General features: G+C 40.7%; 1 protein-coding gene across 1 annotated transcript; it reads right to left on the bottom strand.

Annotated features, from left to right (window-relative positions):
- Positions 1–28,776: 28,776 nt before the first annotated feature.
- Positions 28,777–108,761, bottom strand: LOC122808264 (melatonin receptor type 1C-like). The gene is made up of 2 exons (XM_044079227.1): positions 108,566–108,761; positions 28,777–29,570 (listed from the first exon to the last, which is right to left on the bottom strand). Exons 1-2 carry the CDS (start codon positions 108,759–108,761, stop codon positions 28,777–28,779), a joined length of 990 nt encoding a protein of 329 aa, XP_043935162.1.
- Between the last annotated feature and the right edge of the window lie 35,418 nt (positions 108,762–144,179).

Here is a 144,179-nt window from a genome sequence, read left to right as displayed (position 1 = left end):
CAGCAACAGCTGTACATATACACTGAATTTGAAGGTAGATTTGGACACTCAAACCCCTGGGTGGGGGTGAGGACAACAATAATAAGTTGTGATTCTAATTAGACCGGATTACATGCCTATAGTAGGGAGCTGCAATCATGTGTTATTTGGTGTTAATTAGTGGGTTTTGCAACAACAAACTTGGTTATAACATGCTTTGCCATCTAAAATAGACTGTGTTGCCATGGGACTCTAACCAGGAATGTCTGCTCGTTAGGCAACTGCTCTGCCCAGTTCACACTATTGCTTACATCCATGAGGCGGACCGATTAGAACCGCTCCATCCAACACCTGCACACCTCGGCCCATAATTTCATACCCATTGTTCCCTCCCCCCCAATCCTCCTCTGCAGCAATCATCCTTTCTCTGGGTGCAGGTCAGGTCTAACCACACCACTCTCCACTTCTCGGGACTCATCATGTATGTTGTCTCAACCCATGGATCATCAGGCTTTCCCAGCCTTGTAGTCTGAGAACATACGTGCCCTGCCTTGAGGAATCTGTGTAATGACAGAAATCCAAATACCCAAGAATTTTTGGTTGTCCCACAAGGAACATTCCTGTCTTTGTTTCTAGATTAGACCTAGTGGGTCCACAATGTTTCTCCCACTGGTAGTATCCTGTCTGTGGTTTGGGAAGCAGTGGTTTGTTTACTTTGTTTGTGTGTTCGTATGTTTCACCTGTTTGACTGTGGGGGGAATATTGGTACACGTAACATGTATGTTGATTGAGACCCCTAACCCCCATTGGCAGTGCCTGTGGTTATATATGTCATTCTTATGTGCTGTCTCATATCATAGATATATATCTGTGTATATACACACACACACACACACACACAAAATAATATATATATATATATATATATATATATATATATATATATATATATATATATATATATATATATATCTGTATACATATGTAATACAGAGAGGGAGAGGTATATATCTATTTAGTTTTAGACATATATATATATATATATATATATATATATATATATATATATATATATATGTATATATATATCTACACACACACATATACATTTACATATTTAGCTACGTGTCCTGTAATGTGGAATGGTATTGCTGGATGCTATATTTGTGGAAACGTCAGAGTTATGTATATCTGCGGTGGCTTAGTGGTAAATCACATTGGCTATGATGTGCAGGCTCCTGGGTTCGAGCCTTGCAGGGACTGTTTAGTTTGTTGCTGGCCAAAATGAGGCCCATTAGATACGGAGTGGTTGAAGCACTTTTAAGCAGTTGCCAGTGGGTTTGCATGACAGTAAGCACCGTTAACTTCTGGTAACATCTGCTTACACATGGTTAGCCTCACTATTCCTTACTCTGTGTAAGCATTGCTTCCCATTGTGCAGACTTCCACCTGCTTACTCGTGCTTATTTAACCTTACTACTGCTCTATTTTCAACAGTAATAATCTACCGGTTCTTGGTGAGGTGGTGGATTTGCCAAGTGTATGGGGTCATCATTCATTACACAGCTTACTACTCCAGTTCACACATATATGTTATTTATTAGGTTATACAACTAAATTTATTGATCATAACAGTGACTTGACATGGAAATGGAATGTATTGCAGTGGGACTTGAAAGGGGATTGACTGTTCGTAAGACAAATGCTCTGCCTACTACAATATTGCTGTACTGCTTCATTTGCACATATCCTGTTTTTTATCCTCCTTTTGCTATTTCAGCTACATTAACTGTAGCTAAACATTGGGCACACCCGCACACCTATGGTTAGCTTTAATAGGAGTTTTAAAATATATAAATGGGTTTCTTCTTTTAAGTTATATGTCCTGTTGCTGTTGTACACATGGGGGTCTTTGGTGGGGATATGAGGACACATGTGAGCAATCTCACCCATTTCTTAACAGCTTCTGCTGTTTGACATTGCAGGGGCATATTTATTCTGAGAGCTCTGCTCTCAGACATGCCCCCTGCACTCATACACACTCTGTGTAAGTCTAGGAGCTCGGCCAGTGTGTCTTCATTACTATGCATGGCGCACTGTCGTCCTGCTCCTAAGCGGATGCTTCCGTGCAGGACTAAGCTAGTCCTGCATGGGAGGTTAGCGAATCCAGGGGAATTAATTCTTCAGAATAACACCTCAAAGTAAAACGTACAATATAAAGCCTCACCTACAAGTAATTATACATCTAATTAACCAATTAATCTATGAACCTCTAACTACTAACATTTAAAGTGACAAGTGCATTTTCCTATCTAAGCAATGAAGTGCAATACTAAAGTGCATACAAAATTGCATCTATATAATTTATTACCATACTAAAAACATCCTAACAAATAATGTTATATTTCAAACAAGACCATTCATAAAATACACTTAAAAATACCTATATTACATATGATATATATAAAATAACAATGGATGTATGAGTGCTGTTTGAAACTTTGTTATAGGTGGAATTCAGATTTTAGTTTCAAATAACTGGCCAGGGATACAACCTCATTTAGCCCAGGGGGATTTGTGGCATTCACCCTCAATTGCCACATTAATTCTTTATATTCTAGGAATATACCACTAGGTCCCCCTCTTTCATTTATTTTTACATGTTCCAAAACAAAGAATTTAAAATTGTGCATGTGGAATTTACTAAAATGTTTCGCTAATGCGTTATTATTATTCCCTTTACTTATGTCATATGCATGTTGGTATATGCGTGTTCCGAAGGTGTTTTTGGTTTTCCCAATATAATATCTTTCACACACTTGGCACAGTGCAATGTATGCCACATTCTTTGTACCACAATTACTTTTGTGCCCAGAGCAAACAGTCCCATATTGTAATATAATTACCCTGTCACCTAGTATGTATTTACACTGGGAACAGTGACCGCACTTTTTGGTGTAACCACTATTTTTGGATCTTGTCCCCTCCCTCTTCTGTTCCAACATATTCTTAATACTAGTATTCTTCTTATACACTACAATTGGCTTTTCTACTATCTTATCCCCCACCTGTTCATCATTTTTTAACAAAAAACAATTTTTATTAAGAGTGTCTTTCATTTGTGAAAACCGGGGGGGGGGGGTAAAATCAAAATCATTGTTCTATTGAAGGTATTATCTTCATTGTTCACATTATGTCCTGCTCTGTTCCCTTTTACTTTGTCTGGTGGGTCAATCTCTATACCCAACCCTAATAATGGGAAAAAATATCCTGCCATTCTCTTATGGGTTACTTCTTGCAATATCGGTAGCACACATTCCCTTGGGTACCCTCTCCTAACCAACATATCCAAAAGAACATCCCTTTCATATAAGAATGTTTCCATCTCACTCACTATCCTTGCAGCCTAACCCCCTGTCCTTTAACCAGGGATCTTTTTTTTTTTCCATAATAAATTTTTATTGAAATATATTTTCCAAAAACATTACAAAAATACAATAAACATCACACACATAATACACTATAACTACTACAAACCATTTATACAATATCTACATGAAATGCTTCCTATATTTAATATACTCCTAAAATCAGTATCATGCTAATATAATATTGAAGACCTTTTCCCATATTTTCGGGTTATTAATATTTTTGTTAGTTTGTTTCAGAAGTATTTTATGTGCTAGTATATGTTTTATAGCCACAAGCTTAAAATTATTCCATGATGTCTTATGTGGTTCTAGCCAATTTGTGGCTATATAGAGTTTCATCAGCAAAAAAATATTCATACAAATAATAGTTTGCGATCTGGAAAGCTCTCTTGGAGGAATGTGTAGAATTATAAATTCCCATGACAGTGTAGAACTTTGATAACCCATCTTTTGCAGTTGTACTTTAAGAGAGTTCCAAAGTTTATATACGCATTTACAACTCAAGAACATATGAAGAAGATCCGCTGTTTGATCTGCACAGTATGGACAAATTGGAGAATTCCTAGGGTTAAATTTATGTAATCTAAGATGTGTGTAATATGCATTGTTCCAAATCATCAATTGCGTGTACATCAGTTTTTGAAAAGAAACTGATTTCCTAGTTATATCAATTGCAACTCATTCACTCCGGAGCAGCTCTTTTGAGTGTGCACCTTTAACCCCCAGTGGGCGTGGCTTAAGCCTTTAAAAACTAAGTTATCATTTTAGAGTTCTAGAAAACTCTCATTGAAAGAGGTCAAATATCAATAGAGTTGTGTTTGCCATCACATATGGCTCAAGACAAAATATCCTGGTACCTTGTAAGTAACATGGTTTTGGAATTATTAATGCAAATATGAACAATCCATATTTGACGCCTAGAGGAGCAATAGGGGTTAACTGCAGAAGACGCCTGGAGGAGCACTCGGCTGTAATGTATCTGATTGTCTGTTACTGTTACTTTGTTTACCCAATACTCTGAAAGCAAAATTTTGTCCTGAAATTTCAAATCCTTAATTAATTTGTATGCAGTTGCTATAAATTTAGTGTCTTGTTGGATAGCTTGCCACAATTCAGAGCATTTATCCACAAATCCGGCTGCAGGTTTAAAGTTCCTAAAATAGCTCAAGGCAAGTTCTTTAACTTGTCTCATTATAACAATGTAACTTCTAGGTAGGGATCTTTTTTGATGTATGGGGTGGCTGCTTTCAAAGTGCAATAATATATTTGAATATGTTGGTTTCCTGTATATTGTGGAGGTAAATTTCTTCAAATCTTGTTTTTTCTTAATCTGTATATCTAGGTAATTAATGTACTCTAGATTGGTTTCCATAGTAAACCTTTAAAAAGTAGTGTTGGTGTTGAGAAAATTTAGAAATTCAGTAAGATGGTCCTGACTACCACACCACATAATCAGGATATCATCCAGGTACCTGCCATAGAATTTGCACAACCTGTACCAATCCAATGGAAAAACCTTGGTCAGTTCCCATTGTGTCAATACTATATTTGTGAACACGGGGGCACAAGCTGCCCCCATAGCCACTCCTGAGATTTGTCTGAATAACTGACCCTCGAATAGATATAATTATTTTCCAGAATTAATTCTGAACATGAGTATTCTAGTGTGTGAAAACTGGGTGTTGTTACACAAAAAATCATAAAAACATTCAACACCTTCATGATGAGGTATGACATTGAAAAGGTCCTTCACATCTATTGTCACCAATATATTAGTATCACAATATAAATCCTGACTAATTTTTTTAAGACAGTCCGATGAATCTTTTATAATATGGGAACATTTTTTCAGACTATTTTTTAGCTGATAGTCAAGAAACTTAGCTATAGTCAGGGTTTTCAAAGCTTTTGCGTCTACAATAGGTCTTAAGGGGGAGGGGGGGTTGGTGGTGTCCTTGTGGATCTTCGGGATCCCAAATATTGTTAGAATCCTAGGGATGGTTTGTGTCATGAGCTCATATTCTTGTTTTTGAATTTGGTCATTCATCAATAACTCATACAAAGCTGCATCAAAGTTCCTTTAAGCTATATTCAGTTGGTTAACTGACACCTGTTCATAGCCATCTCCATATAGGTGACTTAGCATACTGTCCACATATCTCTGCTGATCCATCACCACCAACTCACTCCCTTTATCTGGCTTCATCACCCTGATAGATTTATCATTAGTGATACTAATACATTTTTCTCTACCTCTGTTAAATTACCATTGTAACTGGGGACTTTGCTCTGTTTACAAATTGTTCTGATGTCATTGGTGCACATCATCTCAAATTGCAAAGTGGGGGGCATGGGAGGGTTATATACGCTGGACTTTTTACATTTCATAACCTGGTAGTTGTTGCCATTACCATTCATTGTTACACTTAGATTGAGTTTCCTTATATACACCATGAAATCTAATAGTGTCCTATCCACCCCTGCATTTTTTGTAGGTACAAAATGAAATCCTTTTTGTAACAGGTTGGCTCATGCCTCCATTACCTGTATGCCACTTAGGTTAAATATTTTGAAGTCATGGTGTACGTTTTCCACTATATTGCAAGTGGTTGTGTCTAGAAGGTGACAGGGTAGTTATACCACAATATGGGACTGTTTGCTTTGGGCACAAAAGTAATTGTGGTACAAAGAATGTGGTATACATTGCATTGTGCCAAGTGTGTGAAAGGTATTATATTGGGAAAACCAAAAACACCTTCGGAACACGCATATACCAACATGCATATGACATAAGTAAAGGGAATAATAATAACGCATTAGCAAAACATTTTAGTAAATTCCACATGCACAATTTTAAATTCTTTGTTTTGGAACATGCAAAAATAAATGAAAGAGGGGGACCTAGTGATATATTCCTAGAGTATAAAGAATTAATGTGGCAATTGAGGGGGAATGCCACAAATCCCCCTGCGTTAAATGAGGTTGTATCCCTGGCCAGTTATTTGAAACTAAAATCTGAATTCCACCTATAACAAAGTTTCAAACAGCACTCATACATCCATTGTTATTTTTTATATATCATATGTAATATAGGTATTTTTAAGTGTATTTTATGAATGGTCTTGTTTGAAATATAAAATTATTTGTTAGGATGTTTTTAGTATGGTAATACATTTTATAGATGCAATTGTGTATGCACTTTAGTATTGCACTTCATTGCTTAGATAGGAAAATGCACTTCTCACTTTAAATGTTAGTAGTTAGAGGTTCATAGATTAATTGGTTAATTAAATGTATAATTACTTGTAGGTGAGGCTTTATATTGTGCTTTTTAGTTTGAGGTGTTATTCTGAAGAAGTCATTGTGAAAGGATTGATGAAAGCGCTTAATCCATTAAATATTTTTTTCAGCTCTTAGTGCTTCCTTGCCACTGTGGTTTTTATTTTCCATTTCAAAATTAGCCAGTTATTCCTTGTGAGAGTCAAGCCCCAGATGCTGTAGCGTAAGCACCTTAACCATTATGCTGTCGTAGGCAAGTATTAGACATGAGAAATACATAGACATGATTCACTTGTGCTCACTAATAGTTTCTACGTCCATTCTGGGTATTTTCCTTTCTTTTTTTTTCTTTATAATCTACATACTGGTCACCTTGGTGCCATTCCCTGCTACACCTGCATGATGACCATTACTCGCTGGTGCTTCGCCGCCCGCGAAACACATAGATTCACCTCAGAGAACTCAAAACTCTCCCCCATACCTCTCAACCTCTTAGGACAAGAAAGCTGGACAAAGGCAAAAATAATCGAGGGCAAAGGCCCAAAATAGGGACAATCTTAAAATATTGCTTTTTTAAACTTAGAAAGCTGCTAAAATAAAAGCATTTGTGTTAGCATGCATTTTCTGAAGGATATGAAGTCTGAAACTGAAATGTATTTCATTATTTGGTCATTATTTAGTGACTTCAATCATTTGTGATTTGCCAGAAAATAACAGATTTTATGCGAAACAGACCAAATATTTGAGACAAACTATGAACATTATGTGGAAATCTGTACAGTTGAAAGGTATGCCCCTTTCCCACAACAAACAGCATCACACGATCACTCAACGTGGGAAGGAGCACTCTGCCTTGCCAACCTATGTTGAATTATATTATAAAACAAAATGAGCACTCTAATCTCATGCATACATGCTTAATATCAGGGTGTTAGCAATATAAGCACATGCAAAATGTTTCTTACTTCTCCAGCTATGAGGGAACAACAGTATAGCTGGAAGTGCATTGAACTTTCAGCAAAAACATCGCTCCCACAAACCTAAAAGTGAGGGAATCACAGATTCTGTATCAGCATGCATCATGCAGGGGGCAGTATTTTTTTTTCAGCCCTTAAAATGCCACACTCATTCTCCTCAAGCAACCCATGCTGCAGCAAAACACCTACAGTTCGTAATGTATTTTCACTACCGAACGAGAGAAAACAGGCCTGAGAATAAATAAATAAATAAATAAATAAAATAAATATTGTTTAATTCAACAAAGCTGCTACCAATCCATGCTACAGGCCAAACTACAAGATTAAGACCAAACAGTGCAAGATTGAACCATAAATAAATAAGTTTCGAAAATCCAAGTACCAAACACAAGCAAGGATTAAGTGGACACAATACACTAATGAGGATTGTGCACTCCTTCCTGAAACTAGTCAGACCAGTTAGAGTCTTGTGCCTGATAATACTGACTTTCCAATGAAAATTGTAGTTAAATATTGCAACAATCCCAATATCTGTGAAACTATGAAACGACAAAATATAACCATGCAATTTAGACTATACCGCATCAACCCCCCCCAAACTGTTTCAGATCTGCTCTTGCAAGCCCGTGAACAGCCATACTATTGTACCTATGAAATTGCTCATTCCTACGCCTAGCAGGCCATCTTCATGGATGGTTCCCAATCCGTGAAAATACACACTCTCCACCCTACCCTGTCAACCTAACACTGTGACAAAATCTGTTACCTCTCACCACCACCACTGAGTGAGAGAAACTGAAACAAGACAAGTAGAAAAGTTCTTGATTTTAAAATAAATGACTCACCTGTTGCATAGTTCATGACTTTGCTTGTGCAATGTGAAGTCCGAAGCTCCATCCTTCCTCAAATGCCTTCCCATTTTAGTTAACGTTATTTACTTTTTTTTTGAGGACCTGACCAAAAGACAGGATGATTCAACAACACCTCGAGATGATGTCCCAAGGCCCTGTGCTGACACCACAGAGTGAATGTACTGAAGTAAAGCAACATCACAGGAAAACACTAGCACAAGGAGGGTAAGTTGTCACTACCGCAAAACTGCAATCCATTTAGCAGGAGGCAATCTGTGGGCCCAGACTTAACATTAGGCTGTAATGGGTTGAAACTATGAGGCAAACTGTGACCTTCAATGGAGAAATAAGTAATTTACTAAAACAAACAAAAAAAAAAAACACAAAGGGACTCTACATACTCAGACTGCCCTGGCTCACCCCCAACTCGCTACCAACCCCGCAATAGCACGCACATAACACAATTAATAATACCACCACAACCCAACACCAGACAATAATCAGAAGGAAAACTATCCCTTGTTATTATGCACTACCCACCTCTTCCATAGCAGACTGCACCAAGGCCTACCTGACCACCCCAATACCTCCAGGTCATCTTGGACAGAGAACTTACAGATAGCAAGTTCCTGCCAAAATGCTATCCCTTCCCCAACTACACTAGCCTAAACCACTTAAGCCCCTCCCCTTTACCTCACTTCCTCCCAGTCGTCACACTTTCCATTTCACCTTTTCATCCCCCCACCCTCATACTAACATTATCTAACCTCCTCTTGCAAATGTTTCTGGACAAATTGGTTTGTTACCAAACCTCATGTATATTTGTAGATATATAAATTTGCTGACTAGTAGACAAATACTGAAGCAAAAGCTATAATTCTCTTGGCTAACTACCAGACAAAGTTTGTATTCAAAGAGCCTGCTCTTTGACCCCTTTAAAGCATGTTGTCTAGGTTGAATATGGATTGTAGCTAATACCATTCAGTCTTGTTAAGGCCATCATATCTTCAGCGTGGCATCTGACATGGGTCCATATTAAAACATTACATTTCTCTTAGTAGAGATAAAAATCTGTCACAAATACCTAAATGTTATAATAATACTACTAACTCAAAATTATTCCCTCGCATGGAAACCCTATCATCACCTACTAAACTCTATATATTCTACCATTGGGGTTAATACAATCAGTTAAAACTGGAATTTTTTAGAAACAGATCTCAGTTTTCCCTGCTTCTCTGAGTTGCACAGCCTCATTTAAAGGTATACAATTTGTGACAAAGCCAAGTTAAGCTTTACAGATTGAACATTTTAACATATAACCTGCAAACATTTGACAAACAATAGTATTACATCTGACACCAATAACTGAGTTTAGGCTCTGTCAAGGCACCAAGTCTTTATTGCAAATAATGATAGCATGTGAGTTTTTCAGATATCTGTTTTTATCAGATGTCTGAATAGTGTCTAAATATGGCTGTGCAATCTTTCATTTGGCAAACATAGTAAACATGCTAAAAAATGCAACAGAAGTCTGTCATCTTGACTAATAATATGATGCCTGAAAAAGTGGAAGTCAAAGGTTACTGCAAATATGTCATTGTTTTTGTTATGTTTTATAAACATCTACATTACAGAATAGTACAAAACTGCAGTCAGTAATCAAATATTTTAACTACAGTACTTAAAACCGACAATGAAAAATCCTACAGGATATTGAACATGTGGACACTGGTTTCTACATGTCAAAGCAGTGTGACAGAAAATATCAATCTTTTTGAAAAGAAATGAAGATACACAATAACTGGAACATTATCTGGATGCCTCAAAAAAGTAATTGCTGAGAATGCAAATGGATGCTGTGCAAAATAAATAGAACATCATGGAATAACATTCAACAATAGAACATATAGGAATGCTATAAAAGACAGGAAGAAGTAACCTGGGCAGTTCTTAGAATTTTAGAACTCTTGCAGCATCACAAAAGTGCACATGATTGCTCCACCATGGGTGTCACAAGAAAAAGCATCACAAAGAAAAGGAGAATATCTATTCATCCATCATTTGAAGATTTTCTCCTGTTCCCCTAAAGGATACAGAAGTCAAAGAAACCAAAGTTAAAGAATCAAGACTTCATCCTAATATATTCTCCAACAATCATTGTACTAAAGTGATTTCACTCATTGATTTTTATTTGAGGGACAATGCTGTTAGTGTTTGAATTGCTATTGAAAATTAAGAAATTTTGGAGTTCTAATCTAATAGATAACCTCAGGCCTTTGTAAATATTGTACATAGTTTATGTTAATTTTGTTAAAGAATTTATCATATTATGTATATTTAAGTTTATTACATTTGAATATATGTTATCTTTTGAAAAACAAAAATCTCTGGTTTAAAAAAAGTGCACGATTCTAATTAAGCTGCCTTCAAGCTGGTCCTCAAGACAAGGGCTTACAAATGAACAGCGTATCAGCTACAATTCACACAAAAACATTCATGAGTGAATCTGAGCCACCTCCACTCCACACTCCAATACCCAGACCCTTCCAAACCACTAAAAATTAAAGAAAAGCATTTCAAAGCAAGTTAATCACTAAAAAGCTACTGTATTTAAAGAAATAACATTTAATGATTCAGTAAGCACTATTTGTATGGGATGTTTAATATAAAATATAAAACAGACTGCCATGGAAAGATAACAGAAACAGTATAACCCCCCTGACCACCTTTAGGTCTGGGTTTTTGCATTCCATCCACAACTGCTATTCTCCTCTCCTACTTTAAGGAACAAAAGCTATCCCACCTTGTGGAGCCTACACGTGGAAAGATAACAGAAAGTATGTCCTAGAGCTCCTGTTGTCTTAATCTTTTTGTATTTTTCTTTCCCAGTGAATTTGTAAAACCCAAAGTCAGCACTGCCAGTAGCCAGCAACTAACCCCCCTCCTCCTCCTCTCCTCCAAATTATCTTATATTTCCCAATAATATCCCTAGCTACTTGCCTCTCATTTTAAACCACAAGCCCTGTAAGCAGCAATTATTGAAATATCTGCTGCGGTCATTAGGTGGCCCTTACTACTAGGGTTTTTCCTCTGGAAATTGCCTCTACCTAGCCAACTCTCTATCTCACCTACTGTTAGCCCCTTCTGCTCCACTTTTCTCTTTCTACTTGCTCTGATACTTCCAGCTTCTACTTGCTCCTACCTCTTATCACCAAATATATTTACATCCCCTTGCCTTACTTACCTTCTTTCTGAGCACTTCACTGATTGTTTTCCTCCTGGACCTCTTCTTCTTGGGCTCTCCCCGCTCCGTTCGCCCTGCGGGCTCACTCCGCTCCCCACCCTACCCCCAATTCCCACCCACCCCCAGGGGTCCTACATTTAACTCAATAGAAACACACCCCTTTACACCTCCCCTCCAATCAAATCTCTATACAACTCTCTGATTTCACCACACCTACCTTGATCACAAATACTCACCCTCCCCTTTCTTAAACACTTTTCCTACCTCCTGCCCCACCCTCTCTAATTACTCCTATTAAACATTACTTCATCATACTTCATCCTACTTCTCTACAAACCTCCTCTGAAACCACTATGCCCACTTTATCTATCCATGCATTACTAAGACTACTCATCTTTATTCTATTGTTATCATCTCTTTTAACTTCCTACATCATAACTTCTTATGAATACTCTCAGACTATCTCTCCTCTACTGCCCTCTAAAAGTACCTCAACAAATACAACACCTTTAGCTTCATCCTTTTTGCATTCACCCTCTCAGTCCATTTACCTTCTATCCAAATATCACAGACTAGTACACTGCAAGTTCAGAAAAACCTATACCAAAAAAACATATGTTATTCACTATAATCTTAAACCACAGATATATCCTACTCTTCTCCACTTACTACAAGATGGTGATATTCACCCTAATCCAGGCCCACATCATACTATAACCAATTTAGAACAAAACCAAACTAAACCTTTATCTCTCTCTTGCTCTAAACCTTCTAACTCTTTGTCCATTGCCCATCTTAATATACGTAGTGTCTGTAACAAAATTGATCAACTCCATGCCCTTCTTGAAACTGAGAAGTTTGATATTTTATGCCTATCTGAAACTTGGTTAAAACCCTCAATTAAAGACATAGAAATTACCCCACCTGGTTATAGCATTATTAGACTTGATCGCACTAACAAGAAAGGAGGTGGGGTAGCCATTCTGCATAAAGCGAAACTAAAACTGATTCCTCTAGACCTCACTCTTACTCAAAATTATTATGCTGAAGTAATTAGCTCTGAAATACAAATCAATACCAATAAAGCCATTAACATCATCTGTGCATATCTCCCCCCTGGAAATAACATCAACACTCTTGAAGATATACTCTACCAACTCTTTATCAAACTTCCACAGGAAACTCTAGTCCTAGGTGACTTTAATATAGATTGGCATTCCTGTAATAACACTTACCCTACCTCACATATCAGCCTCTCTGGCTTCAAACAACTTATCAATAACCCCACTAGAATCAATAAAACAAACGATAAGGCTACTACCTTAGACTGGATTCTTACTAATACCCCCCAGCAAACCTACCAAACAGGCATCCTTCCTGACGACCTTAGTGACCACTCACTTACCTTTATCATTAGAAGCAAAACAAACCTAACCTTACCCACAACTTTTAGAACTCCTCATTCAAAAAAACATTTTAACCCTGATCAGTTTCAAGCTGAACTATTCCAATGTCATTGGGCCCCTCTAAAACATCTCCCACTCAACAAAGCTGTGGAACACTTCCACTCAACATTTCTAGCAATACTTAATCAACACGCCCCAAGTCGAACCATTAGAACTAAAACTAAAACTGCTCCCTGGCTAACCTCAAATACTAAGCATAAAATCGCCCTCAGAAATAAATCTTGGCATAAGTGGCGTTCCACCAAAAGTCAAATAGACCACCAAAGGTTTAGAGAGCTTAGAAATAGTACTAAAAAAGCCATCCTAACAGACAAAAAGAACTATTACTTTCAACTTCAAAAAACTACCAAAAGGAACCTAAAAATTCTGGTCGAGTATTAATAGTCTCCTGACCCCAGGCCAAATAATTACACCAAACCCTCAGGATTCTGACCCTGATAATCCCACACTAACAGCCAATAACTTTAATTCCTTCTTCACCAATTCTATACAAACTCTAGCCAACCAACTATCTCCTGATACTTCTCAACTACCTCCAAATACCTTAATAAATACCATTCCTCCCCTTCACCTACAACCTGTTTCTACCTCTTATATATAATCTCTCATCCAAAAACTCAAACCTACCACCCCTTCTGCAGACAAACTTCCTGCTGAATTCCTGCAACTAGCAGCAAAAGCCATTGCTTACCCTGTCTCTATCTTGATAAACAGATCAATAAAAGAAGGTATTTTCCCAACAATCTGGAAGATATCACATATCATACCCCTCCATAAAGGAGGCAAATCTTACGACTTCTCCAACTATCGTCCCATAGCACTTTTATCCCCCTTAGCTAAAATCACAGAAAAATGCATACATAAACAACTGTTCAACCATCTCCTCAAGAATAGCCATCTAGCTGACACTCAACACGGTTTTAGACCTGATCACAGTACTACCACAGCTCTCCTCTCCTTCACCAACACTATTAACTTAAACCATAACAACAATAAACTTACATCTTCGCTTTTCATAGACCTATCAAAAGCCTTTGACATGGTTAATCATACACTTCTCTTGCACACATTAAAATCTCTGGCCCTGGAGCCTTCTTCCCTTACCTGGTTCTCTTCCTATCTTGTAAATCGTCAGCAAGCTGTACTCTGGAAAAATTCTCTCTCTACTCTCCTTCCTATCTCTTTAGGAGTACCTCAAGGGTCTATCCTAGGCCCACTTCTATTTTCTATCTTTATTAATGACCTTCAATCATCTTTACCTAATACTACCTGCATACAATATGCAGATGACTCCACTATAATTTGCACTGCCTCTTCTCAAACAGAACTCCAGTTTCAAACACAATCAGCCTTCTCAACTGTTGAACAGTGGTTCTCCAATCGCTGTCTACTCCTTAACCCCAAGAAAACAAAATTATTACTCTTCTCACCTACCCGTAAATCTACTTTGATAAACTTCTGTATTACTGCAACTGACAACACCATAATCTCTCCTGACTTCTCAACTAAACTTCTTGGTGTTATTATCGATAATAATCTCAACTATGATTGTCACATCAACACCGCAATAAAAGCTGTTAATAAAAAGATTGGATCCCTATACAGAATAAAGCCCTTCCTCACACCTGAAGCTAGGATAACCTTAGCCCAAACACACCTTATCTCTACCCTTTTGTATGCTTCCCCTATTTACACTAATCTATCTAAAAGTAACCTTAAGAAACTTACTACATTTTACCACAATATTGCCCGCTTTGCCACCACTTCCCAATTTAGAGCTCACCACTGTCTAAACCTAAAACAACTACACTGGCTGGAACTCCCTAACAAGCTCATTTTTCAACAACTCTTAATAGCACACAAAATTCTATACCAACCTTCTAAAACACCAGCTCTTTCTAACCTCTTGACTCCTTATATCAACCTGAAACAACTACGTTCCTCTGATAAATCACTTGTTAATATTACCAAAATTATGAATTCTGCAGGCAATTGCCTTTTCTCTAACTCAGTAGGTAAAATATGGAATAATCTTCCATCTGGTTTGTCCTCTTTGCCTACTCTTCCACTATTTAAGAAACAACTTTTAATGCATCTTAATAAATTCTGGCTTTGCTCTTGTACCAACCCAGACTAGCCTGTTGGCACCCTTATGTTTGTTATAAACTTTTCTTATCCACTTGTATTTCATCTTCTACTTCAACTGAGATATTATCCCTTTATTGTAAATATTACTTAACTCACTAAAAAAAAAAAAACAGGAATTGTTTGTGTTTATGATTTGATACCTTATTATATTGTTTTGCTAGTTGCTAACCTCTGACCTAACTTCTTTCTGACCTAGAATGATTCTGATTAGTTAAGATCTTTAATATTTGTACTTACATTTTTTTCCCTTTGTATAATACATTTGTACTTTGTCTTTTTATGTATTTCCAATACTGTTTTTAACCTCTGGAGCTTTTCTCCCCGGGCCTCCACTGAAAATGGACATTAATCCAGCTGGACTAGCCCGGTCAACAAATGTAAAATAAATAAAATAAATAAATTAGATTGCATGCTTACCCCTGCCAAAAGTGAATGCTTTTAAAATAAAATGGTACCACTTTTGTGTCTGATATGGTGGGGATTTTCAAAGACTGGGTACACCATTCATCAACTCTTAAGCCTTGGCTCCTTTCCTTCATGTTTTATCACCCAAAAGAGTTCAATGAAACTGCCTGCTTTTCTTGTGTTAGACATAGCTGTGACAATGGACTACATTTATGGAAACTTATGACAAATGTAGTTTGGGACAAACTAAGTTATCCCAGTCTTACAAGCAAAAGGTAAAAGGGGGAGGGGGATCATACCTCTCAAGTGTACCTCATTACGAGGAACGTACCTCATTTGGGATTTTAAAAAGTTCATGTTCCTCGAAGTTCTTCGAAGTTCCACATTGAAAGTGTCTGTCACACATTCAGTGTTAGGAATTTTTTAAGTGAAATCCATGGTAAATAGAAATTAATCATATAAATTCATTAAAAGATCTTTATAAGTAAAACCAGCATATTTAACCATCCTATGACCTTCCTAGTTGAAGCTATGAGTGGAATAGATTAGTGGTTAATGGGAGACTTTGCATGTAGGTTAGTTAGTGTGATGTTGGGATGAAAGAGTTAAAGGGAATGGGAGAAGTTAAAGGAAGTGATGTAAGGGGAGGGAGGGACTCATAGTAGGCTTAAGTGATAAGGCTTGGGAGAAGTAAATACATTTTGGCATGAGTTGGTGGTGTTATAGCTAGCTCATGTCCAAACAATCTGTAGGTATTCGGAATTAAGGTAGGCCTTGGATGGTGTGGCTGGGACTGAGGAACGAGGTGGAATTGGTAGGGTGTGTTGTGTTTTTTTTTCCTCTGTCTCTTCTATCGAGGTTTAAGTTGTAGTATTAAAGGGATGAGTAATGGGGGTATGAGAGAGGGAGCATTTGGGGTGGCTGGAGTGGCTGTGTAGTTGAGGTGAGGTATGGACAGTGCTGTATGGTGTTTGACTGTAGTGGAGTGGCTTACCTGGTGGTGTGGCTGTCAGCTTCATGGTAGTTTGGTGGTGCTGTGGTTTGCTGAGGTGATTGTTGGTGATCTGGTGGGGCTCTGAGGTCACCTGTGGGGTCTGGTCATGGTATAGAGGCTCCAGTGGGTTGATAGTTAGGTCCATGTGGTCTGGGGGCAAGCCTGTAACTTGGCGATTTGCTAGCGGTCTGCGTCATGGCGTGGGGAGAAGGAGGTGGGGGATTTGTTCGCCCCTTTGTTTTCCTGCATGTTACTGGTGGTGGTAGTGGTGAGGAATGCTTTAATTCCTCCCTGGTGGGTTCCTGCGGTGGTTCCATCTCGACCCGTGGCCCCTGTCAGTAATGCATGGATCAGTAGGCTGTGTGGGGGGGGGTGTTGGTAGGGCCATCGCTTTGTGCATGCACATTGGAGGTGACAGTGGGCTAATGCTATCCCGATCAGCAAGGGGAGTCGTGGCTGGAACTACATTTACCACTTTAGCAAGTTCAAATTCAGTGAGGAGTCAAACACAACTGTCCATAGCATCAGTGTGAAGTAAACATTAAAATGTTATTCATTTTTGCAGGGACAAATCCCTGTTAAACATACTCAGTCCTGGAAATTTTATGTTTATTGAACCTTAACTACAGTCTTCATTAAATGCAGAATCTCTTATGTCAGTTTTCCCTTATGCAATGGTGAGGTAATTTCTTTACAAAGAAATGTTTTGAGAAAATTGCAGCCAGAATGAATTATAATTTTGGAATAAGGGGTACTGGCAATTGTAAGTACATCATGTAATAAGGCAGTTGAGATAAGTTACAAATATAAATATTGTTCTTCAAAATAGTAATGTGTTGTCTCATCTTTGTTTTTCATGTAATAGTGGTTGGTCTTGCCTTTTTACAATGATGAGTAGCAGTAAAGCATTTGCTTTCAGAAAGGTATTCATATTTCTTAACAAGCAGAAAGGAAATAAACCCAATGAAGGGTTTAATAATAATCACAATTGTGAATGTGATAATTGTGATGATGAGTATTCATATTTCTTGTCTGCTTCCTAGTTTAATTTCATATATAGCTGTTAAAACCTAAATAAAGAATATTCACTATGCAGAGGGGGGGTCACAGATCAGATGGTGTAGTGGTACATTGCTTTGAATATAATGGACAGGATCCTGGGTTAGACTGGGAAGGGCTGATTGTTTCACTTATTTCTTCAGTAACACAACCTGAACATCCGTCCTTAAAAAAAAAAAAGTTGTTTATGGAAGGATGTGAGGAGGGGGTTTCATTATGTGCATGAATAGGTGCAGATTGTATGATGTGAGGTACATGGAAGCTTCTGGTGGAATGGGGGTCTAGTTGCAGTTGGTTTGGATGGTGACTGGTTTAATTTTGGGGAATTCTGAAATGAAGTTTGGACAGAATGGGCTGGGAGGGGGATAGGGCAAGTCGGTCCAGGGACTGTGTTAATGTTATGTGTTTCTTTCCTACAGATGGCTAACTTACCAGGATTATGTCAATGATGGCAAGCTACTGTAGTCCAGGAGGAGGAGTTATTCCAGGAGGCAATGACATCTGAGGTGGTGATGGAACCAGAGCAAGTGCCAGGTCGGAAGAGATGGTGCCCCATGACAAGAACCCCAGCTTGGGAGAAAAGGCAGCAGACAGTGAAGCAGATGGTGACAGCTACACCAGCATCCAGGATGTCTCAAGATGAAGGTGCAGGTAATGGTTTTATTTCAGCAATGGCTGGGGAACTGTGTGTTGAGGAGTGTGGGGGGGGGTGCAAAGATGAAGGAGAACTGTTAGGTGGGGATCTCGTGGGGGATTACAAGTGACAGAGGGCGCTCAGAGGGGGTTGGCACAGGGAGCCAGGTATGCTGTGGGAGATGCAGCTGGGGTGGGGTAGGTTCTGGGCGGAGTTCTGTGGGTGACTTGGAGGTAGGCTCTGATTTTGGGCTGTGGCCAGGGGATTGGTTAGCCACCCAAGCTCTGGGACAAGAGGCTAGAGCTGTCTTTCTGACTCCACTCATTCTGGCGTCAGTAAAAGAAAAAATTTGGAAAGGAGAGTATGTGGATTTGTTTGAGTTGATCGATGCAGAAGAGGTCCAGTGGCTAGTGGAGGTGGAGTCATCTAATAGCAAGGACTTGCTGGCGGCTTTAGCAGGCTTGGGGAGGAAGAGGGTAGGTAAACTTTGCCCTAGAACATTGGATAATTGGGTGATCGACTTTATTTACTACATGGCGGTTCAGCTGGAGAGAGATGGATCATTGGCCTTTCCTCTTCTAGGATATTTCCTTACCATTCAGGAGGCACAATGGTTAAGGCCAGGGAATGAGTGGCTTTAGTACGACCAGTGTTTCCGCAAACTGAAGGCTGTGGATCTGTCCGTACATTGGGAGGTGCGTCATCTGGATATATAGTTAGCTACGATGATGGATAGTTATGGTGGGTTTAATAGGAGGGTGAGTGGGTGAGATGTAGCAGGTGTGTGTTGGTCCTTTAACAATGGTTCTTTTTCACTGGTAGGGTGCAAATTTGCACACACTTTTTCAAGATGTGGAGGGACTCATCTGGCCGTTTACTGCGGTTGGCAGAACCTTTCCATGTGGAACGCCAATCCTATGGTGCATGAAGGTGGATTTCTCTCTTTGCAGGGGTTCCAACTAGCCCGGGGTAAGGGTAATTTTGTGGGTCCCGGGAATGTGGACAATAGAAGTAGGGGCGCCATTCCCCATTAAGGTGGATGTCCTGCAGGGTAATGCTTTGCCAGTTTCCAGACTTTGCAGTAAAGACAGAGATATTGCAAGGGCTTCCGTAGGGTTTCCTATAAAGTCCACTGTGGGAGGGGGTGGGGGGGGGTAGCAAGAACCTGTGTTCAGTTCAAGGTAAAGAGGGCATCTTGGAGGCTTTGTTGGAAAAGGAGTGCAGGGCGGGGCATTTCCTGAGTCCCTTTGACAGTCCTCCTTTCAGTAGTTATAAGGTGTCACCCTTGGGATTAGTGCCGAAGAAATGGCCCAGGGAATTCAGATTGATACATCACCTGTCACATCTGGAGGGGAATTTAGTGAATGATATTATTGCATATGAGGTGATCAGGGTGCATTATGCATCACTGGGCGATGCTGTGAATGTGATCAGAGAATTTCAGTAGCCATGGTTGGTTAAAGTAAACATTGAGTCTGCCTTTCACTTGTTGCCTATTAGGAGTGAGGATTTGCCATTGTTGTGGTTGAAGATAGGTGGTAAGTACTACTTTGATATGTCTATGGTGATGGGCTGCTCAGTAGCATGTGCGACCTTTGAGAAGTTCAGTACCATATTATACTGGATTTGGGAGCAGAGATTGGGAATGCAGAAGGCAGTGCATTAGACGATTATCTCCTGGTAGGCTAAGGAAGGGCAGGAGCACAGGAGGGGTTGAAGGAATTCACGAGCATGTGTAAGGAGTTGGGGGTACTGTTGGCTCAGCATAAGATGGAAGGTCTGGTGAGAGCCTTAGAATTTCTGAGATTAACAGTAGATGTGGAGCGGGGACTGTTTTGTCTACCCAAGGATAAGATAAAGAGGCTTCAGAAGGCTATATATTTGGTGCTGTTGAAGGATAAAATATGGATTCGATCAGTCATGGAGTTGTTGGGGATTTTGAATTTTGCATGTCGAGCTGTGCACCCTGGGTGAGCCTTTTGTAGGTTGGTGGCTTATATGGTGAAAGGGGGAAGGAGCAAGCATAATTGGGTTAGGGTGACCAAGCTGGCACAGGAGGATTTGGTGTTGTGGGATGGTTTTGTGCAACAATTTAATGGGATCTCTTTCTGGCAAGCTGACTGGGTGGGGCAGGAGGAACTTCAGTTGTTTACAGATGCAGCTTGGGGTGCCAGTATGGGGGCCTACTTTGGGGGCTGGTGGTTTGCAGCTGAATGGCCTCAGGACTGGAATGAGGAATAGAGGTGTGATGTGGTCTTTCTAGAGTCGATGCCTATATGGGCAGCTTCAGTGGTGTGGAAGGACTATTTGAGGGACAAATGAGTAGTTTTTCATTCTGACAATATGGCTCTGGTGAGGGTATTCATAGGTTCATAGGTTCATAGGTAGGTACTAGGCTATCGGCCCTGGGGCCTATACAATCCCAGCCAAAAAGGTACCCTGGCTTTTGCCACCTAAGAAAATTATTTTCCTGTGTCATTGTCGAGCAGAGCCACAGAGGTGATCCCCAGGGTGAATTTCCTATTTCCCATCCAATCATCAAGATTTTTCTTGAAGAGTACTAATGAGGAGCTTTGTTTGATATAGATAGGTAGTTTATTCCAGAGTATGGGAAGTCTCTGAGACAGGAATCAATCCCTCTGGCATGTTCTGTTTATTGTGGTGACAAGGTTTAGGTCCCTAGAGCATGTAGCTCGAAGGGATTGGGATTTCTTTAAGTGGAGCATGTCCAACAGCTCTGGGTTTAACATAGCTTTGTATGTTAGGCAGAGATCACCTCTGAGTAGGCGATTAGCGACGGAGTAAAGCTGGAGTTTTTTGAGACGGTCTGCATAGGGCATCTGTTTGAGGCCAGTAATCCTCTTTGTGAGGTATTTCTGCGGCCTTTCCAGTTGTTGTAGATGTCTTGTGAAGCACATACCAAAAGGGGCGTTGTACTCTATAATGGGTCTAATGAGTGATGAGTGGAGGGGAACAATTACCTCTTTTTTTCTGGATGAGAAACCTTTGGTGATGAGGTGTGCCATGTAGAAGGATTTCCTGACTACTGTGGCGATGTGATTATCAGAGGAGAGACTACTGTCCACCTGTGTCCCAAGGTCTCTTATCACACTTTGTTAAGTATACACTACTGCCTATGTTGTAGTTCATGGGTGCAGAGTTTTTACCAAAGGGGATGACAATGCACTTTTTGGCATTGAGCTTGAGGCCATGGCTTTGATACCAGGGATCTGTCTCAGTGAGGCCCTTTTGGAGGATGTCCACATCGTTAGGAATTTTGATTATGGCTCCTAGTTTGCAGTCATCTGCGAACTTCATTAGCCAAAGACCTTCTGTGTTAGTCTGTACTTCAGAGAAGTAGATACCAAACAGGAGAGGACCCAGGACTGAACCCTGTGGTACTCCACTTGTCACTGGTCTGAAGTCGGATTTGGAGTCTGCTACTTTCACTGTGTGGGTTCTGTCAGTGAGCCAGTTGGCAACCCATCTTGTGACATAGGGATTTATACCTAGTTTAGTGAGTTTATCTATAATACCAGAGTGGGGGATGGTGTCAAAAGCCTTGGGAAGAGCTACATAGGCTGTGTGAACCACCTTACCCTTGTCTACGGCTTTGGTGACTGCTTCAAAGAAGTCTATCAGGTTTAGGAGACATGATCTGCCTTTTACAAACCCGAACTGGGTGGGATCCAGAGTTTGGAGATTACCAATGTCTTTGTTTATAAGTTCCATGATGATACGTTCCATGGCATTGCAGACCAGGCTCGTCAGGCTAATGGAGGCGGTAGTTCCCGGGGTCCGTGGTGGCTCCCCCCTTGTGGAGTAGGATAACCATCACTGTGCACCATTCAGCAGGCAAAAAGCCTGAGTTGAGGCTATGATTGAACATGGTACTTTGGTGGGGTGCCAGATCGTTCTGTAGTTCATGTAGAATGCAGCCTGGGATGTTGTCTGGTCCCATGGATGCTGTGTTCTTGGCTTTGGAGAGTGTGGTTTTTACCTGTGCAGCCATGATTACAGGAACTTTGCATTCTTCCGGTATAGAGATGAGCTCTTTAGGGGGTGAGAGGGGGTAAAGTTAGCACTGAACCTATCTGCCAGGATGTTGGCAATATCAGTTAGGTCTGTATATTTTGTGCCATTGTGCTGTACCTCAGAGCAGATCTGAGTGTTGCCATTGAGATTCTTGACATAGCTATAGAATGCTTTGTGGTTATTTTTAAAATCAGTGGCAATTTTGTTTTCGTAACTAACTTTGGAGGATTTTATCAGGGATCACAGTTTCTTACTGAGGCTGACCAGGGAGCTCCTCCAGTCATGGGATTTTACTTTCTTTTGCAACAGTTTCTTCCTTCTGTTGTACAGTTTGTTTATGGCAGGGGACCACCAGATTGGCTTCCTTTGCTTGGAGGATAGCATCTTGGTTCTGCTTGGGATTGCATGGTCCATGCACTCATGTAAGTGCTTATAAAGTGCAATTGTGTAGAATTCAGTACTCGTAACTGTATTGTCCATCTGCATGGGTGTCTTGAAGTTCACCACTTCTGTCTTAAGAAGCATGAAGTTGGCTTTGGAGAAAATTTTTACCATGGTTTCCTTAATGGGGGGTGGGGGCAGGATTAGGATATCTAGGGTAATTAGCTTATAGTCAGATCGGACCAATGAGGTGTTGACTTCAAGTGTGGAACACCGGTCACTCATGTTGGTAATGACTAGATCTACGATATTGTTGCCCCTGGTGGGGGTGTGGATAAGTTGATCCAGGGCATTGGAGTTTATGAATTCCAGAAAGCATTGAGCAAAGGAGGTGGTACATGAGTAGTTTTCCCAGTTAATGGTGGGGTAGTTGAAATCGCCCATTATTAGGGTGTTTGGTTGAACCCTAATATTTTCCAGTACATCAAGAAAAGACAAGTGGAAATGCTGGGGCATGGTGGGTGATCTGTAGACAGCTACAATTTGGATTGCAGTTTTGCCCAGAGTTAGTTGCACTTGGATAACTTCAGCTGCATTATGCTGAGCAACTAGCCTGGAGGTGCGGATATCCTTAATGAATATGGACACACCTCCACCTTTGGTGTTCCGGTCCAGGTTACATGGAAAAAAGTGTGGTATGAGTTATAGCCTGGTAGTGCAGGGGTGCTCTCTGGAACCTTGAACCAGGTCTCAGTCACTGCACAGATATCAATGTTCTCCATTTTAAGGAGGGCCTCAAGTGAGTGCATTTTGAGATTTAGACTTCTAGCATTGAGTAGCATCACCCTCAGTTTTTGCTTGCCTGTTCCTGTTACTTTGGTGAATTTGCCATTTGAACCTTACCTAAAAAGGCACTATAGGGGCTGCAAGAACCTTAGCCAGTATCTGGAATCCCAGGGGTGACAGGTGCAGGCCATCTCTGGCAAAGCATCGTGGTCTGTCGACCATGTCATCCCGGGCAGACAGATACTGGATCCCTTTAGAATGGCACCAGAAGCTTAGCCAATTGTTGAAGTCAATCGTTTTATCCTTGTACTGCAGCATCATTCTGGGTGATGGCAGAATGTTACTCAGGGCTAGGGTCATACCTGCCTGGGCTACAAGATCGGAGAGCTCTTCCATGTCTCTTTTCATGTAGTCCAGGGAGGTACATCTCAGGTCATTCACACCAACATGGACAATGCAGAGTCATATTTGTATTTGTTGTGGAGTGACCTGAGTGCGTGGGTTATGTGGCTTACCTGGCACACGACAGGCAGCTGACAGTAACCTTCTCCTTGTTTAGCCTGGTGAGTGGGACATCAGTGTGCCTTACTATAGAGTCACCTATGACTAGTGTGTTGGGTACGTTGTTTTGCCTTATTGGCTGTGGTTGAGTGGCACACTGAGTCTGCGTGCTATGTGTCATTTGGGTTATGTTGGGCGTGGAGGTTGCTTGCATTTCTGCTTTGGAGGTCTCTGTTGCTTGAACAGATTATTATTGAGAGCCTCCGCGAATATTTTGTGTTACTATGTGTGGATTTTGGTGGTGTAGATTTAGTGAGACTATGTGATGAGTGTAGTGTGGTGCAAGTGTTTACCTTCTCCTCTTGTCTGTGAAGTTCAGTCTTGATTGGAGAGAGCTTTACCTCCAGTTTGGCTAGATAAGTGCATCTCTCACAGGTTGTAGTGTTGGGTGGTAGGAGGAGAGGGTTTTCTGTGTACATGAGGCAATTTCTACATTGCCCTAAGATGCCCAGATTCATCAGATAGACAGGAGAGAACACTGGGAGCTGACCCTTGGACATGCCTGAATAAAAAACTATTTTCCTCTAGATAAGTGAGGAAAGTGAGTACAAGAGCTGTTTTTCTCTAAGCAAGTGAGGAAAGTAAGTACCAAAACAGTTTTCCTCTAGGTAATGAGGAAGGTTGAGTGCTGTAGTAATTAGTAGGTTATTTAGTGCTTACAAGTTCTGAACAAGTACTGATCATGAATAAGCAAATTCAAGTGCTAAAACTAAGAATCTGTATCTGAAGTAAACTAGTTACAGGAAAGGGGGGAAACAAGTGCAAATGCAGGCTTTTAAATCAGAAAGTTGAGAGAGAGATGGAAAAAACTGCCCAAACGGCCAATAACTACAATTCCTGGGCCAGAACCACTCCTTATGTGGTAGATAGGTTACCTAGTGCTTACCACTCCCACTGATAAGCTAGATGCAAAAGAAGATGGCTAAGTTGGAATTGTTGTTTTTAGTTTTACGTAAATTGGTATTGCAGAGCCTGTTAATAATTTTTTTCTTTTACAGGAGTGCATGTGCTTGGAATTAGGAATGATATTGCTGATAGCTTGTCCTGATTTCAGTTTCACAGTTTTTTTTGGGTTGGCCCCATGGGCAGATGATGCATCAGAAACCCTGCCGGAGGAGGTGTGGAATCTTGGGACAAGATAGCCAGGCAGTTGATGTGGCATTCCTGAGCTCATTCTACAAGGAAGGCTTATGGTAGGGCTCCTTCTGATTTTAATCAGTTTGTTTTGCAGTTGCTAGAAGAGGAGGGGGTATGGTTAGAGGAATTATTGTTGTGATATGTGGCACGGGCTTGGAGGATAGAGTAGGCTTTGCAGACAGTAAGGTAACGGGGTTGTAAGATTTCACAAAGTCCTGGACATTAGGGTGAATGTTGAGGGGATTGGGGAGAGTGTTGGTGGGACATAGGGACACTCGATTGCCACTTATGAGGAAAGTATTGAAAGTTTTGTTGAAGGGGTTATGGTTATTACAGGGTGGGTCTTTGGATTGCTTCATGTGGGGCACATTATGTACATGTTTATAATTTGGGGCCTTCCATGTTTCAGAGTTGTTAGGTTTGTTATGCTGGAAAGATGTTATAGTAGCTGAGGGAGAGGTTACTATTGCATTAAGGAGGAGTAAGACAGATCAAATGGGTAGGGTATTAATTGTGGCGATCAAGCCTGACAGGAATTCCTGCCTTTACCCAATAACGTGGGCCAAAGAATTCCAGAGGAGGCGGAGGGGGAGTTTTGATGAGTTAGTTTTCTGTTCGGTGGATGGGAAGGTGGTTTAGAGTAGTAGATTTATAGGTTTGGTTAGAAGATTTCTGTAATGCATGCGATTTCCTGCAGATAGGTTTTCAGCCCACTCTTTTAGAATCAGCAGGGCCTCAGATTTAGATAGAGTTGGTAGTTCAATTGAAGTTATTAAGAGATTGGAGAGATGATCTTCAAATGCATTTTTATCATATATTAGATAGTCATTGTCTTGATTAATAACCTTCTTTCATTTTGGGGAAGCATATCATCATTTTGGGGCATTCGTATATCCACTGGGCGGAGAAGCGTGCTTTAGTCAGGGAAGATGGAAGAAATCTAGGTTTATCACATTTATGGTGGTCAGTGACTTGGCATGGGGTTAGGAGTATTTGGTGGGATAGGTTGTTGCCTGAATTTGAGAAAGTTAAATTTAAGGTAGGGTGTCCTGGCATATTAGTAATTCATTTGAGGGGGGGCAATGATTTGGGCATTCTTTCTAAGAAGCATTTAGTGGATATTATCATACAGGACTTGAGGATACAGACATTGTATCCAGGTATGGAAATTGTTTGGTCAGAGTTGATTCCTTGTTTGTGTTGGAGAAATTCATATAGTTATAGAGCAATTGAAAAGGTCAGGAGGTTCATCAATCACAGATTGGCAAGGCAGTTAAGAATTCTGGGGATGCATACCATTGAACACAGAAATTTTGGGGATGGAGAGGAGGGTTGGTATCGAAGAGATGGGGTTCATCTTAATGAGCTGGGTTTGGATCTGTTTAATTTGTATTTGAAGCTGTTTTTGAGGGGGAATGGTTGAAGCTAGGGTTTAGGAGGGGGAACAGCCTGGGGACCAGGCTGGTGGCAGAGAAGAGGGACAAAATTGTCCTCTTCATTTCCCCCTCTAAGGAAGATGGTTATTCATTGGTTAATGGTTGTTTGGTCAGGAGGTGAGCAGGTACACTGCCTATTAATTGTGGTGGGTGAGCAGGTATGCTGCCCCAGTGGAGGAGGAGTCAGGGTGAGCAGGTACAGTGCCCTGAGGTATAATCATCTAGGGTGAGCAGTTACACTGCCCTAGGGATTATTGTTGATGAAGATAATTGATGTTGTTTTGTGTGCCTGAAGTTCATTATGTGATAACATTCAAGAAGGGTCGTCAAATGGTTTTATATGTGTAGATGTGTGGTGTGGTTTATTTATAGTGGGGCCGGAACAAATGTAGTTTGGGACAAACTAAGTTGTCCCAGTCTCACAAGCAAAGGGTAAAAGGGGGGGGGGGGTAGATCAGTGATTAATGGGGGACTTTGCATATAGATTAGTTAGTGTGATGTTGGGATGAAAGAGATAAAGGGAATGGGATAAGTTAAAGGAAGTGATATAAGGGGAGGGAGGGACTCATAGTAGGCTTAAGTGGTAAGGCTTAGGGGAAGTAGATACATTTTGGCATGAGTTTGTGACCCTCCCACACTCCTGTTTTGATTTGGATGAAAGAAATGTGGATTGTTTAAGGCAGAGAAGAGGGACAGGATTGTCCTCTTCTGTTCCTCCTCTATGGAATGTGGTTGTTCATTGGTTAATGGTTGTTTGGTCAGGAGGTGAGGAGGTACACTGCCTATTAATTGTGGTGGGTGAGCAGGTATGCTGCTCCAGAGGAGGAGGAGGTATCAGGGTGAGCAGGTACACTGCCCTGAGGTATAATTGTCCAGGGTGAGTAGTTACGCTGTCCTAGGGATCGTTGTTGATGAAGATAATTGATGCTGCTTTGTGTGCCTAAAGTTCATTATGTGATAATATTCAATAAAGGTCGTCAAATGGCTTTATATGTGTGGTGTGGTTTAGTTATAGTGGGCCGGGACAAATATCTGATGTAAGCATCCCTCTTACACACAGACACACACGTGCATGCCTATGTGTGCACTTGCGTGCACACACACACACACACACACACACACACACACACACACACACACACACACACACACACTCACACACACACACACACACCAGTGTCACGTCACTCTCTGGCTTATCACAGTAGATTGGTAGTCTAATATCTGTGCTATGGACCTGACACAGTTCATTTCAAGTACTTTTCTCTTCTCAAGGTAGCTTGTTTGAAGAATGTTCTGTTTAATGAAACTCGATCCTCACTTTTATTGTACTTTGTAAAGGTAAACTAAGATTTAGTGAACATGGTTAGGAGATTGTTTGTTGAACATCAGAAGAAAAGTTCTAAGATGGTTTATGATTAATCCAAAAATGACTACAATTTCAAATATTTATTCGTACTCTACTACAGGAAAAAGAAACCCAGTTTCATTTTACGCAGATAATGTATGAGCTATATTTACAAGATATTTCATTATGGCAGTTTATTCATTGATTGTCACAAAACAAATTATTACAATTTTGTAATGCCAGACATATGCCTCTCTACTCAAGACTGTCCTCTTGAAGTTTTCTGGCTAGAAAAGGTCCAGACGTTTTTAGGACTAATAAAACACGATCATGCCTCTTGACTATTAATGCAATTACAATCAATTGATACGAAGAGAACAATGTTACAATTTATGTGGAATATATAGTGGTAGATCCACAAGAAATGTTTTCATTTGTAAATTAAGAGACGTTGCAGACAGATCCTCATCTAATATCATTTTCACAGATTTTCAAAGACCTGTTGTTCCAGATTTTAAGATAAGATTAATAGATGTGGAGATCTTAAAATTAAGCATATAATCACAAAAGTATAGTTTTAGAAAAGAACTCCCTCTGCACAAGTATCTGATATTTAATTCTTCTAAAATATTTTCTGTAGCTGCTTTGATAAAAAGATATATAGAAACAAGACAATTCTCTTATATTCATTTCGAAAATTATGGTTAAAGACACCATAAACAATTCCATTCAGGCAGCTGTTAATGTAGGCCATGAAGTAACTCAGTACAAATATCCAATCAGGAACACTGGGAGCCTTTCCAGTGGGGCTAAAACCAACCACTAAACCTATAAAACTGAGTGGACCCCAACAGACTGCAAAAAGAACAAAAACTAAAAACATGGTCAAGAAGTTTCGCACTTCATTAGGTTTCAGCTTTTGTTTGCTGTCCTGTCTAACGCGGTATTTGACTTGAATGACCAAAATCCAGATCCTCAGGTAGCAGAAGATCACAACAGTTATTGGTATTAAAAAATGGAAGGCTGCAACAGCAAGAGTCATGAGCAGGTTTGTGTTGATATTGAACACACAAGAGTAAACTCGTGGGTCATATTGCAAGGCATCAGTTGTTGCCATTGGCAAGAGTAAAATAATAATTAGTGTCCATGTCAGGAAAACATAGCAGTAGGTGTTTTTCATACTGTAAAGCTTATCATATCTAGAACTGTGGCAAATGCAGAAGTATCTATTGACTGCTATTGTCAATATATTATAGACAGATCCAATGAGGCTAAGACCATGTATGACTGATGATACTTTGCACTGAATATAACCCAAGGTCCATGTCTTCTGTAAGATGGCAAATGTAATTAATGGATAAGGGTACAGAGCAACCATCATATCTGCTGCAGACAAGCTGATAACAAAGATATTACCTGCAACAAAAGCACAATGTATAGTATTATTGCTATTAATCCAATGAAGTCAATGCAAAAGCATGAAAGTGTTTGTTTGCAAGTTATAAATAAAGCATTAAGTTTAGTTACTGTAAAGTTATATAGATGTTTCCTTCATCCCCAAGGTGTTCGGAAATCTCCACTTACATAACATCATGTGATTGCTTGATAAAACGTTGCTGTAAATTTTATTTTTCAAGGAAAATAAGTTAATGAAAGAGCTGTAAAATGATGTGCAGCTAATTTTAGGACTTTACTTTTGCATATTCTGTACTACACAGGAGGTGTAACTCTACCAAGTGACCATATACATCATGGTAATTTCCAGTCAATGACAAGAAACACTAAAATATACAACATCTCATTTCACAACCCCCTTTAGATTAAGACATTTAACTACTGAGTTTGCTTGCTGACCCCGTGATTCTCAGGGGTGAGGCCCAGATCATGGTCAAGATGCTCTGGGTTCAGCTTATGCCTCACATGCTGGAAATGTTGATCAGGAGAAGGTGGACTGAAGAAGCTTTGTTTGCTTTCCTCTGTCTGGGAGAAGAGAAGAGTTGTATTCCTAGGGTGAGGGAAACATTTGAATTCCCATGGTGGCTGAAAACTTTTACAGCATGCATATACCAAGGGAGACAGATTGACATCATACCTCCACATAGATAGCGAATCCCCCCACCAGATTCAAGTCAACGCCCTCTTTCATGCATTCTGTGCAAATTGGGAGAATGGATAGATAAAATACAAAATAAGTCAAGCCAACAAATATGATGTCTCTGAAAAAGCTCTTTCACTTCCTTTGTAGAGGGTGAGAATACATTACTTTGCTCGGTTTGCAGGTTTACACTATAAGCATAACCCTATTAGCAGGTCATGGCAGGAAATCAACATAGATTGCATGATAAGCTATGGAGGATTAACAGCTAGAATAAGCTGAGAATCCTAAAGTCAGTAATGTTCTAGGATTAAAAAAAAAAAAAACGGTCAAAAAACAGTTTTTGAGATAGATTATAAATTTATTATGCATTGTGGCTAACACGACTATACATTTTTGTAATTTCATTTACTCATTAAAATAAATTCTTCCAGTACTACTTCACATTATAATGTTGTGGAAAACACATTTTAAATTTCAGAGAACACATACACACATATATAAACTCTGCCTTTTAGTGCTTCCCTGCTGTGGTACTAAGAGAGCCATAAACAGCAGTGGGTGTACATCATATAAGTATTGTGTTCGGTCAGTGCTTTGCTGCAAAATATCATGATACAACCTGTCTTTTAATCACTCTGCTTTGCTATTTTGATCTCATTTTAAGAGTATGGGGCAGAGCAAATGGCTAAATAATATTAGCAGTGACACTGGAGTGCCTCATCTATATGTGGCATTATGCAGCAGATCATTGTAGCACTTCTTGCCCAGAAGTTTCATACAACTGTAGTGATACAGCTGCCTTTAAATAAATCCCTTGTAACACACTAAACAATCTTGCTGAAATCAGGTTTGCACAATGTATTATATGTTTCAAACACCCCCTGCATCTTGCTGTCTCGAATTAATGTAACAGAAGTAGGCAGCCTAAATTTTAATGTATGAAATATGAATAATATGAGCTATGGATTACTTCTATATTCAAAAACAATGTGTATCACAAACTAACAATCACTGCCTGTTATTTGCATTTTCTTCACTAAATGCTAGCTTGCTTACATACTTCTTTAAATATAATTGTTCGTCTGCAATACCTGGACTTAGCATAATATGCTGAAATTCCAGTTTCTTTGAAAAACATATTAAGTCTGCACTTGCACACTGGGGAATGTGTTTGGTTCTTAGAAAAATGGGAATGCTGTGCTTTGTAACTATAAATTTCAGAGCAGTAATTATACATATCATCCCTTAGTTTATCACTCATCTTAATAAGTCCAGTAGTAATCAACAGATATGTGATAGATGCCAATTGGATTTAGGCATAGAACCATTGCTAAACTAAGGCTGAAAATGAATATAACTTAATTGATTCATCTGCATTATTATTTTGTCATGCATTACATTAAGCCAACTATAACAGTATTTATAGAATCTCTGCTGATATACTTGATCAAAATAAAGCGTATCTTATTCTTTCTTTGCACTTTTCAAATGTTACTGCTGTATTCTTGACAAAAAATATATTGGTTGATTTGGTATAATTAACATAACTGCCTTGAACAAGAGTATGTGTTCGAAAGTATAGTAAGGCAAGATATGTTTTAGAAAGACACTTTCTTCACTGAATCCAACTCTTCATAGAACCTTTCCCTAAAAACTCTATATCTGAATCTTTCTCAGTGAACTAAAACTCACATAACCTCCTTTTGGTCATGTTCAATTCAAAAAGAACTCAATTAACTTTACTGCCCAGTGGTACCTTTGGCACCTTTTTTGTTCCTGTAGATATGAATGACCCAAAATGTTACTGAGCTCTTGATTCCTTGAATAATGAATAATGTGTATGTTATATTTCTGCAGACAAAATATTTATTGTAACATTGTAGGAACTGTATACAAATATCTCTTAATGGTACTCTGTAATAGCTTATAGTCACTCTCACTATTAACCAATTTGCCACAAATATACTGATTCAATTTATCATAGCTCAGAACACTCAATTAATTCTTTTCACTCTGCACCTATCTTTTATTGCAGTTATTAAATAGTCTGAAGACATATTTCAGAGATTTTTCTTTCAAGCAAAAATCATATGTTCTGTGTCATTTATATCAGCCTTAGGAGTAACATAACAGATTTATTCACATAAAAAAAACTTTAGTGTGGATGATATGATGCACAGTGACTTTGAGATTGTTTTTCTTTTTTTGACATACCAATGCCACATAGCAACAACTTTAGCAGCTTCTTCAGTAGCATGGACAATACTGTAACATTCACAAAAGTCACAACCATGTTTTATATATTGGTGATATTGAATAAAGAATATATTCACATCATTATGGTTTAGTCCCTTAAAGGGCAGACAATGGCAAATATATCTTATCTCTGTCTTTTCCTGATAATGTATTTGCTCTTATGTAAGTATTTGAGAATATACAGACTTACACAACCTGTGATCACATCATTCTATATTAGCACTTCTAAGTCAAATATTAGTAATACTACTATCTGCACCCTCATGACTTCCAATCAACTGTGCAACTGCCAACTGTAAAACTTCTGATGCAGAAGGAATGCCAAATAGTAATCTAAAAATATGTACTTTTAAAAATAAGCAAAATATACACAGCTTATAGACCTTTTCAAGGATTGCTAAACATCTTGATTTGCATTTACCACAAAGAAAGGTGCTTCATTTGGTGTGTGTGTCACAATATTTGAGGCAAAAGACAGATAATCTTGCATTTTGCTTGTTTTTAAAGATTTGCAAATCTATGCATATATAAATCCTGTTGGCTTAATAACAGTAGCCATGCTATTCACCAGATCATCTTGTTTAGTTTTTTCTAATAATTACACCCACATTCTCCATTATATGCACTTTACAGTTCTATCCTTTTAAGGGTGTTGGACATTTCCTGGAAATATGCATAACTAGTAATTCATTAAAGTCAAACTCCATATGATACAAACTGATAAAATATTCAAGAACAACAGATAAATAAATACTCAAAATTATAAAGGTCATACTATCTGGTAAATACACTTCAAAATTATTTTTATCATGCCACGTCTATTACATGCTGAAAGAGTGAATATTGAGGAAGGGTCTATTCACACAGTCTGAAACTGGTTCTTAAAATTTATATCACTGTATTCAAAAGCAATTTATTCTTTGACCAAGGGGTGATACTGTCCTAATTATGCAAGTAATGTTCACATTAATGTTCACTGATTTGAAAGTTTGCACAGGTACTATATTACACTATGCCATCTTGCAAACCAAAAGAAAACCCTAGCTAATCATGCATTCATTTGTATTTCCCAATACATTGGTTTGCATTGACAATAATTTATTTTTCAATTATTATGTCCAGAATCTGACAATATTCCTTTTGCTCTAATAAATTTCTAAATCACATCCCTGCACATTATTCACTCTTTTTACATCTATGGTACTAATAAGCAAATTGTTTTATGGATCCTTTTTTACAAGGTCTACTACATATACCCAAAATCCCACTTACCTGACTTTTAAAATAAGGAGAAGACAAAGCCAAAAATCCATAATACCGATATCCAGGAACACCAACATTTCACTTCAGGTACAGAACCGTTTGGCCACCATGGTAAAGTTTGCCCTTTACCCCAGTGATCTTGTAGTTGGTATATTTAGAGTGGTGTGGGGGCAAAGTCCCCCAAATAGGGGGTGTGGGGAATGAAGCCTCCACATGGGTGGTTTGACTTTGCTTTGATTTTCATTTCTTTTTCAGGTTAGCCAAGCATTTACTTACCTGGAGTTGAAAGTTGGTGTTCCAGTGTTCAGTTTTCTGAGTTGTCACCTTTGTCATCTCAGTTATATGAAGGTCAGGTAAGTGGGATTTTGGGTTTATGAAGTAGACCCATTTTACCATGTGTCCACTTCAAGTGCCACTCATATTTCTGCATTTTACATAGATTTTTAAAAAAGTTCCACTTATTACATAGCTGGCACAATTGACCCAGTGCAGTACATCTTCTTCCTACCCATTTATAACTACATCTAGTACAGCATTAGTTATTTATTTGTTTCATTATTTTCTTTTTTTCTTTTTATCTATCTATATACATACCTACCTACCCACCTATCTCTTTATTTATTCATATTTGATGGATGAAGCATTACACACTGATAGGGCACATTGACCCTAACTTCCATTACTAGATTTTCTACAAATAAATCTACTCATTACCAAACCCATTAAGAGATTGTAGCAGTATTCTCATACTGCCTATTAATTATATTTGAGCCCAGTAGTATCCTGGATAGCCAGGAAGTATTCACATTCATATTATTATTTTGATCCTCTTGCACTACAAGTAAGAACCATTTTTAAATTCTAAATTCGCATTCTGTAATTTAACATAACCCTTTATACACTACAAATATGAGCAACCTATTAATAAATCACTGTATTCTTGGACTAAAATGAGAGGTCATTTAGAATGTCCACCCTCATTTGCCAGGTTCACAGCATTTGTTACATTCAGCCAGGGTAACAATTGCCTGATGCTCACAGGCAGCAGTTTATTATTTTGCATGTTGCTATCCATATGTGAGAGATGCAAGTATTTGGCCAGTTTTGACACCTCCCTCTTACAAACAAACGTAACTTAATAACAACACACACCAACACTGTGTTCCACACCAGTAGATAGTAAACTATCATACAGTGGTGCTGTTGAAAGTCCCTATTTAAGCCACCAAGACTTAGAAAATCAAGGATTCAGTACAAATTGAGCACAACAACACCTATTAGCACTACTGCAATAAAGGGTTCCCAGTAAGTGACCACTCCAAAACTAGTATAATTAGACCCCCATCTATCAAATTTGTACATGTGATTGATGGCTCTATTGTCAGATACAATGACTCAACTCTCACTAGGCTGCACAAGGAATGGATGGCAGCAAGCTAGCTTTCAAAAACCATGATCTGTGACACATGAAGGGCCTTAAAGAGCCTTAAATGAAATACATTTAAGTATTACATTGTAGTGGTCCATCTGGGCATGAATGAACTGACACAGAGAACTATGACAGATATGCAGATATGCATTACAGAGCTTTCCAGGCATGTCACAAATGCAGTCGATACACATATTCTAAGTAGAATCCTTCCTTCTCTTCTAATGATGCCAAAGTACAGGAAAAGATAATCAGTTTCAACATTTGACTACATAGTTGGTATCATTCTAGTGGGATTCAGTATGTGTCAGCATGGAAGGAGATGTCAGTAATTTTTGCTTTGCCACTGATTGCTTCCACCACTCATTCCAAGACTTCTGCATACTAGCTAAAACCTTTGTTGCCCTGAAAGTGCCCTTTTACGCAGAGTTCTGCTAATGGATCTCTTAAACTAAAAAAAGTCTTTCAGCTTTTCCCAGTTAGGGGTTGCCACAGTGGAACTCTGATCCCCTAATGATTGGCAGTGGATTTTTACGGTGCCAAGTTGCCAGCCCGATGCCCAAACTTCAAAGAAGGCACACCCATTCACGCACGCACCTACCTGCATGTCTTTAATGTCACTCGACCAAATAAATCAAGTAGCAGGCCACAAATGGATGGCTCTGTTCAACACCAGAAGTCTAAATAAAATAATTGCCTAATCTCAAGGCTGTGCTGCACCTGGATTACACATATGTGTCATTATAGAAACTTGTTTTTAAAGTAAAGAAAGCACTCCTTCCAATTAAGCATTTTTCACTTACCATACATTTTGGTACAGTGGAATGCACATTTTTTATGGATCATACTTCTTTTAGCAAATATCTAGATATCCAGAAAATGAACTGATTAAGATAAAAATCAGACTAAACAGGGCCAACTTGCATGTTGCAAGACCCCCACTCTGCTCTCAGGAAACCATGTTAGGTTCCTAAATATACTGGATCGACACCTAATCAACAGGAATTCTATCAACCTGGAAACTTTCGCTACCTGATGACAAACTGGAATGCTTATACCTCAACTGTAGGTTATGCACAAACATTCCTTGATTTCAAAAATATAAACTTCCTAGAAAAATTGTCAAAGAACCTACTAGAGGAAAAAATATTCTTAACCTGAACCTTACTAACATGTTATCAGTCTCAACTTTAATTCAGTGCTCCCAAAAACAAATTAATACAATTTTCCTTCAAAATCTGCAAGCCATTAGGTGAAATATCACAAAGTTCACTGACTTCAAATGTACAAATCTTTTACAATTCCATGATGAATTCGCAAAATTCATGTTTAACTGTATTACACAAGATAGTGGTACAACAACTAGATATGCAAACAAACTCTATGTGCACCTTGATAAATGCACTGACCTGGAAGCCCATGCCAAATACAAACAAAATGAAAAGCATAAAAGTAAACCAACCTGGTGATCCACATGTATAAATTATTGCAATAAAAGAAAAATATCTTAATCTGTATAGCAAAACAAAAAAGCCTCAAATCAAGATTAATAATAAAAAGCTATTAAATGAACTAAAACATATCAGGAAAATTAAAAAAAAAATCCTGAGAACTTAGACTAACATTAGAAGCTAAAGTCAATTATAAAGCTTTCATTAGTTACATTAGGAAACTAATGAATAACACCTAAACTTGTATATAACTTGCCCATTAGCATTACCTATTTGGATTCAGGAGAGATAGCCAACATACTAGCAAACACATTTAGTGTAAGTTTCATCCCCAAAACAACTACACAAATCCCACAAATTCCACAGAATCTCAAACTTCTATCATAATCAAAGAATGTTTGTTAAAGGTTCTCTCTAAACTGAAAAATGCATCATCTATGGAGCCTGATAATATATCTAGCTGCTTGATAAATAGTAAAAAATATATGCACTAGTGGATCCTCTCCCACAGCTATTGAACTTGAGATTACCCACTAATTTTGTCCCTGAAATATGACATGGACCTGTCACTGACCCCAAAACTGAAGCCTGACTAGTCTCATCTGCAAAGCCATGGATTATATTATAACTGACCTAATTGACTATGATAGTGATAATCTTATACAAATCAATCCCCAGCAGTTCATCTTTGTTAGGGTTATATCCTGTCTAATGAATCTGGTCAAATTCTATGAGAGAGTAACACAAGACTAGGACAGAGTACATGCTTTCTATTGGGCATACATTGACCTGGCTAAATATTTTGATATTGCTGTATTTGTTAAAGACCCCTCCATTCAAATTATAGTCTATACAGCACCCTGACAATTGAAGAATGTTGTGAGACCTTGGAACATGGGAAGATAATTTCCTTGCCTTTGAACATCATGTTGCAAATGCAGTTAGGAAATTGTTTTACTTAATGCAGCTGACTGCAAAATGTATATCATCTAGATCAAAGGAAATTCTTGCCTATCTACATTCTGCATTGATCATACCTATTATTTAATATAATGATTTTTGGGGATGTAGCCTACTAGGCATATTCAGCAACTGGAAAGACCCCAGAGGTTTCTAACTAAAAAAATCACAAACTTAAAAGACATGGTCTACCAAGAGAGGTTGGAAGCACTGTCTCTTTTTTCATTGTCCTAGAGATTCCTTAGGGTTGACCTGTGCTTTGACGTTTAGGAAATTAGGGATCCAGTAGTCCAATACCTATTTTATTTGCACAAATCATACAGCCAAACAAAAACTAGAACCAGAGAACTAAAACTTCAATAAATAAAATAAAAGCAATGTTTGTCACACAAACAAAACTGAGACAGAAAACCAGTAAATAAAAACTCACAAGGAGTACACCCCACACAATCCAGCAATAATAATCAATAGAAAACACAGGTATTGGAGCAAAAGACAGTTGCTACAGTCCAAAAACATCCAAGACCGGTAATTCAATCCAACAGCAATCTTTTTATTATACCAATAAGACAAATACAGTAAGCGCTTTCACTCAGTAGGACTTCCTCAGACCATAAATCATTCCATGAAAGTGCTCATTATATACAAAAAATGCGCCAAAACTAAAACTTAAAAACATTTTTAAAGTGATAGCCCCCTATTCATATATAAATACACTTATCTAAACATACATCAATAGAAATTCCTATGGTGTACTTACTTCATGCATATAATAGAAAAACATAAAATCAAAAACATATATATTCTCATAAAGTCCTAAAACATATATGAAAAACATGTATATATCTTTATAAAGATATATATATATATATATATGTATATATATATATATATATATATATATATATATATATATATATATTTATATATTACTATAAATGTTAAAAACTATCAAAAAATATTGAATAACTGTGTACATAACTAATACTATCTGAGACCCCTAGACTTTAAGAAAGGTTTCAGGGGTAACTTGTCATTAAGACCTGGATAGGAATCTGCCCTGAACCTAATTATCCATCTAGCCTCGTGTGTTTCCGTTCAATTCCTAATGTCACCACCTCTGGAGCTAGTAGATACTTCAATGACTCTAAAAGTAAACAAGCATTTCACCTCTCTGTAGCACATGTTTAGAGAGTGCATTGAATGTGGACTTAATCTTAATCTGATTCATATGCTCACGTATCCTGCCTGTATGTTTCCTGTCTGTCTTACCAATATAATATCAATTACATGCTACACATGTAGCAAGATAAACCACATGTTCAGAAAGACAGTTGGCGGAGACATGAAAATCATAGCCAATGCCATTCAAAGGGTGTACAAAATTAACTCCAGAATCTATCAGATGGCAAAAATTACATCGGTTACAGGGAAACATGCCAAACACACTATGATCATCCCCCTTCCTCCCGTTCTTATAATAACACAACAACGTTTTCAAGTTGGATCTATTTTTATACACAAAACATGAGGTATCCCCTACTACCTCCCTAATACTAAAGTCCACCATCAACACCTCCCAGTGTGACCTGATGACATCTTTAACATCACCCACATCTATAGTTTAAAAGAGGGGTATTCTAATACTATTGTGCTCCACTGCAACTGCTGAGCACTCAACCACTCCCAGGTCCATAACAGTTTCCCTAGAATCTGAGAAATAAGGAGTGGCCACATCTCTTCTCAAAGTGGATATCCCACTGATCCCCAACTCAATCTCCTCTTTCTTATATGTCCTTGACCTGAACCTCAAACAGAGGTCATTCAACTCAGTGATAAAACCTTCCTGGGAGGGATTGTAGCGAGATGTCCTCATGGCTTGATCTCTAACCACATTCCTAAATACATATCCTGAATGCATGCTATATCTATGCAATAAAGCATTACGGTGGCATGATTTCTTAAACACCCCACTATTCAACATACTGTTGGCCATTCTCTCCACATACACATCCAAAAATGAGATCCACACATCTGAGAACTCATAGGTGAACTTCAAAACTCTAGATAGGCCATTCACTTCATTAAAGAATGTGGCTAATTTACCTGTAGTCCCTGTCCAGATGAAAAACATGTCATCCACAAAACATCTATAAAAAGATACACTACAAAAATCAATCAAATTAAACAAACAATCCTCCTCCCAGGTGGCCATATAGAGGTTTGCGTAGCCATTGGTACAAGAAGTGCCCATAGCTACACCATCCCTCTATAAATAACACTGAGAATCAAAACAAAAAAATATTATTCTCCAATACAACCTCTAAAAACAAAACTATAAGATCCATAACACTCGCACTCAACTGAGTGTGACACCTAAGGTAATCATGTACCCTTTGAATTCCTTCACCATTGGGGATAACTATAAAGAGGGACTGAACATCTATTTTTATCATAAAATAATTGGAGTCAACAGCCACTCCCTGCATATGTTAGTAAAGATCTAATAAACACTGTTTTGTATCCCTTAACACATATTCGTTAGAGTCCACAACTGGACGTAAAAACTTTTCAACATAAATGGAGAAGGGCTCAGTAGACCATCCTCTGCCTGATACAATGGGCCTCATAGGAGGCCTATTGCCATCTTTATGGATCTTGGGGAGGCCCTGCATCAAAGGTATAAGTGAGTCACTGACTGTTAAATAATCAAACAGTCCCTCAGTGATAATGTGACTCTTAACCAAAAATTCTAACATCATAGATATCCTATGTATGTGTAATTCCACCATTTCACGTTCTATAGCACGATAAAACCTTTCGTCCCTCAACATATTTTTCATGGTTTCATTATAAAACTTATAATCCATGGCTGCCACACTACCCCCCTTGTCAGCAGGTCTAATTTTTAACATACAGTCATTTCTCAGGGCCATCAAGGCTCTCCTTTGTTTCAAAGTTAAATTACCCCTCCTACTTCTATAACAATTGCCCTCATATCTCATCTTATATAAGTCATTCTCCACCAACCTACTAAAAGTTGCCACAAGAGGTGGTGCATTAGGAACATAGAGGCTAGGTCTCTTAAGCTGCCTATCATGGGAATCAAATGTCCTATCCTTAAACTCTAACTTCAAACACAAGTTCCTGACAAACATCTTAAAATCAACTAAGGTGTCAGTAAAATCACTGTAACAAGTGGAAATAAAAGGAAGCCATTTAGATAGAACAGCAATCTCATCCTGTGTCAGAGGATGTGACGAAATATTAACCACTAACGCGTCCCTGTCTTCCCCCACATTTTCTTCAAACTGTGGTTGGTTTGGGACTTGGCAGATAACTTCTGTGTTTGAAATTAGAGTTTAAGAATAGGACATTTAATGGAGTCAGTGGATATGAGTTGTGGTTAGGTCAAAAGGCAGTTTGACGCTCTACAGGTAGCAAGACAGAAACAAACAATAAAGGATCTGAAATTACCTCTTTGAAGTTTGTCTGGAAGTACAGCATAGTGTTATCTGCAAAGTCTAAATCCCAGGAAATTAGTGGACAATTATGAGGTGATAGACAATACCAGATAAAATTGACCAAAATGGTGCAAATTATCATATTTCGTAACAGTAAGCAAGTGAGCACTGTAACAAAGGAGCAAAAAAAAAAAGTACAATAACAGAATATTCTGGGTGAAGATTATTATCCATATATGCAAATAGTTTGCAAAACCATCACTTCTCTAATCCAAATAATGTGTCCATCCACTTCTAGAGACCTCATTTTGGTATCATAAACAGAAAATGGGTAGTTTTAAAACAGGTAGAAAAAACATCCACAGCATGTGTCAGAAATCTGAGTAAAGGCAAACTACAAGCAGTTAGTATGCAAAATGTTTAGGGAAGTGTTTTAGAGGGTACAACAATTTTTCTAATGCCTTAAGGGAATCAAAAGAGTGAAACTGGGGAACACATAAAAAGGACATATGTGATGAACTGGATACAGTCTGATAATAAAAAAATATGCATCTTGGGGTTTAAATTCTCCAAGAGGGTCACACAGCAGTTGACAGTGGCCATGCAGTGTACGCAGTGCATCTAGATCTGTTCAAGACATTCAACACTGTGATTTATGCCAGCATCACAGAAAGCTAAACAATCTAAAAATAGATCTCTGTGTTGTAAGATGGATATCAAATTGGCAAAAATCTGGACCCATGCAGAACAAGTCACTCAGAGTAAAAGGCTAGTTGCTTTCACAAAGGATAACAGTCTACAACTCAGTGGATGTTCGTGACCATAGAAGGTGCCTATCTGATTTGAGTCAGTTTCTTCACTAGCTTAGAGGACAATTTGCAGAGGAATACGCCACAGTTTTTCCAAACATCAGAAAAGCATTCAACTCAATTCTACAGCAGTAACTGAAATGAAAAAAATATAAGAAAAAAAAAGGATTAGCATAGGATCAGAACAGAACTGCTTTGTCATGTGGTTGGAAGTCAGGAATACTGAGGACTGTAGTGTGATGTGTGATACATACATACAAATGTTTCAAGCATGGACATTAAAGCCATTCTAGCTTGCCAATATGCCAAAACACTTGTTCCCATAATAAATGTCCAGGCTGTTCTTAAAAATATCTAAACTAGTACTTGCTTTAATGTAATTTGGTAGTCTGTTCCAAGCATCAGCTACTCTGTCAGAGAACTAGTTAGTACACTTCTCATTCCTATAGAATCTTCTACATAGGTTATCTGACAATTCTCTAGTACGTTTTGATAACCCCAAGCATTCCCAGAGGGAATGATTGGATGGGTAATAAGAAATATGATTGGATGGGTAATAGGAAATTCACCCCGGGGATCACTTCTGTGGTTCTGCTTGACAGGGGCACAGGAAAATAATTTTCTTGGGTGGCAAAAGCCAGGGTACATTTTTGGCTAGGCTTGTATAGGCCCTAGGGCCAATAGCCTAGTACCTACCTATGAACCTATGAGTTGTTCCTAAATGCCCTATATACCTGAATATGATCTCCTCTTAAATATCTATAAGAGACACTGTACAAGTTCAGATATTTTAGTCTTCCATAATAACTTAGATTTTCACATCTATGGATGCCCTTAGTATATTTCCGCTGTACTCTTTCCAGTTTATTCATGCTTGTTTTTCTATAGGGTTTCCATATTGTTATTCCATACTCAAGTTTGGTTCTAATGTAACTAACAAACAATGACTTCATTATGTCTGATTTCCTAGACTTTATAAATCTTTTTATACAACATATAGTTCTATAACTATCATTAGCAAATTGGTTGATATGATTAGAAAAACTCATAGCGAATTTACCCATATACCCAGGTCCTTAAATGAGTCTACAGTTTCAATCACTGTGTAGTGTATTAAATATTCACCTTTCAGTTTATGTCTCCCAAATTTCATATGCTTAGTTTTTGATGTATTTATCAACATACTATTCTCTTTCGCCCAAATGGTCAGTTAAGTTAAATTATTTTGCAGACATGCTTTACCTGTAACACTTGTAATCAGTTTACCCAATTTCAGGTCATCAGCATATAGACTGTAGAACACCTCAAATGAAAAAGTAAGGTCTGGAAGATACAATCTAAACAAAGTAAGGGCCTAGTACAGAGCCCTGTGGGACACCTTGACTGTAACCAAGGATTTCCCCTGTCCAGTTGGTGTGTGATACTTGCCATGTCCTGTTTGTAAGCCATGCAGCTCTCCATCTTATCAACAGTACATCAATACCTAGTTGTACTAATTTATTGATCGGTGTTTTGTGCATGATCCTGTCAAATGCTGAAGTTACAGTTATAAAAATCACATCACAGCACAATTTTTAATTCATAGCTGTTATTATATTGTTATAGAACATCATGTTACAGGTGGTAATAAATCTATTTTCAACATATGCATGCTGATATATGGTTTCAAGTCCCAACCTATCCAGTTCTGACAATAACTTATCCAATATTACCTTCTCCATTATTTTTCCACAACATGAAAGCAGACTTAAGGATCTATATGATTCTGGGTTTGTCCTACTCCCCTTTCCCTTAAAGACACGTTTAATAAGTTCATGTCTCCAATCATGAGGAATCTCTCCATATTTATATGATATAGAGACACTCAAGAGAACATTGTTTTCTCCTCTTTCACTTAGTCAGCAATGTTGTCACAGTGTAGAGCCACTGGACATTACATCCGACCCTGATACTGTAGAACCTCTGCCACAAGCGCCAACTCTCAAACATTTTTCATAGCGACTTTTGTATTTGTACAATAGCATCTGGTCACTACATTTGACCCCAATAATGCAGAAGCTCTGCCACAAGGGCCAACACCCAAAACATCTTTCACGGAGAATTTTGTCTTTCTACAACGTAATCAAATTTAACTTAAAGAACCTTGCTGTGTATTAACTTCTTCTAGTCAAATACATGCCTGCCTGTGCTGAAAATTAGTGTTTAACATCCCTCTTCTGACAGAGTTGTCCTTACACTCCAAGGACCACTTGCTACATTGGCCACTGGCCTTTATCCTGACCAGTAGTTTACAATGTCTATACCACTTGCTTAGTTTTCCTGATTAACAGGCTTCTGGATTCAGGAAATGAATGAAAACCTGTTCTACTTTGTGTCTCCTTGCTAACCTGCTAATGTCTTTGTATTGGCTGAGAGGGTCACTGTAGTAGAATGTATTGCTAAACATCCCCTCAATATTCTATCCTCTTTCACTTAGTCATCAACTTCTTTGCAGTGCAGATATGTGTCATATGTTATTATATTTCTATCTGTTCTAAGACTGTGTAGAATGATTAATAGATCTTGGTACTGTATTTTTATCAGTTTCATTCAAATCATATAAGCATTGTGTATGTTGAGCCTGTGCCCTTTAACAAGTATGTAATGTTGGATGTAGTGCAATCCTATCTCTCCTACATTAGTAACTGATGGGCTCGGAGCCGAGAAATGGCTCCGACTCGGCCGATAAACTAGCACGAAGTCTCTGATTGGCTGGGCCAACCGCTCTGTCCCAGGATACACCACACCCAAGCCCCCAGATCTCATTTGCCACTTCTAGAGATAAGACGTGGTCTTGAGTTGGCTGTGGCTAAGTACCCTATTTTTTTTAGTCAAAATTTTGGCTTTTGGTGTTTTTTTTCTTAAGATTTAACCGAAAACAGCTATTTTCATAGCTATCTTGTTGTCTGACTGTGTATTGATTGTTTTAGCTTAAAGTTTGTTTTCTGTGGTAAATTCCAGGTGTTTGGTGGGCTAGGTCTGTTTAACTTAGAGGGCCTTAGCCCTGCCTTTAGAGTGTTTAACTTAGAGCTACCCCCATTCCTTTCCTCTTTCTGTGTGTGTTTTGTGAGAATGTCTGGGAAAGAACATAAGCCTTCTGGCTTCAAGAAATGTACCAAATGCGGATACAATATGTCCATCACAGATGGCCATGACATCTGTGTTTACTGTCTAGGGGCCAAGCACTTGCAAGAGTCTTGCAGTGTTTGCCATGCCTTCTCCTCGAGGGTCCTCCAGGAGAGAAAAAATAAACTGATTTTAAGAGGATTAATCAGACCTTCCTTTGAAGAGGTTCTTCTATCCTCAGAGCCTCGTGGTAAGAAGAAGAGGTCGTCGGCTCTGACGAGTCCATCGGATCCGCCGGCCAAAAGAGAAAAATCTATGTCTTCATCTTCTGCGCCATTGCCCTCTGAGCCGACAGATGAGAGATCAAGTTCTGCTTCCCCTTCCTCGGTTCCACGAGCTTCAGAGCCGATGGAAAGGGGTTCGGAATTGGGATTTCTCCCCTCAACTCCTATGGCTTCAGAGCCGATAGACAGAGGGTCGGCTCCGGGATTGGTTTCTTCGGCTCCTACTTCATTGGCTCCAAAGGAAGTTTCGGTGTTTCTTGAGTCTGCCTTGGCTTCGATGCTGTTGGAGCCGATTCGGAGCCGAACTCCTACGGTGATTTTGGAGCCTATGGAGACAGTTTGTTGAGCCCCTTTGGTGTCCTCCAAATCCTCTAGGCTCTCTGATTCAGATCTGGACAGGGTCGTCCAGAGGCTCCTACAGTCACCGGTCTTTTCCAAATTGCTGTCGGCTCCAGCCCAGTCGACTACAGAGCCAGCCTTGCCTGTATCATTGCTTCCTCCTTCGACAACCTTAGGGTCATCGGAGCCGGAGTTTACAGGAGCTGGGGAAGTTGTCGGGTCAGTTCAGAGACCCACTGCTAGCCCGTCGGCACCAACTTCTGCTCCGACCTTCTCGATACTTTTGACAGGTCCGGGTACTCGTGGCTCTTCGGTCAGGACTGACGGGGAGTAATCGGGGCCTTTGGTTTCTGCTCCGAGTTTCACTCTTGGTGCTTTGGCGAGGGGAGCCCAGACTATGGTCAGGGCCTCGGAGGTGGGTCTTTCAGCAGACTCTGGTGGACCCGCCCTCGAGGCCATGAGGAGTGCACTGGCAAAGACCCTAGTTACTTCTCCGGAATCTGTAGCTCCTTCCTTGGCGACGACTGGAGCCTCTGTTGCACCCCTGTCCTCAGACAGTGGGGCTCCCAGGCCTGAGCATACCTACTTTTGTGGTCCCCCAGTTTCCGAAGGGCCGTCAGAGTCCTTGCCTGAGGAGACCCCTAGGAAAAAGATTTGTAAGAGGAAGCACGTGGACTCCCCAGATGAGTCCGTCACCTCAGACACAGATCTGGATGATGTGGAAGGATCCCCTAAGTTGTCCTCTGATGATGTCTCATTCTCGGACATACTAGAGACCTTGAGACAGAGGGGCGACTGGCCTTCCAAGACCCCTTCCGCAGAAGAGTCGGTGTTCCTCAAGGCCTTCAGAGCCCAGCCCTCCGCCTCCTGGGTATCTCCACCCTTCGACGAGTTACTGGACATTATTTGTCAAAGGGTGTGGGAACACCCTGACTCTGTGGAGCCTGTCCCCACTCGCCCCAATAAATTCTTGTCTGCACCCCCCCAATAAGCAATTTCTCACTAAGGGAGTTCCGGTAGATGCTTTGGTGGTGGCATCTGCCACTCAACAGGATGTGGCAGAGGCTTTGACGTCTATCCATCCACCTAACAAGGAATCTAGGAGCATGGATAGATACAGGAAGCGTATCCTATCTTCAGCGATCTTTACCCTGCGGTCACTGAATTATTTGTGCCATTTCACAAGACTACAAAGGGATCTCGTGAAGGAGTTGGGAGATACCCTGTCGGGACATGTGCCTGAGGTGTTGGCTCAGTCTGTCAATGCCCAGCTGTCGACCCTGTCATCCATCATTAACTCATCCATGAGGCTCATTTCATATGCGGCCGAGGGGGCGGGTAGAGCAGCGAGTTCGGGCGTAGCCCTAAGGAGGCAGGCTTGGATGCGCTTGTGTCACTTTGCGGAGGCGTTCAAGTCTTCTTTCACAGACACCCCGTTTGATGGGTCCTCCCTCTTTGGACCCAAGGTGAAGGACACCCTCACTAGATGACAGCAGGAGGGCAAGACCTTGTCTGCCGTCGGGGCCCATTTTTCGCTTCCCACGAGACCTTATCCCAAGGCTCAGAGGGGAGGAAAGATATGGTTCAAGAAATCACAAAGGTCTTTCCCGGCTCATCAAGGTGAGCCCCCCTCCAGAGGTAGGGGAGGGGGGAATTATTCTGGAAGACGTCATCCTAGAGGCGGCAGAGGCCCCCGCAACACAGGAGACCACAAATCCTTTTGCGGCTCATCCTTCCAATGTCCCTGAGGGACGGCCTGACTGTGCGTCTCCGGAGCCAGTCAGGGTCAATTTTTGGAGCACCTGAAAGCCTGGGAGTCCATCACCCAGGATCAGTGGGTGCTCCGGATCATCGCCGGAGGTTACACCATCCCGTTTATTCATCCCCCCCTCCCAGGAAAATTCTGGACTTTCCACCCAGTCAAAGGGTTCAAGCAGCTACAGAAGTGGTAAAGCTGCTGGAAAAAGGAGTCATCCAGCCAGTCCCCGAAGGTCAGGCTGGATTAGGAACTTACTCAAGATTATTTTTGGTGCCAAAAAGAACAGGGGACTTGAGACCTATCCTGGATCTCAGCCGTCTCAACCACTTCGTAAAGAAGTCCAAGTTCTGGATTGTCACGCTACAATCCATTTTTCCATTGCTGGAAGAAGGAGTTTGGATGTGCTCCATCGATCTCAAGGACGCCTATTATCACATCAAGATAGACAAGGTGTCCAGGACTCATTTACGCTTCTGCCTGGGAACCAGTCACTACCATTTTTGAGCCCTGCCCTTTGGTCTCAACACAGCCCCCAGGGTGTTTATCAAGTGCCTGGCAGTGGTAACGGCTCACCTGAGGCTTCTTGGATTCCAGGTGTTTCTGTATCTAGACAACTGGCTCCTCACTGCTCCCACCAAGCATCTACTCACTCATGCTGTGACTACTACCATCGAATTGGGTCAATTGCTAGGCATAACATTCAACTGGGAAAAGTCTGTATTGCTGCCATCACAGCATGTTGCCTTTATAGGCGCAGAGCTAGACTCTATAAAAATGCGATCCTTCCTCCCAACAGAAAGGATAAGGATTTTACAGAACCAAGTCAAGGACCTATTGCCCCATCGGAAAGCTCCGGCCAGGTTAGTCCTTCAATTCTTAGGATCCATGGCAGCCTCTATTCTATTAGTTCCGCTGGCAAGACTGCACATGCGGATTCTACAGTGGCTCCTATCGAGCCAATGGTCCTTCCAGAAACTTCCGTTGTCCCACCCGATAATTATCATGGACTCGTGTCGGCGGGATCTTCACTGGTGGCTTCTCTCCTCCAACCTGAACCTGGGCAAATCCTTCTACCCTCCACCCCCCGTGGCAACAGTGACCATGGATGCCTCCCAGATAGGGTGGGGGGGGGGCATTATCTGGGCGGGACTGTCCAAGGCACTTGGCAAGATCACGAGACTCATCTACATATCAATGTCCTGGAAATTAGACCGGTGCTTCTAGCATTGCAGGCACTACACAGCTCTCTCCCACTGGGGACGATTGCGATTCTTTCAGACAATATGTCAGTGGTTTGGTACCTCAAAAACAGGGAGGGACCAGGTCTTACCCGCTTTGCAGAGAAGCCATGAAAGTGTGGGAATGGGCGATTGCTTCCCAGAGGTTTCTAGTGGCAACTCACATTCCCGGGAAATCCAATGTTATAGCGGACAGGCTGAGCAGGGACATCCTGATGCCCCACGAATGGTCCCTGAATGATCAAGTGGTGGATCAGATCTTCGCCCGGTGGGGGTTGCCTTGCTGCGACCTATTCGCCAGTCCACTGAATGCGAAGTGCAACAACTACTTCTCCTTGATCCCTGCTCAAGGGGAAGAACCCAGGGATGCACTGGTCCACAAATGGCCCTCCAGTCTACTCTATGCCTTCCTCCCACTTCCTGTACTGCCCAGACTGATTCAGAAGGTGATCCATATGGGAAGCACCATAATCCTGATAGCCCCATTCTGGCCCCATCAAGTGTGGTCTCCATTCTTGCGGAAGTATGCGGTGGACAGCCCCTGGATCCTGAATCTGATTCCGGACCTCTTGACTCATCAGTCGGGGCAGGCCCACCCATCCTTACGGACTCTCAAACTGGCGGCTTGGCTGCTCCGCTTCCAACCTTAGTCAGGCAACAGGCGTTTTAGCCTGAGGTGGTTTGAATATTGTCCTCTTCGCATAAGCCTTCTACCAAGGGTATTTACTTTAGCAAATGGAAGAGATTTGCTATTTGGGCCCAGTGGCATAACCTTGATCCCCTGACAGCTCTCGTTTCCGCGGTTCTGGATTTTTTGGCTTCTCTTTTTAGCCAAGGTTCCACCGTTGCTATGTTGAAGGTAGAATTAGCAGCAATTTCCAATTACCATATTGCCTTTGATCCTTCACTCATGAGTCACAAATTGTGTAAGTCCTTTCTTAAAGGAGCGTGGTTGCTTCGTCCCCCTATATCGCATCCAGTTTTGCCATGGGATTTGAATGTGATCCTTGGTGCCTTGACGTCCCCTCCTTTCGAACCAGCAACAACTTGTGAGAAAAAATTCTTGTCATGGAAGACCACATTTTTGGTAGCTATTACTTCAGCCAGAAGGGTTTCAGAACTTCAAGCCCTTTCTGCCAAGCCTCCCTTATCTCATTTTCCATAGGGGCAGAGTATCCCTGAGATTAAATCCATTCTTTCTCTCTAAGGTTTCTTCTGCTCTTCACCTTCAACAATCTATTGAGCTTCCAGTCTTTTTTCCTGATTTTTCCAACGATGTAGAATAGAGATTTCGCCAGTTGGATGTACTTAGACAATTACGTTTCTATCTGGATAGGATGCAGCAGGACAGAAAATCAGATCAACTATTTGTTGCCTTTGCAGATAAAATTGGCAAACCAGTCACTAAGGCCACGATCACCAGATGGATCAGGGATTGCGTGTCCTTCATTTATTCATCAACAGGAAGGTCCCTTCCATTCCCAGTTAGAGCTCATTCTACTAGGGCCATGGCAACTTCAACAGCTTTCCACTCCAGACTGTCTGTGGATGAAATTTGTGCTGCTGCCACTTGATCTTCTCCACACACCTTTGTTTCTCATTACAAATTAGACTTGACGTCCAGAGGTCGGGCGTCTTTTGGTTCCACAGTGCTCAGGAGTGTTTTTTCCAGTGAGCCTCCCAGGATATAGGTGCTAGGGATGCGGTCCCATCAGTTACTAATGTAGGCGAGATAGGATCGCACTACATCTTTTAGTTATGTACTTACCATAACGATAGATGTATGCGATCCATCTTGGCTACATTCGTATATACCCCCCCCTCCTGCCCCCTACCTGAAGGATTTGGAGGAAACACTTTTGGGGTTTCCACTGAAGGTCTAATTTCTTCTCTCTGGGTCACGTATCTCTGTGAGTTGAGTGCAGGTGAGGGAGAGTTTGTGTGGGGCAAACAAGATCTGGGGGCTTGGGTGTGGTGCATCATGGGATAGTTCACCTCCTGCTAACCTACTTTCAGCTTACATTTATAAACTTTTTTACCAGCTCTCTCTTCTTATATTTTCTCCATATTCTCTTGCTTTGACTTACTGTGATCCTTCTTCCATCTCTTTTTATAATAACTATTAACTTTATTGACTCAATATAATATGACAATTTAGTTTGTTTTTTTTTCTCTTTTCTTTCCTTTCAGAGCCTTTGGTCACTACATTGAACCCAAATACTGCAGCAGCTCTGCCACAAGAGGCAACTCCCTAACTTTTTCACTGGGAATTTGTCTTTATACAATGTAAGTAAATTTAACTTGAAACACTTTGTTGCATTTTACCTTCATTTAGTTAAATACATGCCTACCTGTGCTAGTAATTATTGTTTAACACCCCCCAACAGAGTTGTCCTTGCACTCTAAGGACCACTTACTACACTGTCCTTTTTCTTGACTAGTAGATTACATTGTATATGCGAGTTGTTTAATCTTACTGGCTGATAGGGTTCTGCATTCAGGAAAAGAAAGAAAACCTGTTCCACTTTGTACTTCTCTGCTAATTGCTTTGTTTTGCCTTTAAAACTGATTACTTACTGTTATCATTTGACCTTATTGAGGAATAATAGTAAATACAATGCTAAAAAATTCTGGACTGCCATTAAAGCAATCTTGTATCCCAGCAAACATAGGTTCATAGGTAAGTACTAGGCTATCTGCCCAAGGGCATCTGTAAGCCTAGCCAGAATATGTTGGCTTTTGCCTCCCCCTTAGATTAGTTCCCTGAGCCTCTGTCCAGCAGAGCCATTAGTTCCCTGTGCCTCTGTCCAGCAGAGCCACTGCAGTGATCCCCGGGGTAAATTTTCTGTTTCCCATTGACTCATCAAGGTTTCTCTTGAAGAGTGTTAGTGAGGGGCTCTGCCTAATGTAGATTGGAATCCTGTTCCAAAGCATGGGGAGTCCCTGGGACAGGAATCTATCCCTCAAGCAAGTCCTATTTATCATTGTGGTGAGGTTATATCCCTAGAGCATGTGGCTCTCAGGGATTTGTTTTTTTTTAGGTGGAGCATGTCCACCAATTCTGGGTTGGACATGGCCTGTCAGGCAGAGATCACCTCTGAGTAAGCAGAATGCAACCGAGTACAGCTGGAGTTTTTTTCAGTTGGGCTGCATAGGGCATCTGTTTGAGGCCAATAATCCTCTTGGTGAGGTACTTCTGTGGTCTTTCCAGCTGTTGCAGGTGTCTTGTAAGGTACATCCCAAATGGGGCATTGTACTCTATGATGGGTCTGATGAGTGATGGGTAGAGGGGCACAATAACCTCTTTTGTTCTAGATGCAAACCCTTTTGTGATTAGGTGGGCCACATAGAAGGATTTTCTAACTACCTTGGCAATATGATTATCAAAGGAGAGATTACTATCTACTTGGGTCCCCAGATCTCTTATTACATTTTCTGTATTTAGGGGACTACAGCATATGTGGTAGTCCGTGGGTACTTTGTTTTTTCCAAAGGGGATGACTATACACTTTTTGGCATTTAGCTTGAGGAAATGACTTTGACACCAGGTATCCATCTCAGTGAGACCCTTCTGGAGAATGTCTGCATCAGCCGGAGAGTCAATTATGGCCCCCAGTTTGCAGTCATCTGTGAACTTGGTCAGCCATAGTCCTCCTTTGCTTGCCTGTACCTCTGAGATGTATATACCAAGCAGGAGGGGTCCCAGGACTGAGCCCAGGGGGATGCCATTTGTAACCAGTTTAGAGTCAAACCTAGAACCTGCAACTCTCACTGCGTGGGTTCTATCCATGAGCCAATTGGCAACCCATCTTGTGACATAGGGGTTTATGTTCAGGCTGGTGAGCTTGTCTATAATACCAGAATGGGGAATGATGTTGAAAGCCTTTGCGAGGTCTAGGTAGGCTGTATGGACCTCCTTTCCCTCATCTAAAGCCTTAGTAACTGTCTCAAAGAAGTCCACCAGGTTTAGAAGGCATGATTTGCCCTTAACAAAGCCAAACTGGGTAGGGTCCAAAGTTTGGAGGTTCCCAATGTCTCTATTAATGGGTTCCATGATGATGCGCTCCATAGCCTTGCAGACCAGGCTAGTCAGGCTTATAGGGGGATAGTTCCCAGGGTCTGTTGTGGCTCCACCTTTGCAGAGTGGGATAACTGTTGCTGTGTGCCACTCTATGGGTACGTAGCCTGTAGAGAGGCTGAGTTTGAACAGTGTGTTTAGATGAGGGGTTAGTTCATTTTGGAGTTCATGTAAGACACAGCCTGGGACACCGTCCGGTCTCATTGAAGCTGTGTTTTTGGCTGTGGATAAGGCTGTTTTACCCTGTGTGCCAGTGATTGCTGGGGATCTACGTTCTTCTGATATGGTTATGGGCCCCCTATGGAGGGAGAGGGGGGTGAAGTTTGCACTAAACCTGTCTGCCAGAATATTGGCAATCTCAGTCGGTACAGTGTATTTTGTGCCATTTTGCACTAACTAAGAGCAGATCTGAGAGTTCCCACTTAGGTTCTTCACATAGCTAAAGAACGCTTTGTGGTTATCTTTGGTGTCCTTGGCAATTTTTCTTTTGAAGCTAGTCTTGGATGATTTTATGAGGGATCATAGTTTCTTGCTGATACTGATCAAGGATGTCTTCCTTCTTGAGATTTTACTCTTTTCTGTACTAGTTTCCTCCATCTATTGTATAGCTTGTTTATGGCAAGAGGTCTATCAGACTGGTTTCATTTTCTTGGAGGAGTGAGTCTTTGGTTTGCTTGGGATAGCACGATCCATGCATTCTTGCAGGTGCTCATAGACTGCTTTTGCAAGGGATTCAGCAGCTTGGACAGCATTGTTCTTTAGCATGGGGGCTGTGAACCTTTCCACCTCGGTCTTAAGTAACGTGAAGTTTGCTTTTGAAAAGTTTTTCATGGTGGTTTCCTTGATTGGGGGTGGGGGCAGAATGTGGATATCCAAAGTGATTAGTCTATAGTCTGATCTAACCAGCGAGGGGCTGACCTCTGGTGTAGAATACCGGTCGCCCATGTTGGTGATGACCAGGTCCAATATGTTGTCACCTCTGGTGGAGGTATTGACCAGTTGATCCAGGGTGTTCGAGTTTATAAATTCTAGGAAGCATTGGGCAAGGGAGTTAGTACTTGAATAGTTCATCCTTATTTCTTCTCCCAATAACCCATCACTCAAAACTGCAATATAAGTTAACTCTTACTTCATAGATAGTATAGCATCTCTAACCACAGATTCCTCAACATCTAAATCTTATCCTGCCCAGCAGCCGCATATCACCACATCCATTTTCACTTTCAAACCTTTGCCCACATTCTATATAAAACTACTCTTAAACAACTCAAACCATGCTCTGCTTCAGCTGATGACCTTCCAAATGAATACTTTTAAATAACAGCCAATAGCATTGCCTATCCTGTCTCAATCATTATAGATAGGCCAGTCTAGGAATCCCACATTCCCTCTCTCTGGAAAAAGTCACACATTATCCCTCTACACAAAGGAGGAAATTCAACAGATATTATTAACTTTAGAACAACAGCAATCTTATCCCTCTCTCGAAAATACTTGAAAAATGTGATCAAAAACAATTGCTAAAATACCTCCTGCAGGAAGAACTTTTATCTCCCACACAATGTGCCTTCTGTCCATCCCATAATTCTAACACTGGACTTCTAATCTATATAGATAATGTCAATAATGCTAGAGGTAATGACAAACTAGTATCCTCCTTATTTCTAGACTTGACTAAAGCTTTAGACGCAGTTTGTCACAGCAAACTTCTACTTCAAATATCCTCATTAGGCCTCTCTTGGCCCACCTTTCCATGGTTCGAAAGCTACCTATCAAATATGTATCAGTCAGTAAAATGGCACTCAATGCTCTCTCCATACCTCCCAGTCACCATCAGTGTACCACGAGGCTTTATCCTTACTTCCCTCCTCTTTAACATTCTCTCCTATATCTTCCACCCATCCTCCCTGATACAGTATGCAAATGATCCCACACTCATTTGCACATCTGACAATGTGTCACTCTTCCAAAAATTTACTCAGAAATATTTAGCAGCATCTGAAACATGGCTTTGTAACTCACAACTCATGCTCAACCCTAAAAAAACAAAAAATACTCTTTTTTCCAGAAATCCCTGTCCCATTAAAAACAAAATGTAAGGTCCCTTTCTTGATAATACAATAATTGAAGTCACATCTCATAGCAAATTATTAGGGATGATAGTGGATCTTAAATTCTACCTGCATATACAAAATTGCATAAGGAAAAACTCATCAAAAAACTAGGGATGTGTTATAGATCCAAAAACTCTCACCAACCAAACTAAAGCTACACTTGCCACTACTTATCTACTCCACACACATTTTTATGGTGCTTTGATCCTTAATCAAAGTCTGAACAATACTATAACAAAGTTGCTACATTTTCAGCAAATATCTCTTTCAGAATTCACCACTGTGTTGCACTAAAAAGCCTAAACCAATTAGAACTACCCCATCAACTATATAACATTCTATACAACTATGTTCCTAGTTGGTCATTATGATCCAATGACCAAAAACTCCTGCCTGTCTAGGTACTTATTAAATCTGATAGGCATTGCCTGTACTTGTGCCATTAAATAAGGCCTGGAACTCCTTATCTCTATCCATCAGGTCAATGCCCTCCATCCCATCCTTCTAAACCATTCTGACAGATTTACCAGCCAAAAGCTGTATCTATTCTTGCTCAACACCAGGGTAGACTAAACCCCTAAATGTGAGTAAATACCTATTCATACCTAGCATCTCCTTACTTGCCCTTCTTCAATCACTTCCTTACTTCGATCAATTTCTCTCCCCTGGCTTTTTCTCTAAATACACCATAAGCCTGCTTTTCTTTCAATTCATATTACAATCCCTGTTTGTTTTATACTAACTTACCTTTAATTTCTCTATAAACTGGCAAAATTTTCTCTAACTTTTAAATCATTGTCATATAACTTGTATCTATTCTTAACCAATATTTTCATAGTATGCCTAATTTGGTAAAATTAATTAAACTGTGTTTTTCTATTATTTGTAAATATTGTAAAATTATTGTTTTTAAATTTTTTTGTAATACTTTTCTCCCCAGACCTCTGATAAATATGGGGTCCTACTCGGTCAGACTTTCCCTGTAATCAAATGTCAATAAATAAATTAACAAACATAGGGTCAGATGGAAAAGGTGGTGAGAGGAAGGGGTGATGGATGGGGTAAAATGTTAAATAAAGTTAAAGGGAAGGAAGGGTAGTCTAACTGCCTTCTCATGCCAGCAAACAACTACAATATGACATGGACAGGAGTGACTCTGCATATAAATACTGTTGATAAGTGGTGACTCTGCAGACCAATTTCATGGAAAAGTGGTAACTGCATATTCCACTGCCACAACTGAATAAAGAGTGGTGATTTGTCCATCAGTACTGTGAATTTGTGGTCATCGTACCTTCCATTTTTGTGAATGAATGGTAACTTTGATCACCTAAAGCAAAGATAAGTAGTGACTTATTTATTTATTTATTTATTGCATTTGTTGACCGGGAAAGCTCACTGGGCCTAGAAGAGCCCATTTTTAGTGGAGTCCCGGGGAGAAAAGCTCCACAAAAATTAACATACAAAATATATACAACAGATTTAAATACAATATTGATACATAGAAATTATGATACAAGGTTGCAAATGAAAACACAAGTTTAACAGTGATATAATTTCGTTAATTACAAACAAAGGTCTTAATCTATGAGAGAGACAGAGAGAGAGAAAGAGAGAGAGAGAAAGAAAGAAAGAAAGAAAGAAAGAAAGAAAGAAAGAAAGAAAAACCAATAGGCTAGTACGTATCCAGTAGTATGACAGATGAGTAGTTAACTCTGTCCACCATTACCAAAAATGAGCAGTGACCTCACCTACCAGTACTGCAGATGAGCAGTCACTGCACACACCAATAAGTCTTGACTGCACCTGACAGTACTGCAGATTAGTTGTGGCTGCACACACAGGACCACATGTGAGCACTGAGTTTGCCCACCACTGTTGTATGTATGTGCTCACCACACCCATTTATTTCACGGCTGAGTGATGATTGCACCCAAATGGACCACAGATTAAGCAAAAGCTGTAATTTTGTCTCATTGTACCTCTATTTGGAATAAGTATTCCTTCTGTAAGGCAGATTAAATGTAGTGAGGCAGAGAATGAGGGGTAACCCTCCTTAATTAGGCAATTTGGAAGTAAATTTATGACTAGCAGAAAAGGGAAACTAACTAGCAGCAAGCAGGATATGAGGGCAATTGGATTTAGGTCTGAAGACCACCTGATGAGAAAACAAAAATGAAAACAAGGGCATGTTTTAAATGAAAAATACCCCAAAGATACATGTAGCTTAAAAGCATTGCCTCTGAAAGAATTAATACATACAAGCTCAGTTCAAAAGCTAAAAGATTAAAGAATAAGTGTGCGTGTGTGTGTGTGTGTGTGTGTGTGTGTGTGTGTGTGTGTGTGTGTGTGTGTGTGTGCGCGCGCACGTGTGTGTGTGTGTGTGTGTGTATGTGTGTGTGTACATGTATGTGTGTGTGTGGTAATGGTAATTAATTAAAAAGACTGAAAACACAAAATTCTCTAATATGTAATTGTGGAGTGTTAGATTTTGACTGTGTAAGAGGCTAGACCAGACTATGGAAAATTGCTGTGCAGTTAGGAGTAAATCATACGTGGTAAAGTAGTTGCAGAATGAGAGGGAACTGGGCAAAACCAGAGGAAATAAGTGTGCAATACTTTGCAGATATATGATATTAAAGTTTAAGACCAAGAAGGTTAATAAGCCTGGGATCACCTGTCAGGGTTATGGATGAGTGGTTGAAGAGATGCAGACAGCCAGAACAAAAAGAACCAATATGATACAGATGAAGGCAACAGAAGGCTCAAGGAAATGAGAAAAGTAAACGTATTTCTATTTATTGGTTTCACTGGGAAGTTCATTTCTATATGGATTGATGCATTGGTATAAACAGGAATCATATGGCACAAATTACTACATTAAAAGAGCACAGATACAAGTGTAGGAATTAATTTTTCATATAGTTGCTAAATTATCTCAATAGCAAGTAATTAGGTACTAATAAACAATCAGATTAAGGCAGTATAAGGTCACTAAAAGAACATGATGAAAGAAAACAGGATGTCTGACATATAATGGAGAAAAAGTAACACACAAGAACATTGAATTGGGAATTCTATTGGAAACAACTATTAAACTAGTGTACTAGGGTTCAAAGTTTGAGATCTGAATTGGTAGCAAGATTACTGAAAATTGTTTAATTGACTTGTGTCCCTGTGCCACTGATGAAAATAAAAAAAATCAGGTAGTTAGTGCAGAGGATTAAGGCTATATTCTCTTAAAGTGCAGAAGATTAAGGCTATATTCTATTAATGACCTGTTTCCTTCAGTCCCTGGTTTGATTCCATCAGACTGCATTTGCCTACCGTGTGACTTTGAGCAAGATATTTATCCAAACAGTGCTCTGGGACAAATGAAAATTGGACTAGGTTCATGCGTAGTAATCACCTTATCTCAGTGCACCACCTCAACTTAAAAAATATAAACACTGATTAATTTAATTAATTAAGAAAGGAAGAGATATAGAGAGAGAAGAGAAAGAGAGAGGTGGGTACAGACTGCTTATTTTCTAGAAGCACTTTAGTATACATCAGCTTATTCAAATCATGTTTGATAAAATAATATTTTGACTTTAAAATGTGTTATTTTAGAATGCCCAGCTTTATATCTCTAAGTGAATCTGTGAGATTTTATTTTGTACTCTATAACAAACAAAGAGTAATATACACCATTTTAAAATAATTGTATGAGACAGCATTTGGTATTGTAACACTTTTCTATCTGTTGTGGAGCTGTGGCTATCTGAATTCCATTTTATTACACAGGTGGAGTACACACATTGGCTGTGACAGTTTAGTGCTGGCCTCTGCAGTAAGCACTGTAACAAAAGTGTACTACATTGACTGGAAGTGTGGCACTGGGATGGGGGTCTACCTTTTAACTTCTTAGCCTAATCATTCTGGAACCTGAATGTCATTTGCTATTTATTGACTTCAATCCTCAATTGTTTGCCAGAAAATCACACATTTTATGAGGAACAGAACAAAAATATATGGCAAAAACCTACAAAGTTTGCTAAATTCCTGACAGATTAGATAATTAGGTGGAAGCAGAGAGCTATAACATGTTGCCTTTACCTTTATAATGTGAGAAAAAGTTTATTCCTGGATTGCTAGAAGAGGCTCATATCTATTAACTTATTTTCTCAAGAATTCTGCAGAAAGCTAGTAAAATGAGGAGACAAAGGGACAAATTTTAAATATTGCTCTTATAAACTTAAGAAAATTGTAGGCTAAGATTGAAAGTCAAATGTCTATGATTACTCAGGGACTGCAATCCTATGGATTTGTTAAACACATAAACACACAGACACACACACACACACACACACACACACACACACACAAGCGTGCGCCCACACAATTTGCTAAAACACACACACAGACACACATGCGCACACACACACACACACACACACACACACACACACACACACACACACACACACACACACACACAAAACTATACATGGACCAGACCAAAATATGATGCAAAAATCTGGCCAACTGACAAGTATAGACAAGGTAAAAAGACATTATTATTTATTTTATTTATTTATTCACCAGTAAAGTCCAACTGGGTGAAAAGTAATCATTTTCAGTAGAGGCACTGGGAGAAACGCTCCATATACATACCATTTACATACAATGAAATGAAAGCTATACTAGATAGAACTACTACAAAAGCAGTATAAGTTCAATGATAGTATTAATTCAATATTATCATCATGTCTGTGGAAGAGTTTTAAAAAGAAGAAAGAGAGAAACAAGAATGCAGAGTACAATCCAGAACATGCGTTGACATGCAATTCAAAACATAGTAGACTGGTAGAAGTGGAGCTAAATTTTTACTAACTTTTGGTTTAAGAGAATTATATACAACCAGGGTGATTAGACTCAGAGAGAAGGGAAAAAGAGTAAAAAGTTAAAGATTAAATGTAATAGAGATAGAAGGGAGGAAATCTTGTAATATACTTTAGTTAATCAGTTCTTGTAATTTTTATAAGAAAGAAAGGAGGTGGATTGTATGGCTATATTCTGACAGAAGAAATAAACTATTGTTTTTAAAGAGAGATGAGGGAAGTGGCTGCAGGAGTGTGAGTTCAAACAGGAGGAAAGAGGTTCAGGGAGGTGGATACAGGAAAGTCAGAGAAACTTGGAAGGGTGGAAGGGGTGAAATTTGGACTTGTGTAACTTAACAAATGATGAGACTGTACAAGCCTGATTAAAGATATAAAATAAGATGAGTTTAACTTTTGGCATGTTAGAAGATGCAGGAGAGAAGATTGGTATATAAAGAATTAGGGGTATGAGAAATCAATTAGGGGTAGATTCAATGATTTCGTTTACCTTAGCTTAGAGCATGAGCAGATTGATGTTTTGCTTAGAAATTCTTTTAACAGATGTTTGAAGACGATAATTATGGTTGAGTCTGATGTTATTAGGAAAGTTGCTTCAGGCTTTTTTTGCTGAAAAAGACTAGAGGCTTGTACTAACTGAGTTTTTAGGTTTATACAGTGAGAAAAGTTGTTTGTCTTCAGGTCATAGTCATATAGTAGGATTGCAGATTTGCAGAATAGAAAGCAAGGCAGGGCAGGAAGTGGATTTGTAAATTATGTTATGTGCAGCTAAGTTGTATATAGATAAGGTGTTGAGGTGGCTCAAGCCATTGGAGATATTATAGGGGAATGCTGTGATGGGTGAAATGTGTAGAACCAGTTGCAAATTTGGCTGTTTTGTTAAGGCAGGATTCAAGTTTAGACTTAAATGAGACTTGGATATTGAGGAGAATAGGTGCACCATAGAGTTGTGAGGTCAAAATGTATATATATATATATATATATATATATATATATATATATATATATATAGATATATATATGATAGTGTAGGACTAGAATGTTTATTTAGGTAGGGGGTGTGTTTTTTGATGATGCATAGGACATCACATTTTATCTTGTCATCAGTTATGCCTAGGAGCTTGGTGGATGGAACAATTTCAATTACTGTATTATTATTATTGGATAGGATTTAAAGTCTGATTTCACTTCATAAGATTTGGGGCTGAATAGAATGAATTTAATTTTATTGGGGTTAACTAGCAATTGGGAATCATTTATCCATGCTTCCAGAGGTGAGAAGGCCTCATAGGTTATATGTTGTAAGTGGGGCAGGCTTTGAGAGAAGCAGATGAGATACAATTATTTAATATTTAGAGAAATTGTAGCTATTATATGGAGAAATGAAATATAATTCAGTAATATAAAAAGGAAATGGCATATTTAGAAAGAGAATTGAGGGGAGAGAAATTGATTAAAGTAAGGAGGTAAGTGAAGAAGTGGGAGTAAGGAGGTGTAAGGTATACACAGGTATTTGTTCATATTTAAGGATACAGTGTCACTGTTAAAAGGACAGTGAAAAAAATAATTTCCAACTGAAAGACTAATAAACATCAAAAAGTCTTCTAGTGGAAAACCTTGGGTGAAGGCAGGCTGACTTTCGAGCATCCACTTTAAAAGCACATGAAAATATTTCCTGGGAATGGCGGTAATCCACAAGGGTCAGTATTTCTAAATATAATCTTGTAGGGTTGTGTAGAGTTGTAAATCTTAGGAGGCCAGTGCAAAAAAATATTTTCCTACCATTAGACTAAAAAATGTCTGGAAAAATACTCCTGCAGAGGTACCAAGGGAAAAAGCAGTCAGAATTTCAAGGGCATACTGAAAAAGTAATAATCCCGAAGGGATACTGTGCTGAAGGTTTAATAGGTATATAATATAAAATAAATATTTTTACCTCTCAGATTCATGCAGTAAAAATTGAGTACAAGCCAATATTCCATACCTCAAAGGAGTTCTTAACACCATTAAAAACAATGGCAGTAGAGCAAATCAGCTGTATGTCAACATTTATACATTCATTCATTTAACTGGGTAGGAAGGCTGGTCCATGGAACAAGCTTACATTAACATATATTTTATTTTTATTTTAGCTTCATTTGTTAACCAGGATGGGACAAGGATTCAAATGCACCATTTTCAGGTTCTGCTCAGAAGTAAACAATAAACAGAGACAGTGACAAGGTTTACATTCTTTCAAAAAGTAGCATGCACAAAGTTTAGATACATTAGACATTTAACACACACAACTATAAAGTTTCCCAATATACCCATTTCACAATATAATCTAATTTCAAGGAGGCAGGGCTGCCATACATTTGTAATAGAAATGTGAGATTTTGCAGGACAAATTATACCAAAACATAGTGCAAAGACATGAACTTCACTTTTCCTTTGCCGAAATAAAAGCTCACTCTTGTACAACGTGAGTAGTCTTGTACTGTTTCATAACAATATTGAGGTGTTTAAGATACAAAATGAGTGTTTATGCAACCTAATATATTTTTGTCCTAAATCTCAGGGCACTTGACATTTTAAGTTCCTTCCTCCCCTTACAGGAAGCAAGCACCCAAGTAGGGACTGTTCTGTAAAAAGAGGGACAGGTGGTAACCCTACATGGAGGGGGAGGAATGGTAGAAAACAGCACCCCTTGATGTTACTGACATTCCAACACTGCACTGCAAATAGTGTTTCCTCACTATCTACTCATTTAAAATGCAACAGCTTTATTAGACAGCCATGTCATTAACTGCAATTGTATTATCAGTAGGAAAAAGAAAAGACTGTGGCCATATCCTGCTGGGACATAACAATACTGGAAACCTATACTTGATACTGTACATAATGCAAGTTTCTGAGGAGAGGAAAAATACATTGTTCATTACTTCTCATAAAATTGATACAAGCATCACTACAAACAGACAACAACCTGTTGAGACTTCCTGTCATTCATCCCATCTCACATTCTCTGTCCATACCCTTCCATATCCTAAAAATCAATGCAGTACCCCAAACATCAATAGTAAAATAAGTGGTAAATGTTTGCATACCTTTAGGATGCAAGACAAACTCACCTTCCCTGTCAATAGTTCTGCTACAATCCTCAAGGCAGTCTACTAAACCATTGCTGGCAATGTTTCAGTACAAAATGGCAATTCACCCACTTGGTATGAAAAGCAAGAATGTTATACTGAGCAATACCAAGAATCCTAACCAGAGTATACACTGACTAGTAAGAAGTAAAGCCCATCAAGACCTGACAGAACTTGAATTTAGAGCAATACTCCAAATACAATTCCACAATAACAATCAGTTGGCATAAATAAACAAAAGGCACTCTAATTCAGATGGCACTCCAACATGAAAAAGATAAAGGTTTTCAAAAGCTATAAAACTAATAGTGCTGAATTGTAAAATAAACAACTGCTTACAGTTTGCAACTGCAGTCCTAAAAATGCTCACTGCCACTTTTAGTTATGAAGAGAGAAATCTTTGACAACTAAATACAAAGACCACAGCTTGATTAGCAAAGCCCCTTTTACATGTAAAAGTCCCAAGTCATTACATGTACATTAGTTATAGATGTTACTGACCCTGCTTGGAAAATCTGTGCCATCAAGGAAATGAAATTTATAGCATGTAGTTATTTAGTAATAGCAATATGAAGCATTGCACTATACAGTAAACAAATATTCCAAGAGGGATCTCTGGTTTAGGCATTCTACTACAAATCAACATTGTGCATTATGTAAAGGCATTTATTTGCAAATGCTGGTATGTAATCAGAACATGTTACTGCTATGCTAAGAGCTGAGTCTTGGCTTTAAAGCATTGAGAAAAAAATATATACATCTCTCTCTCTCTCTCTCTCTCTCCCTATATATATATATATATATATATATATATATATATATATATATATATATATAAATATAAATATAGATACAGATATAGATATATATATATATATATATATATATATATATATATATATATATATATATATATACACAGATAGCTAGATACATACACATATAGATATTAATATATCTATGCAGGCTTGTAACATTAATTTTCTCTCTATGTGACTAAGATAGTTCTAATGGTTTGAGAAATGAATAAAAAAATACAAGTATACCTTAATTTTTGTTCTTATCTTCTACCGTGGCATTTCTCATATCTGTTGGCAAAGATTCTTCTTTTGCAGGAAAATATACACTCCCAGAGATCTTCTTTTTGATTTTTTTATCCCTTTCAGATAGACTGTCAGAACTTTAGTTCTAATGATAAGTCTAATTTTGCTGTAATATGTAATAGATTATTTATTCACTTTTTGTCTTGTACTCAGAGGCGGTAACATTTTATTTACTATAGCTTCTGAGAAGTACAAATTACACCTGAAAAGACTTATATATATATCATAAAGAAGACATATTAGGGATATTCTCATCTCCCTGTTTACTGGCTTAAGATACTCAAAGTTTCTAAAGGAATTATATGCTAGACAATTAATAGCCATAGCATTTCAGTTATTTGTCTATTTGAATACTAAGTGGTTCATAGATTTGTACTAGGCTAGCTGTCCTTTGAGGTTCATAGGTTCATAGATAGGTACTAGGCTATTGGCCCTGGGGTCTATACAAGCCCAGCCAAAAAGGTACCCTGGCTTTTGCCAAGCTAGAAAATGATTTTTCTGTGCCACTGTTGAGAGAGCCACAGAGGTGATCCCCGGGGTGAATTTCCTATTTCCCATCCAATCATCAAGATTTTTCTTGAAGAGTGCTAATGAGGAGCTTTGTTTGATATAGATAGGTAGTTTATTCCAGAGTATGGGAAGTCTCTGGGACAGGAATCTATCCCTCCGGCATGTTCTGTTTATTGTGGTGACAAGGTTTAGGTCCCTAGAGCGTGTAACTTGGATGGATTGGGATTTCTTTAAGTGGAGCATGTCCAACAGCTCTGGGTTTGACATAGCTTTGTATGTTAGGCAGAGATCACCTCTGAGTAGGCGATATGTGACGGAGTAAAGCTGGAGTTTTTTTAGATGGTCTGCGTAGGGCATCTGTTTGAGGTCAGTAATCCTCTTTGTGAGGTATTTCTGCAGCCTTTTATAGTTGTTGTAGATGTCTTGTAAGGTACATATGAAAAGGGGCGTTGTACTCTATAATGGGTCTAATGAATGATGAGTAGAGGGGAACAATGACCTCTTTTTTTCTGGATGAGAAACATTTTGGGATGAGGTGTGCCATGTAGAAAGACTTCCTGACTACTGTGGCAATGTGATTATCAAAGGAGAGACGACTGTCCACCTGTGTCCCAAGGTCTCTTAACGCACTTTCGGTGTTAAGTATACTACCGCCTATGTTGTAGTTCATGGGTACAGAGTTTTTACCAAAGGGGATGACAATGCACTTTTTGGAATTGAGCTTGACGCCATGGTTTTGACACCAGGCATCTGTCTCAGTGAGACCCTTTTGTAGGATGTCCACATTGTTAGGAGTTTCAATTATGGCTACTAGTTTGCAGTCATCTGTGAACTTCATTAGCCAAAGACCTTCTGTGTTAGCCTGTACTTCAGACAAGTAGATACCAAATAGGAGAGGACCCAGGACTGAACCTGTGGTACTCCAATTGTCACTGGTCTGAAGTCGGATTTGGAGTCTGCTACTTTCACAGTGTGCATTCTGTCAGTGAGCCAGTTGGCAACCCATCTTGTGACATAGGGATTTATACCTAGTTTAGTGAGTGTTGAAACCCTTGGCAAGATCTAGATAGGCTGTGTGAACCACCTTACCCTTGTCTACAGCTTTGGTGACTGCTTCAAAGAAATCCATCAGGTTTAGGAGACATGATCTGCCTTTTACAAACTCAAACTGGGTGGGGTTCAGAATTTGGAGATTACCAATGTCTTTGTTTATAAGTTCCATGATGATATGTTCCATGGCCTTGCAGACCAGGCTCGTCAGGCTAATGGGGCGGTAGTTCCTGGGGTCGGTGGTGGCTCCCCCCTTGTGGAGTGGGATAACTGTCGATGTGCGCCATTCAGCAGGCACAAAACCTGAGGTGAGGCTATGACTGAACATGGTGCTTAGGTGGGGTGCCAATTCGTTCTGTAGTTCATGTAAACGCAGCCTGGGATGTTGTCTGGTCCCATGGATGCTGTGTGCTTGGCTTTGGAGAGTGTGGTTTTTACCTGTGCAGCCGTGATTACAGGAACTTTGCACTCTTCCAGTATAGAGATGGGCTCTTTAGTGGGTGGGGGGGTGGGGGGGTAAAGTTAGCAGTGAACCTATCTGCCAGGATGTTGGCAATATCAGTTGGGTCTGTATATTTAGTGCCATTATGCTGTAACTCAGAGCAGATCTGCGTGTTGCCATTGAGATTATTGACATAGCTATAGAATGCTTTGTGGCTGTCTTTATAATCAGTGGCAATTTTGTTTTCGTAACTAGCTTTGGAGGATTTTATCAGGGATTGCAGCTTCTTATTGAAGCTGACCAGGGAGCTCCTCCACTCATGGGATTTTACTCTCTTTTGCAACAGTTTCTTCATTCTTTTGTACAGTTTGTTTATGGCAGGGGACCACCAGATTGGCTTCCTTTTTTTGGAGGATAGCGTCTTGGTTCTGTTTGGGATAGCATGATCCATGCGCTCATGTAAGTACTTATAAAGTGCATTTGTGTAGGATTCAGTAGTCGTAACTGTATTGTCCATCTGCATGGGTGTCATGAAGTTCACCATTTCTGTCTTAAGAAGCATGAAGTTGACTTTGGAGAAATTTTTTACCATGGTTTCCTTAATAGGGGGTGGGGGCAGGCTGTGGATATCTAGGGTAATTAGCTTATAGTCGGATCGGACCAATGAGGAGTTGACTTCAGGTGTGGAACACCGGTCACTCATGTTGGTAATGACTAGATCTAGGATACTGCTGCCCCTGGTGGGGGTGTGGATAAGTTAATCCAGGGCATTGAAGTTTATCAATTCCAGAAAGTGATGAGCGAAGGAGTTGGTACATGAGTAGTTTTCCCAGTTAATGATGTGTTTGGTTGAACCCTAATATTTTCCAGTACATCAAGAAAAGAGGAGTGGGAATCCTAGGGCATGGTGGGTGATCTGTAGCAAGTTACACTTTGGATTGTAGTTTTGCCCAGAGTTAGTTACACTTGGATAACCTCGGCTGCATTATGCTGAGCAACTAGCCTGGAGGTGTGGATATCCTTAATGAATATGGACACACCTCCGTCTTTGGTGTTCCGGAACAAGTTAAATGGCCGAAAAGTGTGGTATGAGTTATAGCCTGATAGTGCAGGGGTGCTCTCTGGAGCCTTGAACCAGATCTCAGTCACTGCGCAGATATTGATGTTCTCCATTTTAAGGAGTGCCTCGAGTGAGTGTATTTTGAGATTTAGATTTCTAGCATTGAGTAGCATCACCCTCAGTTTTTGCTTGCCTATTCCTGTTACAGTGGTGAATTTGTCATTTGAACCTTGCCTAAAAAAGGCACTATAGGGGCAACAAGAACCTTAGCCAGTATCCAGAATCCCAGGGGTGACAGGAGCAGGCCATCTCTGGCAAAGCATCATGGTCTGTGGACCATGTCATCCCAGGCAGACAGATACTGGATCCCTTTAGAATGGCACTTGAAGCTTAGCCAATTGTTGAAGTCAATCATTTTGTCCTTGTATTGCGGCATCATTCTGGGTGATGGCAGAATGCTACTTAGGGCTAGGGTCATACCTGCCTGGGCTACATGATCGGAGAGCACTTCCATGTCTCTTTTCATGTAGTCCAGGGAGGTATGTCTCAGGTCTTTCACACCAACATGGACAATGACAGAGTCATAGTTGTACTTGTTGTGGAGTGACCTGAGTGCGTGGGTTATGTGGCGGATCCTGGCACCCGACAGGCAGCTGGCAGTAACCTTCTCCTTGTTTAGCCTGGTGAGTGGGACATCAGTGTGCCTTACTATAGAGTCACCTATGACTAGTGTGTTGGGTACGTTGTTTTGCCTTATTGGCTGTGGTTGATTGGCACACTGAGTCTGCGGGCTATGTGTCATTCGGGTTGTGTTGGGGGTGGAGGTGGCTTCCATTTCTGCTTTGGAGGTCTCTGTTGCTTGAGCAGATTATTATTGAGAGCCTCCACGAATGTTTTTGTGTTTCTATGTGTGGATTTTGGTGGTGTAGATTTAGTGAGACTATGTGATAAATGTAGTGTGGTGCAAGTGTTTACCTTCTCCTCTTGACTGTCAAGTTCAGTCTTGATTGGAGAGAGCTTTACCTCCAGTTGGGCTAGATAAGTGCATCTCTCACAGGTTGTAGTGTTGTGTGGTAGGAGGAAAGGGTTGTCTGTGTACATGAGGCAATTTCTGCATTGCCCCAAGATGCCCAGATTCATCAGATAGGCAGGAGAGAACAATGGGAGCTGACCCTTGGACAGGCCTGAATAAAAAACTATTTTCCTCTAGATAAGTGAGGAAAGTGAGTACAAGAGCTGTTTTTCTCTAAGCAAGTGAGGAAAGTAAGTACCAAAACTGTTTTCCTCTAGGTAATGAGGAAGGTTGAGTGCTGTAGTAATTAGTAGGTTATTTATTGCTTACAAGTTCTGAAGAAGTGCTGATCACGAATAACCAAATTCAAGTGCGAAAACTAAGAATCTGTATCTGGACTAATCTAGATACAGGAAAGGGGGAAACAAGTGCAAATGCAGGCTTATAAATCTGAAAGTTGAGAGAGATGGAAAAATTGCCCAAACAGCCAATAACTACAATTTCTGGGCCAGAACTACTCCTTATGTAGTAGATAGGTTACATAGTGCTTGCCACTCCCACTGATAAACTAGAAGGCTTCCCTCCAACACAGAAAGCTTGGGGGGGGGGGGGCTCAGAAGCTTACAGTCCTGGATACAGCAAATATGAATCTGGACTACACTAGTTACAGGAAAGGTATATATATATATATATATATATATATATATATATATATATATATATATATATATATAGGAGCACTACAGAATCCTGAAAGCTCAAAATCCTGAAGCCCAAAATCCTGAGACCAAAATCCTGAAAGTTCAAAATCCTGAAAACTCAAAATACTGGAAACACAAAATCCTGAAAACACACAGGATACTTATTCCAGCACAAGTACATACAAAAAGAAATAAAACACAAACTATATTACTGTTTTGCAAGTATAAGCAGAGGGGCAAGCCCCCTGCACCCCTTCATGGGGGCTGTGGCCCATTACCGCTACTTATATATATCAACTCTAAGATTGCACTTAGTGTGGTGAAGTGCAATCTCGGAGTTGATATATTTAAGTAGCAGGGGGGCTTGCCCCCCTGCATATAATTGAAGAGTAATATGTTTCTGTATGTACTTGTAGTGGAATATAGTAAGTGTTTGTATCCTGTGTGTTTTCAGGATTTTAAGTTTTCAGTATTTTGAATTTTCAGTATTTTGAACTTTCAGGATTTTGGTCTCAGGATTTTGGGCTTCAGGATTTTGGGCTTTCAGGATTCTGTAGCACTTCCATATATATATATATATATATATATATATATATATATATATATATATATATATATATATATATATATATATATATATATATATATATAAATGTATGTATGTATGTATATATATATATATATATATATATATATATATATATATATATATATATATATATATATATGTATATATATATATATATATATACAGAAAAGTAGCTAAAACAGCAGTAAAAACAATTCAAATGCAGTGCAAGCTAGCACACTTGAGTATATAGCAATGTTAGACCAAACAGTTTAAAAAATGCAATTAAATTAAAAATGACTAAAAACAAGTGCAGAAGGAGTCTGTTGGGTAGAATAAGGTAAAGAGATGGGACTGGGGGGAGTGTCCCAGATCAAATCTACACTGGGGCGGGCAATTGCAAAAGCTTTCAAATTTAAGCAACACAGGAATAGTGAGGGATGGTAGTATGGGAAAACCAACACCTTCAGCAGAGAGCTGTAAAACTATACAGTGAAGCAAAAATAACAGTGCACAACTCTGAAGTCAGCCAGCAATTATATAAAATTAGTCAAACAACAATTACCAGTACACAACTCTGAAGTGCCAGAAAAATATACTCAGCTCTGTATATCTCCAGATAGTTTGAAGAGCACTCTGTCAGGACACAGGAATGCCCCAGCAATGATATGCAGACTTTTACTAAGAGGGTCTAATTTTATGCAGGTAATCCTTGAGATAGTCAGATAACACACAGGATGTAAAACCAGTTATACCAACTTAAGACACAGAGAAATAGGGAGAGGGGGGAAACACCTTCAGCGGAGATCTGAAGAACTATACAGTGAAGCAAAAATAACAGTGCACAACTCTAACGTCAGCCAACACTGATATAAAATTAGTCAAACAACAATTACCAGTACACAACTCTGAAGTGCCAGACAAATATATTCAGCTCTGTATATCTCCAGATAGTGTGAAGAGCACTGTCAGGACACAGGAAGGCTCCAGCAATGATATGCAGTCTAGACAAATGATAGGACATTTTAAGTCTAGCCAATTTCCGTTTGTGAGAATTAAACCCTGTATTTCTTGTGTTTGAAGTAAACCCCTTAACCAGTATGCCAAACCCCCAACCTTTTTTGCAATCTTTCTCCAAAACCACTATGCCAATTTTTTCTAAGATATTCCTGTCACCCTTATTTTTGTTTCCATCTATAATTTATTTCCCATTTCAGTAATCTGGATTTCTATGTAAATATTTTTTTTGAAAGTTGAGATCTTGTTCTACATATTCTGTAAAGTTAGACTGGATACACAGTCAGTCCCACATTTGCAAATTCATATTTACTATTGAAAAACATCCCACATTTACAGCTGCTATATATAAAACCGTGTCACATTTACAGCAGCCATATATGTCAGCCTCTTCTAAGAATATGCAATGCTTGTTTTCAGAAAACTGTATCCCCCGGATTTAATAATCTTCTGTGTAGGACTAGTCTAGTGCTGCATGGAAGTGGCAGTTTAGAAGGAGGATGGCAGCGCGCCATGCATATTAAAGAAGGCGCTCTGCCTGAACTCCCAATCCTACATGGAGCATGTACGAGTGCATGGGGCATGTCTGGGAGCAGAGCTCTCAGACTAAACATGCGCATGCAATATAGAAATGCAGAAAGTGGAAATAAATGAGCAAGGCCACCCATAGGTGTCCGCGTATCCCAACCAACAGTCCCCCATGTATACAACAGCAACAGGACATATGAATAAACCGAAGAAAACCCACTATATTTATTTAAATCTGAGTACAGTTAACCATAGGTGCACAGATGCGCCCATTGCTGAGCTACGGTTAAAGCAGCTTAAAAGGCTGAAGAGGATAACAAGGAAGATATATGCAAATGAAGCAGCACAGCAATAGTGTAGTGTGCAGAGCATCTGCCTAATGAGCAGGCATTCCTGGCTCAAGTCCCACTACAACACATACCATTTTCCATGTGAAATCCATATATGAACAATTTTTTCACATTGTTTGCTATATAACTTACTAAATAACATGTAAATGTGAACTGGAGAACCACATTAAATGCACGTGTGAAATGTCAGTGTCATAATGAATAAGGCACTAGTAAGCAGGTCTAAGCAGAAATATATAAGCACTAGTAAGCGTGTTGAAGTGTGGTTGAGGGGGGTAAGCATTACCTACACAGACTAAGCAAAGTATAAGCCACCTTAGTGTAAGACACTGTAACCGGAAGTCGGCAGTGCTTACCTTCACGCAAACCAGACTGCTTACAACTGCTTTAAAGTGCCTTAATCGCTCAGTATACAACCGCTGGTGTTCTGCACCACCAACAAAATAAGCAGCACCTGCAAGGCCCACACCAAGGACCCTGCACACCATAGATTAAGGGATCTACCACTAGGCCAGACAGATACAAATAATGTTGATGTTGTCAGAACCATATCCAGTCCAGTCATTAAACAGCACAGAGAATGTATACCTACAGCATGATGGACGTGTTTGTGCAAATATATTACTATCTAAATGGATACAACACATCTATAGATATAGTCACACATATAAATAAATAAATATAAATATATATATATCCGGAGATATATATAAATATATGAACAGATATACATGCAAATTCCGACAACTACACATATATGTCAACATCCTTACGTCCACATATACACAGCAAGTTACACATATGTACGCAGATAAATGTCCCCATAGGTATATACGGACAGAGTTAGCAATATCTAAGCAGATATATACACCCACAGAGTTATGTATGGCCAGACATCTGTAGATAGCAATGGTAGATTAACTGACACATGCATGTCCACATGCACCGTGAAAGGCCTTGACAGGCCCCAAACAATATACGTCACATACGAATTGGCATACCCCCACCCAGACAAACACATCCGCCCTGCAAAACACTACCAAGCTCAATGTAGTGTTTGTGTGTCATTGTAATAGGGATTTAAATTAGCCCTTGGTCATGTTCCACATGTTGACATCCCATCCCCCCTCCCCCACCCACTAGGCGGCCAAAGCAGTACAGGCCCAGCCAACCAAGACCATCCTGACCCATATATTCATTACCCATAGTTCCACTTCCCCCCACCAGCTGCATGTGTGCATTGAGCAGAGACGATGCCTAATGAGCAGCCATGCCCGGTACAAGTCCCACTGCTGCAAAGCCTAGTTTACATGGCAAAAGACGGTATAACCAGATGTGTTGTTGCAAACTCACTAAATATATAGGTTTACAGGTTCACAGATTAGTACTAAGCTAACTGCCCTTGTGAGCCATTTTAAGCCTAGCCAATTATCCCTTGTGAGACTCAAACCTTGCACCTTGTGTTTGTAAAGCAAACACCTTAACCATTAGGCCACCCTCCCTAACACCAAAGAACACATGGTCGGAACACCCCACTGTAGGTATGTAAGCCGAATTAAGTAGCATCACAAGGTATTATTGCTGTCCCCCCCAGGGGTGTGAGTGTCCAAACCTACCCCCAAATGCAGGGTATATACACAGCTGTTGCTGTAGATGAAATGGCCAGCTGTGGACCTTCCCATCAGCCTTCCTGCACATCCCTGGACATGTCCCCTACTATCAGCCCCTCTGTGTGGCCCAATAACATCAGTTACCTTTTACACATTTAGGGTGGAAGGGTGGCCTAATGGTTAAGGTGTTTGCCTTGCAAACACAAGGTGCAGGGTTTGAGTCTCACAAGGGATAATTGGCTAGGCTTAAAATGGCTCAGAAGGGCAGTTAGCTTAGTACTAACCTATGAACCTATGAACCTATCGATTCCTGTTTCATGACTGGTAATGGTAACAGTCACAAGGAGGTGACACCCTCATTACAACTATATTGGCAGAATCTGGAACCCCCAACCCACATGTATTACTGCAGCTGTCCCACACAACACATGCAAATAACACATGAAGAAAAACATCAAGCACACCTGGATCATCACCTGCTCACCACCTGGCAAAGCCCCCCCCCCACAACTAACACTCCTTACCCCTACAATAACTAGTGACACCGACACCTCCTGTCCTGCCTCGCATACAAATCCCAGCATCCTGCACACCTGCACTACTGCTCCCCCACCAATCAGTCAAATGGCCTACTATACAGTTAAAATGCCCCCCCCTCCACCTACCTACCTACACCTTCACTATTCACATATACTCTACAACACAGGTATGGCATAATTAACTTAATCTGAATACCTGAGTGTAACCTGTTCAGAACTGCTAAACTGGAATCCCACTTCACCTTACACTGACCTTCGTCAACAGTCATACCTGACATGTACACCTGACATAAGCATGTATCATACTGATATGTTAGTGAAGTAGTGTGGGGGTATGCAGCAGCAAGTGGGATTACACCTGTTTGGGCAGCAGTAAGCAATGCCCACACTGGTTAAGCAATGTGGAGACTGACCCAGTGTCAGACATTATAACTGGAGGTCTGCAAGTCTGAGCCTCGAGCACGCCAGTGCATATCTGATGACACTTCACCCACAGTGCCTTATGGACTCTGTAGGCAGCAGCTCTCGTCGTGCCCAGTAACAAAATGATCAGCACTCCCAGCCCCCCCCCCCATCATGCACACTATAGTCCAAGTGAGTTACCATGAAGGCATGGCAGGTAGACAGTTAGCTGCTGTTATCACAAACATAACATCCAGCACAGGCAGTTAACAGTATAGGAAATGTATGAAAGTATGCAGATTAATACCAGCAAACATGTGCACATTGCTCAATCATAGTATTCTGAGCAGTCTATGAGTATCAATGAACAGTGCGAACAGTAGTCTTGCATAATACTAAAGAAAGGAATGAAAAATGGGGCACATAGTGGGGGCGTGCTTCATCTGCGCAACCGCAAAATGAGGCTGTTCCGGTGTGTGAGCACACCATTGCATCTTAAACCTTTGGCAGGATGCTACTAGTGGGAGAAACAGTGTAGACAAGCAAGGTCTACTCATGACACAACAACAGGTCTGTCCCTGGCGGAATGAACCAGACTTTGTAGGTCACAAAGATGTGTCCACCAGTATTGGAGGAGGATCAAGGGGAGTCTCGAACGTACATGGACTAACTGGATGAAGAGCCTGCAGAAGGTTGCGTCGAGACAGTATAATGGAGGAGTACCGAGACCTGCAGAGAGGGAAATGTATGGAGGTGTGGTATGGCAGGGATAGCAACTGGAGAATGCATAGATGCTGTGTACACGGAGCTCGGGCATCGGGGAAAGCAAGCATGGGTATGATATTAAGGTAAACATATGCAAATTAAGCAAAACAGCAATAGTGTAGTGGGCACAGCATTCGCCTAATGAGCAGGTATTCCCGGTTTGAGTCCCACTGCAGCACATTCCACTTTCCATGGGAAATCTGTATATGAACATTTTTTTACATTATTTTGCTGTATAACCTACTAAATAACATTTAAATGTGAAATGAAGTACTGCATTAAATGCACATGTGAAGTGTCAGTGTCATAATGAATAAGGCACTAGTAAGCAGGTTTAAGCACAAGTAAGCAGTAGTAAGCATATAAAAGCACAAGTAAGTGTGTTTAAGTGCATTTGCGCGGGGGGTAAGCATTGCCTACACAGATTAAGCAAAGTAGAAGCTAAATGAGCGTAAGAAACTGTAACTGGAGGCTATCATTGCTTAGCTCCATGCAAACCTGCGCACACCCGTTTACAACTGCTTTAAAGTGCCTCTACTCTGTAGCCAATGGCCTGTGTTCTGCCCAGCAACAAAATAAACAGCGTCTGCAAGGCTTGAACTCAGAATCCTGTACACCACTAAGCCATCATAGCAACACATACAAGTGAGGTATCAGCAAACTAATCCTCACCACAGGAAAATCAAACCAAATGTGAACTGAATCTATGTACAGTGTGATGTTGTATAACCTTTCACAGAACATAAATATGTGAAATGGAGTACTGCAGTAAGTATAGATCTGCAGTGTTATTGCAGTAAAGTGTAGCAGTCCCCAGGACCCCATACAGTGTATGTACACATGAATCTCAAACACCAGACACATATATAACCAGTAATGAATAATAAATCACTGCCAAAAGGCAAATATAGTGCTAATTAACTATTAAGCAATGCTAACCACAGCACAGCTCAACTCAGTAAGTGTAAGCAATGTGTAGGAGAGCCAGTTCAATCTGCCTAGTGGTATACCTCTTTAAGCACTGCCAACCCTAGGTAAGCAGGGGTGTGCCCATAGCTTAGCCTTTTCAAAACCAGCCAATCACAGAAAAGTGCAGGTAACTGGCTGTATTTAAACCCCAAAGGTGGGAATACTTCCCATAACTGGTTGTAGCTTCCTACTACAGGCAGAATGGTTGGTGTGGGCGAAAGCACAGCGCTGGGGCATCCAGGAGTCAAAATTCATGGTATGGTTCCTGTTAAAACACCATGAGCAGAGACTACTGCAGGGCCAGTACCAGGGCTCACAGTATAAAATGAAGGCCTGGGACAGTCTCGCCCGTGACCTCACCAGTGCCACAGGTATCCCCTGGACTGGTGAGCAGGTCAGACACCACCATGCTGACCAGAAGCGGCAGAGGAGGGATGTACTGGAACAGTGGATCCAGGAGTCTCGGCAGATGCCTAATGCCCCAGTACTAAGTACTCATTCTAGTTAATAATTGCCTAGCTTCTGTATACTATGGATAGGTATGACTAAATACCACTGTATTTCTCTGACAGCTGGAAATGAGCGGGCTGTGAACAAGCAAGCCCATGAAGGTAGGTTGCAAAGGCTGCGTTGCAAGGCAGGTTAGTAATCATTCAGCATGTACTGTCATAACAAATAAATATAAGAGCCTTAGAAAGTGTTGTACCAGTAGAAATAAATGTGTAATATCCTGTGAATAAAGGTATAACCCCTGGAGTGCTTCTGTTTACTCTTCTGTCATATGTTGTTGAATTGTTGCATACTATACATAGTACTGCTGTATTAAGCAGTGTTACCCACACTGTAGTATACAGATAAAATGTGTATGAAGTTCTGTATAACAATGTTGGAAGTGCCAAGAGGTCAGTCATATTGTACAAGTGAGGGAGACTTACACAGAAAACAGTAGAAAGATTCACATCAATTCCCTGATAGCACAGTGTACTATGATGTTAACTATAATTTTATTTGTCACACACAGCAAGGGTTTGAATCCTGGGAGTGCTAGTAAGTTGTATGCATAATCATACCCCACAACTCTACAGATTTTGTTACAGTGTTCAGATAGAAAGCTGTATGCATAATTACACCCAACAACTGTACAGAATTTGCTAGAAGGCTCAAATAGAAAGTTGCATGAATATCCATACCCCACAACTGTTACAATCTGTCCAGCATGTCCAGATAAATGGCCCACATCTCCAGCCTGATACCCTGTTCCCCTATAAAATCAGTGTGATGATCCAAGAAATGTAGGCAGCTGTTAATGACATATAACTGATAGTCAGACATGTGCATATGCAGAGAATGTATATGAAAACAAACCTGTCATTCTAGCACCTCACCCAAAGTGTATGAGAGCAATTCTCAGCATGTGTTGCATTAACGCCTGCATCTTGTCACGCCTGTATGTAAGATACAGGTCACCTATATAATAATCTATAAACATACCAGTGTACAATTTAAGGCCATTGGGTAGTGTAATAATACATGTAAAGGACAGATCAGTGCAGTGACTAAGTATTTTGTGAAAACTACAAGGATATATTAGCTGTTAATTGAATCTCTCTCTCACCCCTACCATATGTGCAAAAATAACACAATGACACACCTCATCCGGTATGTGTACACTCCAAACTTATGTTGGGACATATGTCCTAATGGTTTATAAATATTCACATTTGTTTCTATGCATGTGCCATGTTAAAATACACCCATATTGGTGGTTTGTTGCCATCAATGAAACCTGCAAGCTGTTGTAATGGCCACTGTTGTTCCGTATATGCAAGTGTTCTGCTTGGTCTGCAACTGTGTTAAATCTGGTGTTTTTTAGGTTAATGGCAATACCTATGCATGCTGTTATAACTAATCCCAAATGCTGTTGACTATTACTAACCCAAATCTGTCATAAACCTGCTACAACATAGCTTGTATGGGAAAGCCGGTCACAGCGGACCCACCTGCCCCACCTCAACAGGCCATGGCACCGGGCACCAGCACATCTGGGGCCCAGCCTGGGATCTCCTCCTCTGTTGGCCCTATGCCACCTTTGGGTGGAACCACCACAGGGGACTCGGCTCACCCCCCCCCCGGGAGCGAGCGCGAAGATGAACATGTCACCTGTAGTCAGGTCTGGGCCGTGGTGCATAGGGAGCTTGATATGGGGTTTCTAGACTGGCTACGCCAGCTTGCTGGCCAAGTGGTGCAATTAGAGGGTGAGCCTGCCCCTCCTACACAGCCCTCAGTGCAGCCACCTTTACGGCAATGAACGTGCAGTGGTGACTGCCCATGGGTGGGGACCTCAGTCCCACTGTTTCCATTTGGAGGCCCATGGGCTTGCGACTTCCAAAGATCTCTCCCCATCCAAGGTGTTTCCCCCCACATGTGTCATATACCACCCCTGTATGCTGTCTTATCTTTCTTGTCTGTCATCCTACCCAACTTATCCTCCTCGAGCATACCTACTCTCCTTCCCCAACTTCCCATTCTCACCTTAAAAAAACAAACAAAGGGCAATCTGTTCCCCAAAAAAACATCACGCCCCATACATAGCTGTCCATTTTGCACACATGTCCACTGGACATATGTAATCTGGTCTAATTAGCATCATAACATATTACTGGTGTCCTCACCCCTCTCCCAGGGGTTGGAGTGTTCAAATGTACCTCCAAATTCATTGCATATGCATAGATGTTGCTGTAGAAGAAATGGGCAGCTATGGCCCCTCCCTACACCCTTCCTGCACATCCCTATCTATCTTGCTTACTGTCTTTCCCTCTTTGTGCCCCTTTTTCACCACTTTGCTATCACCCCTTTTTCTTTTCTTTTAAAAAACTTAGCGCACAGGTAAGGGGTAGTAGGCACTTTTAAGCAGCAGTAAGTGGGTTTAAGCCTGATTGCATGGGGGTAAGCACTGCCTACACAGGTTAAGCAATATAGAAGCTAACTGGCTCTAAGTAACTGTAACAGGCAGTTAGCAGTGCTTAGCCCCATGCAAACCAGTTCAATCCCACTTACAACTGTTTTAAAGTGCCTTAATCACTCTGTAACCAACGGCCTGTGTTCTGCCCAGCAACAAAATTAACTGCCACTGCAAGCCTTGTACCCAGGACCCTGCACTCTATACACAAAATGATTTACCACTAAACCATAGCAGATATACATAACCCTGATGTTTTCACAAACATATCATCCAGCACAATCAGTCAACAGTACAGGAAATGTAGTAATATCATACCGCACAACCTGTTAATGCAAGAAGTCTGGACAAAGTGTGCCACAACGTGGGTACAAATAGGGATACATGTCAACTACTGCTCTAATACACTAAAAATGTTGCTAGTTACACAGTTATATGTATTAGAACACATATGTAGAAGGAGAAGAAGTCTGAAACACAAACGTGTTGGCACTAGTTACTGACTTCAGTGCTGCGATCATCCATGTCAGTTGCCAAGAGAATGAGGTACAGGCCAAAATATGAGCCAAACATGCATGGGCATATGGTCAGATATATATCTGTAAATGTAGACAGATAGACAGCTACATGTAAATATATATATATATATATATATATATATATATATATATATATATATATATATATGACTCACAAATAATCATATAACATCAATTGTATATAGATAGATAAATATGTTCATATGTATATATATATATATATATATATATATATATATATATATATATATATATATATATATATATATATATATATATATATATTTTTTTTTTATATATATATATATATATATATATATATAGATACATATATAGAGAGACATATATTTAGATATAGCTACATGAGATATATATATACATGTACATACACATATACACAGACAAAAGGTATTAGTAGCCATACATATGTAGTAGTAGTGGTGTGGAAGTACTGGCTGCAAAGTATATCCCTCAGCCACAAGCCCTGTAACTGACACCTGTGAAATGTGTAGTGTGGTACCCATTCCCACAAATAAGAATACTTACATTAAACTTATAAACACCCACAATTCAAAGGACATGACATGACACACAGCTATGCATACACAGAAAAACTTTATTTGTGTACTATAAATAATGTATGCCAGTACTTACACCACATACATTTTGAAATGAGTAATCAGTGATGAATGCAAGGCCCACACAAAACAGTATATGCAAGCAATGTGAATATATACCATACTATGCTGTCCAGGCCAAGGCCTTCAGTTAGTACAACAGTAGACACAGGATTTGCCTTCAAGATAAGTAACTATCAGCTATTACAGATGTAGTTCAACAGCCTTCAATTACACCCTGTAGTCAAGCCCTAAGGGGAAATGTAGCACTTGTGGTAATGTCACATTATCTCGTACATAACATTGCTTAACCTGACATTTCACTATCACACTAAATGACCCTTGTCTTAACACTTATATCCCTCAAAAGGTGTCACAGCCTATGTTAATGGCATTGAACCCCACCCCCTATAAACAGCGGCAGCGGTACAAGGGCAAGCAACACTGTGTACCACACACTGACCTCTGGAATGTACAACGGCACATATGTGTTGTCCAGCTGTTGCCCCCATATATATGGACTTTGCCCAATAGTTGGTGTGGGAGTCCATGACATGACTGGGATGATAGCAGTAATGTTAGCAGTAAATAATCATAGGCCATTACCTAACAACCCCTGTCTGTATCACAGCAGGGCAAAGACTGGCATATATGTGGAGGACAGAGGCAGGAACATAGGGCCATATTTGTGTTATTGCAGTTACACACCCTGGAAATTGCTGGTGTTACAGGTTTTGTTGCAACATACCCTTATGCAGGAATAAGACATTGAAATACAAATAGATGTAGCCATGTACTGATAGCACTCAACAGGCAGAATGCCACTGATATATCTGGGACAATACCTGTGTGGTGCACAGACAAAACCTAACAGCCAATAATCTGGCTATCATATGGATAGGCCCACAGTTGAGAGCTACACACAACATCACCATTGTCCCATAACACTACTCCACCCCCCCTCCACACACACACACACACACACACACACACACACACACACACACACACACACACACACACACACACACATTGTCAATTGTATGGCTCAGCCTAGGCCTCTGGTAAACCAACAACATACCCTGTGCATATGATGATACCTGTGCCACATCCTGTCATGCGTAATATTGATGCAGGGACAGGCTAACATGGTGCTGATGCACAGGGTGACTGTACAACAGTGTAGCAATGGAATGCTGTGTAGCATGTTGTCAGCAGTAAAGAGAAATGCTAACATCCTGGAAGGTGTAGCTGTACAGCCATGATGCATTATAGCTGTAATTAACAATGTTGTATTGTTTTTACCATTATCTGTTCTGATTGTGTTGTGGTTGTCCATGTGCCACATGGCTGATGGATGTAGTGGTGTCAGCAGGCCTTCTACAGTGGACATCAGTAAGTGTAGTGGGTGGTACACATGACATGGCTGGGTACAACACACATAGCCTTTGGTTTGGATGCAGTACAGATACAAGACTGTACTCATGGAGGTATGTCCCTGTGCAGGTAACACATCTGTTGCCCATGTAAACCCACCAAGACAGGATAGGCACAACCACACATTGGTATATATGCAGTCTGCTATTTGAATGACAGTGAACATGCTAACAGCAGGGTGTATGTCCCTTTTCCCCACTCTACTGTGATCCTCACCTCAGTAACATGGGTGTGCCAATGCTGGTGGCATAGCCCTACCCTTCAGAGGGTGTGAGGTGCTCTACTACTGTGAAATGTGTAAACAACTAACTAACCTGATAACATACACTGTATAGTATTACAGGCAGCCATGTGGGGGGGGGGGTAGACGCAACAGTAACTGCAATGATGGTGGATGTGTCCACAACAGCCACACCCAGAGAGTTATAGCAACCCCAGTATTACTGCACACCTCTACAGTGTGGAGGAGGGCATTAACACATCTATGACCTGTGAAGGACTGTATGTCCACGGGATGGCACCTGTGGAATGTTGGAATTTGCCAAGCAGTCCTGGGGGAAACATATTCTGTGAAAGAAGGTAGATCCCTTGACATCTATACACATTCCTACATGTGGGATGGTGTACAAAAGCCTGATATGATCTACATAGGCTGTGTGCACCTCCTAACCCTCATCTACACCTGTCATGATTGTGTCAAGGAGGTATACCAGGTTCAGGTTTTATTCTCTGCCTTTGACAAGTCCAACATTGGTGGGGTCCAGGGTTTAAAGATTCCCAGTGACATTGGCCATGGGTTCATTGTTGATATGTTCCAGGTCCCTGCAGACCAGGCTCATCAGGCTACTGGGTGGTAGTTCCCAGCTGACATGGTGGACTTGTGGTTGTCCTTGCCAACATTGGTGAATCCATTGTCAGGTGGAGGCCTGTTGGATCATATGTGGGATCCCAGCTACTTACTGTGTCTGCCCAGGGAGGTTCCCCCAAGCATAACACTTCACTTGACTGTACTGCATGATATGTTAGTAATGCCAGCCTGACATCCTACAGGTGGGATGGAGTACTGTTAACATGTACTGCCCTTGTTGTGTAGAGTCCTGGTTATGGGATCTGCTAAGATTGGTAGTGTATTGCAGGCTAGACATGTTTGGCTGTGGGGGGGAATGCCTATCCTTGCCAGACGTATGTTGTTTGGGTCTCTCAAACCCAATAATGGTGCATGTGGACATATATGGGTTTACCTTTGGAAGGGAGACAATCATTTCTCCTTACAGCCCTTTATGCGAAACGAAAGTTCGAATCAGTCATTTCGAATTGAACCGAAGTTCAAAACTCAGCAAATCGAAAAGCAGATTTGCTGATTTCTGAACTACATGTTGGAATACATATCGTAATGCAGGGGGGCAAGCCCCACTGCACCCCCACCATCTGGGGTGCTGCGGCCCTCCACACCCCCCTATTTTAATATTCTAACTCCGAGATCTCACTACAGTGTGTAAAGGGACATTTTCCCGATCCCCACTATAGTGCAATCCACACACAAAATGCCAAATCTGCAGTGAGCAAATGCATAGTGACATTCGCTCATTGCACATTCAGTGCATCTATTCCAAGATTGTGCAATGTTGAAAATCTACTTTTGACCTTGCAGCTTTCAGAGAAATTATTTTCTCCCTTTGAAAGGTGAACCATATATATGCTTACATATATATATATATATATATATATATATATATATATATATATATATATATATATATATATATATATATATATATATATATATATATATATATATATATATTTATTTATTGCTGTATATATGTGGACATATGGATGTACACATATATTTCTATAGATGTATGCGTATCTATGTATATATGTATATATTGGCATACATACATGTTTATATTCCTATATCTATATCTACATATATAGATAGATATGTTATAGCCATTTAAATATATATATATATATATATATATACATATATATATATATATATGTATATATATATATATATATATATATATATATATATATATATATATATATATATATATATATATATATATATATATATGTATACACACACACACACACACACACACACACACACACACATCTACATAGTGAAATACATTCCCCATAGTGTTGAATACCTGGGCTGGATGATATGTTTGAGAAAACACCATGATTATGCATATCTGTCATGGCTTAGTGGTAAATCACTTTGTGTATGGTGTGCAGGGTCCTGGTTTCGAGCCTTGCAGGAGCTCTTCATTTTGTTGATGGGCAGAACATGGGCAATTGGATACAGAGTGATTAAGGCACTTTAAAGCAGATGTAAGCATGTTTGCGCAGAGCTAAGCACAGCCAACTTCTGGTTATAGTAACTTACAGTCAGTTAGCTTCTGTATTGCTTAACCTGTGTAGGCAGTGCTTACTGCTGCACAAACCCACTTATAACTGCTAAAATTTGCCTTAAGCTGTTTATATCTAACGGGCCGTGTTCTGCCCAGCAACAAAACAAACAGCTCCTGCAAGGCTCAAACCATGGACCCTGAAAACCATACACAAAGTGATTCACCACAAAGCCATAGCAAATATGCATAACCCTGATGTTTTCACAAACAGTCCAGTAATGCAACAGTACAGAGAATGTATACCATCATCTAGATGGTATGTGTGGAAATATATTAATCTGTAAACAGACACAACATATCTATATATGACATTTATATAAATATAGATGTGTGTGTATGGCCGTATGAACATGTACATCAATACGGTACCATGCAGTGGGGCAGCATGTAACATCAGATAGGAGGGGAGCAAGAACAATGACATCTACCACAGTCTGTACACAGGCAAAAATGCATAACAATACACACTCTGCCGACATTCACCATACATACACAGACCTTAGTACTGTACAATCATCCACAGAATGCCCAGGTTATGTCATGAAATATAACCCCTACTGTACATAACATTTGTAGCAGTCTGGTATATCACTGGCTTGTTATCAGATATGATGACACTAATTATGGTGTATGGCACATATGCACCATTTCATGCGTGACATATGTACAGAGGTTGACAGAGGTGTGGCTGGAGGCACATACACAGGGCCAATATTGACATGTTGCTGTGATACCCTCATACATTTACTGTTGTAACAGGGTTTGTTGCAACATATGTCCTATGAGGGTTATGAAGTCAGTGACTGCAATCCTCACACTACCTTCTGCAGTCCACTGATAGATTCTCCGTAGCTAACACATGAAACCAAAGGCACAACACTGGCCAGTCTGCAGATAACCCTGCAGATGGGGATTCCTTATAAACATGGAACGTACAAGGCAGGTATTGCAACATGTACAACATCCATATCCAGACAAACACTGTTAAACCAACATTACTCCAAATGCAGTATAACAGCACTTAAAGTCAGTAGTCAGGTCAGGCACATCCCCCTCTTGTTTTTTGCTCTCTTTCCACAGTGTATGTTGTTAGAGGTAAATCCCCAATCCATCTGAGCTGCTTTTTGCCAAAAAATATATCTAGTTCCTGCTCACAGTGAATGAAAAGTGCCAACACCACCATGATGTTCCTAGATATTTGAGTGTGTTTCCATGCAATTGGCTATGGGAATGTTACCACAGCTGTCCTACATGCAATCATTTAGGGGAGGGCTGCAATTTGTGCAGAGACCATCAGCTGATCATGTGCATCACTTAAAATGCACATGCTGCTGCCTAAGCATAGCAGGTGTGGGTCTCCTCATCCACCAGAGAGTGCATGGGAGAGGCAGACAGAGGCAAAAACCTGTCAGGGAGGGGTGGAAGAGTAAAACTGTAGCATGTTTCTGTTACACACCTACCAGCACAGGGTATCAAACCCCCGACAACTATGTAATGCTATCATAGACAGATGCAATTATTGGATTGGCCACATGATTTACCTGTTGTGGAGCACTCAGGACATATATGTGATGGTGAGTGACATCTGCAACAGGGATACAGTACATATAAGGTAGGTGATGTTCACGTGCCTATCTGCATGAACAGGTGCCAGCGTCAACACAGCCACAGTCTCACAGGGATGCACACACACTGACACACTTGGCAGGGCCAGGAGTACAACTCATCCATAGTGGGATTGCTACAACACATCATTGTGCAGGTATCACATGCACCACACGGGTCATATGGTGGTCGTAAGGGAAAAGAGTATGAGGAGGTGTCAGACATTGGACAGCATGCTTCAGTATGCCCATGGGGGTTGTAGTGAGTGTGGATGTGGCCATACGCACCATGCAACACACACACAAACACACTGTGTGCCAGTACTGACATGCATGGGTGTATGTCTGCACGGGTGTGTGGTGGTCAATTAACTGTGCCAGCAGGCTATACAAGGGTAGGTGATGGGTATACCTTGGAATCAGGCCACATGACAATGGTCTGCATTGTGGCTCAGAGCTGTAGTTCCTGCATTTGCCCACACAGGTGGGTATTGTATCCCCCATCCAGTCACCTGGGTGACTATTGTGTGTGGCCAATGCTGTGCATCGCCTGCCATGTATGTGTTCCTTAGTCCATGACTTGGATGGTGTCTAGGATGTGCACACCTCCCACATGCATGTACAGTGACATGTGGAACTGTACCTGCAGCGTCTGGCCCACATTGTGAACATGGATTATCATCAGATGTGCCAGTCTTGCCCACCTGTGGCAGGAACTGGTAATGGGCAGCAGGTTTACTCTGCACCTACATTGATAGCATACTAACAGCATTCCCTGGTGTCAGTGGCATCTGTCCATACAGGGCATGTTGTCAGGCATGATATGTCCATTGTGGGTCACATGTGAAGGTACCTCAGGTGGTGCAGGTGTCCATTGGGGAACATGGGGGAGGTGCACAGTCTGCATGTACGTGCATATTGGACAGATGGGCAAGGTGACATGCCCTCTGTAGCTCACTGCTATCACTCCATAGTTATTATCGGTGGCCAGTATGCAGTGTACTACCCACATATTGGCTGTTGCCTAGGCATATGTGTGTATGACAAATGGGTAGAGAGTGTGATCTGGGTAGTACTGGGGTTGCTAACTGTCATTGCCTGGCCTTGATGGCACATGTATAGGTATGGCTTTGCACCTCAGCCTCTCAGCTATTTTACATCTGTTATCTCAGTATGGTTGACGTTGTGATATATAGTAGGGCCACCATATAAGAAATATGCAAAACCCACTTCACATTGGCCATGGGTGTCACACACTCACAACCATCTATACACAGGATATGAGTTACACACACACACACACACACACACACACACACACACACACACACACACACACACACACACACACACACACACACGCCTGTCATGTCTTGGAGTAGAACCACTACTTAAGTAGTTTATTACACTACAGCACTACACAGTCATAGTATGTGCCATGGACATTACTGGAGTATTCTTTCCCCAAAGGTATATTTCACAATGGATGACATCAGTAGGATTACCAAAGTAGGGCATTTCAAATGTACTGCAAGTGAGTAGCCTAAAATGCATTGCTCCATACACAGACAGTGAGACACACACAAAGCATCCACAACTGACATGTGGGGGTATAGAACCCCTGACCAAGGTCTGTATCACACTACAGCATAGAATTATTATAGGACACACCACAGGGAATACTAGAGAACTCCTTCCCCAAAGGTGTATTTCACAATGGATGGCATCAGCAGGATTACCAAAGTAGGGCATTTCAAATGTACTGTGCGTGACTAGCCTATACTGCGTTGCTCCATACACAGACATTGGGACACACACAAAACATTCAGAATTGCCACACTCCAGCCGTATCCAGTTACCGGATGTGCTACAGGGATTACTGGGTTATAACCTTCCTAGAGGTGTATTTCTAGGTTGGTGACATCAGCAGCCTTGGCAAAGTTGAGTATATGAATTGTAAGGAGTGTGAGTACCCTAAAAGGCATTGCTCTCTACCGTCAGACACACACACAAACACTCACAGTTGCCAAGTCTGGGGTTAGAACTTTTATCTAAGTACTTTATCACACTACAGCAGTACGCAGTTACAGGATGCACTAAAGAGATTCCCAGAGGTGTATTTCTAGGTTGGTGACATCAGCAGCTTTGGCAAAGTTGAGTATATGAATTGTAAGGAGTGTGAGTACCCTAAAAAGCATTGCTCTCTACACAGTCCCAGACAGACACACACACCCTTGCCATGTCTGGGGTTAGAACACCTACCTAACTATTTTATCACACTACAGCATTATGCAGTTATAGCACGCACCAAGGAGTTTATTGGGATACCTTTACCCTAACAGTGTTTTTCACAGTTGATGATGTCAGCAGACATGCCAAGGTAGGGCGATGGAGGTTGTAGTGCATGTGAATGGCCTCAAAAACATTGCTCCCTACTCTGACAAAGGAACACACAAATATTCACACTTACAATGTCTGGGAATAGAGCCCCTACTTAATTAGTTTATTACACTATAGCATCACAGAGTTATAGCACACACCACGGAGATTACTGGGATATTTTTACCCCAAATGTGTATTTCACAGTTGATGATGTCAGCAGACATGCCAAAGTAGGGCAATGGAGTGTGTAGTGCATGTGAATGGCCTCAAAAGCATTGCTCCCTACTCTGAGAAAGGAACACACACAACCATTCACACTTATAATGTCTGGGAATAGAACTCCTACCTACCTAGTTTATTACACTACAACACTACACAGTTATAGCACACACCACAGAAATTATTGGAACATTCTTTCCCCAAAGGTGTATATTACATTGGATGACATCAGCAGCCTTGCCAAAGTTGTGTATATGAACTGTAAGGTGTGTGAGTTTCCTAAAAAGCATTGTTCTCTACATAGTCAGAGAGAGACAGACACGCACACAAGCACTCACACTCACAGTTGCCAATTCTGGGGTTAGAACTCCTATCGAAGTACTTTTTCATATATCAGTAGTACGCAGTTACAGGACACACTAAGGAGATTATTGGGCTATAATCTTCCCAGAGGTGTATTTCTAGGTTGGTGACATCAGCAGCCTTGACAAAGTTGAGTATATGAATTGTAAGGAGTGTGAGTACCCTAAAAAGCATTTCTCTCTACACAGTCAAAGACAGTCTCACACACACTTGCCGTGTATGGGGTTAGAACCCCTACCTAACTATGTTATCTCATTATAGCATTACGCAGTTATAACATGCGTTGCAGAGTTTACTGAGACATTTTTACCCCAACGGTGTTTTTCACAGTTGATGATGTCAGCAGACATGCCAAAGTAGGGCGATGGAGGTTGTAGTTCCTGTGAATGGCCTCAAAACATTGCTCCCTACTCTGACAAAGGAACACACACAAACATTCACACTTACAATGTCTGGGAGTAGAACCCCTCCCTAATTAATTTATTACATTACAACATCACCCAGTTATAGCACACACCACAGAGATTACCGGGATATTTTACCCCAAAGGTATATTTCACAGTTGATGATGTCAGTAAACATGCCAAAGTAGGGCAATGGAGGCTGTAGTGCCTGTGAATGGCCTCAAAAACATTGCTCCCTACTCTGCAAAGGAACACACACAAACATTCACACTTACAATGTCTGGGGATAGAACTCCTACCTAACTAGTTTTTATACTACAGCACTACACATTTATAGCACACACCATGGAGATTACTGGAGTACTTCTTCCCCAAAGGTGCATATCACATTGGATGACATCAGCAGCTTTGCCAAAGTTGTGTATATGAATTTTGAGGTGTGTGAGTACCCTAAAAAGCATTGCTCTCTATACAGTCAGAGACAGACACACACAGAGTTGCCAAGTCTTTGGTTAGAACTCCTATCGAAATACTTTATCACACGACAGCAGTATGCAGTTACAGGACACACTACAGAGATTATTGGGCTATAGCTTTCCCAGAGGTGTATTTCTAGGTTGGTGACATCAGCAGCCTTGGCAAAGTTGAGTATATGAATTGTAAGGACTGTGAGTACCCTAAAAAGCATTGCTCTCTACACAGTCAGACACACACACACACACACACACACACACACACACACACACACACACACACACACACACACACACACACACACACACTTGCCAGGTCTGGCGTTAAAACTCCTATGTAAGTACTTTATCATACGACAGCATTACACAGTTACAGGACATGCTATGGAGATTACTGGGGTACTACTCTCCCAAACGTGTATTTCACATTGGATGACCTCATCAGGCTTGTCATAGTAGGCCTATGGGGAGGGCGGTGTGTGCATGGGCCACAACCCATTCATCTAGGGGTTGACACGGCACATGTGGGCACACACGGGGTCATATGTCACAGGTATGTGTATACAGATGCTAGATGACTACTTCCTTGTTCAGTCATGTTGCACAGCTGGCACATGCATCACATAGTCTGTAATGCTGACAGATACTGGTGGCTAGTATCTGCAGTGAGTGACATCTGCACCTCATGTGTTTGGAGCCCTCTGGCTGTGTGCTGTGTGGGACAGGCCTGGATGGCTCCTTGTCACAGTCACCCCCTTCCACACATCTATGTACATCTACCTATGGCTTATTATAGTGTGTTGTCCTGACATATATGTCTATATTGCTATCCACTGTGTGTGTAAGGCATGAGTGGTGTATACTGATGAGTGTCCGCACTAACAACTGCAACTGCCAGATATGTCTGGTCCACTGCTGTTTGCAGTCATGGCCTTCATGTGTTTAAGTGTGTGAACATGGCCAGTATGACCTTTCCAGTATGTTGTTGTCTGACATTGCCTTCATTTCTGTACGTGTGTGAACATGCCCAGTATGGCCTTCTGTATTGAATGTGTGGATCGTGTCCAGGTAGTTTGTGCTCCAGTGCTGACCTTTGTGTTGTACACTGACAGGTAGCATGCTGTCCTCTGCAGGGTGTCCATCGATCATTTGGCTTTGACTGTTACTATATTTCTGCATAGCAGTGGGGGGCGCACCTGACTGTTTTTACATTTTTACACAGGAGTGGTGCACCTGACTGTTATTACATTACTATGTAGGATGTGGAGGCCAGACGTGACACTTGTACACATTTGCTATGATTGTACTGGTATGTCAGGTACTCCATTTCATTCTGTATTGCTAACTATCATGCTGACTAGAGGCATACCAGTGTACTACAGATCATGGCTTTGGTTGCCCTACATATTATTGTCTGACTTCCTACCCTTCAGAATTAACATCCCACTGCCCGCCCTGCTGTGGTCTGTCTGTGTAGGCCTGGGGGGGAGGTTGACCATAGCCATCATTCTGGGGGCATGGCACAGGCTCTGTTTGGGTTTGTCTACACCTGCCCTGCTGGCTGAGACTGTTGTTGTGTATGTGAACCTTCCAGACTGGCATGTGAGGGTCTTATGGACACATATGTCACTCAGCCCATTTCCTGCAGTAGGTTTTGTCACCCTGTGTAGTATTGGCTACTATGGTGACTCCAGTATGTGTTACAGATGTCATGATGCCACTATGGGTGTCTACTGTCTGCTGTCATAACATTCGGCTACCCATTTCCCTTGCATGTTCACATCCATACCATAGCTACATGTAACCACACATTCTACTCCATTTGGCAATTGGTAGGTTGATTGGCTTACCTTGAGGGGGTGCCAGACTTGTGGATGGTGCTGGAGGGCTGCCTATCTCAGATGCACATAGTACACTCCCTATACATGGTTGAGCATAGGTAGTGTCATGTTTGGCATCCCTTTTTCTGTATGTACAAGTCAGAGAGAGGTGTCATTCCTTGGGTCCCTACTATGTCAGAGCATGTGCTATGCGTTGCCTCTTTGCCAAGGCCAGGGCATACTGGGCATGCCTCCTTCTGCCTACTGGGGCAGGCTCAGGTTGTTCCTCCTCTGAGTCACTCTGTGCCTGGACAGGCCTTGGCATTGGTGGGGGCTGTTTGTCCCTGCCCCATGCTGTTCCTGCTGCAGCTGTTTCCACAGGATCATATTGTGTAGCATAGCACATGCCATAACAATTTGGGTATATGTAGCTGGTGAATACTGCAAGACTCCACCGGATGTGTCTAGAAACAGGAACCATGACTTGAGCATCCCAAACACATGCTCTATTATATGTCTGGCCTGTGCGTGTGCCTCATTATGGCATTGTTGTTCTGGTGTGTGTGCATTTCTGATGGGTGTCATCAGCCACAGCTGGAGTGTGTACCCAGCATCCACCACTAGGTGGCCATAGAGGATGTCCACATTGGCAAATCTCTGGTAGAGCTGCATCAGATGCCATATGTGTTAATTATCATAGCTTCCAGGGCAGCCAGCACACACATTTATTATATTGCCCTGGGCATCACATACAAACTGGCAGTTGATGGAGGGGATTCCCCTGCAGTTGATCTAGGCCCTACCCTGCTCATGAGGTGGTGATTTAATACATATGTGCATGCAATCTATAGCACCCGTGACCCCAGGGTATTCTTCTATTTGGTGGAAGAGATGCATATTGCTGGTCAACACCTCACGTGTGTTGAGGAAATATACATGCTTATTGGCATGTGCTGACATGGCATCCAGGAACTGGTGGAATACTCTGGATGCTGATGCCTGTGAGATCCCCATGATATCCCCAGTTGTGCTTTGGGAGGTACCTGTAGCTAGTATACCTAGGTCTACACATACCTTGGTATCCACTGGGATGGGTTCCCCCTTGGTCAGTTTGATGTGTCAGGTGTGGTCAGCACAGCTCAACAATTTGTTGTAGGAGGTCTCTGTCCACCCTATAGTGCTCCACTATCTCCAGCTCATGTAGCCCCTGGTAGGTTATCCTGGGTCTGTACGCTCTTCTCCATCTCTTCACTGTAGGTTGTTAAGCAGCATTCACATCCTCACCACCCTCAGCCTCTTGCACATGTTGTTCTATGTTGCCTGTTGCAGCCTTTCTCATTTTGTAGACTTGTTTGTTAAAATTTCCCCACTTGTATACACTGGTGGTGTGTGGGAAAAAGTGTGGGAAAAAACAGGGGAAGGTGTTTGCTTAGTTTATAATAGTGTTCTGGGCTGGGCTGGTCTGTTGCCTGTGTAATTGGCTGATTCTGATACATTTCACCTGCCAGCTAAGCTAGTTCTCCTTGATTGCCTTCCTACTGCTGTTTTCCCTTCCCATTGCCTTCCTGTTTAAGGCCAGGGGCACACTGCACAAACAGAGTGCTCAAATGTGCACAGAACTGCTATTTCCTGGTTTAATTTATTTTTTCTTTAGAACCCGGTGCGTGGCGTGCACACCTACTTAGGATTTGTGAAGAGTGCTAGGCAGGTTTAGATACACCCGCTTGCTATGCTATGCTATGCTAAAAGCAATCCTGAGCCACAAGGCTCCAATCCGCTTACAGTATGCCTGACACACCTCCCATGATATCACCTATATCTTAGTCTTGCACCCAGCTATTCATACTCTTATACTGTTGGGACCTGCCTCACATGCTGGGGAAAACCTGGATTCACTGTCCTTCCCCTCATTTGCATAGGATTGCCTGCTAATGCATAGTTACTTGTCTCACACTGAGCCTCCCCTTTTGGCAACCATTACTCACTGGCAAGGTTGTCTTCTGCCTGCCATTGACTTGCATGGCGGTATACTGATTTTAGTTAGAATGCTTATTTTAGGTTTATTTTATTATTTCCCCCCGATCCCATTTTCATGCTTCTTCCCTACGCTTAAACAGCCGTGATTGGCGTAAAAAAATTAAAAGTTGTTTTTTTTATTGTTTGCAATGCCAATGGCCTTATACTTGGCCATTGGCATGCTTCCTCAATGATATGCAGCCTTTATTCGGAGCTGTCATAGCTCTGTTTCGGATTTTGCAGAAATGTACTCGGTTACTAACCGAGTACATTTCTGCAGATAGCACTTGTCTTGCACAGACTATTGCAAGCTTCCGGGATTGCAAAATCACCTCATTTGCATGAATTTCTTCTGCAAATGAGGTGATTTGCATACCAGAGCTTAGTCCATGCATGATTAGTGCAGGAGCTCTCGTGCATGTCCCTGCAGGCTGTTCCTGGATCGCATGGCAGACATATTACTTGCTAGGGCTCCTGCACTAATCATGCATGCCGTGCAGGGAATTGAGAATCCAAGGGCTTGTGTTTACCTTGATTAAATGTGAAATATAATGCAATATTTGATAAGATAACAAACCTTATATAGTAAACAAAGTTTAAGATATGAAAGTCAAAGCTCTTTACAAAACTTACCACATCAAAAGGCGCACCAGTGGTTTGTTTTTGCAGGTGCACCTATGCTTTGATTTTGTTTGACTCTTTACAAAGCTTTAACATTGTGAATGTAAATGATTTTAGTGTAAGGCATGACGCAGTAAATAGAATAAAATAATCATATTAAATAAGTCAATATTTATTTGCAAATTTTATGTAATTCTTTTTCTTTTTTTTTATTTTATATATTGCTCCTAATCTATCTAGTTTTAACATAAAGCATTCTCCTGGCCCCCCCTTCAAACAAACCACTCTAAGCACACAAAGTCATTTGACGACCTTTATTGTATACTATCATAACATGAACTTCAAACATAAACATCAATTGCCTTCATCCACAATGACCTCAGGGCAGTGTAACAACTCACCTTGCTCGATTACACCTCAGGGCAGCATACCTGCTCACCCTGAAACTTCCTCCACTGGGGCAGTGTACCTGCTCAGCCCCCCACACAAATAATAGGTAGTGTACCTGCTCACCTTTCACCACACAAAACCATTGACTAAATCAAACCACATCCTTAGAGGGGGAACAGAAGAGGACAAGCCTGTCCCTCTTCTCTGCTCCAACCAACTAAATCTTCCTCCACCAAAAAAAAAAAAGGAGGGACCAACTCACACCAAATGTAATTACTTCCTTTAGCTCCCTACACTTAAACCCATCCTGAGTCCCACCCTTTCCTTACCTTACTTCCTTAACTACTCCAATCCCTCTTTAATACCTACATTGCCATGACTCTACTGATTAGCCAATCCCTTAATCCCTAGCCTAGCTCTTCCCAACCCCCCTTCCCCCTACACTTTACTTATGGATTCAGGACAACTTAGTTTGTGCCAAACTGTATTTGTCTCGGCCCCCCTTCGAATAAACCACTCTAAATACACAAAGCCATTTGACGACCTTTATTGTATTTTATCATAACATGAACTTCAAACATATAAACAACATCAATTGCCTTCATCCACAACAACCTAAGGGCAGAGTAACAACTCACCCTGCTCGATTACACCTCAGGGCAGCTTACCTGCTCACCCTGAAACTTCCTCCACCGGGACAGCATACCTGCCCCCCCCACAAATAATAGGCAGCGTACCTGCTAAACTTCCACCACACAAAACCATTGGCCAAATCAAACCACATACTTAGAGGGGGAACAGAAGAGGACAATCCTGTCCGTCTTCTCTGCCACCAGCCTGATCCCAGGCTTTTCCCCCTCCTAAACCTTAACCTGCAGCATCTCTTGTAGAAACAGCTTGAGATGCAAGTTAAACAAATCCAAACCAAATTCATTCAGCTTAACTCCATCTGTATGATAGCAACCTACCTCTCCTTGCCCAAAGTCCCCATGTTGAATGATATGATTTTCCGAGTTTCTTAGCTGCCTCTCCAATGTATGGATAACAAACCTCCTGGCCCTTTCAATTGCTTTATAACTGTATGCCTCCTGCCAACACAATTGAGGAATCAACTCTGACCACACAATTTGCATACCTGGGTACCTATTTTGTAGTCTCCACAAATCCTGCAAAATAATCTCCGCTAAACACTTCTTAGCCAAAATGCCCAAGTAATTACCTCCCAAATTAATTATTATTATATCAGGACACCCTATCCGTGATGTAGCCTTCTGAAATTCAAACATCAACCTATCCCAACACATACCCCTAACCCCATGCCAAAACGCAGAGCATCCTTAGTAAGATAAACCCATATTCCTTTTATCCTTCCTGATTAAAGCACATTTCTCATCCCAGTGGATATACGAATGGCCCAAAATAAGTATACGCTTCCCTAAAAGAAAAAGAAAAAATGTTAATAAACACAAATGCTATTATCTAATATAAGATAAAAAGGCATTTGAGGACCACTTACCCGCTCTTTTAATAATCTCAATTGAACTACCCTGTCTAGCCAAATCCGAAGCCCCCCCAATTCTAAAATAATGAGCTGCAAACTTTTCAGCCAGAAATCCCATGCAGCCCAAAATCCTCCTAATTAAAGTAATAAACTTACTACTGGAAACTACCCTGCCATCCTTTGAACAAAACACCAACATCTCTGAACACCCCAACCTCCTACTCCTAAATTCTGTAGTTCACGTTACTGGGCAAAGGCGAAGGTTCCTGTCTGCTTTGAGCACCACTGTACATCCTCTACCCAACTGATCCATCTTCCTTTTCTGTATTACTATGTTGACCTCCCTCTCAGTCACTATAACATCTTTCCAACATAAGGAACCTAACAATTCCGATACCCTGAAAGTGCCAAAATATAACCACTTGGATAGAGTGTCCCACATAAAATAATCCATTGACCCACCATGTAATAATCCTAATCCCCTTAACAAAATCTTCAATATTCCCCTTGTAATTGGTAACCATGTATCCCTACGCTCCGCCATCACCCTCCCCCACCCTCTCAACATACGTCCTAATGTCCAGGACTTCATAAAATCTTGCAACCCCCCAACTTAGCAAAATTGCTAATAGCCACCAGATCCACTTTAACTGTCTGAAAAGCCTTACCTTTCTCCCAAGCACTAGCCACATAGCTTAACAATAATTCCTCTGACCATACCCTTTCCTCATCTGGTGATTGCAAAACAATTTAATTGCCCCACCATATGCCTTCCTCATAGAAGAAGCCCAGGAATGCTGCAACAGATGCCTGACTATCCTGTCCCAAGATTCCACACCTCCTCTGGCAGTGTTTCCAGCACCTCGACTGCCCCTGGAGCCAACCCTCAAAGCCTACAAAACTGAAAGTGGGACAAACTATCATCAATATCATTCTTAACACCAGGCACATGTACCGCTGTAAAAGAAAAAATTATTAACAGGCTCTGCAATATCAACTTCTGCAATATCTTCAACAGCAATTCTGCCCTTGCTGTCTTCTTTTGTAACACCTTCACCACAGCCATATTATCCGAATGAAAAACTACCCGCTTGTTCCTCAACTGCTCTTTGCACACCACCAAAGCTGCCCATATCAGCATCAGTTCTAAAAAAGCAACATTACACCTCCATTCCTCATTCCAATCTGGAGGCCATTGCACTGCAAACCATCTTCCCCCAAAGTAAGCCCCCATGCTGATACCACCCGCTTCATCCGTAAACAACTGAAGCTCTTCCTGACCCACCCAATCCGATTGCCAAAGGAAATCCCATTAGATTGTTGCAAAAAAAATCCCACAACTTCATATCCTCCCGCACTAGCCTGGTCACCCTAACCCAATGATGTTTGCTCCTACCCCCTTTTGGCATATAAGCTAACAGCCTGCAAAACATCTGACCCAGATGTACCTCTCGACAGGCAAAGTTCAGAAGACCCAACAGTTCCATGACTGAACAAACCCAAATCTTATTCTTGTCCAACACCCCCCCCCCCCCGTATAGCTGACTGCAGCCTCTCTATCTTATCTTGGGGTAGACAAAACAATCCCTGCTCCACAGCTATCATAAACCCCAGAAACTCCAACACTCTTGCTGGACCTTCCATCTTGTGCTGTGCAAAAAAGGTACACTCAATTCCTCACACATACTGGTAAATTCCTGCAACCCTATTGAGCCCCCACCCTCCCTTCCCCTACTGACAAGAAATCATGCAAATAATGCACCGCCTTCTGCGTTCCCACCCACTCATTCCAAATCCAATGTAAAAGGGTACTAAATTTCTCAAATGTCGCACATACCACGGAACAACCCATCGGCATGGCAGTGTCAAAGCAGTACTTACTGCCTACCTTCATCCCCAACAATGGCCAAACCTCCCTCCTAATGGGCAAGAAACGGAAAGCCAATTCAATGTCAACCTTAACCAACCATGGCTCCCGAAATTCCCTGATCACCTGCACTGCATCGTCCAAAGAGGCGTAACGCACCCTAACTTCTTCGTCCCCAATAAAATCATTCACTGACCTCCCTTCTGGAAATAAAAGATGATGAATCAATCTAAACTCCCCAGGCCATTTCTTCAGCACTAACCCCAACAGCAACACCTTGTAGCTAACAAAAGGTGGCATATCAAATGGACCCCACAAACACCCTATCTTACACTCCTTACCTACCAACTCTTCCAAAACATCATTTTTCCCTTGCACTGAATGGAAGTTCTTACAACTCCCCCCCCCCCTCAACCCCACCTGGACTTAAAATGAAATCCCCATTGAAACCCTTGAATTACCTCAGTCTTAAGAACAAAATCAGGACACTGGCAAAGCATATCCTCCAATACCTCCACCTTAATGGGGAATGGCACCCCTCCCCTATTGCCTCTAAAGGATCTCAGTCCCCTAGGTCCATGAAAATTGCCCCTACATCAAACTGTCTGTAATCCTTGAGAGAAAAGAAAATCTCCCTCTCAGCCCATATCAGTGCTGTTCCATGAACCAAAACCCTGCCATCCACAGTAAGCTGCGGAATGATTTCCTCCACACCTTAAGCAAGTGTGGGTAAATTTGCACCCAACCCATGAACAAGTACCATTGTTAAACAACCAACACACCCCACCTGCCTCACCCATGCTCATCATCCTATTAAACCCACAAAAGCTGTCCATCATCATAGCCAGCCATATATCAGGATGACACACATCCCACCACAGAGACTGGTCAACTGCTTTCCATTTACAGAACCGCTCATCATACCACAACCATGTGTTCCCCAGCCTCAAATGTTGTGCCTCCCGAATGGTGAGAAAATACCCAAAAGTGGCAAAGCCAATGCTCCATCCTTCTCCAGCTGCACTGCCATGTGATAAATAAAGCCGACCACCCAGTTGTCCCAAGTCCAGGGTCTAAGCATACCTGTCCTTTTCCTGCTCAGTGCTGCTAATGCCACCAATAAGTCCTTGCTAGTGTCTGACTCTGCTTCTACTAACCTCTGGACCCCTTCTGCATCTAGCAGCTCAAACACATCCACATGCTCACCTTTCCAGATTTTTTTCTTTCACCATCCCTGGAATGTGCGGAGTTAAAATAACTGCTCTATTGCCCTGCAGCCTGCAGCCCAAAATCTGATCCTACCTCTGAGCCAGTCAAGCTGTTCTTAGAGCCCAGGTCCACTCCAGCCATCTGTCTGCCCACACATCTGGCTGCTTGTACCAACCCCCTTTGCACTCTATCTGACACTGTTTCTCCCCTTTCCATATCCCCATCAAACAAAACCTCATCAACCGCCTGCACCTCACCATCCTCACCACCCTCACCACCTAGTTCTCCAACCATTAGTAAATTAATATCATTACCTGCACCTTTGCCTTGCGACGTACTGGGAACAGGAGCCTCCACTGTAACCATCTGCTTCTCTGCCTGCTGCCTTTTCCCCCAGCCTGGAGTCTTTGTCACAGGGTGCCATTTCTTCCTGCCTGAAGCTTGCTCTGGCTCCACCTTGGACCTTGTCATGCCCTGGAATAATTCCGATTGGGCTACGATAGCCTGCCATCTTTGTCCCAATTCTGGTAAATTAGTCATCTGTAAAAAAGGAACACAATGTTAACACTGTTCCACAAATCCAACTACCCTACTCCCCCCAACCCCTATAATGTTTCCTTGCTTATGCCCCACCACTCTGTACCAACTCGCCTACTTACCTACACTCTGCAGCCTAGAACCACCCCTTGCATAGCTTACCTGCTAAGCATACACTCTAATCAGTAGCTAATGCACTTATACTTCCTCCATAAATAAAATGTATCCCTGCCTAGCACACTCTTCACCCTTCAGCTGCAGACCTATTCAGCCACACAGCTCCCTACAGCTACCATCTCTTGTCCTAGCACCACCAGGTGTGTCTATATATATATATATATAAATCCAAAAACTTTGCATCTATTTTCTAACCGCCTACATTCAAGCCACACAGCTACAAGAGTCATTCAACCACTAAGAAGCCTGTAACCCTTACTTTTTTCTTCTGGACCGCAAATGTTTATCCCCATGAGAGGGAACAGCCAATATCCACAGTGTGCATGCGTGAACCGGCACCTGAACCGAATAGCCGCAAAACGGCAGGAGCTGCCCGTGAAACCACCAGGGAGAATGAAAAAGAATCCCCATCACTACCACTACTGAGAAAAGCCAACGGGGTTAACCACACATAAGGAACAGCCAAAAACAACCGCGCACATGCTCAGAAACCGAGAAACAACACCGGAGAACGGAGAAAGGACACAGAAGCCCACAAAAGCCCCAGGGAGCACTAGAGGATCCACCAACCACCAAACTTGATGTACCTAGACTGGATTACAGCGATGGACCTCCACAGCCTACCACGACCACCAGGGAGCACTTTTTTTTTTCTTTTTTTCTCGTATTACCAGGCCAACCCACATGCTACTACCCGACCGCATGGCCCAACCGAGAAGGAGGCAATTACGAGCCTGGCCTACCCATATGGCTGCACCTGACCACATGGCTCAACTGGGCAGGAGGCAACGACGGGCCTGATAAATCCTGCGGAGACCCCAGGATGACCACGAGCAACCTCAGTGACACCGGATGGCCACAAAGACTTTATCCACCGCGACCAGCCCTACCACCCAACTGGAGCCACCATCGGACCACTGGCAAGCACCTCAACAACTGCAAAACAACAGGAGACACCACAGGACACCAGGAAGCACCTACCACAATACCATGCCTACCAGACCCCCAGAGAATCATACCAATACCCAGGTAAGCCAAGCACCACACTCATACAGACACTACCCACCAGCCATTCACCCACACACACTCTCCTCTCAGTAACCCTTTCACCCTTCCATGCCAGCAAGTCCTGTCCCTAACCTATGTTCCCAAACTCCATACCTACCTTAAAATAATTACTAACAGAGAAACACCAAAGGAAGAGGAGGGAACTAACTCAGTTAAACTAACCCATTCTCTCCCCACCATCCAAGGCCTACCTGCATCCACAATACCTACAGTTCATCTGGACGTAAGCTAGCTCTTACTGCACCACCAACTCACACCAAATGTAACTACTTCCTTTAGCTCCCTACACTTAAACCCATCCTGAGTCCCACCCTTTCCTTACCACCCTTCCTTAACTACTCCAATCCCCCTTCAATAGCTTCATTGCTCTGACTTTAGTGATTAGCCAATCCCTTAATCCCTAGCCCAGCTCTTCCCCACCCCCCCTTCCCCCTACACTTTACTCGTGGGTCCAGTACAACTTAGTTTGTGCCAAACTACATTTGTCAGTAGAACATTCTTTAGAATGGAACAACATAAATAATGTATGTCTTTTTCATTATGTTTCTCTGATCAAACCACTTGGAAATATGGTAATTCCAGTTGTCATAATACACTTCTGAGATACCATAGTCATGACAAAATGAATACTGGAATAAGTACAGTAGTTTAGATAAAGTAGAGGGCAGTAAAAAAACACAAATATCACTGTTAAAGGCAAAAAAAACACAAATATCACTGTTAAAGCATGCAGTTTACTGTCAGTGGCTTATCCTAGAATGGGGAAATATGGTAGACTACTTAATATTATCAAATATGCATGTCATTATGGACCATCATTGAAATTCCACAAAACCACTACAAATGAAGTCTACAGATGAATAAAATAACAAATAGCGAAAAGTTCCACTTTTAATAGTGGAACCTTTTGCTATTTGTTGTTTTATTCATCACTGAAATTCCCCTGTAAAAAAATGTGGTGCAACACTCAGTATAGGAATACAAAAGTCTTCAACATTGTAGAGTAAATTCTGAAACATGTTTCATACTGTGAAGGCATTAATGAAGCTATACATAGTAAATCATGAAAATATGCATTCTTAATTATGAGTTCCTTCCCTGAATCCACATCTCAACACCCATTGCCCATCCCAAACAAAAAGACATGTCAGTAAAGGTTAGAAGCCTTGTCCCTCAGTGATATAATCTTTTGCAGTTATTATGAACCTCCCTGTAAATGTTTCTCTTGGTAACAGAAGTCCTGTTTAGTCTATTCTTGCTCAATGAGAATCTCTTTACATGTGGAATCAAATATGAATTGCAGATAAATCTTAACACCTAAAAGTCAGCCAATAAACAAAGAAACTAGACATGAAATGTGAAGTACTTCAAGGGATTCCAAACTTGTCATCACTGAACAGCAATTCTTTATATCATGGTGTTAGATGTCCAATATACACACAGCTTTGGAACTCACCTCATAGGCAGCAGCAATGCGATTAATAAAAGGTCTCCAAGAAAATCTATGTTCCCTAACAAAAATAAATGCTCTTTTAACAGAAGGTAAATAACATGTTCTCTCTGTTCTGTAAGAGAAATCACAAAAATGTTCTCAAGACAAATATATAAAACTATGAAAATGCACAAAATCTGGATTTTGTCTATAGCAATTTGCAAGTATAATATTTATGTAGCATCTCTACAGATGATCAAGGTGAAATGCTGAAGGAAAAAGAAATGTGTAGGGATGAACCTCAATCTGTGTTTTCCACAGGAAATTATTATGTGATTTATATGCATGTGCTGGCAATAATTAATATTTTAGGAGGTTTCTTGCTTCTTCAAATTGGTGTAAACACGGATTTGGTATATTTAAGTTTGAAGGGTGAAGGGGCTTGCCGCTGATATCAAGGGGGTGGGGTTCAGGAAGGCTTGTCCCCTGTAAAAAGCACTTGAAGTTAATTTTTCACTCTTGTATGTTTTTGAGCAGTGTTTCACTATTTTTGATCTTCAGGATTGTGGAAATTGATGTTTCATAGTATACCCTGTTAATATATGTTCTAAGGAATATACCTAATGATAAAAACATTTTATCAATCCGTGATTCTTTTAGAATGTGCCTTCAAAAACTTTCACCTTTAACACATTATCCCTTGATACTGAGGTTGTTTGAGCTCAGAAATTATCCTGTATATGGGAGATATGGTTAGTTTTTGGGAGGCCTGCCCCTTTGTTAAATATAGATATTGATTCAAGTTAATTCACTAAGATTGTCTGTACAGATATGGTTGACTAAAATGTTATTCAATGAACCTTAACATATCTATTTTTTTTTTAATGTATAGGTCCTTATAAGATGGTTAAAAACACATAGCATCCTGAGTTTGAGTGAAAATGTTCTTAGGCCCTATATACAATTCTTTGATCCATGCATGAAGTAACTGTTCAGCTGACACATGAATATATTTTGTTTATTTGTAAGTAGGAAGTAAATTAAACCTGGTCAGTTGAATGCTAACAAGTAATATAAAGGTGGACATGCTTTGGATCCTGCACAGACACACACACACACACACACACACACACACACACACACACACGTGTATACTCCATATGGACAAACACACATGCATACTCACGTATAGAAACATGTTCGGATGCAATGACCAAACCTATACCTCTTCTGCAGTCTTCTGGAGCTGAAGGCACACAAGAGTCTAATGTTATCATTGTCTGTATGTCACCATGTGCAGCACATCCCATAGCTATGGCCAGTTCTGCTGATACCTGTGCAGTCTTGCAAGTAGAAGCCTCCAGTCTACGCTGCAGTAGCTATGCTGCAGTACAGCATTTCCTCACTACACTGAGGGAGACATGCCAGCAACCTGCCTATCACTTGTCAGTCATTTATATCTCAAGTGCAATGGCTTCACAGTGAGTCAGAATGTTATGATTTATATAGTTCAAAACAAAGTGCTCAGATTAGCACAATAAATGCTTTTACTCTCATTACTTCTCACGACTACTCTCATCTCTACCTACTTCCTTTCCTTCATAGAATACCCACTCTACATTCAACCCTCCTACAAACAAAAAACTACTTCTACCTTCCACACTCCTCTCATTTCATTCTTAAATGTCAATACCACCTTTAGCTACAACCTAGCCAAATTCCATAGGCACTCTCACCTCACCTACACCCTTTCCTCAGATAGGAAAATAAAACTTCTACCCCTTCTCAAGAGCAACCTTACACCTGCTCCTGATGACTCTACCTTAAAAGACGGTGATATTCACCCTAACCCTGGCCCCATAAATCCTTCTCCACAAACATCCAGACCAACCTCAAATAACACCCTACTGCTAGGACATCTTAACATACGCAGTGTAAACAACAAAGTACCCTACCTTCATGCTCTCCTAGATACTCATAGTTTTGACATTCTCTGTCTCTCCGAAACCTGGCTTAAGCCAGCTACCAAAGACACTGAAATTATACCCCAAGGATATAACATACTAAGGCTTGACCGTACTAAACGCAAAGGTGGTGGAGTTGCAATTCTGTTTAAAAATCACCTCAACATCTCTACCCTGTCTGCCTGTCCAACCCAGGACAGTAAAGTGGAAGCCGTCATTAGTAAACTCCAACTAAATGCAAAAAAAGCCCTTTATATCATCTGTATGTATATACCTCCTGGTAACAATATACCTATCTTAGAAAACTTTCTTAGCTGGGTCTCCATCAACTACCCGCAGGAAACTATAATTCTCGGTGACTTTAATATAGACTGGAATACCATCAACAGTGAAAATCCCACCGCTCACATCAACCTAAATGGTTTCACTCAAACCATTACCTCCACTACCAGGCTTAACAAACCAAGTAAAAAGCAAACCATTTTAGACTGGATACTAATAAATAAACTTAACATCACATATAATGTAGGTACTTTGCCTGATGACCTCAGTGATCATTGCCTAACCTTTATCACAAGAGAGAAGACTGACTTTCCTCACCTCCCTAATATTAGAAATATACGATCCACCAAACACTTTAAAACAGACCTATTTCAAAACGAACTCAGAGCTTGTAACTGGAACCCCTTAAAAATACTTCCACTTAACGAAGCAGTAGCATTCTTCAATTCTACTTTTCTTTCCATTCTGAATAAACATGCTTGACGCACCATTAGAATGAGGTTAAATACAGCCCCATGGCTCTCAAATGAAACTAAAAAACTTATCCTCTCTAGAAACAAAGTCTGGGCCAAATGGAGGCACCTTAGAATAAACTCTGATTTCCTTCACTTTCGTCAACTAAGAAACTTGACCAAAAAAGCTATATTAAATGACAAAAGAAAGTTTTACTGTGAACTACAAGAAACCCATTTTAATAAACCAAAACAATTTTGGTCTTCCGTCAATAAACTCCTTTCCCAGGTTCACTCAAAACTCCCTCCCCACTCAATGCTGACCCAGACACCCTGACCAAACTGCCAATGCTTTCAACTCCTTCTTTACTGAAACCATTCAATCTCTTGCAAGTCAACTGAACACTAATAACTTCTACCCTCCAAATATTTTATCAAGCCCTCCCTACAACTTCTCTCTACAACCAGTCTCTACCTCCTTCATCCATCGACTTCTCCTCAAACTGAAACCTTGTACACCCTCTGCTGACAAGCTTCCTTCCTCTTTCTGCAAAGGCTGCCAAAGAAATTGCCTACCCAATTTCTATACTTATTAATAGAACCACCCAAGAAGGAACTATCCCTGACATCTGGAAAGTTTCTCATATTATCCCACTACACAAAGGCGGTAACTCTATCGAGTATTCTAACTTTAGGCCAATTGCACTTCTCTCACCTTTAGCAAAGATTATGGAGAAGTGTATTCATCAACAACTTGTTCAATATCTGTCCCTACACAATATCTTAGCTAACTGTCAACATGGTTTTAGACCCCACCATAGCACTACCACTGCCCTCCTTTCCTTTGTAGATACTATCAATAGCAATCGCAATAATAACCTTCTCTTCTGCACTATTCATTGACCTTTCAAAAGCTTTTGACATGGTTAACCACTCTTCTTTAATTAAGATCCTGGAATCCCTCTCATTTGACAAACTTTCCATAAAATGGTTTAGTTCATATCTCTGCAACAGACAACAAGCCGTTCTCTGGGATAACCACATCTCCTCCTTATTGCCCATATCTATTGGAGTCCCTCAGGGCTCTATTCTTGGCCCACTTCTCTTCTCCCTCTTTATTAATGATCTCCACTCTGTTATCCCACAAGCCACCTGCATTCAATACGCTGACGACTCCACAATTATTTGTTCAGCAACCTCATCTTCCGACCTAATTACACTAACCCAAACTATCTTCAACACAGTAGAAACATGGTTTACTAGACGATACCTCCTCCTTAATGCTAAAAACTAAACTTCTTCTCTTCACCCCCACCACTGTACCTCCCACTACATTTTACCATCCTCTCTAACAATAATACTGTCATCTCTCCAGACTCTACAACTAAACTGCTTGGAATAACCATTGATAACAATCTCTTTTGATCAACACATTAACAACACTATCAAATCTGTAAACAGAAAAATGGGATCCTTATACCGGATCAAACCATTTCTCACCCCATCAGCAAGAGCCACTATCGCCCACTCTCATCTTATATCCACTCTCTTTTATGCCTCTCCTATCTTCACTAACCTCGAAATCTAACTTAAACAAACTAGCAACTTGCTACAATAACATTGCCCGCTTGCCACTGGCAACCCCTTTAGAACCCATCACTGCCTTAATTTGAAACTTCTAGGCTGGCTAGAACTACAAAACTATCTTACACTGACACAACTCTCTATTGCACACAAAATTTTGTACCAACCCAATAACACTCCAATTCTTTCACAGCTTTTACCCCGTTATAACAATCTTACCTCTCTTCGCTCCTCTTCTAAACTCTTGACCAAACCTATAAAAGCTCACAACTTAGCTGGTGACTCACTATTCACTAATACCACAGGCCAAGTATGGAATTCTCTACCTAGGGATATAACACTAATCACATCCCTACCCCTCTTCAAACAACAAATCAAACTGTACTTCCAAAATCACTGGCTTTGCTCTTGTAATACTCCTGACTAACTTTTCTACACCCCTCTCCTGACCTTTAACCTCTCCTGGTGCTTTATATCTAGCATGTACCTTTCCTCTCACTTCAATTCACTCGTTGTTCTGACCTATTTTTCTTACCTTTCCCATATCCTCTTGTTAGTCCCTCTTTTTTCTCTCATCTCTTGACTACTATCTCATTCCTTTCCTCTCACATTACTTAATTCCTCCTCCTTCTCTTTCCATTCTTTTTTTATTATTGTAGTAGGAGCCTTATGGTATAGCCTGTATGGAATGTATTAAGTAACCCTTGAAACTGTCCTATCTCTAGTCAGGACTTTTATTGATAATGTACCTTCTTTTTGTGAATTTGATTCGCCTAGTTTATTATTAGCAATTTGTACTCATTCTTGTTTTTTACGATTGTTGTCTTACTTGTATTCTTTGTGTTTATTAAAAGTATGTCTCTCTGTTATGTTCTATGTGGAGCTTTTCTCCCCGGGCCTCTACTGAAAATGGAGATATATCCAGCTAGACTAGCCCGGTTAACAAATGTAAAATAAAAAAATAAAAAAATAAATAATAAAATAAATAAATAAACAATATGAGCATGAGCAACTGTTTTTCAACAAAATAAAAGATACCCTTTATCACATGTTATAGATTTTGCTAGATATCAGCTGCTTACCATATCATAAGACTTGATATTTTGCTGTGTACATGATTTTAAGATAATACTAGTTTCCTTTTTGACAGTTTAGGTAACCTATGCACTCCAGTTTATTTTCAGCTTTCCAGTAAGATTGAGACTTGGCTATTAAAAATTGCTAAGGCTGGGAATAATGGTAAATAGCAATGATTTAAGATACTTTAAGTATAACTAACAGGATTAAACCAATGATCAAAATGGAACCAAAGAGCTTCACAACTCATACATATGAATAAGATTTTAATTTGACATATGTGGTGAATAATTTGTTTTAATGTGTTTTTGTCTTTGCGACTGCCATGACTGCCAACCATCAAGCCTCTCCCCAATACACAATTTTTTTCAATGAATTTTCTGCCCCATACATGCTGACTGCAAAGTCTTCTCCTGATATGAAACAATTAATTTGTTTCCTTACTTGGGAATTAAACCCTGTATCAGGACAACAGATATGCAGAATGGGTCATCATTCAGGCAGCCATGCAAATGTTTTATATCTTCAAGGGCATTCAGGAAATGAAAGTGTTTTAATGGCCTAACCATGTGTTCATTCTGTCTTCCACTTGTAAGTGCATGCTTAAGAATGCCTGCTTTGAAGGCTTTCCAAAGGTGGTGACTCTATAAACTCAATCCCTGCCTCCAGGCCATACATTCACGTTGTCCCTTCTCCAACAAGGGAATGTCACATTGTGTGGCCAGCTCTACCCTGTCATCCCCATTGTCCCTGTAAGCTTTGTCGGGTACCTCAACTGAAACTCACACTTGCGTCACCTGTGCTGTAGTTAGTGTTTTCAACCCTCTGCAACACCAGAACTTTGTTTTATTTGCAGTACAGAATCATCATAAATGATGCAGTTTATTCTTAACATTTTAAGTAATATCTGAAATGTTACTTCTTTAATTTGCTACTTGGCTCATTGGTTTAAGCTGCTATGGATGAAAGGATGAAGGAAAGAAGCTGTACATACATGATTTCTATATAAAGAGTCCTTGCTCATCAGTCATAATATCTTAATAAGGCATAAATCATAATACCAGTAAATTATTATCTGCAAATATTGTTTCAGAACAGAAGCTACTTATAAAAAGTAGTTCCTACTATTTGGTTATTTAGTTTTTATTTATCCTGTTAAACATTTTTCATTCATGCTGCTGTATGCTATATTTGCAAATATTTGTGTTTATCTGTTTTTATTTATCCTGTTAAATGTTTTCCATTCTATGCTGTTGTATGGTGTACATGCAAATATTTGTGTTTATGTCTATGCATAAAAAATAACAGTACAATTCAGCATTAAGATTTTATCACTGCTTCTTTGCTAGCACAATGTATACCTGTTTTGTTTCATAAATAATTAGCTGTTTATTTTGATTTGCTATATCATACCAGTGAGAAGTATTAATTAGATGCAAAGGCAAAACAATATAAATTGGTTTACTAAAAAATGTGACGTAAGGAATATCAACTAACAAGTGGGCAGTTTGCTTTTATTATCATTTCAGTTAACTAAATACAATTATGTCTTACCACATGTAGTAGTAATATGTGATAATATATGAGACACAATGAAGTTTAACATTTTAGTTTTAACATTTCCACGACATAGTTGAATGCATACATAATATTGTGTAGTCTCAGAACTGTGTATATGTGAACTCTCTGAAAAACTATAGTACTTACCAGGAGTTCGAAGCTTCTTGTTTTGTAACACAGACACAATCACTAGGATATTGCCAATGATATCTGTGACTATAGTGAAAATCATCACAGCGGCCTGGAGGATGGTAACAGCTGCAGACGTCTGATATTGTATTTGAACTGTATGATTACCATTGTGCAACTCAGCTTCTGAGCAGTTTCCAGTCCAGCAGATCATTTCATAAAGAGCTTCCCAACTGGCTATATATATATATATATATATATATATATATATATATATATATATACATATATATATGTTTTTACATTGGACTGCAAATTAAAATTTGTTGGCAGTATATTTTTATAATCGGGATAAAGATCTGCTGAAAGTGTAAGTGTAAGGGAAATTGTTGATTTTTTTTCCTTAAAAATTTTATTGTCCAGTTATAGAAATGCCTAGAATTAAGCAGCATCGAGAGAAATAACCATTAAAATAAGCAATCTAATGATCCCTTGATAAGAAATCTCATTCCTATCAAGGCAGCACAATAACGTGGTCACTTCAGAAGTTACCATATTTCATTATAGAATTATAAAGTTACCATATCTCATTTTAGAATTATTTAAGCATGGGTATTAGTAATACAACTAATTGTAAAAAGGCAAACAAACACATATTTTCTTTCATTGCATAATATATAATCTGGCTTATCTCCCTTTAGCTCAGTTTCCTAGATGCTTCATTAGTTTTTTCTCCACTTGCAGTCTCTTTTATTAACAAGGTGATACATTCCCTATGGACCCCAACATAATGTATTTTGATACCGATCAGAATATTAACACATGGGAAATTAGCCTCCAAGGAGAAGTGATTTCATTTACAACTTGTATACTTATTCTTGCGTTTTTCATTTTCCTTTTTTTAATGAAGGCAGATGTTACACCTATGCTAATTCATGCTTAGCTATAACATTAAAGCACAGAAGCAACAAATAGAAAGATGATAACGTTTTGACCTTTCCTTTTCAAATAGCATGCTCATACTACTATGACCATTTCCATGAAATAATGCTCTTCTTGTTCCTCCAAAGTCATCTATCCCATACTTTTACATTTTTACTAGTTGTTTTCACACATATTGTTTCTGAAATAATGTGCCCAGAAGGACTACATATATTTACGTGTACTGTGTACCATCAAGTATCTGCTGGCTGTGGCTCCATCCAGACAAACATAACTAGCCAAAGATACAGCCTGATGAGAATTTCTCAGATATGTGTCTTTTTTTTCAGGGGGGGGTGAGGGTGACACGCTCTCCCGCATCCTTTTACTTATATGTAGAAACTCCATGGTCATAAAATTGCAGACAAAAGATAAAAACAAGAGTGAATTACTGCCAACAATGTAATAAGACCAGTATGGTAATGATCTGCTATGACAAAAAAGTAGTCATTGGGTTGCAACTTGTCTATCTGTGTCTTAAAACTTGTACCTTTTCAACTTTCCACTTAAACACTTGAAAGGAAGTCTATGCATTGCCTTAAACTACTTAGAAACATGCAACATAAAGATAGTGCTGTATGACTCATGCATTTCAATCACATTTGTCTGTCAAAGAAATCTGCTGATCCACAGCCAGATTTTTAGCTAGCAAACGTTCCCAACATAAAATAAATGCAACAATAAGCCATGGCCATAAGGCAGCAATCTGACCATGAAAGTAAGCAATTTGATTGCTTAACTTTTTCTTTTCCTTTGCTTTCTAATGTGAAGAGTGTACAAGTTTTATGGCACTGCTGAGTTACTGATTCATACTATAAGTATATTTTGCCTGAGCTTGTTTATATTAAACAATACCCTCTAATAACGTAACTAACAATTTCCATTGTATGCCATCAGTTTCCCCTTAAAATTATTTATCTCCATTTCTGTTTTTTTTTCTTGATTGTTTCTTTAGGGGATAAGCATGATATTAAATACTGCACATATAGTTTTTCCTTTCAATAAAAAAACATGGGCTAGGATGAAGAACCTTTCTATGCACATAAAAAAATAGAAAATGTATATTCTACTCTTTCTTCCCAATCTACAGAGGAAACTAAAAAATGTCTTATGTAAAGAACACTTTTAAAAATAACACTAATGAGACAATTATTTTTCCTCTCAGAATGAAAGTGAAGCTATGCCAATAAAGACACTGTCTCCTACCCGTTCCCTTGCCTCCCTATTATTTTATGTCTATAAAACAATGCAGACATTACTATGCCCAACTTTTTGCATCAGGACTAAAAGTTTCTACTGTTGCCAAAGCCTCTGAAAAGAAAAACAGGATGGAGCTCACAACCCATCTTCATTAAATACCTTTCTAACTCATGAAAATGGCAGATTAGATAATGCAATGTTGGGTACTGCATAGGTTTTTGCTAGTGCATGTTATTCAAAACAAGCCATTGTAGCTTAGATTATGGATTATTTTTTGCATTTAGTCAATCACATATTTCTTCATCCCCAGTGCCGCTGCATGTATGGGGAACAATATAGGGTTTGATGCCTTTAACACTTCATACATTCGGACAGTTACAAATATGTTATTCCAGGTGTCCTTGTGGTAATTAGGGTGATGAGGTTCCTTCCTACATCTACAGTTTCTGGAAGAGAGATGTGTTTATAATACACAATGATATGATGCTTATATATTTAATAATATACCTATGCAAAATGGTGAACCTGTCCAACATATCCTAACCCCTAAACTTAATCCCACCCATTCAGTTGCTACTTACAGCCACTCTTTTCTTTGAAGTCAGCAGTCACCTCTTGTTTTTGCCTGAAATAACTTTCATGAAATATGAGTTTATAATTCTATTTGTGGCAGCAGTTATCATTTCTGTACTTCCAGAGGGGATGCCTCCCTTAAATGTATAGCATTCTGAGACATTTATTTTTCTTACTGAGAAATATGCACTTTTTTCTGCAAACACATTTACTGTATTCTTAGGTGATCATCTTTTATTGATAACATTTAGATTTTCAATATTCCCATTTAGTTTTCCAGTCCCTTATTTTTGCTTTTATTCTTATAAACCATGCTTCCATGGTAAGATCTAAAAGATAAGACAAGAAAGGCAAGTAGTTTCTGCACTTTATTTAATGTAGCTGTGAACTGTGGTGGTGGTGCTGCGGTTGCGTTGTTGCCTCACAGTTAGACGTTGCCCGTTCGATTCTCAGTTAGAGCGTCTTCTGTGTGGCGATATGCGTGAACGGGCGTTCCTTCGTTGAAGGTTGTGCATTAGGCCAGGTAAGCCAGCACGTAAAACTCTACTGCCAATCATTTGTAGACCGGAGTTTCGCTGTGGCGACCCCTAACCGGGAAAAGCCGAAAGACACAAAATTTAATGTAGCTGTTTCATGACTCAGGTGAACTTTAAAAGCTAGTATGTCACTATTTTGCCTGCTGTATCCCTTATTAATGTTGTGATTTCAACAGTTTTAGCTGAATTTATCTGTACATTTTCACAACCACAGTTTGTGTTCATAAATACATAAATTAATATTATGGAACTCATGGAAAGTATCCTGGCAAATGCATCTGGGTTACTGATGGTAGCATTCTAACCTGTTTTCATAAGTATGTCATTTGTTTAATATATAGTTTCCAATGAAGATATCTAGAGAGGATTATTTATTTATGAGTGTGTTTGATTTTACTGTGAGGTTAAAGACAATGGTATCCTTATATGGAGAGATTCTGTTATAGTTGTGTATTAAAGACTGTCAGGGTGCTTGAATTGTGAGATTCTTTCAATGACTTTGCTAATGTACATCACACTTTGGCAGTGATTTTTCATTACTTATGTATTACTTGCAAGTAATATACAATGCATTATTACTACTGATATACTCCATTGTACTCGGAGATATTTGGAGTTCACTGTGACACATTTACATATAACATTATCTGCAACTTTATCACTGATATCAATGTAACGCAGCCGATTCCACAAACTTTACGTAATCCTGCCCATTATTATCTACGTTGTGCCATTGGGTCTGGACTATCCAATTTATGAATAACACTCACTAAAAAAATTATTGTAGTTTCTAAACATCCAAATTATGAATAACACGTTTAAAAATGATCATAGTTTATAATTGGATTATAAGGGCAAGATAATATATTGCACTGAAATGATGTCAAACTTGGGATTGTTGGTATCACGTGGCCTTCCACCTTATACTCAGCAACTCATCTTTTATTTTATCATAGCTATGCAAATATTCTGTTGCACATTACTACTAGCAAAAACAAGTGGCAGTTCTTACTACTTCTGAGAATTGTGAATATAATGATTTAAGAACACATCTTATCATAATTACCTGCTACCAACCAGGATCAGTAATACGTTTTCAAAATGTAATGCTACCTCTTGGTATTTGTCTCAGGTACCAACATTCTACAGATTTTTCATCTGGGACAGACCTTAACCCAAAATAGAAACTTCACTGAATAATGATTAGTTAGTTTTCATATGTGAGACTTTGTTCTCTCAAGAGATAATATCACTGATAACTTGAACTAGATTTATGATGCAAGCTCCCTTTCACCTGCATTGCACGACTTCTCAAAGTTAAAATCATACTACATATACTCAGACAATGTGTGTGCAAGAATATTGACTAAGACATTTTTAGTTGTAGCCAGATTGTGTCACAAGCCATTTATGCAATATATCTTTTTGCATGGTGGGCTAATTGTGCCATGGTCATGTACCTGACAGTTGATCCCAATGTTTTTCATTCCCTGTAAAAAACTAAGACAAGCAAACAATAGTATATTACATCACTGTTTCAGACTTAATTATTGTTCACAGAACTGCAAACTGATGTCCCAAGCTGATTTGTAAAGAAACCTAAAATGTCATTGTTTTTCTTGGAACTAATAAGTATCTGTTCTCCCTATTGTTAAATTTTTTGTTTGGCAAATCAGTCTTTCATTATGATTACATGAATCTAGGACATGCTCAATATTTTCCTGGGTAAATAATAAATGACCAAGACACCATAGTATTTCCATCATATTAATAAACTAATGCAATTGGTGATTTGTCATTCTATTTTATATGGATAAATCTAAAGAAGAAAATACAATTCTTTAAACTAAGGACACAGTCAGTTGATAAGAATTGAAAGAGATTTTTCAACTACATCAAATAAAGTCACAACTTTAAGATTGTGTTGCCAGGTGCAGTATTTTGTAGAACAGATTTGCTAGCCCAAACATAATCACACTGTAAATTCCTTTATTTTGAGAAGCATTTGATACGTGATTCTTCTACTTTATTTCCCTCAGCTGGTTCTGAATACAACTGCAGAGACAGGATAATTATTTTGTACTCATTTCTGAAATTACGGTTAAAGACTCCATAGATAATTCCATTCAGCTGTTAATGTAGGCCAGAAAGTAATTCAATGCAATCACTTAAGCAGGGATTCTGGGTGCCTCTCCAATGGGCCTAAAGTCAACCACTAATCCTATAAAACTGACGGGAACCCAACAGACAGCAAAAAGAACAAAGACTGCAAAAACATTTAAACATTTTCTCATGTCATTAAATTTCAGCTTTTGACTTTTATCTCTCCTGACCCAATACTTGGCCTGATTGACCCAAGCCCAAATCCTCAAGTAGCAGAGGATGACAATGGTTACTGGAATTACAAATTGGAAGGACATCAGAGCAATATTCCAGGACAGATTTATAGCCACACTGACTAGACGTGAGTACACTTGTGCATTATATATTAAGATATCAGTGCATGTAACAGGCAACTGTAAAATAGTAGTAATGGTCCATGCTAGGAAAACATACCAATAGGAATTCTTCATGCTGTAGAGCTTATCATATATAGAACTGTGGAAAATACAGAAGTATCTGTTAACTGCTATTCCTAAGATGTTGTAAATAGATCCAGAGAGGCTAAAGGCCATAATGGTTGAGGACACCCTGCAGTGGACATAACCTAGCGACCATTTCTTCTGTAAGATTGCAATTGTGATCAATGGATAAGGGTACAAACTGATCATAAAGATATTACCTGTAAACAAGGAGTAAAGTTTAATTATGTATTATTTCCAATGGTTTACTATCAAAATGTGGAAAATCAAAATAATTCTATACCTTTTGATTGAACCAATTTGTCAAAATTGATAATAACGAATTACCAAAATTTCAGAAACGGTAACATGGAATTAACATTTAAACACCAGAAATTTAATGTCTAAAGTCTGTGTTACTTGTAACATTTCTGAAGAGGGGAAAGCCTCCCTGCACCCCCATTGCTTGCATATTCTATATTCCAACTCCAAGATCGCACTACAGTGAGAAAAGAGTACAATTCCCAATCCCTACTATCGTGCTATCTGTTATGAGAACATCAATTCCACATTAGCGAATGCACACTACCATTCACTAATGTGGTTTCAAACATTTTCCGGATTGACATTACGGTAACCTGAAAATGGCCTTTTGACCTTCCCATCTCCGTGTATATGCCAGTCTAAATTTTGATAGTAAACCATTTCCAACTATGTACTAATGGCAGTGAGAATTGTGGCTGATTTAAGATAAAGTAATTATCAGGTCATGTACAGCATTCACTGTTTTATTGCAGTCAGTGGAAACCACTGCTCTGAAACTTGAAAAAAAAAACTTATATTAATACCCTATGCAATATAATTACACTACAAATATTACAGGTATTTTATATATATATTATATATTTTAATTTCTTAAACCTAAATTAACTGTCATAGGACTACCATAATGACGTGGTTCTCTTTTTTCAGTCTCTTCATTTTCTTCCTAAAATTAAGTCTGGATCCCTATAATATGATGAAGCTGAAATATAATGATTTTGTCCTCCATTTTGTTACATTCAGAATGCTGTGAGTCAGCAGCTTCTTGGATAGTCTCTGAGAGCAGTGTCAGAGACCCTGTATAACTTAATTACTCTGATCTGTGCTTACTGTAAGCTAATAAGCTTTTCATTGCCCATCTATGTCACACAATTGTAGTTCTTAAAAAGGATTAACTCACTACTCCACACTCTTGTGAGGTGTCAAAGTTGCCAGCAAGTGTAACAACTCTGCTCATTCAATTATGACTGATAGTTTTTACTAAAACAGATCCAGCAAAACATATTAAAAGTATTTGCAATTCTTCATTCAATCCTTCATTGCAGTTTACTGGATGAGGGGAACATCTCAATGGCAAAAAAGTCAAAATATATATATATATATATATATACATTTCTTTATGTATTGTTGCAGTATAGTTCATTATTGATGCTCATCATTATGATCACTACTGCAGTAGCCTAAGCTATATGGGTTATATCATGCATAGCTCATAACAGACATCCAGCTTCCACAGCTTCAGGGCTCCTTCCATGCGCCCAAATCATTAGTCAGTGAAAACTTAGCTAACTAAAAGTCAAGCTTGAGTGCCAAGCACTTCTGATTTCTCCTGCTGCTGAGAAAAGCAGTCCTTTGCAGGCTTTCAATGATCAACAGTCGGCTAATTCTTTTCCACTGCTGGGTAGATAAGTTCCCTTGGGGGAAAAAAAACTTCCACTTTACTTGTTTTTTACTAAAAAGGTACTTTTAAGCTAGGAAAAAGTGTTTGGCATAACTGTCTGGTTTCTTTTATTAACTTTTAAAAACAGAGCTATTTTTTTTTTCTTTTTGTCGTAAAATGTTATTAAAAGTTGTTTAAAACTACGTTTCTTGTGGAGAAACTGTGGTCATTTTACTTTTTGGTGCAGGGAAAAGCATTAAAGTCATTTTTACTGTGTTTTCTTTTTCTAGGAAAGTTACTTTATTTGCTGTTTTGCTATTTTATTGACTACTGCTGCTCAGCTTCCCCAGGAAATAAGCACCATTTTTGAATTGATCATGGAACAAAGTACCTATTCTTCAGTTGGACCTTCTTCCTGCAACAAAAAGAAAAATTGTCAGACAGCCTTTACCAACACAGGAGGCTGGTATTTTGTCACAGGTGGGTGAGTCTGCTGTGAACAAAGCTTGTTCCTCAGACCACTCATCTTTTTTTCAGATCCCTCTGGTGTAGTTCATACAGCCATCATGGATTATGGGTTAGAGACATCCACTATGGATGTAGAGGGTTCCAATTGGGCAAGGGAGAGCTAATCTTGTTGGTCATAGAAGAAAGGACAGGAATGTGCCCATGCTTACCCATAACGTTGTGCCCATGCCTGTGGAAATTGTTGCTGGAAATACTGGTTCTATTGCTTTAGAAATTTCTATCAAAAGAGAAGGCAAACTAAACATTTATCTTCTCCTGTGGGAGTTACTCTGAACAGGAATATTTTACTGGGGTTGGCTCAGTGTCTTGGCCATGCTCTTCATCCTTCTTATAAGGTGTTTTCTGGTAAAAAAAGAAGACTTTTCCTGAAGAAGTTCAAGAAATTGAATATGTAGGGGAATATGAAGGGACATGTGTAGTTTTTTCTCCTCAAGTATCTGATTCTGAGGAGATTATGGCATCTGATTCTCCCTTTGAGGGATTCTCTTTCTCTGAGACTGTTTCTAGGATGAATCAATGTATTCAGTGAGAAAATACTAAGGTTTCTCAGTCCCTCAGAAAATATTATCATTTGTTACAACTGGAATTTCCAAAACTTTCATATATCTCTCCAGCTTTTCAGCTTTGGCAGATGTTTGTGTTTATGGATAGGTAAAACTACTACTTATCCATAAGCCTAGTACTAATAATGGATGCAATCTATATAGCTATCACCTTACCATTGCATGGAACAAGCTTCCACTACAAATTTGTTTACTAAATCAACCAAAACAATTCAAAGCAACTGCCAAAGAACACTTAAAAATTCTCTGGCCATGCCTCTGTATTCACCCACCATAAACAGACTCTCCACCCATAAACAATTTTCACTATTGACCACAAACCATAACAGTTTTTCTAATTAACTCCAACAGCTCTTATCACTTCTCCTCCTATGGCCTTGCCAACCTTTTTCTTTCAAGCCATGAATTTTATTTTATCCTCAGCCTTAACTTCTTCTCCCCTTACATACTCTCCACTAAACCATTACCAGAAATAACAAATGCTCATATTGTATTAATATTGGAAGACTATACTGTATAAACATGTCTTATCCACATGCTTGATTAATGTTCCTCCGTCTTTCAAGTTTTTTAAATAATACAAGACCTGACCCAGCAGCTACAGCTTTATTTATTCCAGCTGTTGCTAAACACTTTATTAATTCTTACAACCCTCTTACAACTCTCAGACTAAATAATGCAGTGGACTACTTCAGTTCCACCTTTTTAAACATATTAAATTAGATGGCCCCTCTAAGAACAATTTGAATAAAAACCAACCCAGCCCCATGGCTCTCTAAAGACAAATGAACCCTTCTCAAACTTAGGGATAAAGTTTGGGATACCTGGTATCACAATAAGACTTATCTCAACAGGCAGATCTTCCTCAAGCTACGTAATAAAGCAATAAAAAAAAAAAAAAAAAAGCAAAAAAAAAAACAGATAAGGCAAGATAAGAAAAATCACTACACAGAGCTACAAGTAAAACATATCACTAACTCCCGAAAAATATGGGCAGCTGTCAACCAAGTTTTACAACCAGACAAACCCAGTACCCCTCTCCCCAATGTCAGAGGAGATAATAAAAAGATAGCTACCCAATGTAATAACTACTTTACTTCCTCCATCTTTAACCTAACTAGCAACAGCCAGACCAGCACTCCCCCATAGCCAGTTAGCAAACTATACTCATATCCTCCATTCACTCCCAAACCAGATCCAGCCAACACAATATACAAGCAGCTGACTAAACTAAAACCGCCACCCTGGCAATCGATAAACTCCCTGTAGAGTACCTCAAAGTTGCCACTAGTGCTATAACTTACCCTATTTCAATACTAATCAACCAGTCTATCAATGAGCACACAATTCCAGCCCTTTGGAAAACTTCCTATATAATACTCTCGCACAAAGGTGGTTCCTCAACTGAACTTACCAACTATTGTTTCATAGCAATCGTATCCCCCCTATCAAAACTCTTAGAAAAATATATCAATTATCAGCTGATGAAACATTAACTTAAAAATAATCTCCTTACCAACACCCAGCATGGCTTTTGCCTATCCCATAGCACCACCACAGCACTCATATCCTTCACCAATACTGTCAACCAACATAGGAACCTAGGAAATATAATGTCTAAATATGCACATATCAGGTACATAAGGTGTGATACATCTGGGAAGGTATACACAGCAGTAATGTTTACACATGACAACGATATGGATATATACGTATACATATGTAGATATACATCTACATGCACATACACATATATATTCATATATATGTATTTATGCACATCTGTATAGTGCAGTATATATATGGCCATTTAAAGATCTCTCTGTATATATATATATATATATATATATATATATATATATATATGTATGTACACCATATATGTACAGCTATACCTATTTATGTCGATATATATGTAGATATCTATAACTATATATGCATATATATCTATATATCTTTATATGTGTAGACATATATAGCTGTGTATATATATATATATATATATATATATGTGTGTGTGTTTATATGTATATATATATATATATATATATATATATATATATATATGTGTGTGTGTGTGTACATATATATATATATATATATATATATATATATATATATATACATATATATATATATATATATATATCCATATATATGTATGTAGAAATGTATATGTCTATATATCTATATAGATATATATATATATATATATATATATATATATATATATATATATATATATATATATATATACACGCACACACATGCATGTTTACGATATGTCCAGAACATGGAGTGGAGTCCTACCTCAGCACCAATAGTCTCAACCTGTTAGTGCAAGGGGATGTCATGTATGTATTGCAGGTATATATATATATATATATATATATATATATATATATATATATATATATATATATATATACGTACTGTTGCTACTGTAACAGGGGTTGTCTTAACAGACATGTTGTGTATGGGAGGTCATATCTGCTATTGACATCTACACCTTCGGTTACTAACAGATATCCTAAAGACATCAAAGTACAATACCACTGATAGCACAGTAATGATCCTGTGGACCACAGCAGAGATATGACCAATATATGTGAACAGTCTGACATTCTCTGGTCAGTCCAGGGGTATACACAGATCCTCTTCGTGTGAGACATGTGGACCACTTCTGACAATGTGGATGTTAACAGCCATGTACATGGGTATATTACGTAAATACTGGACTACATATGCCCACACAGTTTATACATTCAAACACATCTGTCTGTCCTGACACATAATAACTGGTGGTGCAGAGGTCACATGGCCACATACTACCCAGTAGTTAGTGACATACATCTGTACAGAATCACACTGCTTTGTCATAAATACTCAACAGTTATGGTTGCCTGGCAGCAGTACATCTTGCAAATATCTGGACATAACATCACACTGGGTAATTACACTAAGCTGCTAGGCATGTAACAAAGCACTGTGCAAACTACAGGCAGACTGCCAAAACACTGGCCTACATTTTGTATGGGGGAGTACACATGTACCTGCAAATATAGCAGGCTCTACAGGCATATCACAACACAAAGTAATAGACACCTGTGAGAAAGTGCATACCCACAACCAATATGAACAAAGCCACAGCCACATATGATATGCCAGCTTAATATGACACTATATGGACTGTCTTATAAACACCATCCTCATATGTGCCACTCAAACACTAACCCTACATAAACTGGGTCACAACACAGTGTGGTCCAATGCCTGTCTGTGGTATGGGACACTTGTGTGTTTGGCCCTACAAACATGTGAGCCGATAGGGTACCATGCACTGGAGCAGCATGTAACATCAGATAGAACAGGACCAAGAACGATGACATCTACCAAAGTCTGTACACAGGCCAAGGTATGTATTCAAAATACACATACTGTCGACAATCACCATAAGTACACAGATCACACTACTGTACACAGAACCGCAGAATGTCCAGGTTATGTCCTGCAAAATAATCCCTACTATACATAACATGTCTAGCAGTCGGATATCTGACTGGCTTGTTATCAAGTATGATGTCAATAAATAATGGTGTACAGAACATATGCACTTCTTACTGCATGACATACATACAAAGGTTGACAGACTTGTGGTTGGAGCCACACACACTGTGCCAATATTGGCATGTTGCTGTGATACCCTCATACATTTACTGTTGTAACAGGGTTTGTTGTGACATATGTCCTATGAGGGATAGGAAGTCAGTAACTCTCATGACTGTCACCATGTACTGACTGCAGTCCTCAGACTATACTTCTGCAGTTCTAAAGATAGGTAATCTGTGAGTAACACAACACATGGAAGATTCCAAACACTGCCCAGTCTGCAGATAACACTACAGGTGGGGGTTTCCTCAAACACATAACACTGTCATGACAGGTATTAAATCATGTAGACCAACCATATCCACACAAACCCTCTTAAACCAACATTACTCCAAATGCAGAAGAGCAATGCTTACATTCTGTAGTCATGTCTGACACATCCCCCTCCTGTTTGTTGGCTTGTCTCCCCAGTGTATGTTGTTAGAGGTATATCCCAATACCATCTGTGATGCTGTTTGCCAAACACTGACACAAGGTGAATGAAAAGGCCCAACACCCACATGATGTCCCTAGGTATATGAGTGTGTTTCCATGCAATTGGCTATGGGAATGTTACCACAGCTGTTCCACATGCCATCAGCTAGTGGGGGACTGAAATTCATGCAGAGGCCATCAGCCGATCATAAGCATCACTTCCAAAACACAAGCTGGTGCCTAAGCAAAGTAGGTGTACTTCTCTACATCCACCAGAGAGAGAGTGAGAGAGACAGACAGACACAAAGTAAGACAGGGAGGGGGTGGGAGAGTAAAACCTAAACATGTATGTCTCACATACTTACCAGTACAGGGTTTACAAACCCCTGCTTGACTATGTATTGCTATCACACGTCTATGCAGTTATTGCATGCACTACAGAGGTTACATGGTGGGGAGCTGTCCAAAGGTATATCTGATGGTGAGTGACATCTGCAACAGTGATATAGGAGGGATAAGGTAGGTGTAGTACACGTGCCTGTCCACATCAACAGGTGTCACCGTCAACACAGCCACACTCTCTCAGGTACTCACACACATTAACACAGTTGGCAGGGTCAGGATTAGACATCATAACTAGCTAGTTTGCCACAATGCAGTAATGCACAGGTATCACATGCACCACAGGGGTTATCAGGATGATATATGGGCAAAGGTTATGTGAAGGTGTCTGGCATCAGAAGGCATGCTTCAGTAGGTGAATGGGAGGTGCAGTGAATGTGAATGGGGTCGAAATCATTATACTCCACACACACACACTGACACAGGTTGCCAGTACTAACATGCATGGGTGCATTGCTTCACAGGTGTGTAGTGGTTGACTGTGCCAAAAGGCTGCACAAGGCTAGGTAAAGGGTATACCTTGGCATCAGGCCATATTAAAATGGTCTGCAGTGTGGCTCAGGGGTGTAGTGTCTGGACTGGCCCACACAGGTGAGTATTGTATTCACCATCCATTCATCTGGGTTACTATTGTGGGTGGCCACTGCTGTGCAATACTTGCCATGTATGTGTTCTATAGTCTGTAACATGGACAGTGTCTGGGATGTGCACACATCTCACATGCATGTTCTGTGACATGTGGAAGTGTACCTGGGTTGTCTGGGGCATGTTATGTACACAGATTATTATCATCAGATGTGCCATTCCTGGCCTCATGTGGTGGGAACTGGCAATGGACACCAGGTTGACCCTGCACCTACATTGGCAGCATGATACAGGTATTCCCTGGTGTCAGTGGCATCTGTCCATAAAGGGCATGTGTTTAAGGGATGGTATGTCCTTTGTGGATTACATTTGATGGCACTACAGTTGTTGCAGGTGTCCAGTAGGGAACATAGTGAAGGAGCACTGTATGCAATTGTGTGCCTGTTGTAGTGATGGGACAGGGTGCCATGCCCTCTGTAGTCCACTGCAATCACACCATAGTTACTATCTGTCGGTAATATGCAGGGAACTACCAACAAAGTGGTTGTTGCCTAGCTGAGTGTGTTTGTGTATGAAACATGGGTTGAGAGTGTTCTCTGGGTAATACAAGGGTTGTCTAAATTGTTCACCAGGCCTTGATGTCACATCTAGGGGTATGGATTGTCAACTCCAGCCTCTCTGCTGTTTGACATTTGTTATCCTTGTAAGGTGGACATTGTGACATATAATAGGCCCACCATAAAAGAAATTTGCAAAACCCACTCTACAATGAGTCCTGTTATCACACACTCACAGCCAACTCCACACAAGATACGAATGGCAAGCACATACACACACACCAAGTCTCACAGTTGCCATGTCTGAGACTGGAACTCCTACTGAACTAGTACATCACACTACAGCATTATGCAGTTATAGCACGTGCCACAGAGATTACTGGGCTACTTCTTCTCCAAAGGTGTATTTCAATGTGAATGACATCAGCAGGATTGCCAAAGAAGGGCAATGGAGGTTGCAGTGACTGTGAATGGCTTCAAAAACATTGCTCCCTACACAAACAAGCACACTTGCCATGTCTGGGAATAGAACTTCTACATAACTAGTATATTATACTATAGAATTATGCAGTTATAGGATGCACAATGGAGATTACTGGGTTACTTGTTCCCCAAAGGTGCATTTCAAAGTGAATGACATCAGCAGGCTTGCCAAAGAAGGGCAATGGAGGTTGTAGTGACTGTGAATGGCCTCAAAAGCATTGTTCCCTACACAGACAAACACACAAACTTGCCATGTCTGGGAATAAAACGCCTGGCTAACTAGATTACTAGACTACTTGTTCCACAAAGGTGTATTGCAAAGTGAATGACATCAGCAACCTTGCCAAGGTTGGGCAATGGAAAGTGTAGTTCATAGGTTCATAGGGTCATACTTTGATACTAGGCTATTGGCCCTACGACCTATACATGCCTAGACATGACAATTATCTGGATATGACTTCCCACAATATATACTTCCCTGCACCCCCGTCTAGCAGGGCAGCTGACATGATCCCTCAGGTACATGTCTTATCTCCCATCCAGTCATCCAGGTTCCCTTTGAAGAGGGCCAAAGAGGCACTCTGCTTGACATGTATGGGCAGTCTATTCCAGAGTCTGGGGAGTCTCTGGGTCAGGAACACATACCTCCTGCATGTATTGTTCATTGTGATGACAGGATTTGGATCCCTGGAGCATGTGCCTGTGAGGGTTTGGAATTCTCTAAGTGTAGCATGTCCAACAGCTGTGGGTTTGACATGGCATAGTATGTTAAGCAGAGATCACCTCTGAGAACACAATATGTGACAGAGTATAGCTGGATGATTTTTGGACGGTCAGCAAAGGGCATCTGGTTTAGGCCAGTGGTCATTTTGTGAGGTATGTCTGCAGCCTCTCTACTTGTTTTAGATGTCTTGTGAGGTACATACGTACAGGCCATTGTAGTTTGTACTAGGTTTACTGAGAGATGCCTACAGTGAGACAATAGGCTCATTTTCCTGGATATAAAGCCCTTACTGGTAGGTGTGTCACATAGGTGGGTTTCCTGATGGTTGTGGTGATGTGGTTATCAAAGGTGAGACCACTGTCCACCTGTGTCCCTAAGTCTGTTATCACACCTTAGGTGTTTAGTGTACTGTCACCTATGTGGTACTTCACAGGTAAATGTCCTTTCCCAATGGGGATAACTATATATTGCTTGGCATTGATCTTGAGGCCATGGCTCAGGCACCAAGTATGTCTTTCTGTAAGGTCCTTCTGTAGAATATCCACATCATCTGGGGATTCAATATTGGATCCTAGTGTGCAGTCATCTGCGACCTTTGTTTGCCGGTGTCCCTTACTGTTGGTCTGTACTTCAGAGCAGTAGATGCTGAATAAGGGCGGTGCCAGGATTAAACCCTAAGGTACTCCAACTGTCACTTGTCTGGGGCTCAGGGTGGTGTCACCCACATTTACAGTGTGGGTTGTGTCAGTACAGCAGTTGGCAGCCCATTGGGTGACATTGGGAGTACTGGCCAGCTTGAAACATTTATTATGATTCCAGACTGGGAGATGGTGTAGAAGGGCTTGGTGAGGTCCAGATAGGCTGTGTGAACCACCTTACCCTCATCCACGGCTCTGGAGACAGATTCACAGTTGTCATTCAGGTTGAGGTGACATGATTGCCCCTTCACAAACCAAACCTGGTTAGGGTCCAGTGTTTGCAGGTTGCCAATGCCTTTGTTTTAAGTTCCATGACAATTTATTCCATGGCCTTGCAGATCAGGCAAGTCATACTGCTGGGGCTGTAGTTTCCAGAATCCAAGGTGGATCCTCCCTTGTGGACTGGGATAACTGCAGCTGTGCACCACACAGTGGGCACAAAGCCTGAGGTGTGGCTATGATTAGACATGGCACGTAGGTGAGGTGCAAGTTCAATTTGTAGCACATGAAGTACACAGCCCGAGATGTTGACTGGTCTCATGTCTGCTGTTGTCATAGCTCTGGGGAGTGTGGTTTTTACCTATGTGGCTGTTATTACCGGCATATGGGAATCTATCCGTGCTGAGATGGTCCCTTTGGGGGGTTGGGAGGGGCATGCAGTCAGCACTGAATTGACCTGCCAGGATATTGGCAATATCCCTGGGAGGAATAGATTTAGTACCATCCTGTTGTAGCTCACAGCAGTTCTGAGCATTGCCATTTAGATTCCTCACATAGCTATGGAATGGCTTGCAGTTGTCTTTGGCATCTGTGACTATATTATGCCCATAACTAGCTTTGGTGGATGTTATGAGGGGTCTCTGGCTCTTACTGTAGCTGATAAGGGAGTAATTTGCATCCTGGAAAGTCCCCCATTTCTGCAAGAGTTTCCTCCTTTTGTTGTACAGTATGGTTATGGCAGAGGGCCACAACATTAGCATCCTTTTCTTGGATGGGAAGCATCTTGGTTGAGTATTGGATGGCACGATTCATGCACGAGTGGATGTGCTCATACAATGCCTTCATGTATGATTCAGCAGTTGTCCTTTCAGTTCCCTTCTTCATGGGTGTCATGATGTTAGTCACGTCTGACATGTGCAGCATAACATTGCCTTTTGAGATGTGTGTTATGGAGGTTTCCTTACTGGGATGTGGGAGAGGGATGCTGATGTGAAGGGTGATTAGTTCATGGGCATACCTGACCATTGATGGGGTGACCAAAGGTGTGGAGAATTGATGTCCCATGTTGGTAATGACCAGGTCTAGGATATTTGAGCCCCTGGGGGACTATGGGTTACTTGATCCAGGGCACTGGGAATCATGACGAGTGGATGGGAAACAGAAAGTTTACCTCAGGGATCACTTCAGTGGCTCTGCTGGACAGAGGCACAGGGAACTAATCTAAGGGGGTGGCGAAAGCCAACACATTCTGGCTAGGCTTATAAATGCCTTCGGACAGATAGCCTAGTACCTACCTATTAAAAAAAACCTATGACTTCCAAGACCCACTGGGGACACGTGTTGGTACACAAGTAGCTTTCCCAGTTAATGGCAGGGTAGTGTAACTCACCCAGTATTAGGATATTTGCTTGTGTCATAATATTTCACAGTATGTTTAAAGGCTGTAGCTGGTATCATGGGGCATGGTGGGGGATCTGTAGCAAGCTATACAATTTGGAATGCAGTCTAACCTACTGTTAGTTGCACCAGGGGTACTTCAGACACATTCCATTGGGCAAGTGACCTGGTAATGTGAATATCCTTGGTGAATATGGACACTCCTCTTATTGTTTTTGTCCTGGTTTGGTGGCCAAAAGGTGTGTTTAGAGCTGTACCTTGTATTGCAGGTGTACACTCTGGAGGCTTGGGTCAGGTCTCTGTTACTGCACAGTTATCAATGTTCTCCATTTGTAGGTGTGCGTAGTGACTGTGAATGGCCCAAAACACATTGATCCCTACACACACACACACACACACACACACACACACACACACACACACACACACACACACACACACACACACTACCAAACACACACAGTTGCCATATTTGGACATAGAACTCCTACCTAACTAGTTTATCGCACTACAGCATTACACAGTTATAGAACACACCACAGAAATTATTGGACTATCCATTCCCCAAAGGTGTATTTCAAAGTGAATGACATCAGCAGGCTTGCCAAAGATGGGCACTGGATGTTGCAGTGACTGTGAATGGCCTCAAAAACATTCTTCCCTATGGAAACAAGCAAACACACACATTTGCCATGTCTGGAAATAGAACTCCTACCTAACTAGTTTATCACACTACAGCATTACACAGTTACAGGACACACCACAGATATTACTGGGCTACCCTTTTCCCAAAGGTGTATTTCAAAGTGAATGACATCAGCAGGCTTGCCAAAGATGCGCACTGGAGGTTGTAGTCACTGTGAATGGCCTCAAAAGCATAGCTCCTTACACAGACAAACAAACACACGCCCCATATCTGGGAATAGAACTTCGACCTAACTAGTTTATTACTCTACAGCATTACACATTTATATGATACACCACAGAGATTACTGGGCTACTTTTCCCCAAAGGTGTATTTCAAGGTGAATGACATCAGCAGGCTTGCAAAAGATGGACACTGGTGGTTGTAGTGACTGTCAATGACCTCAAAAGCATTGCTCCCTGCACAGACAAACAAACACACATGCTTGACATGTCTGGGAATAGAACTCCTACCTAACTATTATATCACACTACAGCATTACACAGATATAGGGCGCACCACAAAAATTGCTGGGCTATTCCTTCCCCAAAAGTGTATTTCAAAGTGAATGACATCAGCAGGCATACCAAAGTAAGGCATTTGAAATTGTAATGAGTGTGAGTGGCCTAAAAAGCATTGATCCCCACACAGACAAAAACACATACACACAGATGCCACATCTGGGATTAGAACTCCTACCTAACTAGTGCATCAAACTACAGCATTATGCATTTGTAGGATGTGCCACTGAGATTACTGGGATATAATTTTTCCAAAGGTGTATTTCAAGGTGAAGACATCAACAGGCTTGTCATAGAAGAGCAATGGGGAGTGATGTGTGTTTGCATGGGCCATAACCCATTCATCTAGAGGCAGACACACCACACTCAGGCAAACACAGGTTTATATTCCACAGGTACATGTACAACTGCTAGATGATTACTGACTTGTACAGTCATGTTGCACAGTTGGCAGTAGCACCACAGACACTATAATGCTGAGAGATTCCAGAGGCAAATGTCTATGGTGATTGACATTTGCACATCATGCGGTTTTAGCCAATTGGATGTGTACTGGGTGGGACAGGTCTCATGTCAGAAGTCTCTTTGTCACTGTCACTCCCTACCACACATCTATGTATGTGTACTTTTGGCCTATTATAGTGTGTTGTCCTTGGATATATGCATGTATTCCTATCCAATGTGTGTGCAAAGCATGAGTGGTGTGTACTGAGGAGTGTATGCACTAACATCAGCGACTGTCAGATATGTATGGTCCACTGTTGTTGCCAGACATGGGCTTCATTTCTTTAAGTCTGTGAGCATGCCCAGTGTGACCTTCTGGACTGAATGTGTGAATCCATTCCAGGTAGATTGTACTCCAGTGCAGACTTTTGTGTTTTATACCTACAGCTAGCAAACTGTTTCAGCAGGATATCTGTAAATCAGTTGACAATATGGAGTTAAAATGGGCAAAGGATAGTGGGTTACTGTAGGTAATTGTGTCTGTGCTGCTTCTGCTACATGGTCCTGGTGTTAGCAGAGATATTCAGACATATGTACTGTTATACACTGTGATGTCTTATGTCATCAAGTACTGTCAGGTAGACATATTTGCTTGCGGTGATGTCCTGGGGAACACAGGGTGAATGCAGCTGTGTCCAGTATTGTGGTCAACAGCCTACATATTCTTGCACACTCATGTCATTTTGGAGGGGAAGCTGCAGACACTTGCTGCTGGGTCTGTGTAAATGGTTCAGCACATTGGTACAGTGGTGGCAGAGGATCCCATGCTTGTACATCCATCGACATAACAGTATGGCCATATCCTGCTGTGGCCATACCTCACAGCTGTACAGATTCACACAGGTTAGCCAGAGGTAGAGTCATAATTCTGGACATTACCCCTACACATTGTGGTTTGTGTTTGCAGCCAGGGATGGTATGTGCACAGGGCAGAGTTTTGTACTTCACACACTCCATGCTGCCCATGCTCCAACCCCCCTATTATTCTATCCTCTTCCATACATTATGCGAACATTATCTGATATTTTCTCTATAGTTATCACCTCATAACAGCAGTAATTTGGTGTTGGTCCACAGTTCATGCAGTAGGACATGGTGGACATGTTACTGTGATTTGTCCACATGGCCTTGCATTTGGGTTCTGTGGACTGTGTTATGTTGTTATTTGGGAGTCCATGACATAACATACATTGGCAGTATGAGTGAGACACAGGCCTTTGGCAGAGGACTGTAGGCCATTTGGTAGTGATGCAGGTCAGCTGTAGCAGGCTGTTGAATTCTGTCAGTCCTACAGTCCCAGACTGCGATACACTATATTCCCCTGGGGTGACAGGGTAGGTGTGCAATGTGCTCATGCCAATACTTTCTGTCAATATTGATCCAGTGGTGTGGATGCTGACAGGGTACTGCTTACAGCTAGGGACACACCTGCATGGGACACCTGCTCTGCATGCTGCATTCTTTCACTATTGCCATACACAGGTTGGGGGTCATATTTTACTCATTCCCAACAGCAGGGATAAGACCGGAGAGGTATCTGTGGGTGATCATGGGGTGAGCTGGGTGCATGTGTGCTCTGGACACTACTTGCATCTGACTCACACATATGCATGGGGCATTTCACTTATGCTGGCTTGTGCAGGAAAATCAGCTGTTTCTCAATACATCATTCCTATTATCTTTGTGGTCTGCCAGTGTTTGGCCAGATGACATCTATATTCCCTACCACAAGCCCAGATAATGTGTTGCAAACCTGTATGTACAATTCCAAGGGTGTGTCCATTTGACAGCTACTAATTATACTGTCTGTCTGGGGTACTTCCCCTGTGTAGTGCTTGTATAGCTGGGCTGACATTCATGCCATGTCCATCTTTCAGATGGTGACACATATTACTTCCAAACATTTACTATGGCTTACTGCAGGAATGTTATACTGGGAAGCAGTGTGTTTGGCACTGCAGTTGTGAGAACTTGGCCCTGTCATCAGCAGTACTAGGCAATGGCCACCAGGACAAACCTCACCATGCATACATACTGACAACTCTCACACAATATACAACACACACCAACCTAACTCACTTAGACCTGCATATTGTACATGCTACAATCTATCTTGCTACCTTGGCCAGCTCAGGTAATCTGTGCTCCACTGTTACTATACCTACACATACATGTTACTACATTTCTACATAGGATTGGTGGGGGCACACATATGTGTTACTACGTGTCTATATTGGAATGGCGGGGCACACCTGACTGTTACTACAATTCTACATAGGATTGTGGGGGGGGGTACCTGACTGTTACTACGTGTCTACATAGAATGGGGGGCACACCTGTTACTACATAGGATTGGGGGGTACACCTGACTGTTACTACATTTCTACATAGGATTTGGGGGGCGCACCTGATACTTGTACACATTTGCTATGACTGTACCGGTATGTCAGGTACTATATTTCATTCTGTATTCAAATCTATCATGCTGACTAGAGGCATATCAGTGTACTACAGGTCTTAGGTCTGATTGACCTACATTTCAGTTTCTGACTTCTTACCCTTCAGAACTAACATCTCACTGCCTGACCTGTTGTAGCCTGTCTGTGTAGACCTGGGGGGGAGGTGTTACCCATAGCCATCAATCAGAGGCCTTAGCACAGCCTTTGTTTGTGTTTGTCTACACCTGTTCTGCTGGCTGAGACTGTTATTGGGTATGTGAGCCTCCCTGACTGGCATGTGTGTGTCTACTATCTGCTGGCATCCCATTCAGCCACCCGATTCCCTGGCATGCTCACATCCATACCATAGATACAAGTAACAACACATACTACTCCATTCAGCAATTGGTAGGAAGAGTAACTTACCTTGCGGCTGTGCCAGTATTGAGGATTGTACTGGAGGGCTGACTATGTTGGATGCACATAGTACACTCCCAATACATGATTAAGCACAGGTAGTGTCATGTTTGGCATCCCTTTTACTGTATGTGCAAGTCAGAGAGAGGTGTCATTCCTTGGGTCCCTACTGTGTCAGTGTATAAGCTATGTGTTGCCTCTTTGCCAAGGCCAGGCCATACTGGGCATGCCTCCTTCTGCCTACTGGGGCAGGCTCAGGTTTTTCCTCCTCCAAATCACTCTGTGCCTGTGCAGGCCTTGGCAATGGTGGGGGGCTGTGTGGCCCTACCCCATGCTGTTCCTGCTGCAGCTGTTTCCGCAGGATCATATTGTGTAGCATGGCACATATGATGACAATTTGGGTACATGTAGCTGGAGAATACTACAAGGCTCCACCGAATGTGTCCAGGCACCAGAACGATGACTTGAGCATCCCAAACACATGCTCTAGTATGATTCTGGTCTGTGCATGTGCCTCATTATGGAGTTCTTGTTTGGGTGTGTGTGCATTTCTGATGGGTGTCATCAGCCATGGCTCCAGTGTGTAACCAGCATCCCCCACTAGGTGACCGTAAGGGATGCCCCCATTGGCAAATCACTGGTACAGCTGTGTCAGCTGCCAGATGTGGGAGTCATGATAGCTTCCACGGCAGCCAGCACACACATTCATTATAATGCCCTAGGCATCAAACACGACCTGGCAGTTGATGGAGGGGAAGCCCTTGCGGTTGAAGTAGACCCTACCCTCTCACCGGGTGGTGCTTTGATGCATATGTGCGTGCAGTCTATAGCACCCACTACCTCAGGGTATTCTGCTATTTGGTGGAAGAAATGCATATTGCTGGCCAACACCTCATGGGTTTTGGGAAAATATACGTGCTCACTGGCATGTGCTGACATGACATCCAGGAACTGGTGGAGTACCCTAGATGCTGATGCCTGTGAGATCCCCATGATATCCCCAGTTGGCCTTTGGAAGGTACCTGTGGCTAGTATTCTTAGGCCTACACATACCTTGGTATCCACTGGGATGGGTTCCTCTCTGTAAGTTCTGTGTGTCAGGCGTGGCCAGCACAGCTCAACAATTTGCTGTAGGAGGTCCTTGTCCACCCTATAGTGCTCCACTATCTCCAGCTCATGTAGCCCCTAGTAGGTTACCCTGGGTCTGTACACTCTTCTCCGTCTCCTCACTGTGGGTTGGTCAACAGCATTCTCATCCTCACCACCCTCAGCCTCCTCCACATGTCGATGTATGATAGCTGCTGCAGCCCCTATCATTTTGTTGCTTTTGTTTGTTAAAATGTTCCCGCTTGTGTACACCAGTGGTGTAAAGTATGTGGGAAAAACAGAGGGAAAGGTCTTTGCATAGTTTATAGTAGTGTGCTGGGCTGAGTTGGGCTGGGCTGCTGCCTGTGTAATTGGCTGATTCTGATACATTTCACCTGCCAGCTATGCTAGTTCTCCTTGATTACCTTCCTACTGCTGTTTTACCTTCCTATTGCCTTCCTGTTTAAGCCCAGGGGTGCACCACACAAACATAGTGCTTAAATGTGCACAGAGCTGCTATTTCCTGGTTTACTTTTTTTTTCCTTTAAAACCTGGTGCGCGACACGCACACCAACTTAGGAAATGTAAAGAGTGCTAGGCAGCCGCAGACACACCCCCTTGCTTAGCTCTGCTAAGCTAAGGGAAAACCCAAGCCATAGGGCTCCAATAAGCTTACAGTATGCCTGACACCCCCCCCCCCATGATGTCAGCTAACTCTTAGGCTTGAACCATGCTATTCCTGCACTTACACAGTTAGGTGCTGGCTAGCATTGTGGGGAAATCTGGGATTCAGTATCATTCCCCTCATTTGCATTGGATTGCCTGCTAATGCATAGTTACAGGTCCCACACTGAGCCTTCCCCCTTAGCAACCACTAGTCAATGGCCATGTTGTCTTCTGCCTGCCATTGTGTATAATAGCAAAATAGTGATATTCGTTAAAATGCTTATTTCAGGTTTTTTTATTTTTTTTTATGTTTGGCCTGATCCTGTTTGCGCATTGCTGCCCTGGTCTTAAACAGCCAAAATCAGCTAAAAATATATATTTTTTCTTTTTTGCCAACTGTTTTCCATGTCAGTGGCCATATATTTGGCCATTGGCATGCTTTACTCATACCCTTTATTTGGAGCTGTCATGGCTCCATTTTGTAGTTTGCAGAAATGTACTCCGTTAATAACCAAGTACATTTCTACACACTACACTAGTCCTGCACGGTCGGCTGACAGCTTCCTGGATCACATATTCACCGCATTTGCATGGTTTTCACCTGCAAATGGGGTAATTTGCATACAGGAGCTGTGTCCATGCAGGAATAGTGCAGGAGCGCTTGTGCACATCCCTGGTACTTATTCCTGGATCGTACAATGGCCATATTGCCTTCAGGAGCTCCTGCACTATTCCTGCACACCGTCAGAGCTTGCTGAATCTGGGAATATGTTTTCTAAAGATGGGTTTTATTGCCATTAATTTGTTTGTAAATCTGCATCCTATACGATACTAATAATAAACTAATCATGACCCTATATCACTCTTACTATTTTTCCCTTGTATTTCACGATTTAAATTATATAGTTCACATTTTCTTGTTTGTCCATTAGCTTATGTTAGTATTTATAAGAACACCACACTTTTCTTTATAACAATATATATATATATACCTTGCATTCATGGTGTCTTAAAATGCCATAAAACATTTATATCTGTAAAAAACCCTTAGCCAAAAATGTATAAGTGAGCTTTTTATAACAAATAGCTGTACATGTTCTGTAACCTTAAGTATTAGATGCAGTTGTGAGTTGTTGTTTGTCTTCCGGCTTTTTCCCGGTAAGGGGTCGCCACAGCAGAACTCCAGTCTGCTAATGATTGGCAGTAGATTTCTTTTTATGGTGCCGAGTTGTCAGCCCGATGCCCAACCTTCAGCGAAGGCACGCCCATTTACGCACCATGGGGAGGACATGCAGACTCCACACAGAAGGCACTCACAAGCCATGCTGAGAAATGAACGGGAGAAACTCTTGCTGTGAGATAACAACACTACTGCCGTACCACCATGGCAGTCATTAGATGCAATTGTGAGTGATTTTGAATATTGATATATTTATTTATTTAATAATCTGCAATTGTTAACCTGGGAAGTATGACTGGACATAAAGCCTCTTTCCCACAGAGTTTCAGGGAAAAAGCAATATAACACTTCCAAATCACAGTTCTACAGATTCATAAAAACACAGCAGAAAAAAATACAAAATCAAAAATAGGAATCTTAATAAACGGGTTTGTCATACACAAAAAGGTGACAAACTTTACAGATTTTAGAACTGAATAACAATACAGCAAAATCAAACTATGTACTTACCTGGGTTAGATGACTAGTAAGAAAAAGAAAGCAGTTTCTTTGGGTTAAGTTTCAGTGATGGAACAGGATGTTAGGCTGTTAAAGAATAAAGAAGAAATATGGAGATGGAAGGGTGTACTGGAAAAAGAGAGGTGGTAATTTTTAGAAAAGATACTGAGGCTGATGAAAAGAGGGCAACAGTAGAGGGAAAGGTTTCTTATTGAGATTAAAGACCAGCAGGTTTTATCTAACATAGCTGTTAGCATATATGTATGATATAATAATATAAACATATGACATATGATTATGATGAGGTCATTAAACATAGCCAGCGTTTCTCAAGTACATACAACAGGTTTCAAACAGTTCAACTCTAAAGCAAAAATAGAATTTTTTTTTTTTTTTTGCTGAAGTCCATTTCTGACAACATTTAACAAATAGATGGTATCATCAGCAACTGAATCTGGTAGAAAGTAATAAGGCATTAATCCTAATAATGATGATTTTCATACTATAATTTCATATTAGTTCATTAGCCGAGCAATACATCAGAAATATTTTTTGGAAGTCCATGCCTCCAGTACAAAGATGGTGATCATTCAACAGAACTAAAGTAGTCCTGATATCACATGCAAAACAAGTACTAGTGTAGATAATAAAATGAAAAGACCCAACTGTCAAAAAAATCCAAACTTACTATTATAACATCATTATATTCAGTTTTATCATTGTGTCTGGTCTAAATTAGTTTTTTCTTGTGTGAAAGCTAACAGTCATATGTATAAACGCACAACCTCTGTTTTGTCTTGCTATGTCTGTAAGTACAAATAAAACCTGTCGTTATATATGAATCTCTCAGTAGCATTGCTATTATTTATTTGATTTCTGAGTATAATAAAATCAGTGCATGTATAATACATGTGTCTATATAATTTATTTACATGTATAATTCACATTCTTGATCATACTTCTAATGTATTTATTTTTTATTTTTCTTTTGTTGACCAGGTCCCACTAAACTAGTAGCCTATTTTTAGGGTAGTCCTGAGGTGGTATTTATAATACTAGGGAGAATTTAGCCAAGACATTAGGAAACTTTCTCTACTTTTTTTTGTATATAAATAAAGGACCCCTACTATTTTTGATTGGTCCCATGAGATCATTTACATCCACCTGAGCCACCACCAACTCAAAGTAGATGGGTCCCCAATTTAACATCTCATCTGAAGGATGGCACACTCAACACCCCTCTTGTGCTGCATTTTAGTGTCAGCAAGCTATCTACCTAGTGTGGGAATAGAACGCACAGCCTTCTGCAGCAAAGCCAAGTGGGATACCTGTTGCTACACTGACACTTCTATGACTTACAAAATGAGCTCATGCTTTTTTTTTTCCTGAACAAAGTCTCTGTTTGAGTAAATCATTTTGTCCAGATCCCCTTCAATAAGCACATATCACACCAAATGACATTTGACAACCTTTATTAAAATTCCATAAACATAACTTCATTAACCAACTAATATTTCATTCACTAATCACACTATAAACATCCATATAATAGTTAACTTAGGGCAGCATGATCCTGCTCACCCTGACCAAGTAAATAGCATCCTTACCTCCACTCGCTTATTTTGCTAATCAAGCAGCATCCAACCACTCACTTGAATTTCCCAACATCCATATAACAGTTAAATTATAGGTTCATAGGTTCATACTAGGCTATCTGCCCGAGGGCATTTACAAGCCTAGCCCATAGTTTTGTGGCTTACGCCACCCCTTTAGTATGGGGAACTATACCCATTATTTTGCTGTGCCTCTGTTGAGCAGTGACACTGAGGTAATCCCTGGGGTATATCTGCGATCTCCCATCCATTGGTCAAGATTTCTCTTGAACAAGGCCAGCGAGGTGCTCTGCCTCACATATACCGGGATTTTATTCCACAGCATAGGGAGTCTTTGGGTGATGAATCTATCCCTCCAGCACGTCCTATTAATAGCCGTGTCGAGGTTTAAGTCTCCGCCTTGTGGCTCTGACAGATCTAGATTTTTGAGGTGAAGCATATTCATCAAATCTGGGTTTGACATGGCCTTGTATGTTAGGCAAAGGTCACCTCTGAGCAAGCGGTGGCGACTGAATAGAGCTGGAGTTCTTTCAGTCGGGCAGCATAGGACAGATGTTTGAGACCCTTTATCCTTTTGGTGAGGAACTTTTGTGGCCTCTCCAGCTGCTGCAAGTGTCGGGTCAGATACATTCCGAATGGGGCATTGTACTCAATCATTGGTCTGATGAGTGATGAGTATAGGGAGACTATGACCTCCCTTGATCTAGATGAGAATCCCTTCACGATAAGGTGGGCAATGTAGAAGGTCTTCCTAACTACTTTAGCTACATGGGTGTCGAATGACAGACTACTATCAACCTGGGTCCCCAGGTCCCTGATAACTTCTTCTGTGCTCAGTGGATTGCCACCTATTTGGTAGCTAGGGGTAACCTTGTTTTTCCTGAAGGGTATGACTATGCATTTTTTGGCATTTAACTTTAGGCCATGGCTCTGGCACCAGTTATCCGTTTCTGTGAGACCCTTCTGAAGGATATCTGTGTCAGATGTGTTTTCTACTATGGCCCAGTTTGCAGTCATCTGCAAACTTTGTCAGCCATAACCCTCCTGTGTTTGCTTGTACTTCGGAAAAGTAGATGCCAAACAAGAGTGGGCCCAGGACTGAGCCCTGTGGTACACCACTTGTGACAGGCTTTGAGTCTGACATGGTGCCAGCAACTCTGACCCTGTGGGTTCTGTCACTCAGCCAGTTTGCAACCCATCTTGTGATGTATGGGTTAACATTTAAGCTGATGAGTTTTTCAATGATACCCGAGTGGGGTATTGTATCAAGGCCTTCGCCAGATCGAGGTAGGCTGTATGGACTGCCTTTCCCTCATCAATGGCTTTGGTGACTGTTTCAAAAAGTCAACCAAGTTTAGAAGGCATGATCTGCCTTTGACAAAGCCAAACTGGGATGGATCCAAAGTCTGCAAATTCCCTATGTCTTTATTTATGAGGTCCATTATGATCCTCTCCATGGCTTTGCAGATAAGGCTTGTCAAGCTAATGGGCGGTAATTTCCAGGGTCGGTGGAGGCACCGCCTTTGTGAAGTGGGACCACAGTTGCAGTCGCCACTCCTGGGTGCGTATCCAGAGGTAAGACTATGATTAAACAGCTGTCCTAGCTGTGGGTTTAATTCCTCGTTGAGTTCGTGGAGCACACAGCCGGGGACACCATCAGGTCCCATGGATGCTGTGTTTTTGCTTTGGAGAGAGCAGTTCTCACTTGGGCGTTGGAGATGTTTGGGGGCTGCAATCGCTTGGTATAGATATCTCTCCTTTTGGGGAGGGGAGAAGTTTGCACTGAACCTGTCAGCCAGTATGTTGGCAATGTCTGTAGGATCAGTAATCTTCACATCATTTTGAACTAGTTCTGAGCATATCTGGGAGTTTCCTCCCAGGTTTCTAACATAGCTAAAGAAGGCCTTATGATTTTCTTTTGAGTCTTTAGCTATTTTTCTCTCAAAATTTGCTTTGGATGATTTTATGAGAGCTCTTAGTTTTTATTTATAGTGATCAAGGGTGTCTTACCTTTTAAGGATTTTGCTCTATCTTGTAGTAGCTTCCTCCTTTTGTTGTAGAGTTTGTTTATGGCTGGGGTCCACCAGACTGGACGCTTGCCTTTGGTACAAAGAGTCTTTGTTTTGCTTGGGATTGCCTTATCCATGCAGTCCTGCAGGTGCTGGTAGAAGGCATTTGTAAGTGATTCAGTGGCTTGAGTACTGTTTTCCACCGGCTCGGGGGCCTTAAAGGAGACTACACTAGTCTTTAGAAGTGTGAAGTCGGCTTTCGAGAAGTTCTTTACTGTGGTCTTTTTTATTTCAGGTGGGGGTGGGATGAGGACCTCCAGCGAGATTAGTTTGTGATCTGATCTCACCAGTGAGGGGTATACTTCTGGTGTTGAACATTGTGCTCCCATGTTCGTGATGATGAGATCAAGTATGTTTTCTCCTCTTGTGGGGATGGTGACTAGTTGTTCCATGGCATTTGAGTTTATGAATTCCAGGAACTTTTGGGCTAGGGTGTTTGGGCTTGAGTAGTGTTCCCAGTCTGTATTAGGGTAATTGAAGTCACCTAGTATGATGGTGTTTGGTGATACATTTATGCCCTCTAGTGTTTTCAGGAAGGCCATGTGAGGTTCCTGAGTTTGTGAGGGTGGCCTGTAACATGCTACAATTTGCAGAGCAGTCTTGCCTATGGTTAATTGCACCTGGATGGTCTCCGATGCATCGTGCGTTGCCACCAGTCTTGAGGTGTGGGTGTCTTTGATGAATATGGATACCCCTCCTTTCTTGGTATTGTCCGGATTTTGGGGCCGGAACGCATGATAAGAGGTAAAACCTGATAGTGCTGGGGTGCTCTCAGGAGCCTTGAACCAGGTTTCTGTCACTGCACAGACATCGATGTTCTCCATACTGAGAAGGGCCTTGAGTGCGTGCATTTTGAGATTTAGACTTCTGGCATTGAGCAGCATTACCCTTAGTTTTTTCCTTTTTGTGTTCTAGGGTGGTAGGTTTAGAATTTGAGCCTTGCCTAAAAAGGCACTATGGGGTGGCAAGAGCCTTTGCCAATATCCGGAATCCCAGGGGTGACAGGTGCAAGCCGTCCCTTGTGAAGCAGCGTGGCTTGTCCAGCATGTCATCCCAGGCAGACAGACATTGGATCCCCTTTGAATGACACCAGAGTTTAAGCCAATTGTTAAAGCTGATCATCTTATCTCTGTATTGTGGCATCATTCTTGGTGAAGGTAGGATACTGCTCAAGGTCAGGGTCATACCTGCCTGGGCTACATAATCAGAGAGCTCCTCAATGTCTCTTTTCATGTAGTCCAAGGAGGTACGTCTCAGGTCGTTTACACCAGCGTGGACAATGACTGAGTCATATTTGTACCTGCTCTTGAGAGACCTGAGTGCTTGCGTTATGTGGCGGATTCTAGCGCCCGACAGGCAGCTTACTGTGACCTTCTCCTTACTCAGTCTGGTGAGCGGGACGTCAGTGTGTCTGACTATGGAGTCACCAATGACTAGTGTGTCTGGCATTAGGGCAGCATAACCCTGCTCACCCTGACCAAGTAAGCAGCATTCTTCCCTCCACTTGCTTACTTTACTTATGAAGCAGCATCCAACCAAATAAGCAGTGTCCTCATTTCCACTTACTTACTTATAATTAGGAAGCAGTGTCCAACCGCTCACTTGCATTTCCTAACTCATTGGAATGAACCTTCAACACCAGAGGGGGAACAGAAGAGGGACAAGCCTGGCCCTCTTCTCTGCCCACCAGCCTGACCAGGCTTTTCCCCTCTTTCCTTCCAAACTTTTTTAACAAATCCTCCAAAACAAACCTAACCATACCTAAAAGGTCAAACCAAAGTCATTTGGTATATGCCGTACCTGCTGGACCAACTGGATCTTTGTAACCAACCTCCCTGTGGCCTAAAATTCGTCAAAGCAACCAGTTGTCTAACTAGCTGACAACTGATAAGCCCTTACCCAAAGCCAAAATAACCACAGTAGACCACACAACACTCTTAGCTTGAAATCACCTCCTTAAATTACCAATCCTCTGTTAACCTTCCAACCGTAACTCCAGACTTATTCCCACCTCACCACCTTGCAAATGCTCGACAAAGACTGTAAGGGGGCTGCACTGTCACCTGCAACTATGCCAGTAGGTATAAATTTAAATATTGCTATCACAAACTTAGAAAGATAATACAGACTTGCAGTAACATGAATTTACTGAAGGAATTTTGTAACTCCAAATCTTAATGATTTGACACTAATTGCCAGTAAACCAGAATTTTATGAAAAATGTCCCAAAATATAATACCAAACTTTGAACATAAAAAAACTGCACAGTACAAGCATACTCCTTTCCCCGAGTCCCCTGAACTAGTTCCTGAAAACTCATCTATGATGTGCAGCAACGGATAACTCCTGCAACCTACCATACGTGAGGGGAAACAGTAGTACAATACTATGCCCCTGATTAAGGTGCTGACTGCTTTGAAACACCTAACACCTGCATAACCTTAAACACCCCCAAATGTACTACCTCCTAATGACAATCCTGGCTAGAACCCTAGCCACAGTATTCGGAACTAACCTTAACCCTCCCCTATGATACCTATGCAGCTAGTAAGGAAGTCTTTAAAAATGAGATTACCTTTCCAAAATCAGTTTATGAGCAATGCTGCCATCCACCAACTATTCAGTATAAGCAGAAAACATAATGATCATCCTAGCATCTGCTAACACACCACATTCAGAAAGACTATGCATCCATAACATAAATGCCACTTAAACTAATTCCACAAACCTCCATTTCCCAAAACCAACCCCTACAACACAACCTAACTTGACAAAAGCCTGAATCCCTTGATCTTCACCTCTCCAGATACCCAAAGCCTTCAAACCAATGAAGCACCAACCAGGATTTAATAAGATCACATAGCCTTGTCACCCATGCAACTACATTACTTGCAGCTAAATCCTCTTTGACAAACTTAACTGTCTCACCTTGCTCCCATGCCTGACAAATAGCTAACGTGGCCTGTGATCTTACCAATACCTACTTGAGGGACAAATTCATTGCCGTGAAGATAACCCATCTTTAAAACAAACTCCAGAATCCTGTCAAGCAAAACATATCATTCGCTCTCTACAAAGACAGTTTAAACAAATGGATAGGTGACTGTAACATCATCCCAAGGGGTCCATCCCTCTCCCTCTTGTCCATGGAAGCAAAGGCTACACTTGGTTGGCTTGTAAGAGCACTGGAACCATTAGTCTAATAACGTCCTATGATCCTATGAGCATTGCGACTACTCCACCTGCGGGGACTCCATACTCCCCATAAATAATCCCCAGCACTGTCATACCCTGCCCCCAACCTACCTCATCCTCACTTGCCCCCACACTACCTCAAAACTGCAGTAACTCTGTCATGGCTTAATGAACCCAAATAAAGTAGCATTACCTGCTACTTTTGTGTGCCACTCCAGTCACCAGAACATCCCCCATCAAAATCCATTAGCTTTCAGCTCTGCTTCCTTCAGGCCAATGATCACTGCTCACTCTGCACACTGTCCTCTATAACATCGCTGCACACCATTCTGGATGGCCTGCTTCCTTCTGGCCACCAACTGAGGCCCTCTCTGTGCCTCTCTACCTACAAAAGAAAGCAAACTGTAAATTCCCAGCACACACGTAACCAATATTTCTTAACATTAAGCCCTGTCAGAGGCTACACTTGCCTACAAGCCTCGCCCCCAAGAGAATGGAACCTTAGTTGCATCCCCCTTGAGGTGCATGTTCTACCAGCATCCCTAATGCAATATGCACTCAGAGTGACATTTAAGATGCCTAAAACATGAGAGAATATCCCCATAACATACCCATATCTCTAAGGTGTACCATATCCCACAAAACTTTCTTCAGTTAGTGCCACAGCAGTTCATGTTCAAACTGAATCCTTATTCTAGTAAAAGCCTACTCTACAACTAAACTAACCACCTGTTAACTGTCCTGTAAGCCTCACAATTAAAGTTGTTAATGAACCATTAAAAGCATTCTGCCTTTACCCATTTTTGCCATACTATAAAAGGCAGTGTGCCTAAAGTATTGCACCTAGCCATTCAGCCCCTTCAAACCTACAGGTCCTAGTACCCTTAACCTTGATGTAAATGAAGTCCTTACCTAACATCATTGAAGCAACTTTATCATCCTATCCACCCCTTACCGTACGGATAAAGCTACTATTGGATGCGAGTACTCAACATTGTGAACTCTGAAAAGTTTAAAAGGTGTACGGCCCATTCGCTCCTCCTTAAGCATTGGGATTATTAAGTGTACTGCCATGCCCTAATCTGTCACCAAAAATAGCCAGTTTTGAGAGGGACTGAAAGGGGCAGAAATAATACCCTACCCTGTAGCCAAAAGTAACCAGTTGTAGGAGGGATTAAAAGTGGGCAGAGATAATATTTTGAACTAAAATTTATGTTGAATTCAGGGACTTTGACAATCAGGACAGGCTTGGTTGATGGAAAGATAGTTATGGAGATGTCCGCAGTGAATGCAACTTTGCATTAGCATGAATTTCCTAAAGGACATGAAGTCTGAAGCTTAAATGCCTGTCACTATTTCAATGTCTAATGCTTTGCCACTAATCACCCCTACCCCCATAATTCTGGATATTCTGTAAAAATATGAACAGTTGAGAAGTATGATTGATAATTATGTATACTACGCCTCCCTCTCTACTCACAAGAGCTGCCGCAGTTAACTGTAGCCATGTTTTTTTTTTTAATCAGCTGACAAAAACAGCAACCTGCATAAGTACCACCTCCTTGAAACCCTAGACACTGAATGACTCACTGAGTGTGTTGCAGGGTGAACACTGTTGACTATATAAACACCCCAAACAAGAACCTGAAACTGCATCTGGACCCCCAAAACTCCAAACTGCCATGACAGTATATTCAGTGCCTGCTAGCTACACTATGTCTAATCCCCTGGACACCTAACCAGTGTCCCTGAGGCAAAAGGAGGTGAGCCAATCCCATAGGATGAGGCAAAATCTGCTCCTCTGAGAGACAAGGCAACACACAGAAGCCATTACACCAACCCAGACCTCGCTATCCTACCTCTCAACCTCTCAAACCAAGAGATCTATAAGCACAAAAGAACAACGTCCATGCACTGCTTCAGTTCCTGAATGCTGGTACTGGCAGACTCAACATCTGTCTTCAACGTAATCCCCAAGGGTCTCAAACTACAACTGCTCAGCAAAGGCAACCAAGAGGCACCATAAAAACTAATCTCCCTATCAAATTAACTGATTTGATGTCCGTACACACCAAGGGCATCCAAGTTTACCTCTCTTTAATGATAAAATATGCTTTGGGTAAGGCCCACCAAGTTTTTTTTTTCCTCTTCTTTCTCTCTCTCTCTGGGATCTTGTGCACCAACACTGAATAAAACCTCAAGGACACAGAAACTAAAAAATTATCAACTAACATACAACTGGCAGTTTGAAGCAACTGTATTTATAACTCTACCACATCTCCTAATGATGAGTAACAGAAGCCTGATCCAAAGCACAGTCCCCCCATGCACTGGAATCAGAACCAGAGGTAACAATGCCACCTACAAACCACCACAAAACTCCACAAACCAACTTGCCCTCTCAACCTAAACCACCAAGTGAAAAACATTTTCTGATTAAACATGATCCAGCTCAAAGCAAAACAAGAAAACTTAAACTCTGATGTAACACATGCACAGTATAGGTAACTACCTCCACTGTTTGGGAAACTCCACCAGAGATCTAAAGGTGTTGGTGGGTTAAGCATAGAGTATATGGCAGAGAGAGATTTTGTTTTTTTTTTTGATAGCAATACGACACTTGTTTCTTGCTCACAAGCCACATTCTCTGCACCTCCTTGAGAGCACCACACCATTAATGGTTTACAGCCCATGGCACTAGTGTGCATGCTCAGGGGTGAATATCACCTACGGCTGTCACTAAGCCCACGAACAGATACCTCACCCTCAGTGGTACATATTTTATTGATTCAAATGCATTTCTAACACTCATGAATTTAAAAAAATTCTACATATCATGTATTTGAGCTGAATCTGCAATTTGATAGATTTTAGTAATTTTTGGCTATGTTCTTGATACCCGACACCAGACTGCCAAGTAAAATCTAGCAGATGGCACACCACACAGTAAAAATGTCCGATAATAGA

Source organism: Protopterus annectens, chromosome 8.part0 (assembly GCF_019279795.1).
Source record: "Protopterus annectens isolate FY-2018-M chromosome 8.part0, PAN1.0, whole genome shotgun sequence".
In the NCBI taxonomy this organism is placed as follows: Eukaryota; Metazoa; Chordata; order Ceratodontiformes; family Protopteridae; genus Protopterus; species Protopterus annectens.
Note: the sequence above shows the minus strand (reverse complement) of the source record. Positions and strands in the feature narration are given on the sequence as shown.

Coding starts and splice junctions, on each gene's coding strand:
- LOC122808264 (XM_044079227.1), bottom strand. CDS start 108,761: ATGATCTGCTGGACTGGAAACTGCTCAGAAGCTGAGTTGCACAATGGT. Junction 29,571..108,565: donor CAAGAAGCTTCGAACTCCTG/GTAAGTACTATA, acceptor CTTTTGTTGCAG/GTAATATCTTTGTTATCAGC.